A 135,284-nucleotide genomic window follows, 5' to 3' on the forward strand; every position below is an offset into this window, starting at 1 on the left:
CTTATTTATGCAATATATCGTTATCAAAAAAAAAAGCAGTCTATACACTTCCTATTTTTTGGCAATAATAGAACGAAAACGCAAAAAAAAAAAAAAAAAAAAAAACTGCTAAATCTGCTCAAATGTTTCGGATATTGTGCTGACCCAAATTTGCCTCACGAAAATTGCAGCCATGTAATAATAAAACTACCTGCAACTTGTTAACAATCGATATACCACAGAGAAACGTTAACGAGATCTGAAATCGCAATCGGCTCCAACAAAGTAAGTCATGCGCACACGTTGTATTCCACACACAAACTGTGGAAAAGTTCAAATTGCAAATCTGCCATGTAGACCTTTTACAGAGAATGAAATCGAACTAGATAGGGAAGCCTGAATAACACGAAATATTTGACTTGATCAAGTCTCCCAAGGGTGGAATTATTTCCCAAAATGACGGGAAAATTGAGGTGGAAGGCTTTTTGCTACTCACACAAAAACGCATACTGGTCATGAATATACTAAAAAGTTGCAAAACAACTTTCATGATAATTGCATAGGATCTGTGGCCTACATTTCATCATAACTGAAAACTCAACAGAAGGCCTTGTTTTGGACCCTCACATGTCGACAAGAATATGTTTCCTGAACAATTTTTAGTTCACCACCATTCAAACGTTATTTCCACAACAATTCAACAGATTTACAGGAACGATCTAAGAGTAGAGCATTTTTTTTTGGGGGGGGGGGGGTTTCAGAAAATGACCTCTCGTGACCTAAAATTTATAACATAATATGATTGAATGTATACGGAAACTTAACTCACGCAGACCACTGATATCATTTCAAATTGAATAAAAAATAACGAAATGTCAGTCATTCAAACACGGTGACAAAAAAAGTGACAGAATTTCGACAGAATCGGACGATAGCTATACTCTCAGCTGAAAGCTGTCAGGTGAGCTACAAAACGGCAAGGGGCCTTGTGTTGCTAAGAAACAACGAATCATGTCGTCTGCTTCTCGTGTCTATGTACATGTGTGTACAGTTCTGGATAAGCTGCAGAAAGTTCTATAAAAGTACTCAAAATGGCAATTTTGGAACTGAACATTGGAAAAATGTACCACTTAGCATGAATTCCATTTTCGCGTAGCTTCACAAGGAATGTGATAGCTATGAGATCATGTCATAAGTATAGTTGTAGAATAAACGTTGATGAAGTAGTTTAAGAGTTAAGTGCTACAAAGAAGTATAGGCCTACTTCACATGACCCTCCATGGTTGGTGCGTTGTTGTTATTATTATTATTATTATGTTTCTTTTTATACTAAGTCGGTCCAGATGAATGCATACCCCGATGGTTAGTAAGACATAACTGCATAACGGGTTTCTTGAGCGCGTTATATACTTTAATACTGGCATGCCGTAGAATAACATAAAGATATTCGCATGCAGTGGATAAGAATATCACTGTTTTGAACAGTTTTGATGGGCTAGAGCGGCTAGACACAGCTGGCTTCATCCTTAATATATCAAGTTCGGACATGTTTATATCGCTCGCTTTTCGGACATGTTGATACGATTTTGTTTGGTCACATTTGTGAAACAAACGGCGTCTAAGCGTGCATATACTTTCAAAGACCAGCGCGCCTTCATGTTAATGTTCGAAAACCATCTGAGTTTAATTCGCGACGATTATGAATGCTTGGATACCGGTACTTAAATATATATATATATCCGAACTTGATATATCAGTATATATATATATATATATATTCTAATTATATAGCAACACCAGAGGAATTTTTTTTAACCAATAGCAATTTGCAATTGGAGCCTTTGGCGGTATACGTTGTTGAGGAATGTTTTTAGGCAAGAAAACATGAATGCATTGAGATTGCAATGATTAAATCAGTGAAAAATCTGACCTGAAATGTATTGTTTACAAACATTTTTTCACATTTCGACATCTTACACTGGATGTGACCTTTAACTCCCACCAAAACAATGGTTTACATTCCCTTGAAACAACCATGAATGAATTGCCGGTATATATCCACCCGTTATTCTCTTCTTGAAAAGTCGTCATAGAAATGCATATGCACACACGAATGCAACCATGATGTTAGAAGAAACACATCGGAAACGAGACTATTACCTATTTACTTTGAGGTCTATAAGAAATTGAATTAAAACAAGAGAATCAAGGGCGTAGGAAGCGCGGGGGGGGGGGCTAGGGGCGACAGCCCACCCACCTGAAAACATGGGGGCAAAAGTATGCTTCCGTCCCCCCACTCGTCGAGGGTAAAAACCCCTTTCATTTTTGAACTATTTTCTGAAATTCAGAACGTAGTCTTTCACCATTGTTCAGACTGTTTAGTACTGCGATTATTGGGAATCACTATCTCCGCCGGAAATTCCCTAGCATTTGAGCATATACCGTCAAAATAAGTCAGGGTCGAACCTCGCTCGTCCAGACAAATGTGCTGCATGTTTAGGTTGTGCTAGCTTATATACGCTACAGTGTGTACAGTAACTTCCTGCATGGGACTAATGGTTACTATATGTGGCTGCTGTGCCGTTGCCTTCCCTCATTTTCTACCCTTGAGTAAGATATTAGGATTGCTAATCAAAACCAGTAGGCCTATGGTACGAGTGCATGCTCATGCTATCCCGTGTGAAGGGACGCAGAAATTTATTTTTCAAAGTACCCATGTACCCTGAATCGTCTGGAATCGGAAGGGGGGGGGAGGGGGCGGTCCTAGATCGCTACATGTGTGTTGTGTTACCAGCAAATATGGGCTTCTTGAACGATTAGTTATCTTGGTAGTTTTCAAGAGGTAAGTTTCTGTAACAAAATAATAAACATCTGACAGATAAGTAAATCAGGGAATATGAGAAAATTGTATTACAAATTCAGACATTTGTGGCACTAAACAGCATCTGATGGCCTCTAATTGTTCCAAAATTTTCCAAAGGGGAGGGGTTTCCCCCTCCCTTTGGAAATTTTTAAGACCCCTACCCCAGGACGGCGATCACAGTCAATCATGCATCAGCCCTTCCCCCCCCCCCGACGAAAAACCTTCCTACGCAAGTGAAGAGAATAGTACAAAATTGGTGGGAGAGGAGGTGGTGGGAGGGGGGGTTGGGTGGGGGAAGGGAGATGAAAGGGAGTATATACAGATGACTATTTTTCTATTTTAGCACGAGAACAAGAAAGGTTAACCCTTTCGAAATGTGGTTAGTGAATTTTGCCAGACAGTAGTTTTTTTTCTCACTTTTAACCAACTTTCACCATGATCTTACTTCCTTCGGAGATTTGACAGGATCTGACTTTTGCAATATTTTACAACCCTCCCCCCCCCCCCCAAAAAAAATATGGCTTCTATGTAGGTACCAAACTATAAAATAGCTGAGAGTATTTTACCCATCAGGAAGTACGGTAATGCATCGGCTGCATTGAATAAATTAACGTTTAATTGCGCCTGAAATATATCCAAATTTTGGGATGTGATCTGCATCTCCATAGATTGCGTATTGTTTATGCTTTAAACTTCGTTCAGTCCCCTTTAGCCACTCTGGCGACAGTCCCCAGATTTTAATGAATCTTTTTGGAACATATCCTCGTCGAATTGGGAAGAGGGGAAACGGGGAAAGGGAAGAGAAGACGGTGATCTTGCAAGCTTTTCATATATAGCCCCCCCCCCCCCCAACACGTCGGTTTACGCCACTTCCCGCAATGACAACTTGTTCTCTCACATCTCATCAGAACAATATGCCTATAGAACAATAGAAAAAGAACAATAGAAATAGAACAATAGAATGGTGGCCACATTGTCATAGTTAAGTCAACACATCAACAAACTTCTTTCATTCAAAGGGACACAAAACCCAACTATCATCTTTAGCTTGGAGTTTTTTTATTTCGTGTGTGAAGAACAACTCTCCCAAACAGCTAAGGCAAATTATCTGGCTTCTTTTGGGAGATAAAGTAATTTAAATGTAGTGTCTGGGAGCTGTCATTTTGTAAACCTGTGATGTCATAGTGCCATCATCGATCTGAAACATTTACCTCTCTCTCTTTGTTTTACTTTTCATAATCACAAGTTGGAAATGTTAATTGTTGTAACCCTATAAAACCAAATGCATTCATTAGGTCGTGTAACCAACATCGATACTTTATATACAACATTTGCGAAATCAATTCCATCACGGGAAGTAAAGAATTAAATATTGTAATAAATAAAAAAAAAAAAAAAGAAACTGTTCAAGCAAATGTGGCTCGATGATGTCATAATTAGACTTGATCAAGTCCTTTACCCTTGCATGTGAAGAAGCATTACAACCTGTGATATCTTCTAAATGGATAAAGAAGGTATTTCTTAGCTGTTCAGGAAACTTGCTCATGCCAGTTATTCCTACCACATATATAGACCATTAATGATGTTTTAGTTTGTTTCTCCATTAATCATGCAAAAATGCCAAATTTGATCTTCTTTACTTATGGAAATATATTTGAAAGACGAATTTAATTTCCTTTTGAAACGCCAAGACGGACAAACATGTGTGTACAATTTTACTGAATATATATATATATGAAATTGAATATGGATGTTTCAAATTACGTTTTCCGAGGGATGCAATATCCATTTTCAACATCTAGGAAGTTACAAGACCGAAATGTTATCTCCATATGAAAATAAATCTTGCCAGCATTTACGGGTTGGTTGTCTTTATCTTCCGTCGCAGTTCACTAAACTGGGTTTGTCTGTTACAATATCTTGACCATGTCTACAGATTACCTTTCACGAACTGATTGAAATTCAGCAGATGTATAGATAGTTTACGACATTACTTTTCCACCCTAACGAACAATTATTGTTAAAAGAAGAAGACCTAACAAGGTGATATTTGGTTCAATTTTTTTTTTTAAGACGGACTTAACTTGAATATAAATCTTATTTAAGAGCTAAAACGAGCCTTTGATTGATTACTTTTTCCGTTAGTTACTTTAAAGTCTCTGTTTTCAAGGAGAATTTGAATCAACTCTTGAGTCGAATAACTCGTTGTACACAACGCTATATGATGACGATGACAAAAAGATGGCGATGACCATATGGGTGACGATGACGATAGCGACGATGACGATGATGATGATCACAATGACGATGACGTTGGAAATGTCTTTTACGATAGCGATGACGATAGTAAAGATTATGCCGTTGACGTTTGCGACGACGTTGACGCTTGCGATGACGAAGACGTTGAATATGGCGATCACAATATAGCGATGACGATGAGAATGACGAGAGTGGTAGCGTTGACGATGACGATCGCGATGACGATGACGCTGTCGATGACGGGGACGATATCGATCATGGTGATTGTTAAGATGAAGAAACTATAAACAGACCCCGCAAACAGATTCAAACAATAACAAAAAGTACGGTAACTTGTAAATACCGATGTGCATGTAGTACAGGAAAATCACAATTTTCTAATAAAGAATGAAATGGCTTTCAAACAGCACGGTATAGTACATGTAAGGAGAAACATGAGAGAGAGGGGGGGGGGGGAGAGGTGGGGGAGGGGAGTTGGGGTTACACTTCATATCTATAAAAGCTCAAAATGGAAACCTATACTTGAAATAAGATGAGTCACGTCACTCCCTTTAAAATAACTTTGTGCGGCAGTTTACCATTTTCCCCGCAAGTTTAATATATAAGTTTTAAACATAAAATTGAATCAAAATAATAAAGTTAAAGAAAAGAGGAAAAGTGAAAGCAAAACACTGAGATTAATGAAATCTATAGAAACATTTTATTCAACAAAATGAACGTGGAAATGAAACGATTGGGTTTTGCTTTCGTAATTTATCGATCACACTACTTACTCAAAAAAAAAAAAAAATAATAATTGGGATATGTTTTTGTGGTTATAATTTTGCGTCATTCATATGACATGTACCTTGGTAGACAGCTTAAAGCGCCAGCCCACTGCCCCGACTAATCACGACCCGACGCAACATGATCATGTTTATTCATGGTAAATCGTGGGTAGTCGGGCAGTGTTCGTGGGTTTTAAGACTGTGACTGCTCATGCATTTGTCAGTTGTCAGTTACGTCGGCTTCAGTCGGGAAAGTTGAACACGTAGCGTTTTCCCGACTGACAGCTGTGCAGTGTGCGGTGGTTCACGACTAATCCTGCATAAATTTTACCCCAATGCAACAAATAACGGGGTACTGGATTTTCTTGTGATTTTTAAAATGAGATCCGGCCGATAACAGCAAACATGCAGGTAGTTGGGTGCTCTCGGATCCAGTCGGTAACATGGTGTGCAGAGAGAGAGAGGGAAGGGGGGGGGGGGGATCAATGGGGGCTTCAAGACAATATAGAGAACTAGGTCACGGCGGTACACTTGAGTTCGGGTCGCATCAATCGGACAGTGTTTGGCGGGCCGAACGCACAGTAAAGTTGTTGAATATTCATAATGTCCAAGTCTACGGGCGGCTGGTCCAAAGAGGTCAAACATTGGCCAATTGTTTTATAGGTAATGCTGAGGTTTAATCTACAATAACATACACTAAAGCAATTAACTAAAAGACGGGTATATATGATATCTCGGTAAATGTATCGAAGCATATTTTCACAATATCTATATTGCCTATGTATATACTAATCATTAATATATGAAATATTGCCTTTATATATTTAATTGCTTTAAAGACGGACCATGAAGGTATCCGTATATAGCTATCATGTGTGCAATTGCCCAGGGACCTGCTAATTTAATATGGGTGCAATTTCACGTGGACAACTATAACAAGGCTTGCTGGAACCTTTTTCCAAGCATTCGGAAGATCCATCAACTGAAAAAGTTTCACAAAATTCATCGGCACGTTAAGGGTAAGTTCCGTGGCAATTTGTTACATTAAACATTTCGCACTTCTTCGTAGAAATTAATTTAAATGAAGCAAACCACAATAAGAAAAGTCTAATGATGAGAAGAAGAAAGAATAGTCTAAAGGAATCCATAATTCGGGACTAAAAATGTGTTGTCACCGTTGTTAGTTTTTAATTACTTATTCTTGATTCTAATTCTAAGGGCGAAAAACTCTTATTTTCTCTTTAGTTCCTTCATCAATAGAGGGAGTTTATTTTAAATTTAAAACGTAATTCTACACTAGTTTATTTGAATTTGTGTGACTTGAAGTATAACAGATTAAGATTTGTTTTCTATCTGTTTCCAATTTCTTATTCATTCTTTTATTTTGAATAAAAAATATCTTCTGTGATTAAGGCAAATAGTTCGAAATTAAATCAATGATTCTTCTTTTATGTAATAAAGATTGAAAGCAAAAAAAAACAAAACAAATGTGACGAAAACAAATTTCATTGCAGATTATATTCCTCGGAATTGACACAATGATTCGTATCGCATTTTGTTTCTTACTCTTGGGCGTCTTGGCAAATGCGCACCATGGAGGATCACATGATGAGGACGATCACCATCATGAGAACTCTGTGGATGCCACTCTTAGTCCTCAGGGGGTACTAACGGTGCTCTTTCACGGTAAGCATCTCGATCAAGAACATATTAACGGAAGTATAATTCTTGCATCGTTCTTAGTTTACACGAAAATATTTAACAGCGTTGCCACTTCTTTTATAGTTTAACTGCATATATATATATATATATATATATATATATATATATATATATATATATATATACATATATATATATATATAAATATATGTATATATATATATATATATAACTATGGATCCTACCTTATATATATATATATATATATATATATATATATATATATATATATATATATATATATATATATATATATATATATATATATATATATATATATATATATATATATATATATATATATATATATAATATTAGACACCCTAATAAACTAAAGCTATGGACATTTATTGTCTGTCCAGAGGTTCGAAACCAGTAAGGAAGAAGGTCATAATTCCACTGTAGGCTTTTGCCACCTGTATTGAACAATGCTAGTCAATGCTAGATCAATGCTAGCAATATATTTAGGCCTACACAATACTCTTAACCTTTTTCTCACGACTGAAAGTCTTTTCGATATCCCATGCATGCAGTAGGAACTGACAGTTTAAAACGCTCAAAAACAGAGACGATAGAAGGACGATCTATAGTAACAAACAGAGAGAAAAAAAACAAACAATGAAGCATGCTTTAATGCGTCATAGAAGATATTGACTACCAGCGATAGGCAGGATATCCTATATCAGTTCCCTCCCCCTTCCTCCTCCATTCCCTCTCTCACTCACCCGCAAAAGAAATTACTTATCAATTTGTCCCTTTTACTTTATAGCGCCTTCAGACGAAACCTTTACTTCCGTTCAATTTGAGGTGGACGGTGTCGGGACTGCCAGTGATGACACTGGAGGTAGGAATGCATTTCATACTGAATATTTCAATATACATATAGATAGATAGATAGATAGATAGATAGATAGATAGATAGATAGATAGATAGATAGATAGATAGATAGATAGATAGATAGATAGATAGATAGATAGATAGATAGATAGATAGATAGATAGATAGATAGATAGATAGATAGATAGATAGATAGATAGATAGATAGATAGATAGATAGATAGATAGATAGATAGATAGATAGATAGATAGATAGATAGATAGATAGATAGATAGATAGATAGATAGATAGATAGATAGATAGATAGATAGATAGATAGATAGATAGATAGATAGATAGATAGATAGATAGATAGATAGATAGATAGATAGATAGATAGATAGATAGATAGATAGATAGATAGATAGATAGATAGATAGATAGATAGATAGATAGATAGATAGATAGATAGATAGATAGATAGATAGATAGATAGATAGATAGATAGATAGATAGATAGATAGATAGATAGATAGATAGATAGATAGATAGATAGATAGATAGATAGATAGATAGATAGATAGATAGATAGATAGATAGATAGATAGATAGATAGATAGATAGATAGATAGATAGATAGATAGATAGATAGATAGATAGATAGATAGATAGATAGATAGATAGATAGATAGATAGATAGATAGATAGATAGATAGATAGATAGATAGATAGATAGATAGATAGATAGATAGATAGATAGATAGATAGATAGATAGATAGATAGATAGATAGATAGATAGATAGATAGATAGATAGATAGATAGATAGATAGATAGATAGATAGATAGATAGATAGATAGATAGATAGATAGATAGATAGATAGATAGATAGATAGATAGATAGATAGATAGATAGATAGATAGATAGATAGATAGATAGATAGATAGATAGATAGATAGATAGATAGATAGATAGATAGATAGATAGATAGATAGATAGATAGATAGATAGATAGATAGATAGATAGATAGATAGATAGATAGATAGATAGATAGATAGATAGATAGATATTCGCAGGCTACTTTCACCACCCCTCTCCTACCCTCCCCTCTCTCTCGGTCTCTTTTTTGTTTGTTTCTTTATTTTTATTGAATTTGTCTCCTTTCACTATTTCTCGTACTAATGTAATCGCAGTGTTTGGAGTGGCACGGGTATGGGGTTTATGCTTATAAGCTCGCAAATACAAGCAAATAAGCTATCTGGCAATCTCGATCATGAATCAGATTACACGATCTTCGGTATAGCTTTAATGCACACTACGGATATCGTTTATGAATATGTATATATGTATGGTATTTACTTTACACCGGTGAGTAAATTATGTACGGCGGTTTCTATAGGCGTCATTGTTGATTCCCAACTATCCTGGAGGGATTATACCAATCATGTATAGCCTGTCACGATTACACTTCTTGTTCTTCATAAGCTGTGTTTTGTTTGATATATGCTGTGAAAAACAAACAAACGAATAACCAAACAACAAACAATCAAATAAAATGAACTAAACTATATCATCACTGTTTCCTCTCTGTTCAATGCAGAAGCCCATGGAGATCATTTTGATTGGTCAGTTGACTTCACGGCCGGTACCAGTGGTCTCAGCCAGTGTGATGAAATTGACGTTGAAGTAACTGGATACTTCCCTGGAGGTAGCCGAGAGGAATTCGACGGCCATGTCGACATCTCTGGTAAGGAAAGTTTGAGTACCCGTGCACAATTAACTGTCGAGTGTCCACATAAGTACCATTGAGTGGTACGATTAAGAACCTATGCACTGCTATACTATTGAGTGTCCAGAGTAATACTATTGAGTACCCACTGTCATACCACTGGGCTCTTCTACTTAGTACCCACAAAGTACCCAATGCCATATACTATTATGTGTCCAGGGTAATACTATTGAGTACCCACTGTCATACCAATGGTGTTTCTACTTAGTACCCACAAAGTACCCAATGACATATACTATTATGTGTCCAGGGTAATACTATTGAGTACCAACTGTCATACCACTGGGCGTTTCTACTAAGTACCCACTAAGTACCCAATGCCATATACTATTATGTGTCCAGGGTAATACTATTGAGTACCCACTGTCATACCAATGGTGTTTCTACTATAGGTACTCACAGAGTACCCACTGCCTTACTATTGAGTGTCCAGAGTAATACTATTGAGTACCAACTGTCATACCACTGCGCGTTTCTACTAAGTACCCACAAAGTACCCAATGCCATATACTATTATGTGTCCAGAGTAATACTATTGAGTACCCACTGTCATACCAATGGTGTTTCTACTATAGGTACCCACAGAGTACCCACTGCCTTACTATTGAGTGTCCATGTAATACTAATGAGTACCCACTGTCATACCACTGGGCTTTTCTACTTAGTACCCACAAAGTACCCAATGCCATATACTATTATGTGTCCAGGGTAATACTATTGAGTACCTACTGCCATACCAGTCAGTGCTAGTACTAAGTACCTACGACCGTACACCTAAGTACCCACGTACGAAAAGAAAAGTAAACAAATTGATTGAATTGATCCCCCTCCCCTCAAGCCACTTGTGCTAAGAGTTTGTTACCACCAAGTAGCCTTGTCTTATTACATTTAATCCTCATATAGATGTAATTCTTGTATCATATAGTTATTATTTCTATCATTTCTTTCATCAGGTCCCAACTGTTAGTTTTCCGGCTGTTGGTGAACTGTACAACATGTCATGCAACAGCATGCGCACGAGTACACATATAAGTATTAACATGGATATAGTAGTACTCCGGTATTAGCAGTTTGGGTTATTGTAATATGATAGTCGGTTACTTATAACGGTGTTGGGGTACATATTGCATTTTTTTAAATGAACGTTTAATTACACACCTGACTCAATCTTTATATTACATATATTATAGTGTCTTTCATCCGTTTTCGTACATATATACCTACCTCGATATTCTTTGGATCCATGCCTGTTGTTGATAAGTAATAATTCACACATTGCTTCTCAGTTCGGTCTTGGTCAGACTGCATGCCCTGCACGGTGATTCGACGGTCATGAATTCAACGGTATCCAGCACCAAAGGGGCCAGATGCATATATAGTAATTGGAGGTGGGAAGGATCACCAAACAGGGAATTTATTGTCACTTTTTATTCACATGGGATAACGCGCTCGTCATCATTAAACAGCAATGTAGTCCCTCGACATTTGATCCATGGCGCATTCACATGCAGCGTGCCTCTCGTGTCTAAAGACGAGCGGGTTATCGGCAATTTGTGCATCCCTTTGCCTCGGCAGAAGCAGGGGAAGCATAGGTGACGTCACATCCCTTTTTTCGAGTGTACTACAAAACATAAAAAATGCACTATACATAAGGGTTGAAATCATGGCACCATTTGCATCTAAACGTTCTTACCGTAGCTCTAAGCTGGTCCTATATATCTATATTTTGCCTATATAAACGCATATATATATGCCTATATATGCCTATATATGACTATATATATGACTATATATATATATATATATATATACCCCCAGGTTCATCGCTCCCAACCAGGGGACAATAGTCTTTAGGGGAGCGGGGGTGCTTCGGCTGTAATGAGGTCAACTACCTGCACCGCGATACTCGAGTCGTTATACGCACATATCAACAATGCGCCTCGTGACGTAGAAGGACCCTACTTTACTACTGCTGCATCTACTGGCTCGTCTGAGTCAACGCACAAACAAACAGAATAACACATAAAGCATATATATAGTTATGCAATATATATTCATAACTAAGAAGTAAGAAAGAAAGAGAAAAGAGGATAGCAATGGAGATAAACAAACTGTCACTAGTTGTCATAAACAATTGACTATAAAAACACAGTCAATCCCATCTCAGGATGGATCACTAGTTGGGGGATGGGGCTCACTCCCTCTCTTGACCCTCTCGACCGTCTGTCAGATCCGGGGAACATCATGGCCTGGTGGTGAGGGGCATCTTAAAACCAGGGCGTTAGTCACGCCTACCCAAACCCAAAGGACCTGTATATAGAAATTATAGAGTAATTTCTAGTGATGATGTCTCTGACATCTTTTTGACCACTGGGGGCTGTCAAGTGAGTGGCACAGATCGCTTACTTGCTTACTTACTTATGTCTAGTATTACGCTGTTTCCACCGTAAGGTGCTTCAGCAAGCCAGGGGCGAAAGCCGGTAAAAACTGGCCGGTAAAAACTAGACTCCAAGGTTTGAGAGAACTGGAAATTTTGAGATTATGGAAAATATTAACTTTGTGGGCCGGGTCGCGAATATTTTTTTTCCCAAACTGAACTGACACTAAAATTATTTCCTCGATTCTGATTGGCTCTCAGCGAGCACGTCAAACGTCAAACAGCGAACAAGTCAAAAGACACAGACATATCGTCAAAATGCCTATTTTGTGTACACTCACTGGCTGGCACACACTCGCTCGCCGTCTTCATGGCCACTGCATATTCGACTAGGCCTATCATGATTCATTGACTGAATACATGTTGAATTTATGATTATAAAACCAGTAAACGTATCGCAACTCCGAATGTACACAAACACCTCGTACATATGTACATCGGCTACATGTATACAATTACAAATGCTCCGTGTTTTATTGTGTTGTATACTATGTACAGTACAATAGGCTACAGTACATGTGTTGTGTAGAGCGGAGTCAAGCGAGTAAACAAACGATCGGGGACCGCCTATAATGGTTGCCGTAGTTGGGAATAGTTGCTTCACTATATACTTTCGTTCATATATACCTACCAAAAGTTCTGGCATTTGCTAGTGTGAATATCTTGAATTTGATCGTCTTGATCATACTGATATCGACAGAGTATTGAGGGATCCATGTTGAATACTAAAGTATATCACGTGCTCGCTGAGAGCCAGTGAATCGAGGAAATCATTTCAGTGTCAGTTCAGTTTGTGAAAAAAATATTCGCGGCCGGGTCGGAGAGAAACATGACAGGAAGTTGACAAGGAGGAAAAGTACATGATCGGAATGGTTGGTTCTTCGGATGGTTCGGACGGACGTCACAGAGGATACGAGTTGAAGGTGATGTAGCTGAAAACTTTTGGCTGGTTTCTGAGATGGAATTAAATGTCTTCTGAGAGTTGGGGGTCCCAAATTTCCAGATCCAGGCCGGCGAGTGGACTTGCATAAAGGACGAACGGTGTTTGTTTTAGCTGATTCTTGGTGAGTTGGTGTAGGTGGTGTGTAGGAACTGCGACTCTGTCTAGGAATTTATCCCTTAGTGGCACGGTTTAATCTTTCGATGACTGATGGAATGTCGGCGATGGCTGTTATTGTTTCACTGTCTGTGTCCTGTGACATGTGGTAGGCTATTCTGCATGCTCTGCGCTGTGTGGCTTCGAGTTGTTCTGTGTTGTTTGTGGTGATGTGAGCCATGGCTGGTGCTGCATATTCGATGGTAAACTGGCCATCTTATAGAGCCAGGGGACAGTATCCTAAAACAATACAAATTCCTGCCCAGCCCAAATAAGGAGATAAATGAAGCAGCTGTTCGACCTATTCATTATGGGAAAACACCAACATTTGTCAATAAACACTAAGACAACAGGTGTAAACAACTTAGTGACGTAGTCCCAGAGAAAGAGTTCATACACAAAGAGGTGAACACTGGGTCACCTGTTTGCAGAAGATATCTCTCACTCTGGGGACAGCTTGGCTCGCTAATGGGTCAAGTGGTGGTTTTACTCTCCGCTACACGTGGAGGACAAAGCAATATCCAAGAATACAGGCTTAGTCATTAAAACTCCCTGCAATGAAGTGACAGGCCATAGAGCACCCGAGAACTTGTAGGGGGAACCTATCATAGGGAGGGGGATTCTAAATTTTAGTACTTCCTAATTTACCACAAAATAAGGGGTGCTACATATACATATATATATATATATATATCTGGATCCACCGTCGGTCACCCTCCCCTCTCAGTGGCGACGAGAGCTTTGTAGAGAGAAGGAGGGGGGGGGGGGAATAAACCATGGAGCCTCCTTCCTGAAGTCTTCACTTTCCCTGAAGTATATTATAAATTGATAAAATGCCTTTTTTTAATCCAATAATTCCCCGGTCAGCTTACAAATACTGACCGTAACCCCTGACCCACCTGCCGTCTGAAAGGCTACTTTATAGTTGGAATTAGGTGAAACACACATGTAGTAAAATAAAAGGAAAGGAACTTTTAGAGTTTTATCTTTTAGGTTTTAATGACAGATAAACGCACCACCAAGAAATCCCGATTTAATCCCCCACCCAAACCCACCCGCACCCTCACCATTTGGTATTCATTATCACTAACTCTTTTCCAGATCCGTACCTGTCCCGAAAAGCAATAACAAATATATGACACGTGTGATATGATATCCATTTCGTTATAAGTAGGAAAATGAATCCCCCCCCCCCAAAAAAAAAAAAAAAAAAATGGGACTTGCATTATCTTGACAATCGAACAGATAAGGAGGTGTTCCATGAAGACCTTTTATTAATGATAACACTTTTTCTGGATTTGGTGACAGATGTTTCACTCTCGAAGAAAAACAAATAATCAAATACGGACTTGCGTAAGAAACCATCCTTCGTTTTTTCTCTACACAGTATTAATTTTATTCTTAAGGAAAGACATGACTCTCGCCCCCTTGTTCTCATGACATGAATTCCGTTTATGGCATTTGTTAATACATAGATATTAAGAGAAAGAACAGACAAAGCAAAACAGAAATAGAAAACGGTTTGGATGTTGATGAGTCTACTTGGTACAAAGTGCGCAAGTCAGTTCATACCCGCTTACGTAAGGACCGCAGGGCGATCCACCGGAAGAGGTACACTTGACCTCAACAGGAATAAACGGTGCAAAATCGTCGGCGTGATAGATATACCCTCTCTGGCAGTGGGATCCTTGTCGAGGCACCCGTACTGAACCCTATGGTGTTCATATTGCCACGAGGAACTATAGTGCCACAAGGAACTGTGCCACAATGAACTATGTTGCTATGGTGCCACAAGGAAGCCATAGTACTCACGCGTCCAGTTACATTGACAAGACACACGGCCGGGAATCACCAGGGCTGTAGACCGGCTAGTGGACTCACACACTACACACGGAACGTCGTGATCAACAATTGACTTGACGAGATCAAACTCTGACCTATACTCCACAGTCGAGATAAAGCTTCTTCTGCTTTGAATGCCACTCTGTGGCTGGTAGTTCTTGGTCGAATGGCATGCATAGGTAGTTGCTGCCCCCCTACATCTTCGTACCCTGGCACACCTACGAAACCTGCATATACTACTTCAGCTGTGGCTGGGCATTCGGTACGGCCCCACCGGATGTAAACGGCACCACCAGATCTTTCCATATTCACTGTCAAACCAAAACCAGTGTGTTGTGTTGTGTTGTTTTTATAATGATAGGAACTCATATAATGTTAATTACTTTGGCGGGCCATATGTATCGGATCAATGGGAATCGACAAGTATCGACTTAAATCGACATATGCCAATTTAAATCGATATCCGTCACAATTTGATGGCTGGTGACCCAAATGATCTTTAACCTCCCCAGAAATTATAGGCTCTTCTACTTAATGTGGTACTCCCTACACACCAAACATGGGATTGGTCCAAGCTTCCCTTCTCGATATATCGTGTGTACAAGCAAGGCGTCACACACATACCCATACACACACCCATACACTCATACATATACTCATCCGCATGCATGACTGCAAAGGTTACGATTATCATCGAAACCAAAACTAGAAGAATGAGACTAGATGAGTCTCAAGTAATAATACCTTTAAATTATACAAAAGTTCAGTTTCTTTATCAATGGCCGTACGACTAAAAATACTTTACAACTAGAGCGCAGGCGGCTAGTTCTGGTATACCTGTGGACACGAATTAAGTAGGTAAGTATTATAAGTATGGCAAGGCTATTTGCAAGTTGGGAGTAGAGCTTTGAACTTGATGCACGCTTTAACAGGCAGTAAGTGTAAATCATGATGATGGATTGGAGTAACATGAGGCTTAGATCTGGCCTTTGAAACTGATGTTCATTAGGTGAAGATTCCTGAGGCCATCAAAAATTGTCCAAGATTAGGGGGACACAAAATGGGTGTACAAGCATGTTTATTTATCCAAATAGTTCCAGAATTTACCAGTGTCTCGAAGAACTAAAGAGGGTGATATACATATATTATTAAAATGTTGAATCATGATTAGATTGATAAAATATAAACAAAAATTAATATAAATAAATATTACTCTCAGAATGTCTATTTTTTTTTTTTTTTTGCAATCGCACCCCCCCCCCCCCCCACCAAAAAAAAAGTCCACCAAATAAGGCACCGTCATGTCTGTTTTATATTTATCAACGTGTACACTTACTTTAGTTTATACTTATTGTAAACGTTTATTATTTTACCATATAGTCTTCTGTTTCTATTGTGTACTATAACATCTTCATTGTTTCCCTTCACATGATTTTCGGGTAACTTCATCGCTTCTTTATGTTATCACTCACTGTGTTGTGTGTGTGCTATAGTGTCGTTGAGTGGTGTATTTCTGTACTATCTTCATTTTGTGACTTTTGGCGGTCCATATGAGCTCATGTCATACGAGTCTACTAATAGCTAGAAACTTGGCATGATCGATCCGCTGCCCGCCTACTGGTCACGTATGAACATAAAAACTGGGGTGCGACTGAACAGACTAGAAGTCTCTCCAAATAAAATAAAAATACTGAAATGGAGAGTGTTTGGAATTTCATAAGTCCTGAACCATGGAGCTTTGGAGAACTTTTTGAGGCCCTCCGACAAGTTTGTGTTTTAATTACTAAAGAAAAACACATTAGGTTCTAGCCTATCTCTTCATTGACTATGATATATCGTTAGCCTAATGTTAATTGTTATGCAACATGCATAAGCGAGTGTAGAATTAGAAATGGATACAGCGTTTTCGGAGCCTAGTCTAGTACTGGGAGATAGTGCTATTCCGCCATAGGTACATACCGCCATACCTTTCTGCCATAGGTTTCGATCTACAGGCTCGAAACCTATGGCGGAAAGGTACATTTTATTAATGGATTTTACCGTGGTGTACAGGAATGTATCGGTGAAACTTTCTTTGAATCGTGTGGAAGGATAGGTACACCTTCAAATGTGATGGTCCCCCGACTGAATTGTAGTTGATTGGGGAGTAGATACACAGTCTTTAAAGGTTGATTGAATAGTTTTAATTGTGTTCATAAGAGTCGATACATTGTCTTCAAATATATAATAGTTGGTTGATTAAATCGAATTAAATTAGCATGCTGATTGTTTATTGAAAAGTCTGTCGATTTAAGTGACCAATCTTGTGGATTTTGCAAGCCTATGCAGGTAGAGTGAAGCGAAGCAATAAACAGTGCATATACAATGCACCCACAATAATGTGCTATTTCAGCCATACAAAAGTGTTTTACTGCTATGGTGGCATGGCGGAGAGAGCACATTTTCTATGGCGGAAAGTACCAATGGCGGAATGACACGGCACCTATATAGTAGTAGTGTAGCCATAGGAGAAGTGCTTGTACTATGTAGGCTTAGTAATAGTAGGACTGTTACTGCTTTTCAAAGAATCCTCATTATACGTCAGAAATCGTTGCAAAACGAAATGAGCATATCCTTGTGAAGTAATGACAAAGTGTAGTGCTGCTGATATACTCCTTGGCCTAAGCCTAACTAACTACCCTATATGCCTAGCCTAGGGATACAGTAAGTTGGTTGCTTCAATTTGGATTGCAATCTGGTGAGATTGAGAGGAAAACAAATAGGCCTGCAACTCATTACAAGTTACAGTTAAGCTAATTTGAGAATTAATGTAAAGGCCTACTTTTGAACTAGTATTAAAGCTGCACAATGATGACCATGAGTCTAAAAACAAAAAATCACAAGTTGTCACATTTAAAAACCAAGAAACACTCCTTTAATTAAACTTCATTTTTGTTTCCTTTGGCCTGATTTTCTTGAAAATCAAATACAGGCAATGTTGTATGCAAACTATTTATGTACTGTCATCAAGGAAAAAGTCCATTTGTATCTAATTTGCTTAGATTTCCCTAAAAAGGATCAACATTTCACTTAAGTCTTACATCATAACCTCTTTCTTCAATTCATCATATTTTCATATTCCAATTTGTAAATTAAAATGTAAAGCTTTGCATAAATTTGTTAAATGATCAGTATGAACTATGAACAACTGTAACAGAGTAATTATGGATTATCTTGTAGTGAAAGGAGTGGGCTTGAGTTGCTTATTAGAATTCCAAGCAGTCGTCTGGACAGTCATGTAGATTGTAGTTTCACTGTTTTAATGTGCAATAAAACCAACTTCAGTTGTAATATTTAAGTCGTTAATATTAACTTTTGAATTTACTTTTGTGTTTCCTCAAGGCTCCAATGTACCACATCGTGGTGGAGATTGTTTTGATAGTATTCATCATCCGGCTGTTACTGACCAAGAGTTATCCTATTGAGAGCAATGAACTCACCGAGGCTGTAAGTCACTCGCTTATTTTATTGCTTTTCGACCAGTTCCTTTTGTAAACTTAAATTCTTCCATACTTGGTTCTAATTTAAGCTACTAAGTATATACTTTAATCATGTGATCTATGCTCACACTGGTTTAAAGAAAGTGAGCAGGGTTTCAAACTTCTTCCAATCCAATTGGATTTACTGACTGAACATTGCCAGAGACCTGCCACTTTATCTAAGCATACGGCACACTTGTAACCATACACAGCCATTGGTACTCATCCTTAGCAGGTCACACTTTGTGTTCAGTGTCAGTGGTTTTACGCTACTAGAGAATATTTCTTCTGAAGGAACGTTATATACTTTTGGTTATTAAAACTTTTACTTGTGATATCTGTGCATGTTCATATTTGCAATACAAAACTTATGCATGGAGATTATGAAGGAAAGGGAAAATGCAAACATTGTTTTGCTTCCACAGCCTGTCTTCCACTCTGTTTTATGTTGTTACTTGCACCAGTAGCATTTAGTCACTGCTTAAGTGTAAAGAACTTTTTGGTCTTTTTGGAGAGGTGGAAAGGAGAGTTCTCGACTTGTACTCTTTTGTCATAATGAATGTTAAGTGTAGCTTTAATACAATCTACGAGGTTTTTACAAATTTTATCAATCAGGAGAAAGAAGAGCTGATTCAAGACTGGGAACCAGAACCTCTCGTGCCATATACACCCGAAGATCATCCAGATCTGAAACCGAGAGTCGTAACAAAGTAAGTCCGAGTATTCACCTCTCTGCCACATATAATAATAATAATCATATCACTGTTATGACATGATTTAATCAATGTCCATTTCTGTTTGGCTTTTGATCTCACTTTTCCTCTCCCTTTTTTTGTTTTCTAGGCAAAGTCCTACATCATTAGTTGTGAATGGTAAAGAAGGCATCAACATGGCTACTTTAAACTTTCTGGGTATGATTGGCAGGAAAGAAACAGAGGTACTGTACTATCATCGTTCAAAGTTTTACCTCAGAGAAGTGGTTTAGATTTCAAGAAACCATTGAGACTGATTATATATTACATAGCAGCAGGACTGACCGGTTATAATAACTTTTAACATCAGTGGTAAATTTTTGCAGGGTTTTCACATTGGTTTTTGTGCCCACCATTTCCACTCTCTCACCTTCCAGGTCTTCCAAGGTAACTTTAACTCTAATGAGCAGATGACAAGCTTTGCCATACTTCAATACAATTCAAATTTGTTGTCTTCCAACATCAACCATATCACAGATACACCAAATACAAACACAAAATGACATTTAGAAATAAAATGAAATGTGAAATCAGTTTGCTGCCATTGATATGAGTTTTGTTTTGTATGTACTGCATTAAAATGTCCCTCAATAGGCCATATATTTGTGTACAACCTCACCACTGGTTATGTGTATATGTATGTTATGTGTACGCGAATGAAACAGCTTATGAAATTTATTTTATTTATATGTATGTAGGAACAACAAACTTAAATGAAAAGAGAGAATCATAAAAAAAAGAAGAAAAAGTGGTGACCTATGGGTAGTAGCATCAATAAAAGAAAGGATTTATCGGTTTCGATGCTTTGCATCCATTGAACCTATGCAGTCAATTGTGTCTATGTGTGTGTTTAAGTGTAGTGTGTATGTGATGCACTAGCTAATAAACATGGTTTGTTGGTCAGGGTCAGTAGATGATCCCGGTTTGGTGGGGCTATCATGTATATTAATGAGTGGGTGGAGCTTAATTTAAATTCTTAAAATGTCAATATCTCTTTGACGGTATGTCAGATTTAGTCCATACTGGTATGGTGATGTAACTACATAGCAAGGGCATGTTCTTTGCAACAATAAGTTTTACTTCATTAACATCTATGAATGGATAGGGCTTAAATGGAAATCTTCAAAAACAACTTGTAAAAATGGCATCTCAACAAACTCAAGTTGAGTCAAGGTCAAACTTTGTATGTAGATGCTCTATGATGTGTAGATGTGCCCTACTGTTTTTGGCTCCCATCTCATGAATATTAATGAGTGGGCAGGGCTTTACAAAAATTTCTTAAGATGTCAATATCGCTCTAACCGTATGTCCGATTCAGTTCTTAAAAAGCAGCTTGTAAACAATTTAAGTATATTCATAAAGTACATGCTTATGAGATCATAAAATTTGACCTCATTAATATTCATGCATGCATCTGTTTTTAATACTATGTCACTACATAGACTTTATCAACATGATAACTGATTCCTGGTACCTTCCTTGATATGTATAATGTTGTTGCATTAGTCAATAGATAATCGCTCATTGGTGTGCACAAGTTCATGAATATTAACATTATGACTTACCACCAGGGTTGGCATTTTCCCACTAAGCGGTAAAAACCAGGTAAAAACCGGGAAAAACTGGTAAATACTGGTAAAAACCACCTCCGTCTCGAAAACTATTATTACTTGTCTGTAATATGCAGGGTCATCAGTAGGCACGATATTGTTTCATGACAGGCATATGTTATTGAATATGGGAGTTTCTTAGCTTCATTTTGAGCTATTTTATCACAACCTAATTCTACTTTTTGTGGAAAAAAGAGTATTTTTCATATTGCACATGTATAGTTATTCTGTCACGATCTCTTTAGCAGTATGCATTGCCTATTGACCAAACCATTATAGGTTTACACTGGGACACTCACCCCTCCTAAATTCTTCAGGCCTATTATGTGCTCAGACAGTTCATTCAATTAATACAGTAGGCAACAGTCTATTGAGGTGAACTTCAATCCAGGGGGCTCAATAGAAACTGCTTTAAACGCACAATGGCCCTACCGAGCCATTCACACAACCTAACTGTTTTCCTTGATGCAAACATGGTCCATTTATTGTACAACTTCATGCATGAGTGATTAAACACCTTGAGGTGGACAGGTGAGGTGATACTGGGCACTTCCTGTGTATAGGCTAACTGAAGTTATAGATCATGGCTGTTCTTTGGATGTAACCCAACCCCCTACCATAAGATGCCATTTTCTTGTAGTTTCTATGCTCCTCCACAAGTTCCACATGAATTTTTAGGAATTCTATATAATTTGAGGTTTTTCCCAGTTTTCCCACTTATAGGTGGGAAAAACCTCCTGGTAAAAACCGGCCAACCCTGCTTACCACACTATTAATATGTTTGGGCATCGTAACCACTAATGGTTTTCATTTGCTGGGTTAGTTACCTTTCCACCAGTTATGGAAGTGGGGATTTTTAAGAGAATATACTGTAAAAAGTTCAGTAAACCTCTTTGGGATAGATCATTGCTCACAAATTGTATATAATGGAAAACCTGAAAATTTGGTACTTTAAATTTAAAATACATCACATCATATTATGACATTTTCTCTAACAATCCATATATTGCAAATGGACAAACGAACTTCCTTGTGCAATCTTGTGACGAATATGCTTTTAAGTTAACATGAAAGTTTGTATTGAAAATACAAAAGTTTTCAAATGTTCTATAAATTCCTTATATTTTTCTGTCTCAAAAGTCCAAAGTTGTTTTCATGTTTCTGTTTGACAGGAAGCTGGTCTCAAGGCAGCTGCTACCTATGGGGTTGGAAGCTGCGGACCAAGGGGCTTCTATGGAACGATAGGTGAGTCTACTATCACATATATTGAGATGTATGTAGAGGTAAGTCTACTATCACCTATATTTTAAATGTATGTATAGGTAAGTCTACTATCACACATATTTAGATGTATTATAGGTAAGGCTACTATCACCTATATTTTAAAATGTATGTATAGGTAAGTCTACTATCACATATATTTAGATGTATATATAGGTAAGTCTACTATCAAATATATTTAGATGTATGTTTATGTAGCTCTACTATCACATATATTTAGATGTATTTATAGGTAAGTCTACTATCACATATACTTAGATGTATTTAAAGGTATGTCTACTATCACAAATATTTAGCTGTATTTATAGGTAAGTCTACTATCACATTTTTTAGATGTATTTATAGGTAAGTCTACTATCACATATATTTAGATGTATGTATAGCTAGCTCTACTATCACATATATTTAAATGTATGTATAGGTAGCTCTACTATCACATATATTTAGATGTATGTATAGGTAGCTCTACTATCGCATATATTTAGATGTATGTATAGGTAAGTCTACTATCACCTATATTTTAAATGTATGTATAGGTAAGTCTACTATCACACATATTTAGATGTATTTATAGGTAAGTCTACTATCACATATATTTAAATGTATGTATAGGTAGCTCTACTATCACATATATTTAGATGTATGTATAGGTAAGTCTACTATCACCTATATTTTAAATGTATGTATAGGTAAGTCTACTATCACACATATTTAGATGTATTTATAGGTAAGTCTACTATCACTTATATTTTAAATGTATGTATAGGTAAGTCTACTATCACATATATTTAGATTTATTTATAGGTAAGTCTTCTATCACATATATTTTGATGTATTTATAGGTAAGTCTGCTATCACATATATTTAGATGTGTTTATAGGTAAGTCTACTATCACATTTTTTTAGATGTATTTATAGGTAAGTCTACTATCACATATATTTAGATGTATGTATAGCTAGCTCTACTATCACATATATTTAAATGTATGTATAGGTAAGTCTACTATCACCTATATTTTAAATGTATGTATAGGTAAGTCTACTATCACACATATTTAGATGTATTTATAGGTAAGTCTACTATCACCTATATTTTAAATGTATGTATAGGTAAGTCTACTATCACATATATTTAGATTTATTTATAGGTAAGTCTTCTATCACATATATTTTGATGTATTTATAGGTAAGTCTACTATCACATATATTTAGATGTATTTATAGGTAAGTCTACTATCACCTATATTTTAAATGTATGTATAGGTAAGTCTACTATCACATATATTTAGATTTATTTTTAGGTAAGTCTTCTATCACATATATTTTGATGTATTTATAGGTAAGTCTGCTATCACATATAGTTAGATGCATGTATAGGTAAGTCTACTATCACATATATTTAGATTTATTTTTAGGTAAGTCTTCTATCACATATATTTTGATGTATTTATAGGTAAGTCTGCTATCACATATAGTTAGATGCATGTATAGGTAAGTCTACTATCACATATATTTAGATGTGTTTATAGGTAAGTCTACTATCACATATATTTAGATGTATTTATAGGTAAGTCTACTATCACATATTTAGATGTATTTATAGGTAGCTCTACTATCACATTTATTTAGATATATGTATATAGGTCAGTCTATCACATATATTTAGATGATGGTGTAGGTAAGTCTACTATCACATATACTTAGATGTAGTATAGGTAAGTCTACTATCACATGTATTTAGATGTGTTTATAGGTAAGTCTACTGGGATAATATATTAGTAAGTCTAACATCACATCCTTTCATAAAAATAGATCAGTGAGCCATCCCAGACATCTGTATCTAAGTAAGTCTACCATTTCATACATTAACAAATACTTTAAATGTCTACCATCAAATACATAATTCGATAGGTAAGTTTCTCAACACAAAGTCTAGTCCAGTAAGTTAATCTACCCATCACATAATGTAAGGAGGGCAGGAGATATTAAGTTAACTCTACCATAACATATGCAATTCACTAGGTAAGCCTACCATCATATGCATGCTTCAGTATTAAAGTAAGTCTGTTATAACACTTGTGTATTTACAGTTACTTCTACTGCCTCCCCCCCTCCCACAAAAATTAGAAGAAGCAAAAGTAAATATGTCATTAAAAATGTCTGCAACCACATTCAATATCCAGATAATGCAGTTGTAAGTGTATCTATTACAGTATGCATCCATACTGTTTTCATATACCTTGCATGCCGCATTCAATATCTAAATTTGTTTCCTCTTTGCAGATGTTCATTTATTCTTAGAGGAGAAATTGGCTCAGTTCTTTGGTGTCGAGCAGGCCATTCTATACTCGTATGGGTTTTCAACAGTTGCCAGTGCCATACCGGCCTATGCCAAGAGGGGTGACATCATTTATTGGTATGTCTGTAACAAACATTTTTCTACTGACAAGATATTCTTTTCTTTGCCTTGCCTTTGTTTACTAAGCCAAGTCAGTTAATTATGATCATTATTTTTGGGTTCATAAGCCATCAGTCAAATGAATTTGATTCGATCTGCAACATTTCATTGCCAGGACACATTCCGTAACAATTGTGAACGGCATCCAAAGATTGAATGGGAAATTTTCATCAATTTTGATTTTAAATTCATTTTTTGAAAATGGAACATCTTTAATTCAGCATAACGCATTGCTTCTCAGAATTGTTACAAACATTTTCAAATATTAGTAATCTGTACATCATCTCTAGGTGCCAAGCAAACCATTTAACAGAGATAAAGGTTTCTGATAAAACATGGAAGATAAGTCGGTAACATATTATTGATCGTGTTTGATGATAGAAATATTGTGGCCCAGATATTAGAATTAATCACAAGCAAAGTGGATATCTCCAAATAGTCAACTTTTTCGAGATGCTGCTTTAATTCAAATGCAGGTTGTAGATTCAGGATTTGATAGGGGGAAGATCGAAGGGAGGGTTGGGAGTGGCCAAGGCTTTGTTGAAGCAGATTTCCAAGCCTCCCATGGATGGATTTTGGATATCAAACAGGTGCACACTATTCTAAGAGATCTTTAAACTTAGCTTAAAGTGCTATGTGCTGCTAGTAATGATAAATCTTCTATGTGAGGTAAAACAAAAGGGGCGGGGGGGGGGGGTGTCCCCCTTGTATATGTGCCTGAAAAAGTGACTGTACAAGTTAATATACTTTATTATTGACTGAAAAGTATATATATATATATCTATAAAATGAAAATCGTAATGAGTTGGAAAATCAAGAACAGTGAAAAAACTTCCAGCCTCCACAGGGATTCAAACCCAGGCCTATATATATATATATATATATATATGCACACACACACACACACTAATAAACTATCAAATAGATACCTCCCTCTAGTTACAGACCTCAAGATGACCTATGGTGTGTGAAAGGTAATGTTGTTTCGTTCACTCTGATCTTGTTGCAAGTCACCACCTCAAGTCTCATCTCATATTACTGTACGTACCATGCCGCCTGTACACGGTTACGTATATTATAGGTATCGTTGGTATCCAGGTTTTATCATTGATATCAAGTGACACTTCACATTAAAATTTAGATGAACTTTTTTCGAGAGATCAGATACAGACCTGAAATGATATATAAACCCTGGGGTTTTGTAGTGACCTCATAACTGTAGAGACTAAATATTCTTACACCCTCTGCAATAATTAGTGAAAACTACAAATTTCCATGAATATTCTCATGATTTTTCAAACCTACTGTGTTGGCGGCTGTTATGTAACGAGGGAGCTTCAAAAGTGACGTCAGCCAGCCACGTCGTAAGCTAAACAATTCCCCTCTCTGCATATGAATTGTACACTCGCTCTGGGAGATTGTTCGGAAGTCGTTGCAAAATGCCGGACTGCCAAGCAGTTGGTTGTGCAAACAGGAGAGGGAAGAGGAAGAAGGATTATGGAAGGGAAAATTGATATTTTGTTATTCCCGACAGGAAAGGGTTTCCAGAGAAAAGAGAACATACAAAAGTCACAAAGAGCGTACTGCAAATTAGATTTAAATGTAACATAAACCCAATCAGTGTTATATGCAAAAGTTTTCAACTTTGATGAAAAAATTAGTGTACAGTACAAATTGTAAATAATGGACTCAAGTTTGCCTGCAAAGAAGCCCAAAACTGGCTTGTTTCCTCAGGAGACAGGTTGCTTATTGTCGCTTCAAATAAAAATTTAAATTTAACTGCTCATATTTTCATACATGATTAACAATGCCATGCTACATGGTATTGCATAAACACAATATGAACGGATTATTTTTAACAAATTTGCTCTGCGGGTGGTTCTGAAGCTGTTCAAATGATAGACCGGTCAACGGGTGCCACCATAGTCCTTCCATACCACATTTGAGCGATACTCTCAGTAATGAGTTTCTGAGTGATGGATGCAAGCCTTGAGGCTCGTATTGGGCTTTTAGTTTTATTTTACATGAGAGAGTCTGTCTTTGGTTGTAGTTCTGTTTGAGGTTAAAAGAAACCTGTATGATTGTATGATCGAGAGGGTTGTGGTCAAGTGGTTAAGGCAGTGGACTTGTGATCTAAGGATTGCAAGTTCGAGTCCTGGCCAGATCATTACGTTGTGTCCTTGGGCAAGGCACTTTATCTCTATTGCCTCTCTTCACCCAGGTGTATAACTTGGGACCTGTGATTCTGTGAGATAAATTGTCAGCTGGGCGCTGTTTAGCTGCTGCCATGTGGAGGGAATGTCTCTTTGTTTGACCGAGGTAATATTGTGAGGTACCTTGAGCACCGATATTGGTGGATATGTCTGCGCTTCATAAATCCACAGTATTATTATTATTATTATTAATAATATGTTTCTTTGTCACCTCCTCCCCCCTCCTCTTCAGTGATGAAGGGGTGAGCTTTCCTATCCAGATGGGTCTTCTAGCATCTCGCAGCAAGCTCAAATTCTTCAAGCAAAACGACATGGACGATCTCCAACGACTCTTGGAGGATCAAGAAAGTCTAGACAAGAAGGTGAGATGTAACAGAGGAAAGGAAATGAAAAGAAAAGACAAAGCCCACAAAAAACAGAAAAGAAGGAGAAAATTGATTAAAATAGTAATGTTGTTTTTAAGTTGAAGAGGATTAAGCAAAAAGTGTTAATAGTGAAGAGGATGATCTCCAAACAAATTTGTTTTTTATATTATGCCAAATGACCACTAGTATGTGGGATCAAGGGGTAGGATTTTGAGCCATAGGCTAACATTTCTACAATATGAGATATTTTACAGTGCCAGGAAAGTAAAGACCTAGATTGCTGATTGGACAGTTTGGGGACATGTGTGTCTGGGGTATTAAGGATTTCAAGGTAGGGTCAAAGTTGGGGGAATGGATGCAGGCTTTTGTGTCAAAACTGAAAAAAAAAAATCAATATTATCATTGGCCACTATTTTCTTTAAGTTTTAAAAAATTATCGTCGCTATGTTTACAGAATATCATTATTGTCTGACGGCCAGTTGTGACAAGTTTGGAAGGTAAAGAAAACGACTTGCCCCCTCTATCAGTTCATGTCACATCGTTTTGTAACAATTTTGCCGTCCATTTCTTTCAATCTATCATCGACAGAACCCGAAAAAGGCTAAAGTGACAAGGAAGTTTCTGGTGGTCGAAGGCCTGTACGGTAACTATGGCACCATCGTTCCGATTGCGAAACTAGTAAGTCAAATTTCTGTTTTCAGTACTATCGGTTGTGGTTATCAGTACTTGTTACTGCAGTATGGAGTATTTTACAAGGAGTCTTTGTTGTTAATGGAGACCCAAAGTAGTACCATAAATCTGCGAACTCACTTCGCTAATGACAGACTTATTTCCGAAACAAAACCTCTGGTTTGCAAACCATAACATCATAAATTACCTATATGTGATAGAGGTGGTAAGTTAGTAACTGTCATGTACAACTTACCCCAAACAGCTAAGGAAAATCTTACTCCACTTGGGAGATTTAATGTTCTTTCACATGCAAGGAATTGATCAAGTCTAAATATGACATCATCCAGCCACATGTGCTTCAATGCTTCTTTCTTTTTCTTGATTCTTTTTACATTGTCTATTTTCTATCATGGCGATTGGGTTTTGCTAATACTATGTCTACAAATATTGAAATTGATGACATTATGATAATGATGACATTGGTTTTAGGGTCGAAGCTGTCAACATTCCATCCTGAAAAATATGAAAAGAGAAACAAAAACAAAGAACAATGTTTCAGATCCCAGCGGATCACAGGTTTACAAAGTGACAGCTTTCAGACAGGACCTTAAAACTAGAATATCTCCCATCCGGCACATATTTTGTTTTGTTTTAGCTGTTGAAGGTTAAGTAGTTCTTCACAAAGATTTTTGTCATATAAGTTATATATAAAATTTTAGATCTCATGGCTTAGAAATTTAGTTTGGGGAAATACATGGGCGTCTGCAGAAATAAAATCAGGGGACAAATAATCCAAGTAGACTTTTGTATACCATGGGTCTGGGGTCCTCTCCCAGAAAACAATTATAGACTGCCGCAAATGGGATTTCCGTCCAATATTTAACAACTGTGGATAAATATAATAAAATGAGAACTGCTGTATTTCATTTGCACAACACTGGATCAAACTGCAGGGGAATTTGAAATGCAGCGTTTGGTCAAGACAAATTGGTGGGGACACGGTATATCATATCCCCACCACTGAAAAAATTGGTGGGGACGCGTCCCGCTGTCCCCACCAGGATCTGCGCCCATGCCAGTGTTAGTAGCTTTGATACAGTTGATTGGTGTAATTATTGCACCAGTTGAGAAGCAGTTAGGATTAAGTTCACAGTAGTTGTCATATTTGTTAGTATTCAAAATAAAGTTTGTATTCAAACTTTGTTAGTAGTCGAAGGACAAAAAAGAGAAAATATAAACATTTTAATGTTCTGGAACAAATGCTTATGGAAACTTTAAATCTTAATTTAAATATCTTAAATAATCATTAATTTAATCTTAAATATCTTATATTATATAAATATAATTTAAACCTTAATATACTTATACAAGAAACAAGTTACATCATACATGATTGATAGAATGAGAAGATAATTTTCAAGGCCTCAAGCTATTTATTGGTTCTGCTGTTATCGGAATCTAACTTTATGTTAAGATAAAATTTAGTTTATTCTCTGTGTTTTTCAGATTATCAAGGTCTGCTGGGATCTACCTTTATGTAAAGATAAAATTGGAGAGTACTTTTCTGCATTCTCTGATTCCAGAATTGAAGTTTAAAACTTAAAATTGTCTCTAAAATTACATTGTTCCACTTGATTCATCCTTCATGATTGATCATGATGAATATTCATTGCCAGTGTATCTACCTCAAACGTCACTTTCATGTATGTACTCATGTTTCTTTTCAGATCGAATTCAAGTACAAATACAAAGTTCGCATTTTTATGGACGAAAGCTACTCCTTTGGAGTCCTGGGAGCGACAGGTCGTGGTGTCACAGAATATGCTAACGTGAAGGTTCGTATAGGGAGTATCAGTGTAGGGAGTATCGTTTAGGGAGTATCAGTGTAGGGAGTATCGTTTAGGGAGTATCAGTGTAGGGAGTATCAATGAGGGAGTATCAGTGTAGGGAGTATCAATGAGGGAGTATCAGTGTAGGGAGTATCGTTTAGGGAGTATCAGTTTAGGGAGTATCAATGAGGGAGTATCAGTGTAGGGAGTATCAATGAGGGAGTATCAGTGTAGGGAGTATCAGTGTAGGGAGTATCAATGAGGGAGTATCAGTGTAAGGAGTATCAGTGTAGGGAGTATCAGTGTAGGGAGAATCAATGAGGGAGTATCAGTGTAGGGAGTATCAATGAGGGAGTATCAGTGTAGGGAGTATCAATGAGGGAGTATCCGTGTAGGGAGTACCAATGAGGGAGTATCAGTGTAGGGAGTATCGTTTGGGAGTATCAGTGATTTTCAATGCGAGTGTTGATCCATTTGTGAGTGGATCAGGAAATCGGTAGTGTGAACCCAACAATGCAGGCCAGTGTCAAAACATTCCATTTTAATGGAGCAAGTTGATCGCATATTCAAACAATTGCCTGTATATTAGAATATTTAAATGAGGGTAAACAACCAACGTACTCTGAGTAATAAATGTGATGCTGGTGAATTTCACAAAACAGAATCTTCACCATATTTGTATGGTCTTGTTTGTTGTTATATGGATTTAGCTTAAAAAAGTGGAAGTTGTGGTACAAACAAAACCCATGTTTCATTTAACTTTGTAGAGCGTTGTGGTCAAGTGGTCCAGGCAGTCTAAGAATTGCAAGTTCCAATCCTGGTCATATCATTATATTGTGTACTTGGGCCAGGCACTTTATATCCATTGCCTCTCTGCACCCTGGTGTATAAATGGGGACTCGGAAGGTGACTTGTAAACATAGTGGAGTGCGCCCTGTGGGAAGTCCCCCAGAGGACATGTGGATTTTGTGTGCTGTAGTACCCCAGGAGGGTTTGTTTGAATTGTACACACTATGGTGTGTGTGTGTGTGTGACAAGTTACCAATGACCAGGAGTTAAGTGTTGTAAAGTAGTGTGTTGGGGGGGGGGTGGGGGTGCCTGGCCTCAAACAAGACTGTAAACCTTCAACTTAAACTTTTACTTAAAAAGAGGTAACCATGCTGCATATCAGGGAAGGTATCAATTTGATTAATGGAGAATTGAAAAACTTGTTAACATTGAATCAAATTCAGCAAATCCAAAGTTTGGGATCAGTAAAAAAAAAAAAAACCCAAAACCCAGACTTATCTGCAATGAGACTGTGGTAAGCCTCTGTTAAGTGCTGATATCTGCTTTTCGTTAAGTTGCAAACTTTCCTCACATTATTAAACATATGTTGTTATGCTAATGCAGCCAGCTGAAAATATATATTCTTCATTTGCAAGTACTGTATGCAGGGAACAATTGATTCAGTCTTGCACTGCAACAATGCTACACGAAAAGATCAATTTGCTATGCGAGTGCAAAGATTCATAGCAGTTTCTTGTTAAAAACAGGAACCATAGTATCTTATGAGCCTGGACAACATTCAGAACCTTCTGAACTGCTACACAAAATTTGAAAAACTAAATCATTCCCTTTACATCTATACTTTGTGAGTGTTGCCATAATATGACCAACATCATCTGCTGTAAAGTACTACTGGAATGAATATGAAATGCACTGAATTGTTTTGTGAAATTCCAAGTCTCTTCAGATTATTTTGTTTGTTTGTATGTATTTGGGTGTGTGTGCGTAAATTTATATCTGCATATATGTAACAATTAGGTAGCTTTGTCATTAATTGGCGTTTTTAATCTTACAGATTGAAGATGTTGATCTAATTACCATTTCCATGGAGATGGCGCTAGGCACCATGGGAGGATTCTGTCTGGGTACACAGTATGTCATTGATCATCAGGTGAGCTCAGTTTATTTAGCTATTGGTTATCTAAAAGTTGAAGTATAATGTTTCTATAGCCAATGCTGTTTACTTTGAAGTTGTTCCTGTTTGATGTGTATCCTACAGCACGTTGTCGGCTATTCTACAGATATTGTTGGCTATTTTACAGGATGTTGATGACTTTTCTACAGATATTGTTGGCTATTCTATAGCACATGGTTGGCTATTCTACAGATGTTTTTGGCTATTCTACAGATGGTTTTGGCTATTCTACAGATGTTTTTGGCTATTCTACAGATGTTGTTGGCTATTCTACAGATGTTGTTGGCTATTCTACAGATGTTGTTGGCTATTCTACAGCACATTGTTGGCTATTTGCTATTTTACATCATGTTGTTGGCTGTTTGCTAATTTACATCATGTTGTTGGCTATTCTACAGGATGTTCTTGACAATATACAGCATGGTGTTGGCTACTCTATGGCATGTTGTTGGCTATTCTACAACATGTTGTTGGCTATTCTACATCATATTTCTTAGCATATAAGAAATACAATAGTATCTTGTTACCTACACTACATGATGTTATATAATCTACAGTTTCTTGTTACCTATTCTACAGCACATTGATACCTATATATTAGCACATCGTAGACTACTTCTCATCATAGTGTTACCAGTATACTACACTATCTTGTTACCTATTCTACATGATCTTGTTACCTATTCTACGTTATCTTGTTGCCTATCCTACATTATCTTGTTACCTATCCTACATTATTTTTTTACCTATCTTGTTACCTATTCTTCACTATCTTGTTACCTATCCTACATTATATATTTACCTATCCTTACATTATGGTTTACCATAACCTACATTATCTTTTTACCTATTCTTCACTATCTTGTTACTTATCCTACACTAACTATTTACCTATCCTTACATTATGGTTTAGCATATCCTACATTATCTTCTTACATATTCTACAGTATCTTGTTACCTATCCTACATTATTTTTTACCTATCTTTTGACCTATTCTTCACTATCTTGTCCCTATCCTACATTATCTATTTACCTATCCATACATTAGGCTTTTGACTATCATACATCATATTGTAAACCTATGTCACAGCACATTGGTACCTGTTTGTCAGCATGTTAGCTATTATACAGTACACTGTTTCTTACCCTGCAGTATGTTGTTACTTATTCTACAGTTTGTTGCTACCTATTTTTACAGCAAACTGTAACTTTTCCAAATCTGTTATGAACCTTGTATTATAACCTCTTCTGAATCACATTGCTTAGAATATTGAAAGTGAGAGTAGATTTACACTACCTAAATAAATGTAACATTTGCCAGATTTAAAGGGTGTGCAGACTCGCGCAAAAAGAAACGTCTAATGCCGGTAATCTGACCTAGTTTTGAATGAGGTGTAACAGAAGTGTTAGACACCACCATCGATCCCAGAAAATTCACACACAGCTTGCTACCATCGGTAATTAGACACTAGTGTACAGTCAATACATACAGCTACGGTCAATACCCACAACACAGTGTATATAGCAGCGATGGACATCTCAGGTCTAGATAAAAGATAACAAGGTATCATGTTTCATTACTGTCTGCATTTTGTAGCAACAAGAAGAAAATGTCATTTGCAAGCAACGGAAAGTTAACTTTTTCAGTGCGCGGCACGCGGTTTGGGGCGAGTCTTCAATGCCTTTTAATGTATGTTTTGTGCATTTCTTTCAGAGTCTCTGTGGACTGGGCTACTGTTTCTCAGCCTCACTGCCTCCTCTGTTAGCCTCAGCTGCCCACGCTGCTATAGACTGTCTGGAAGAGGACCCCGGCATGTGTGAACGTCTTCGCAATAAAGCCAGCTATGTTCATGAAAAACTGAATCAGTAAGAAGCAAGATGGCAGATTTATTATTTAGTCTGTTTGTGTCAGGGATCTATATTAAAGGCTGGTTTGGTCATTTTTTCGTTTCCTTCTTAGACAAAGATGCATCAAATGTTATTCTTGATTTCAAGTGATTTAAGTCTGATAGCTGATAGCTAATGTCACTGGTATCTTGAGGGCATGTGTAAATTTTGTTTCATTTGAAATGATTCTGTGTAGGATTTTGCATAATATTTCCACATAACCATTCTTCACATAACAATTTTTCAACATTGTGAAGTTAATTCATCATTGCATATATGATAATTATGTCATTGACCTAAAATAGAGAAACATATATTTGGATGTTGGAGTAACTTAAGCAGAATTCTCTTTTCTTTTTTTTTTTTTGGGGGGGGGAGAGGGGAAATTGGTTGCATACTTGGTAGAAAGAGAAAGTTGGATAATAGAGAAGTTGTTGTATCCTTTTCCCATCTTTGGAGTGAGGGGGGGGGGGGGGAGGACAGGGGAGGTGGAGTACTCCAGAAAGAGGTACATCTCATCACTTCATTCCAGGTGGTTTACACTGTGTCATTATCTGTCTGTGTGCCTGTAAACCCAACCCCTGTGCAACCTATACATGGCCATTTGCATGGCTGGTTTTTGCACTGTCCTGAACGTGTTTTGCGGTGCAAATATCCATGATCATTACTATGCGACATAGTTGGACATTGTTTACGCCAAACGTGACAAGGATTTTGACTCTACTGACAGATATGACACCCATTCCATTGAGTAAGGAGTAACGAGTTTTGTGAACTCATGCAAAATTTAGATATTCATTTAATAGACATGTGACAGAGTAGCAACATTGACAGAAATTACAATATTCTCAAAAGAAGAGGCTGATTGAACTGGGGATAATATCAAGCAGAATTAGAAGAGAGACCAGGTTAACTCTCTTTTCCCCCATTTAATAGTACAGCTTGCCTTAGTTGCTCTGTGTCTGACCTTGTCTGACCTTGTCTGTCTTTTCTGTGGGTTTAAATCTAAAGCTCTCCCACTGGTTTTTCATCAGGATTGATGGTATTACAGTCTCTGGCGCCCTCATATCGCCTGTGAAGCACGTTAGATTAGCGGAGTCTATCGGTGACATTGAGTCGGATAAGAATCTATTGCAGAGCGTGGTAGATAAGGTAAGTAAGGGAGGTTATCATCTCATTAATATTGTGTCAAATTGTACAACCATCTTTGACTCCTGACAAAAACTATGGGCATGTCTTGGTCAAAAGACCACTTACAATTGATGGTAAGTCTTAACAATTCATGGCAATAAGAATCCTGTTCTTCATTTGCAAAACCAGGCCAGACTTATTTAATTTACTCTGAAAGCGCTAGAGGCATAATAAACCAATTATTAGTGAAGGTTGTTTTTTAAAAATAACAGAATTTACTAAATTGTCTTTAACAGCATCTTGTTATATTAATGCAAGAAACCTAGTATAAGTAAAAGAAAGCAAGCTTGTGTGAAGAGGACTGCTACAGTACCTTGATCATGTATACAAAGGAAAGTCTTGCCTATGTATACCGGTTTAATATCAGAGCGGTATAACTTAAACTGCATTGCCACCTTGATCATGTATACAAAGGAAAGTCTTGCCTATGTACACCTGTTAAATATGAGAGCGGTATAACTTAGACTGCATTGCCACCTTGATCATGTATACAAAGGGAAGTCTTGCCTATGTATACCGGTTTAATATCAGAGCGGTATAACTTAGACTTCATTGCCACCTTGATCATGTATACAAAGGAAAGTCTTGCCTATGTACACCTGTTTAATATAATAGCGGTATAACTTAGCCTGCATTGCCATCTTTATTATATAAACAAAGGGAAGTCTTGTCAATGTACACCTGTTTAATATGAGAGCGGTATAACTTAGCCTGCATTGTCACCTTGATCATATGTACAAAGGGAAGTCTTGCCTATGTACACTTGTTTAATATAATAGCGGTATAACTTAGCCTGCATTGCCATCTTTATTATATAAACAAAGGGAAGTCTTGCCTATGCACACCTGTTTAATATGAGAGCGGTATAACTTAGCCTGCATTGTCACCTTGATCATATGTACAAAGGGAAGTCTTGCCTATGTACACTTGTTTAATATAATAGCGGTATAACTTAGCCTGCATTGCCATCTTTATTATATAAACAAAGGGAAGTCTTGCCAATGTACACCTGTTTAATATGAGAGCGGTATAACTTGGCCTTATCTTTTCTCACAACGTTACAGGCTCTCGACCGAGGGTTGGTTTTATCCGTTGCTAAGTACTTAGAGGATGAGGAATCTTTTCTTCCACCGCCGAGGTAGGTCTAATATCTCTGCTCTCTTTTAATCATAATTTAAGCCAAATTTGATACAATCAATCAGTGTTTTAGGTGATGAAGATTCATTATGGATTGAGATTAAATGGTTGAAATCAAACTTGTTTGGAGGGTTTCCTTTCATATCCATTTTTTATGTACGTTGTCTCAAATCACCGACAATGTGGTTCCCTTAAGCAGAGGTGAGGGTCAATTAGTGTGAAATTACTTTTTTTTGGAAGGCCAAGGGAGGGGGAAAAGACCTCAAGAATTTAGGGTCCTCAATAAATGTAAAACAGACAGTACAGTGAATGATTAAATGTATCAATGTGGTCTTTATTTTTTTAATGGAATGTTATGAATGACCGAGTGGACTGGTTTGGTAGACATCCACATGCTGGACAAGTGGAGAGATAATGGGTTGGTTAGGGGAAGGAAGGGGAAGGTAGGGGGTGGAAATTGAAGGTCGGAGGACGGAGAGGGGAAGGTATGGGGAGGGGGGGGGGAGAGAGAAGGAGAAGGAAGGTAGGGGAGGAAGAAGGAAGGTTGGGGAGTAAGAGGGAAGGTGGGGGAGTGAGAAGGGTCAGTAGGGGGAGGGAGAGGTAGGAGAAGGGAGAGGGGAAGGTATTGGGAAGGGAGGTAGGGGAGGGAAAGGGAAGGTGGGTGGAGTGAGAAGGGGAGGGAGAGGGAGAGGGAGAGGGAAGAAGAGGGGAGGGAGAGGGAAAGGTATGAGAAAGGGGAGGAGAAGGTAGGGGGTGGGAGATGGAAGGTCGGGGGATGGGAAGGTAGGGGGATGGAGAAAGGTAGGAGAGGGAAAGAGAAGGTCAAGGGAGGAGTGGAAAAAGGGAAGGGAGGGGCTTGGAGGGGAGAGGGAGGAAAAGACGGAGTGGTAGAGGAGGAAGTATGTCTTCTTTCACTGTCTTAATGGTATTTTCTGTTTCATCAGTAAAAGAAAATTTACAACCTTCGCCTTTACGTAATGCTATAGAGGTGCTTGCTATAAGTGAATACTTCAAGCATATCAAAATCCCCAAATCACCCACACGGAATACGATTTATGTGATCTGTTTGGGGTAGTTGTTCATGTTGGTTGTTTCTCTCTTTAACTTTCAGCATCAGGGTGACAGTGAATACTGAATTAACTGAAGAAATGCTGGACAAAGGAGTGTCCATCTTGAAAGATTTACTAGAGGAAGCTACACAAGCAAGTAGTTAAATCCAGCGTCAGCCGTGCAGGCTCAGAGAGGCTAATTCAGATAACAGTGTGCTCAAGTTGTTTCATATCTTCCCAAATTCCAAGTTTTCTGCGAAGAAACTGTGGGCTTGTGGAGTCTTGCTGTCTCATATGAATTAGTGGTACGGTTTCTTGAAATATTTCAGAGACTATATCACTTAATTTAGGGAGTGAATGAAAATAAACAGAAAAACTGCCAAAGATTTTGGTATTTTACTCTACATGATAAGAATGAAGCTTTTTGGCCAGTAGCTGCTTCATTTTACTATGTAGGTTCGCTGAGGTTATAAGGTTGACTTATCTTGTTTTGTAAAAAAATATCTCTGAGATGGTAGTTGCTAATGAAGAAGCTGATATCTTATTTTAATTAACTGCTCTATTAATTACAATGTTTGATGTTATGATATTGTAATGCAAGAAATATCCTACATTTTATGCATAAGTATCAGGCATGTTAAATATTAGAATGGCATGCTAATCATAATAACCTTTACAGGGGGGGGGGGGGGGGTTTGGGGGATTTGAGATTCAACATCTATGAAATTTTCTTATGTCATTTCCTTGAGCCTGCATGGAGCTTTCAGATTACCGTCTTGCAGTGAAAGGGACGATGGTTTTGTACTAGCAATTATAAATATCTTTAATTACTAATTTGTTAATATTTTTCATTCTCAATCAAGCACTTCAATTTTCCCATTTGTGTGCAATGTTGTTTTTATGTTACCATGGTTGTTTGAATTGTTTTGTCTTTATTGGTTTGTACCGACCACCTTGTTATTACCAATTATAAGCTACTTCAAACTCTTCTCCTCAGTAGGATAACTTATGATGAGGTGGAATGGAGAAAAGTTTGGGAAAATGGTGCTCAAGGGCGGCGGGGCACAGGGGGCATGTGCCCCCCCTCACTTTTTTTCAGGTTAAAAATGTGCCCTTTTTCTACATAAAAATTGTACTCTTGATCACGGGCACAGAAGCAAAAACGAATAAGAGAGAAACTGTTAAAAGAAACAGCAACAAAAATTCCAAAGCCCACATACTTTTTCAATAAAGTAACTAAAGAACAGGAACCAGAGTGTGAAACACCTCAGTGTAGTAACATTGTGTATACGCAAATAAGATAATACAAAAAGAGTTATAAAGTGTACTAAATATCAGGCTGCATTAGTCCAATCGAATTTCTGCAAAAGGCCCTTCGACTTCGGTGCCCCCCCCCCCAGATTAAACGTGCTTCCGTGCCCTTGGTGGTGCTCCCAATGGAGGTTCAAAGAGCAAATTACTTCGGTTCCATCACAGAAATCGTAGATAAAATTGATTGACTGACATGTTTTCTCAGTGAGCGATGTTACAATGCCAAGGAAAACTCTCTTTTTACATTCTTTGTTCAAATCCCTCATCTTTTGATATTCTCCATCTTGCAATAGTAGACCAAGGTGTTTAATCACTTTCTGATATATGTAGCTACTTCAATGATTGGAGAGAGAAGGGATAGTGTGAAAGACAAGGGAAGAGATTGCAAAAACAGGAAATTATTTGTAAGCAGTAAATTTTTCTAATGTAATTTTAACCTACAAGCCTGGAGAAGCTAGCCACCACCTGGCTCTCTTCATAGTACCAGACTTCAAAGTTGCTGTAATTTATGCATGTAATAATAATGTAACCAATTAATAAGCCTGATTCTGTTTATTTTTCTTTTATAAACTGTTTTGTGATTTAAGATGAGGTAGACGGTTAAATTTCATCAGTTAAATGACTATGAATCTATCACGAACAATCCTTAGAAAAATGGTCACCGAAAGTATCATATTGCTTGGAATTTATTTTAACCCTTTTTATGATTCATGAGGATCTTCAAAGTAACCTGCTGTCTGAGAAACATGAAAGAATGATTTAAGACGAAGACTAATGAACACTCTTTTATGTGACAAAATGTAAATTTCAACGTTTTTTTTACGTCAAACCCAAGTTACTGATGTCATTGATGTGGTAGGGTTATGTGAGATGTATTCAATTGTCAATATACAGTTTTGTTTGTTCTTCAGACAGGTATCATCTTTCTTTTGTAAACTTGCAAAAATAAAACATGGATTAAGGTGAAATTTAAGTGTTGTTTTGTCATTATGTCAAATTTCAAGTGGTTCGGTTCGAAATGTCTGTATACTTTGTCAACAAGGCTTGGCCAACTATGAACTCCCAGTTATGTTAAGCTGGAATTGTGTAATGATGTGCATAATTGTATTGTTTGTAGGTGTAAACAGGCTAAAAGAGAATTGGGTTTATCAAATTAAATCAGTTTAAACAATAGGGTTTCAAGTTAAATCGATCATATACCTGCATTTATTTCCCATTGCTAGGCATCCTATGGGAATTATCGAGGAAAAGAAATAAATTGTTTCCATCAAGATATGAAATATAACAGGATAGTTTAATGAAATACAAATAACATGTTCTGTAAATAACTTGTTAAATACAACCTGGAATTAGTATCATTAAAAGACAGTCAACTGCAGATGGCAGTGACGAGTAGAGATTCTGGAAAAGAAACAATTCTAGCTAGAATATGATTGGAACCAGTCAGGTGCGTATTGCGGAATTTGACAAGGGAGGGGCCAAACTGTTGGCAAACTATCAGAGACGTAGATACGGCTTTGCAAACTATTTAAACGTAGCGCCACCATGGGTTGGCACGAAACATACAAGAAAATTTTGGCTGAAAATGCCTCCCATATTGGTGGAAATGGCACTTCCCAGGCCTTGTAACTTGCATCTTAGCATTTTCTCTTTTGAAATTACTAGCGATATAAAAAAAAAACATACAAAAAAATATGCCCAATGGGGGGCAGCTCTCCCTTTCGCCCCCCCCAACCTTGTCTATGCACCTGAAACCAGTGACCTCTGGGTTACAAGTCCATCCATTGTTCCCTTTACCGCATGTGCGGGGGGGGGGGGGTGGGTGGGCACACAATAAGGATTTTGGGCACTTATCTTGTTAGGGCTGGTTTATAAAGGTTAGGGACAACTTCTCTATTAGGAAGTTGATTTAGATCAATAGTGAACAAAATTTGGAATTGAAAAAAAATATGCAAATTTATAGTATGCAAATTAGGCCGCCATTTTGTTTTTCATGGAAAACAACAAAATACCCAATAAAATCTCTAATGACTTCAAAATATATGATAAAGGTTCTTTTGGTGTTGCTCTTTCAGATGATACCTGTTGAAGATTGACAGAGTTATGACTGATTTCATATTTAGTACACGTTTATGACCCAATGTGGACATCAAATCATGTATACATTTGAACATGATACATTTGTTGGAAGTGATTTGGAGGAGTTGGGTACTGTCTCTATTAGGAATATAATTAGGATATCATAAATTTACAAGTATCAAATATTGAGTATGCAAATCTATGCATATTTATGCAAATGAGGCTGCCATTTTGTTTATCAAAAATCCCCCCAATTGTTATATATTCAAATCTTATCTGTATGTTACCTATCAATGTGCGATATATCTATCTATCTATCTATCTATCTATCTATATATATATATATATATATATATATATAAATATATATATATATATATATATATATATATATATATATATATGAAACATTTATGACATATACTATATTATATATCATAAAATAAAGGAAGAAAAGATCAATTTTGATTGTTCACTAATTTTTATTCCTCATTTTTGTGAATAATTTTATGTAAGACTGTAATGTAAATAATGATAGTTCAAAAATTCCCCCAAGTTCTAAATCCCCCTCCCCTCAAGTTCTAAACCCCCTCCCCCAAGTTCTAACCACCTCCCTCAAGTTCTAAACCCCCTCCCACAGTTCTACCCCCCAAGTTCAAAATCCCCCCAAGTTCTTTTTTTTTTTGGGGGGGGGGTTTCCTTTTTTTATTATCATTCCAACAAGAGTCCAAACAATGTACAATTCATAATAACATATACTTTATGACCAATAGTCAATATTAATGACAACAAAAAATAAATCATTTAACTTCAAATAAAGATTTCCACTTAATGCCATCTGATATCAAAAGCATTTTGCTTACAACTAGTTTGATATATAAACTTTTCCTTTAGATAAAAATTCTTTAAATCAATTTTACCATAGTTAAAGGAAGGTTTCTCATTTTTAACCTTACTTTTGTAGACACAAAATTTCAGAACCAGAAGGATGTTATTAAACACATAGTCTTTGTACAAATAATTTCCAAACAAAACAAGCTCTTTACTAACTACAATATTAATGTTCAATTTAATTTGAACCCAGATTTGAAAATCCCTCCATACTTTCTGAGTGAAGCTGCATTCCCAGAATAAATGAATTAAACTCTCATCTGCTACCCCACAAAAAGTGCACAATGGATCAATGGTTTTGCCAATTTTAACCATAAGAGTATTTGTCCCTAAAATTCTGTTAAGCAGACGAAATGGGAACCAACGGAGCTTCACCTCAGAAGTACATTTCCAATTGTATGTGCACACCTTATACCAATCTACTTCAGACAAAATTGGGGACAAGAGCATGTTCCATTTGTGAATACATTTATATTGGACCTTATTATTTGTTAATAGAATATTATAAAACCTTTTACACCCTTTTGGATCCATAAAAACAGTTTTAATATGAAAGCCTTGAAATGGGAGTGCAAGAGAAATATTTATATGGCCTAATAGACCAGAAAAGGATTTCTCTATTGCTTTTTTAATACCATGCACGTGAAGAAAATTTGTTCTCACATCATATTTTGTATAAATCTCATCGGCAGATAAGAACTCACCGTTACAGTTTACCAGATCATTAACATATAATATACCATGTCTTTGCCAATCTTTATACACTAGAGCACCAATGGTGCAGAAGCTCATACCTTTTCGAGCTTAAAAATGTAGGGCCCACAAAACCAATTTTTTGGGCCTATGAGGGATACCCCCCCCCCCTCAGTTAGCAGAATCCTGGCCACACCACTGGCTATAATTCCTATTTTCCCCTTTAAATCCTATTTTACCCACTCTCTCAAACAATACCACTGACCTACTGTTCCCTATTAAACCTTCTCCCCTCTACCTTAGCAGACATAACTTCACAAGCACTCCCTATATAACTTCACAAGCTGCCTACATACCTCAGGCTCAAAGACTTCTAAGAATCGGCAAGTGCTGATTGGCTATAGGGCTCTCATGCTTACAGTTCAACAGTTAATAACAACTCCCAGTCCTGCTTTAATTCCACTAACAGCTTCTGCAGAGCTTAACCACAAATGTAAACAAACAATGCAGAGATTGGGAGACAAATTAAAGGAGCTTTGGCAAAAAGTGAAGGCTCAGATTTTTTTTAAACAATGGGGATTAATTGTAATTAATTAACTTTTGACCAAAAATTATTATGCATCACCTTATTCATACACAATCCAACAATCATCAGTTCAACTTTGAATATGATCCATCAAAATCTTGAGGAGATTGAGATATTTGAAAATATTACAAAGAATGACCCCCGATGACCCCCTAAATGACATTTGACCTCAATTCTCTGAACACCCCTCGTAACTCTCATCCCGAGGAACATTGTGACCAAGTTTCATTATAATTGGCCATACACTGTACGAACAGGAGCAATTTGAAAATATAGGGCCGCAGCCCGGGCCACAAAAGACCCATAGTTGATCTTTGATCTCAAATTCATGAACACCCTGAAGGTAAAACTACCGTAGTACTATCGTGACAAACCCTCAACATTGTACCATGGAATCTGTAGGAGAAGAAGCATTTTGCGTATTTCCACAAAATGGCCCATTACGGCCCACAGGTGACCTTTGACCCCAAATTTTGGACCATCTCTGATGACCCTATACCCAATGGTCCTTGTGTCCAAGTTTCATGAAATTCCATCAAACACTGTGCGAGTGGCAGCGGTTTTACCAATTGTTGACGGATAGAGTGATAGACGCCGCACTGTAACAATAGCTCACACCAGCATGCTGGTATGAGCTAAAAATGCATACATGTATTACCCACCTTAATATTTTCGTTGTGCCAAATACTGGAACTTAAAACATCATGAATATTTTGGGGCTTGAGCGAAACGGTGAAATCTTTCCAGGCTGAAAAAACACCTTTCCAAAAGGTATTTTTACTTTCTTTAATAACTCTATCCCAATAAGTACCAGAAGAGTAATCAAAATTACAATTAGGAGTATTCACTTTATATAAATTATACACCTTACTGTCGATGTTATATTTAAGTAATCTACGAATCCAAGTAATCTTAAGTGCCTTCTAGAAAGGTTCAAATTGGATCATACCAGCACCTCCCTTTATAACAGGAAGTGCCTTTTGATTTCTACTGATCCTATCTACTTTACCTCCCCATACAGAGTTATAAAACTTGGAATTAATCTCCTTGATAATTTCTTTACTTGGGGTTGGAAGTGAAAGAACGAGATGGTTCAACTTTGGCAACAAAAGGGATTTTACCACAACTATTCTACCTAAAACTGTCAAAAACCTCTTTGACCAGTGGTGAATTTGTTTTGTAATAGCCTGCATCATAGTTACATCATTTACATTCACGATAACATCCAGTTGTGTACAAAATGTTACCCCAAGATAACTGAATATATTATCGCCAACCCAAGATAAGTTATAATTCTTACATAAAACATCATCACTACCTTTTTTGGATCCTATCCAAACAGCACTAGTTTTATCCATGTTAATTTTCAAACCAGATATATTATGGAAGTTTTCCAGAAGCTTGAAAGTTTGTGAAAAGAGAATTTTCAGTGCCATCTAAAATAATAGTTGTGTCATCGGCATATTGTAAAACTTTATATTCCATATCACGTATGATAATACCCTTAATATCCACACAATTATTAATGGCAATATTTCAAATCTGAGAACACAGAAGAAAAATATAAGGCGAAAGACCATCCCCTTGACGGCATCCTGAATTAATATAAAAAAATCGGGTCATGTGGCCGTTTACCAAGACTGAAGATTGTGCATTGTTGTAAAAAACTGAGATCCATCTTTTAAAGCCTTCCCCAAAATTAAACAAATCTAGCGTTTTGAAAATAAATTCATGTGAAACTGAGTCGAATGCTTTTTCAAAATCAATTAAGAGTAAGAGACCTGGAATCCCCCCCCCCCAAGTTCTAGATCTCCTCCCCCCCTCCTTTCTAAATAATAATAATCGTTTCCAGTTGGTGATGAGGCGGATTCTTCAGTTGGTTGAGGAATTTCAAGAGCAGCAAGAAACAAAGCAGACTTATCTGTATGCTCAACAAAGAAAGGGGAGAAGCATCAAAGTATTGGTATGGACTTTAATAACAAGGACAAAGTCCATCACAATACTTCTGGGTTGTTATTGCCATTTTAGAAAACTAAAACTCTCTGAGAAACAAATGGTTTCAATTGTAATCTATCATCATCAATCAATGATACTACCTCCCATCAGTAGTATCAAGTACAAAAAAAAAGGGGTTCAAACTTCCAAGCTTTCACACAAGTGTAAAGTTCAAGAGAATGTATAGTGTTTATCATAGCCAAAATGGGAACACAGTGAATTTTATTGTTGAAATAGAAGAAGGTGTACAAACAGCATTTATTCGATTGCTAGATATGAAACTTATGATTTTGGAAGTTGAAGCAGTCAGGAGAGAGATCGGAGGGACAGCTTTCAGCCTGTGTAATCATGTTTGGTATGATATTTGGCAAAGCATGACATTTGGCCATCATCGTTGCAGAAATGCAGGCGGATGGTATCACCGCAGTTCCTACAACCACTAGTTGTTTTGCGGTTGTCATCTTGGCAGACTGCACATTTTTTTCGAGGGGTGTACGAGGTTGGATCAGAGACGTGTTTCATTCGGTTTGGTATCTGTCGACTCTGAAGTGGGCGGGCATATCTCTCTCTGTAGGGGGCAACCAATTGCTCAGCAAGTGCAATTCTAAACTTTTTGTGACTGTTCTTTGGGGGGGGATTGACCTGCTTCAACTTCCAAAGAGCATAGGAATTCACAACTGTCATATCTATCAATCGAAAAAATATTTTTATCCACCAGCGCTTGTACCGGCGTTGTAAAGGATTGTAGGACAGAAGCTGATCATACACATCTACACCACCCATGTGGGTGTTGTAGTCTAAAACCATCTTTGGTTTCTGAACATCTTCCATTTCACGAGTACCCCTCTTTCTACGAGTAATCGTATCCAACGTGTTGCCATGAACTGTAGACAGACAAAACACATCTCTCTTGTCCATCCACCGACAAACTGTCATTTTGTGGCTACTGTAGAAAACAGATTGACCCGGCTCGAAGACTTCCACAGATGTCCTCAATCGCATTGGCATACTGAGACGATCCTGGCGAACCGTTCCAACAGCCAATGTGTCGTGAGTGAGCAGGTGAGCTAGTAACTCTGGAGACGTGTAAAAATTATCAGTGTACAGGTGATGAAATTTACCCAGGTACGGACTCATCAGCTCATTCACGACACGGAAGCTCAATCCTTTTTCTCCTGTACCACCTGTGTAAATTTGGAAATTCAAACAATAGTGAACTTGTGAGTCACAGAGGACCCACAATTTCACCCCTCTCTTTGTGGGCTTGTCCTTCATGTACTGGATGAAGCTGCAACGGGCCTTGGTCCCGAGCATCTGTTCATCCAGACTGAGGTTCTTACCCGGATGATAGTGCTGAGGGAAAGATATGAGTAAGGAATCAAGTAAGGGGCGTACTTTGTACAACTTATCACAGAGCTTCCCATCAGCAGTCAAGTCAGCCCTAGTGTTATCCGCAAGATGCAAATACCTTTGAATCATGGCGAAACGATGACCTGACATTACAGAAGGAAACCATGGTGTTTCTAAGAGTGGTGTAGTTGACCAGTATTCTCTCAAGTCACCTTTGTGGACAATACCCATGGCAATAGCTACCCCAATGAAGGCCATTATCTCCTCTCTAGTAACGGGCGACCAGCGCTCATTACTACCTCCTTCCTTGGCCCTTTCTTGCATTGCATACAGATTCGTCTGCTTCACCAAATTTGTCAAGACTGCTTCGGTGAGAAACAGTCTCAACAAATCTAGCTCAGTCACTGCCCTCCGGGCCGCTCCTGAAATACCTCGGGGATCCTCTCCCTCCCTGGCAAACTGCCCCTCTTCGTTGATGTAAGGCTGTTGAATAAAAGGAAAATTGAATGTATAAATACAAAAAAAATATCAATATTTTATTTTGTAGATAACTAAAACTCAGGTTTACACAGTTGGCAGGTTTTCCGGTCCATAGTAGGCTTCAAAAAAAATATTGGTTAGTAAAGTAACAGAAATATGATTACTCACTTTGTTTTCAGTGAAACTCTCCCACTTCCAGTCCCCGCAGCAGTTGTGACGATCCTCTTCGTCTTCCACCAGAAGATCCATCTTCTGCTGCAGATCAGCTTTCTTCCCAAGAGCGGAGAGGGTGGCTTTTCGTTGTCTCACCCTTTCTCTGAAAGCCTTCCGCTCCTGGGCCGAGATGGTTGGTGGTGGTGTTGATGGCCTCTTTGGTGGAGGTACTACCACTGGTGCACCAGTGGCTTCAGGCACAACTGCTGCGGGTGCCTCATCTGGCAGTTCCTCAAAGGCTGGTGCCAGTTGAACAGTATTTCCCTGAAAACAAAAGGCATGACAGTTTTGTAAAATCACTAGGCCCAAAAAAAGAAATGCCAATTGTTCCCCCTATTTTGTAAATTCATTTGCTAATATCATATTTATTCCAAGAATTGACTTTGTTTACATTCTAAAATTACATACATTTCTTTACAATGGGATTAGCTTAGCATTATAACATTAGGCCTATTCTTTGTTCATTTGGCCATCCCCCAAAATGATACAAATATACAATGGATTTCCCTTTTTCGCAATTTTATTTGGCCTTCTTGTTTTATTTTTCGTACAGTATGTAACAATAATTATTGGTTTTCATCATTATTCTAAGTTGTTTCTTTCTTAACATTCTACAATTACAGCCAAATGTTGGCATAACCTGAGGCCTGGCCTAGGGACAAACTAAAACGTATGACAGCGAATGACAATTGACTTTGTACAGGGTTAAATATCATTCGCGAATGACAGCGAATGACAACGAAGGAGAGTGGTGAGAAGAGATAGAATGAGTGGGTGGAGTAAATGCGGTTATTAGTTTTCGGCCAAAAATGATTTGAGGAAAATCGCATGTTACGTGGTTGCAGGGTTTTGGACATAATTTACAGATAGAAACCACAGGGAAAGATTTTGTGTGAGAATGTGCTTGAGTGCTGTGCTTTTTACCTCTGTAGATTTATATAAAAAGATAACTGAAGCCGTTTCAAGATTAAATAGTATTGTTAGTTTCTAACAATTAAAATCGGAAAAATAACGTTAAATTTACTTTTTAACATCAGACTTACAATTTCGCTTACTATAAGGTGCGTTAGTATCTTGTCCGTACTTTACTAGATCTGTAAGCCACGCACTTTGCGTCCACTCGGTTTGCGTGGCTTTAATATAACCACGAAGTCTGAACTGTGATATCCGGTTGAAGTAAATGTCTGTGCTGTCACAACTGTCATTTGTTTTAGTCAAACGCAATGTTTTAGTGTGTATAGTAAAGGCTTCATAATTGACGCACCCCTGAAATTGACGCACCTTCAATTATTAGCAACGATACAGCATGTCACCTTAACTTTTTGCAGTCAAGCAGAATGACATAGTTCATGAGTTTGAATCAATTTCAGCTATTTGCTGACCAAATTGTGGTATTTTTTAAGCTTTTAACACCCTCCCACCAGTTTTGCACTTTTCTTGGGCATTTGGAAGTCTTACTCCCTAAAAATAACCACACTATCTCAATATGATAACACTGCTCTTTGGAACCTGACCAGTCTGAGCTTTGAGGCTCAGAGCATAGCAAACAGCATCTTAAGTCAATTGATGTATACTAAGGCCTACACTACAGTTAGCTTTACAACGAATGTGTCAATTTAGGGGTATGAAAGAACTTGACACGGCAGACATTTTGTGGTAAAATTCTGCTCAATTGTACGGTGCATAAGCACAGAACTTTAAATATTTTGAGATCATAACATTTCTGAGGAATTACACGTATGAAAAACACATACAGTCGAGTGATTAGGACTTTTCCTTGATAGATATCGTTGATCAAATCCTTAAGTGCGTCAATTATGAGCCCACCATGCTACAACATAAATCATTCGTTATGTGTAATGCAATTGTCATTCGTTTTAGTAAAACCCCTAGCCTAGCCTTTGTTGTAAACAACGCTATCGACTTACAATTTCTGAATCCTCAAAAAGGACCGAATCTTGATAAACTGGTTCGACCAGAGCGTCCTGGTCCTCTACATTAATGGTATCGGTATCGAACAAATCGTCCCACATCTCTTGGGAGTGACAGCGTGGTACATTTGTAGCCATATTTGAATTTTTGCAAAAGTAAAGTGCGCGATCATCGAGCTAGGTAAATTAATCTGAAGGGTTCACGTCAAATTGGCGCGCATAACCATGCATGGAGGGTCATGTGATGTGTTCCAGGGTGGTACCAAACTGATATTTCTCTGTAGCAGTTCGAGAAAAGTGTTAGTGACTTCGTGAAAGATTTGCACCAAGACGGATCGGACATGGGAACTAACGGCGTAAGAAGGTACTGGTACTTCAGGCCTACGAAATAGTGCTAATATGCTAACGTTCAACCTTATTCTCTTGAATGAAGGCAAGCCTTCTACACTAGAGCACCAATGGTGCAGAAGCTCATACCTTTTCGAGCTTAAAAATGTAGGGCCCACAAAACTTTATGGCCCACCAAATTTCAGGTCATTTTTCAGATTCCACCAATTTTGGGCCCATGAGGGATACCCCCCCCCCCTCCCTCCGTAAGCAGAATCCTGGCTACACCACTGGCTATAATTCCTATTTTCCCCCTTTAAATCCTATTTTCCCCACTCTCTCAAACAATACCACTGACCTACCCTATTTAACTTTCTCCCCTCTACCTGAGCAGACCTGAAGCACTCCTTGTCAAAATTTTGGCTGGCTGCCTACATACCTCAGGCTCAAAGACTTCTAAGAATCGGCAAGTGCTGATTGGCTATTGGGCTCTCATGCTTACAGTTCAACAGTTAATAACAACTCCCAGTCCTGCTTTAATTCCACTAACAGCCTCTGCAGAGCTTAACCACAAATGTAAACAAACACTGCAGAGACTGGGAGACAAATTAAAGGAGCTTTGGCAAAAGGTGAAGGCTCAGATTTTTTTAAACAATGGGGATTAATTGTAATTAATTAACTTTTGACCAAAAATTATTAGGCATAACCTTATTCATACACAATCCAACAATCATCAGTTCAACTTTGAATATGATCCATCAAAATCTTGAGGAGATTGAGATATTTGAAAATATTACAAAGAATGACCCCCGATGACCCCCTAAATGACATTTGACCTCAATTTTCTGAACACCCCTCGTAACTCTCATCCCGAGGAACGTTGTGACCAAGTTTCATTATAACTGGCCATACACTGTACGAACAGGAGCAATTTGAAAATATAGGGCCACGGCCGGGGCCACAAAAGACCCATAGTTGATCTTTGATCTCAAATTCATGAACACCCTGAAGGTAAAACTTCCATAGTACTATCGTGACAAACCCTCAACATTGTACCATGGAATCTGTTGGAGAAGAAGCATTTTGCGTATTTCCACAAAATGGTCCATTACGGCCCACAGGTGACCTTTGACCCCAAATTTCGGACCATCTCTGATGGACCTATACCTAATGGTCCTTGTGTCCAAGTTTCATGAAATTCCATCAAACACTGTGCGAGTGGGAGCGGTTTTACCAATTGTTGACGGATAGAGTGATAGACGCCGCACTGTAACAATAGCTCACACCAGCATGCTGGTATGAGCTAATAATAGATCTTACTTATTAATACAGCTCTAGGGGCAAGCTTTGTCTCATATGGACTAACGTAATTATTACTCGCTATAAAGTGAATGTAGAAATGTGGGGAAATGTTTAGTTCAGTGCAACCACGGGGTTTTCCTTTTTTTATTATCATTCCAACAAGAGTCCAAACAATGTACATTTCATAATAACATATACTTTATGACCAATAGTCAATATTAATGACAACAAAAAATAAATCATTAAACTTCAAATAAAGATTTCCACTTATGCCATCTGATATCAAAAGCATTTTGCTTACAACTAGTTTGATACATAAACTTTTCTTTTAGATAAAAATTCTTTAAATCAATTTTACCATAGTTAAAGGAAGGTTTCTCATTTTTAACCTTACTTTTGTAGACACAAAATTTCAGAACCAGAAGGATGTTATTAAACACATAGTCTTTGTACAAATAATTTCCAAACAAAACAAGCTCTTTACTAACTACAATATTAATGTTCAATTTAATTTGAACCCAGATTTGAAAATCCCTCCATACTTTCTGAGTGAAGCTGCATTCCCAGAATAAATGAATTAAACTCTCATCTGCTACCCCACAAAAAGTGCACAATGGATCAATGGTTTTGCCAATTTTAACCATAAGAGTATTTGTCCCTAAAATTCTGTTAAGCAGACGAAATGGGAACCAACGGAGCTTCACCTCAGAAGTACATTTCCAATTGTATGTGCACACCTTATACCAATCTACTTCAGACAAAATTGGGGACAAGAGCATGTTCCATTTGTGAATACATTTATATTGGACCTTATTATTTGTTAATAGAATATTATAAAAACCTTTTACACCCTTTTGGATCCATAAAAACAGTTTTAATATGAAAGCCTTGAAATGGGAGTGCAAGAGAAATATTTATATGGCCTAATAGACCAGAAAAGGATTTCTCTATTGCTTTTTTAATACCATGCACGTGAAGAAAATTTGTTCTCACATCATATTTTGTATAAATCTCATCGGCAGATAAGAACTCACCGTTACAGTTTACCAGATCATTAACATATAATATACCATGTCTTTGCCAATCTTTATACACTAGAGCACCAATGGTGCAGAAGCTCATACCTTTTCGAGCTTAAAAATGTAGGGCCCACAAAACCAATTTTTTGGGCCTATGAGGGATACCCCCCCCCCCCTCAGTTAGCAGAATCCTGGCCACACCACTGGCTATAATTCCTATTTTCCCCTTTAAATCCTATTTTACCCACTCTCTCAAACAATACCACTGACCTACTGTTCCCTATTAAACCTTCTCCCCTCTACCTTAGCAGACATAACTTCACAAGCACTCCCTATATAACTTCACAAGCTGCCTACATACCTCAGGCTCAAAGACTTCTAAGAATCGGCAAGTGCTGATTGGCTATAGGGCTCTCATGCTTACAGTTCAACAGTTAATAACAACTCCCAGTCCTGCTTTAATTCCACTAACAGCTTCTGCAGAGCTTAACCACAAATGTAAACAAACAATGCAGAGATTGGGAGACAAATTAAAGGAGCTTTGGCAAAAAGTGAAGGCTCAGATTTTTTTTAAACAATGGGGATTAATTGTAATTAATTAACTTTTGACCAAAAATTATTATGCATCACCTTATTCATACACAATCCAACAATCATCAGTTCAACTTTGAATATGATCCATCAAAATCTTGAGGAGATTGAGATATTTGAAAATATTACAAAGAATGACCCCCGATGACCCCCTAAATGACATTTGACCTCAATTCTCTGAACACCCCTCGTAACTCTCATCCCGAGGAACATTGTGACCAAGTTTCATTATAATTGGCCATACACTGTACGAACAGGAGCAATTTGAAAATATAGGGCCACGGCCCGGGCCACAAAAGACCCCTAGTTGATCTTTGATCTCAAATTCATGAACACCCTGAAGGTAAAACTACCGTAGTACTATCGTGACAAACCCTCAACATTGTACCATGGAATCTGTAGGAGAAGAAGCATTTTGCGTATTTCCACAAAATGTCCCATTACGGCCCACAGGTGACCTTTGACCCCAAATTTTGGACCATCTCTGATGACCCTATACCCAATAGTCCTTGTGTCCAAGTTTCATGAAATTCCATCAAACACTGTGCGAGTGGCAGCGGTTTTACCAATTGTTGACGGATAGAGTGATAGACGCCGCACTGTAACAATAGCTCACACCAGCATGCTGGTATGAGCTAAAAATGCATACATGTATTACCCACCTTAATATTTTCGTTGTGCCAAATACTGGAACTTAAAACATCATGAATATTTTGGGGCTTGAGCAAAACGGTGAAATCTTTCCAGGCTGAAAAAACACCTTTCCAAGAGGTATTTTTACTTTCTTTAATAACTCTATCCCAATAAGTACCAGAAGAGTAATCAAAATTACAATGAGGAGTATTCACTTTATATAAATTATACACCTTACTGTCGATGTTATATTTAAGTAATCTACGAATCCAAGTAATCTTAAGTGCCTTCTCGAAAGGTTCAAATTGGATCATACCAGCACCTCCCTTTATAACAGGAAGCGCCTTTTGATTTCTACTGATCCTATCTACTTTACCTCCCCATACAGAGTTATAAAACTTGGAATTAATCTCCTTGATAATTTCTTTACTTGGGGTTGGAAGTGAAAGAACGAGATGGTTCAACTTTGGCAACAAAAGGGATTTTACCACAACTATTCTACCTAAAACTGTCAAAAACCTCTTTGACCAGTGGTGAATTTGTTTTGTAATAGCCTGCATCGTAGTTACATCATTTACATTCACGATAACATCCAGTTGTGTACACAATGTTACCCCAAGATAACTGAATATATTATCGCCAACCCAAGATAAGTTATAATTCTTACATAAAACATCATCACTACCTTTTTTGGATCCTATCCAAACAGCACTAGTTTTATCCATGTTAATTTTCAAACCAGATATATTATGGAAGTTTTCCAGAAGCTTGAAAGTTTGTGAAAGAGAATTTTCAGTGCCATCTAAAATAATAGTTGTGTCATCGGCATATTATAAAACTTTATATTCCATATCACGTATGATAATAACCTTAATATCCACACAATTATTAATGGCAATATTTCAAATCTGAGAACACAGAAGAAAAATATAAGGCGAAAGACCATCCCCTTGACGGCATCCTGAATTAATATCAAAAAATCGGGTCATGTGGCCGTTAACCAAGACTGAAGATTGTGCATTGTTGTAAAAATTGAGATCCATCTTTTAAAGCCTTCCCCAAAATTAAACAAATCTAGCGTTTTGAAAATAAATTCATGTGAAACTGAGTCGAATGCTTTTTCAAAATCAATTAAGAGTAAGAGACCTGGAATCCCCCCCCCCAAGTTCTAGATCTCCTCCCCCCCCTTTCTAAATAATAATAATCCTTTCCAGTTGGTGATGAGGCGGATTCTTCAGTTGGTTGAGGAATTTCAAGAGCAGCAAGAAACAAAGCAGACTTATCTGTATGCTCAACAAAGAAAGGGGAGAAGCATCAAAGTATTGGTATGGACTTCAATAACAAGGAAAAAGTCCATCACAATACTTCTGGGTTGTTAATTGCCATTTTAGAAAACTACAACTCTCTGAAAAACAAATGGTTTCAATTGTAATCTATCATCATCAATCAATGATACTACCTCCCATCAGTAGTATCAAGTACAAAAAAAAGGGTTCAAACTTCCAACTTTTCACACAAGTGTAAAGTTCAAGAGAATGTTTAGTGTTTATCATAGCCAAAATGGGAACACAGTGAATATTATTGTTGAAATAGAAGGTGTACAAACAGCATTTATTCGATTGCTAGATATGAAACTTATGATTTTGGAAGTTGAAGCAGTCAGGAGAGAGATCGGAGGGACAGCTTTCAGCCTGTGTAATCATGTTTGGTATGATATTTGACAAAGCATGACATTTGGCCATCATCGTTGCAGAAGTGCAGGCGGATGGTATCACCGCAGTTCCTACAACCACTAGTTGTTTTGCGGTTGTCATCTTGGCAAACTGCACATTTTTTTCGAGGGGTGTACGAGGTTGGATCAGAGACGTGTTTCATTCGGTTTGGTATCTGTCGACTCTGAAGTGGGCGGGCATATCTCTCTCTGTAGGGGGCAACCAATTGTTCAGCAAGTGCAATTCTAAACTTTTTGTGACTGTTACGTGGGAGATTGACCTGCTTCAGCTTCCAAAGAGCAAAGGAATTCACAATTGTCATATCTATCAATCGAAAAAATATTTTTATCCACCAGCGCTTGTACCGGCGTTGTACAGGATTGTACGACAGAAGCTGATCGTACACATCTACACCACCCATGTGGGTGTTGTAGTCTAAAACCATCTTTGGTTTCTGAACATCTTCCATTTCACCACGAGTACCCCTCTTTCTACGAGCAATCGTATCCAACGTGTTGCCATGAACTGTAGATAGACAAAACACATCTCTCTTGTCCTTCCACCGACAAACTGTCATTTTGTGGCTACTGTAGAAAACAGATTGACCCGGCTCGAAGACTTCGACAGATGTCCTCAATCGCATTGGCATACTGAGACGATCCTGGCGAACCGTTCCAACAGCCAATGTGTCGTGAGTGAGCAGGTGAGCTAGTAACTCTGGAGACGTGTAAAAATTATCAGTGTACAGGTGATGAAATTTACCCAGGTACGGACTCATCAGCTCATTCACGACACGGAAGCTCAATCCTTTTTCTCCTGTACCACCTGTGTAAATTTGGAAATTCAAACAATAGTGAACTTGTGAGTCACAGAGGACCCACAATTTCACCCCTCTCTTTGTGGGCTTGTCCTTCATGTACTGGATGAAGCTGCAACGGGCCTTGGTCCCGAGCATCTGTTCATCCAGACTGAGATTCTTACCCGGATGATAGTGCTGAGGGAAAGATGTGAGTAAGGAATCAAGTAAGGGGCGTACTTTGTACAACTTATCACAGAGCTTTCCATCAGCAGTTGAGGCAGTCCTGTTATTCGCAAGATGCAAATACCTTTGAATCATGCAGAAACGATGACCTGACATTACAGAAGGAAACCATGGTGTTTCTAAGAGTGGTGTAGTTGACCAGTATTCTCTCAATTCACCTTTGTGGACAATACCCATGGCAATAGCTACCCCAATGAAGGCCATTATCTCCTCTGTAGTAACAGGCGACCAGGGCTCTTTACTACCTCCTTCCTTGGCCCTTTCTTGCGTCGCATACAGATTCGTCTGGTTGACCAAATTTGTCAAGACTGCTTCGGTGAGAAACAGTCTCAACAAATCTAGCTCAGTCACTGCCCCCCGGGCCGCTCCTGAAATACCTCGGGGATCCTCTCCCTCCCTGGCAAACTGCCCCTCTTCGTTGATGTAAGGCTGTTGAATAAAAGGAAACTTGAATGTATAAATACAAAAAAAATATCAATATTTTATTTTGTAGGTAACTAAAACTCAGGTTTACACAGTTGGCAGGTTTTCGGGTCCATAGTAGGCTTCAAAAAAAATATTGGTTAGTAAAGTAACAGAAATATGATTACTCACTTTGTCTTCAGTGAAACTCTCCCACTTCCAGTCCCCGCAGCAGTTGTGACGATCCTCTTCGTCCTCCACCAGAAGATCCATCTTCTGCTGCACATCAGCTTCCTTCCCAAGAGCGGAGAGGGTGGCTTTTCGTTGTCTCACCCTTTCTCTGAAAGCCTTCCGCTCCTGGGCCGAGATGGTTGGTGGTGGTGTTGATGGCCTCTTTGGTGGAGGTACTACCACTGGTGCACCAGTGGCTTCAGGCACAACTGCTGCGGGTGCCTCATCTGGCAGATCCTCAAAGGCTGGTGCCAGTTGAACAGTATTTCCCTGAAAACAAAAGGCATGACAGTTTTGTAAAATCACTTGGCCCAAAAAAAGAAATGCCAATTGTTCCCCATACTTTGTAAATTCATTTGCTAATATCATAATTATTCCAAGAATTTTCTTTGTTTACATTCTAGAATTACATACATTTCTATACAATGGCATAAGCTTAGCATTATAACATTAGGCCTATTCTTTGTTCATTTGGCCACCCCCCCAAAATGATAAAAATATACAATGGATTCCCCTTTTTCGCAATTTTATTTGGCCTTCCTGTTTTATTTTTCTTACAGTATGTAACAATAATTATTGGTTATCATTATTATTCTAAGTTGTTTCTTTCTTAACATTCTACAATTACAGCCAAACGTTGGCATAACGTGAGGCCTAGCCTCTAGGGACAAACTAAAACGAATGACAGCGAATGACAATTGACTTTGTACAGGGTTAAATATCATTCGCGAATGACAGCAAATGACAACGAATGACAGTGGTGAGTGGAGATAGAATGAGTGAGTGGAGTAAATGCCGTTATTGGTTTTCTGCACAAAAATGATTTGAGGAAAATCGCATGTTACGTGGTTGCAGGGTTTTGGTGTAATTTACAGATAGAAACCACAGGGAAAGATTTTGTGTGAGAATGTGCTTGAGTGCTGTGCTTTTTACCTCTGTAGATTTATATAAAAAGATAACTGAAGCCGTTTCAAGATTAAATAGTATTGATAGTTTCAAACAATTAATATCGGAAAAATCATGTTAAATTTAATTTTTAAAATCAGACTTACAATTTCCCTTACTATAAGGTGCGTTAGTATCTTGTCCGTACTTTACTAGATCTGTAAGCCACGCACTTTGCGTCCACTCGGTTTGCGTGGCTTTAATATAACCACGAAGTCTGAACTGTGATATCCGGTTGGATGTAAATGTCTGTGCTGTCACAACTGTCATTTGTTTTAGTCAACGCAATGTTTTAGTGTGTATAGTAAAGGCTTCATAATTGACGCACCCCTGAAATTGACGCACCTTCAATTACAACGATACAGCATGTCACCTTAACTTTTTGCAGTCAAGCAGAATGGCATATTTCATGAGTTTGAATCAATTTCAGCTATTTGCTGACCAAATTGTGGTATTTTTTAAGCTTTGAACACCCTCCCACCAGTTTTGCACTTTTCTTGGGCGTTTGGAAGTCTTACTCCCTAAAAATAACCACACTATCTCAATATGATAACACTGCTCTTTGGAACCTGACCAGTCTGAGCTTTGAGGCTCAGAGCATAGCAAACAGCATCTTAAGTCAATGGATGTATACTAAGGCCTACACTACAGTTAGCTTTACAACGAATGTGTCAATTTAGGGGTATGAAAGAACTTGACACGGCAGACATTTTGTGGTAAAATTCTGCTCAATTGTACGGTGCATAAGCACAGAACTTTAAATATTTTGAGATCATAACATTTCTGAGGAATTACACGTATGAAAAACACATACAGTCGAGTGATTAGGATTTTTCCTTGATAGATATCGTTGATCAAATCCTTAAGTGCGTCAATTATGAGCCCACCATGCTACAACATAAATCATTCGTTATGTGTAATGCAATTGTCATTCGTTTTAGTAAAACCCCTAGCCTAGCCTTTGTTGTAAACAACGATATCGACTTACAATTTCTGAATCCTCAAAAAGGACCGAATCTTGATAAACTGGTTCGACCAGAGCGTCCTGGTCCTCTACATTAATGGTATCGGTATCGAACAAATCGTCCCACATCTCTTGGGAGTGACTGCGTGGTACATTTGTAGCCATATTTGAATTTTTGCAAAAGTAAAGTGAGCGATCTTCGAGCTAGGTAAATGAATCTGAAGGGTTCACGTCAATTTGCGCGCGCAACCGTGCATGGAGGGTCCACTGATCTGTACACTAACTGGATTGGCGGCTCGCCGCTTCTGAGCGCTAGCTGGTCTATTCCCTGTGAAGCTACCGGAAGTGGGTTTGCGGCCATCTTGAATCACCCAAAAAGACGCCAAACATTTCTTGTTCTGTTGTAGCTAGGTACGGAATCGGCAGTCAGCACTTCGCATTATCCTAAAAGAAATAACTTTACCTCACTCGTTTAGTAACTTTACCTCACTCGTTTAATATCTGATGTTTTGAAAAGAATGCCTGTTCAGCCTATGGATGCACAAACCGGGATGTTCGTGGAAAACGAGAAAAGGGGTTAACCTTTCACAGGTAGGCTATGCCGATTACTTGGGATGAATTCTAGTTAGTCTTTTGTACTACGTTGTATGCACTGGCGAGAATATGGACGTGTTTCGCGAAAGAAATAAGTTACATGATAAGTAACATTAGCTTTTCGACATATTTGGGTCTACTTGCATCAAAGTACAGTTTTCAGTACACTGCGTGACGTACTGAATACATAAGGAGTTATGTGTAGCTTAATAATTGAAAGGGTATACATAGGCTTACCACCTAACTCAGTTTTGAAAACAGAGAGTTGTTGCCTAACTCAAGGCACAAGCCTAAGCTTGACTTATTTGGAAATTTGAAGCCTCTCCTTTTATGAATGAGTATTACTAAGGACAGGTTACAATTCAATTGATCTGCTGCCTACAGGTGAAATTATTTCGTTTCTACAGATGAATTTTATATTTATATTAAAAATTTCGATGTTTTGTTTATGTAATTTGCAGATTACTCCAACTCGTAAACCACCATCTGCAAGACGATCCAGCCCAATCCCATGTACAAAACATGAATTACCAAATGCGGAGTGCAGTGAACATGGAGTACCCCTGGAGATCCTACATATGCTATAATGGAGTCTCCTAGAAAGCTAAAGTGCAAAATACCCGACATCACATACATTTTCATGCATACTGGGTTGAAACTATTTATCTTTTCATTCTTTTTATGTCAAGAGACATGTTCAAGGGCATAAGAGACCATAGAGAAAGTTTCATGAGAGCAATATAAGCAGAAAGACATGGCAGTAATCACACATGGGGGAACATGGGGGATGTGGCTGAACATTCCAAGTGTAAAAATGATAGAACTTATAGTAAAGATTTGTCAGTACTTTTTAGGCTCTGTTGCCATCATAATTATCACAGTTCTGCCATCCAATCATACAGTTAATGAAGAAGAAGTTTAAGTTTCATTATGTTTTTAAACAATATGGAAACATTTCTCTGACCTCTAGTGGCAAAACATCTCGTGATTTCATATTGTTTGGTGTTAAGTTCTTGCCGGAATTTGTTTTTGTATAGGTTAAATGATAATTTGCAAGCACTAGAAGCATTTCATGGATTTGCAGGTTCCACCCTATGTATCGTTTTACTTTTTATACATAAGGACCTTACCTTTATAGTCTTTTTGGAAAGTTTCATGACATTTTTAACCACCAGAAGCATTGCACTGACTTCCTCTGCCCATACTGTAATGTTTTAAGATTATGAAATGTGAAGTTCTTACCATTATACATTTCTTAACAATATTTTTATAATATTCTTTTATATGTGAAGTTCTTGCTGATTTACTTATATTTCTTTTTATAAATTTTAACCACCAGAAACATTGCATTGACTTCCAGGGTCCCGAGTGTAATGATTTTAAATTTTCTGGAAATGAAGTTCTTGTTGGACTTTGTAAGTGCTAACAAGTCACTACAATCAATATTCTTACAACTGTGTCACTTTAACTGAATATATTTAAAGAAAAGGATATTTGTTTCCATTATGTGCTTTCATAGTTTACCTTGTCGGTTCTCTATTTGTAATCATTTAAGGGTGAAGCTGAAACTGCAAGCACCCAACCAGTAAAGACAATAGCATTACAGCATAAACATGAAATACCACAGTTTATGACTCACGAGATTGCTCTTAGACTACAACTGTTTGAAAACTTCGAATTTTTGAGTCCCCCCACCTCCCCCCTCCCGCCACACCAACCCCTCAATGTTGCTTTCGACCAAGAATATATTCGGAAAGGCTTTTGAGTTGTCCATATTGATCTGCTTTTGCAACCCTCATTTTACTTAGTCAATTAACCGCAATAAAAAAATCAATCTAATATTGAGTACGGGGGCACGTCTCCCGACCACCTCCCCCCCCCACCACCTCAGTGACACACACCTAATATCAGCGCCCCTTCTCTTGTCTTGGATACTTTCTGTCTACAAGAAAACACTCATTAAATCAACGTTCAAATATCGCTAGCATACAAAATCAGTGAACCGTATCGCTCTTCTTGGGTGAACAAACATGGCGGACAGTAACTTCCGGTGACTTCACAGAGTAGGCCTGTTGCTCCAATCCAGTTAGTGTACAGATCAGTGGGAGGGTCATGTGATGTGTTCCAGGGTGGTACCAAACTGATATTTCTCTGTAGCAGTTCGAGAACAGTGTTAGTGACTTCGTGAAAGATTTGCACCAAGACGGATCGGACATGGGAACTAACGGCGTAAGAAGGTACTGGTACTTCAGGCCTACGAAATAGTGCTAATATGCTAACGTTCAACCTTATTCTCTTGAATGAAGGCAAGCCTTCTACACTAGAGCACCAATGGTGCAGAAGCTCATACCTTTTCGAGCTTAAAAATGTAGGGCCCACAAAACTTTATGGCCCACCAAATTTCAGGTCATTTTTCAGATTCCACCAATTTTGGGCCCATGAGGGATACCCCCCCCCCCTACCTCCGTAAGCAGAATCCTGGCTACACCACTGGCTATAATTCCTATTTTCCCCCTTTAAATCCTATTTTCCCCACTCTCTCAAACAATACCACTGACCTACCCTATTAAACTTTCTCCCCTCTACCTGAGCAGACCTGAAGCACTCCTTGCCAAAATTTTGGCTGGCTGCCTACATACCTCAGGCTCAAAGACTTCTAAGAATCGGCAAGTGCTGATTTGCTATTGGGCTCTCATGCTTACAGTTCAACAGTTAATAACAACTCCCAGTCCTGCTTTATTTCCACTAACAGCCTCTGCAGAGCTTAACCACAAATGTAAACAAACACTGCAGAGACTGGGAGACAAATTAAAGGAGCTTTGGCAAAAGGTGAAGGCTCAGATTTTTTTAAACAATGGGGATTAATTGTAATTAATTAACTTTTGACCAAAAATTATTAGGCATCACCTTATTCATACACAATCCAACAATCATCAGTTCAACTTTGAATATGATCCATCAAAATCTTGAGGAGATTGAGATATTTGAAAATATTACAAAGAATGACCCCCGATGACCCCCTAAATGACATTTGACCTCAATTTTCTGAACACCCCTCGTAACTCTCATCCCGAGGAACGTTGTGACCAAGTTTCATTATAAAACTGGCCATACACTGTACGAACAGGAGCAATTTGAAAATATAGGGCCACGGCCCGGGCCACAAAAGACCCATAGTTGATCTTTGATCTCAAACTCATGAACACCCTGAAGGTAAAACTTCCATAGTACTATCGTGACAAACCCTCAACATTGTACCATGGAATCTATTGGAGAAGAAGCATTTTGCGTATTTCCACTAAATGGTCCATTACGGCCCACAGGTGACCTTTGACCCCAAATTTTGGACCATCTCTGATGGACCTATACCTAATGGTCCTTGTGTCCAAGTTTCATGAAATTCCATCAAACACTGTGCGAGTGGGAGCGGTTTTACCAATTGTTGACGGATAGAGTGATAGACGCCGCACTGTAACAATAGCTCACACCAGCATGCTGGTATGAGCTAATAATAGATCTTACTTATTAATACAGCTCCAGGGGCAAGCTTTGTCTCATATGGACTAACGTAATTATTACTCGCTATAAGTGAATGTAGAAATGTGGGGAAATGTTTAGTTCAGTGCAACCACGGAATTCTCCGTGGAACAAAGCCTAATGCTGCTCGACGGGAATATAGCTATCACGTTAGGCTACAGGCACGGTTATTGCTAGGTAACGGGTGTCGTCTGCTGCTCCAAGACGTTTTTACGTTAATTTTACGTTCTATACTGAAGATAGTAAGAAGTGGCGGTACACAGTACCTACATAGTGTAACATATTTGTCTACATGCAAGATACGTACACCACAGAAGTCAAGCTTATACTTAACTAAAAAATGCTGGAGACAGACAATTGGTACGTTCGTTCGACTAACACCACAGGAAGGTCTGTGCCTAGGCTTGCCACAATATAAAAATCTCCACATCCACAATGTCTGAATGTTCCATGCGATACAAGAAGAGGCTCCTCAGAATGCGTCTGAGATGTCTTTCGCCTAACTATTATCAGATGCTTTGCTGTCAAAGTAATAAAGGATCTCCTTCTGGCTAAAACCTAAATTAATGAACATACAAACAAGTTCATCCCTCTCCATCTTTGATATGAGGATGTATCACCCGCAGTATATGGCAAATTTGTAAGTCTTGTGTTAGGAATATGTGTCATTAATGATTTTGACTTTTAGTCTCCATACAGTATTTTGTGATCCCATTATAAAAAATAAAGAGAAAAAATTAAGCGGTCGAAATGTCTCAATTGCTATTCTCAGTGCACGCTTTAATGTTAATCCATCGTTTTATAAATCCTAATTTACTCTACTAAAGCATGTTCTGTTCAATTCATATCAACAGAGTACAATTGAATGCCATTCAACACCTTTTGTCCTTGAAAAAATTTGAGGCCATTAAAATTATCTTGTCTTGCCATTGAGTTTTGTGTTGCATCTGAGCAAGTGTCCTAATGGTCTGTGTATTTCAGGGGCGCCGTTTCCCGCAGGGTCACGGGGACGCGTCCCCACCAAAATTTTCAGAGGTGGGGACATGATATACCATGTCCCCACCATCTTTTGAGTGAATTTTGGGAGTCCGACAATCCATGATATCCTGCTATACCGCGTTAGTCGTAAAGATCTCAAGTACCCATTAGGCGTTATCAAAATAAGCAACAAAACTAATGAATGAGCGAATGCAAAAGATGGAAACAAGTCTGATACGTTAATTGGCGTCCTTACAAGTTGCTTGTTTCATTTGATGTATGCTACCCGGTGGTGCTAACTTCAACCATGTCTTCAGCAGCCAAAAACAGCACCAGCCGTTGTTGAAATTGCGTTGCTGACATCAGCCCATTGACACAGTGTAGGAGAGATCGAACTCAAACGTCGCTGTCCTTACGTCGCTACAGATTACTGATAGTCTTGGGTTGAATGGGTTCCCCGTATGTAGTCCATGAGCTAGCAAACATTTATTGCACGTCTCAAATACAAAAAGTTTGACTATATAAATGGATAGGGGTGGTTTGAGAACGCTGAAATTAACAGTTAAAACAAATTTGGAAAAAAAAGTTTCCAAAATGCTGCGTGTAGCCGCGTGGTCCCTCAGACGAGGACGTTAAATGGAAGTCCTGATGGTAGGCAGTGGCGGCGGAACCGGGGGGGGGGGGGGGCTTGGGGGGGGGGGGGGGGGGGCTCAGACCCCAATGAAAAAGTTCAAGGGGAAAATGCATGATAAGCCCCCCCCAATATTAACCAAGGCTCCGAAACATGCATCTGCCCATTTTTCAATGCATACTTGTCGATCTGTACGATGCACACGTATATACTATATAGGTGTAATAATTTTATTAAAAGCAGGGGGACACCATCGAATATACAAATGACAATGTTTTTACAGATTTTTACGTGCAGTCTGAGAATTTGGAGGCTTAAGACCCATATTTTAGGGCTAGGTATTCGTAGCATAAAACACTCGGGAAGTGCCATTTCCGGCCATCTGGGGGTTTGAAAAACCCAAAATGTTCTTGTAACGCTCCGCGCCAACCGATGGTGGCGCTCCGCTTAGATAGTCTCCACACATTAGCCCCTCCCCCCAAAAAAAATTTTACCGTTCCGCCTCGCCTGATGGTAGGATAGCCACCCCTACCTGGTCTCTAAACTTTTAGATAAGAGTAGCGTGTAAACACGATATTTATTCACTTTCGTACCGGTTTTCCTAAGTTCACACTTGCCACTTTCTCACCTTCCACTGGCTGATTTTGCACTACAACGACTGTTGCTGCTCATCATACCTCTTGTTGACCCTGTTCGCCTTTCTCCAGCACAATATTCTATTCATCTGCTTTATTTGTTGTTATCTGTTTGTCTGGGAGCTAATGCAGAACCCAGCGGTCAAACCAGGAGGGCATGCAGGACTCCCTTTTCAGTCTTGTTTGTGTATTCCGTTGTTGTTGTTGTTGTTGCGTCAACTTGCGTGTAGCTCCCAGCACATATTAATGGGACCCCACGCCCTACTGCCCAAAGGGCGGTGAAGGAAGGTGAAGATGGACTAATTTCTTGTTTTATATCGGCTTATTATGATGTTTGTATTTGATAAATTTATCATCAGTAACTCTTATTCTTGTATTTTTTAATTACTATTTTTCATGAAACATTTAAAACAGTGAAATATTAAAATGAATGACCCATTTTTGATCATAATTGTGTCTGGGAAATGCAATTTCCGGCAACCTGGGGGGTACATCTGTCAAACCCATCCTTGCGAACCCATGGTCGCGCTCCGCTTAGATAGTCACGTCCCCACCAATTTTCAAAACAAAACGGCGCCCTTGGTGTATTTAGACTATATAATCCAAACACTTTAACTGATAAACCAAATCTCTAAAGGATCATTTCTTAAAACTTAAAAGTTTGTAATGAAAACACAAGCTAGACTGGTAGCTATGTTTTTTTTCAACACTCATCAATGTATATAACATCACTTAGGCGTGCACCTAAAGTCGTCCTGTATGCAAAAGTATGCCTAATCAACAGATGTCATGACACAAAAAAAAGTAAAATGGAAACAACAGAGACTTGATTTTCTTATTCCTCTATTCTTGATCATTACATTGTCATGGTAACAAGCATTGAAAAACAATCTCCGATCTATGGCTTCGCTGTGCCTGCTGCTGCGGGACCCCTCTGCTTGGGTTTGGCCTTTGTGCCTTCACGGAAACCATTCCTACAAAAGAAAAGAATGAAAAGGAAGATATAATTAATTGTTCATCAATTTAGCAATCTTCAAAGTGAAAACTAAAAAAAATCCCTACATTCTAATGGGTCTAGGTGACTGTGCCTACAGAGGACATCAGAAATGTCAAAGTTTACATTCTCCAATTTGCATATCATAAGACTACAACAGTATGAAAGCAGAGAGAATTTATACAATAGACAGGTAGTGTGCTTTTGTGGTAAATGCAACTTTGATAATTAATTCATAATTCCTGTCTGAGTCAAATTTGACTCAGACAGGAATTATGCATCTCAAGAACGTCAATTTCTTTATTTACACAGCAGTTGATTGGGGGGGGGGGTTGCAAACAGGATCCTTGAGGATTAAGATGGCAATCCAAATTAGGAACAACATCAATAATATTTTCCCTTCTGGTTGACCTCTGAGGTCACAAGTGTTGTATGAATGAATTTATAGCCAGTACATCTATACCATCACAAAAATGATCCTACCTATTACTTGTGATTAAGTTACAGTTTGACCCAACATAATGTTCCTGTAGCAGACAATATTACACTTGCGTGAATGGCAAAAGACTCTACAATGTTACTCCAAAAGTCCATTTCAGTATTTTGATCCCAACTCTTGATAAAGAGTTGTTGGAATATTCACTACAGTAACCAGATAGACTCTTCCTTACTCCATGTGGGTTAGGGATGCACTGGATCCAAATTTTTGGATCTGGCCGGAACCGGATTTTGCCGGATAGTACATGAAATCCGGCCGGAACCGGATTTTTTCATTACACAAAAGAAAATCATTAATAAAAAGTAGAAGTATGAAACAAGGAGTATTATTTGGTTGACCTTTAGAAACAGTGGGTCAGACCATTGAGAAAATTAAATTAAACATGTTAAACCTAATTTTTCCTTACTTTGAATGTTTTGGAAATAGTTTACATTGATTTAAGTTAATACCAACAACTTTTTAAGGAATAATTCAGGCCAGATTTTGAAAAAGATCCTTCCAGATTTTGAAAAATATCCGGCCGGAACCGGATAATTGCTCACTATCCGGCCGGATAGTCCAGCCGGACCGGATATCCGTTGCATCCCTAATGTGGGTGGTCAGGGTGGATCACTGTAGGTGGTCTGTGATGTCATCATGGTAAATGGAACTTGATTTGTGCTTGGTATGTGATGCATTTGGAAGTAAAATTTTTGATGATCATTTACAGTTTCCTCACATTTGTAACCTGTTTGGAATAATCATTACTCTTCCACAGGGGGTTCCCTCAACTGTACATTTTTGGAGAAGGACAAAGACCTATTTCAGCTCAACTGCCATGATGACATCTCACATCACCCATTGTGAGATAAATATAAAATTGCACCAGTTATTAACAATTTGATATCTCCATCACAAAGAAACCATATATGATATAGTTATCATAATTTTTTTTTTTTAGACTTTGACATATGCTGACCTCATGTGACCTCTACCAATTTCAATAGGATTCTTGCACTCACCAAGCTGGATCTACATACTAAGTATGGAGATCAAGAAAGATGTACTACTTCCGTTATTATGTTTTCAAGATTTTCAGTCCTCCGTTGACCCCAAATGACCATTGAACTTCCAAGAAAAGAACATGAGGGTTCTTGTACTCAATAAGACAGATCCACCTACCAAGTATGAAGTTAACCTACCATGTACATTTTGAGTTATAGTGTTCACAAGCAAGTGTCACATACACACCCAAACACACATGCCATCACCATCGCCAAGACTCCTTTTACCTCTGGCAAGGAATCAAAGAGAGAGAGAGAAAACCCCTCTACTTACTTAAATCGCCTCTGCACCAACTTGAGATGCCTCATCCTACCAGTGCCAGTAGTCCTTCTTCTGATAGCCTTAAAGCTCCAGTTGTCTGTGGGGATATAATAACATCTTTGTCATGCACAAGATACACACTCCTCTATTCAGTCAATGTGATATATATCCATTGTCTGCTAAAGCTAAACAAGAGGACACAGAAAGTAAAGAATATGTATTTACAGAGTGAAAATATTGTCTGTATTCACACCAATAATGGAATCTCACCCTATTATTCGTACATCCCCCCTCCTTTTTCAGCAGTAACTACTTATATACCACTATAATCATACTGGCTTCTGGCCAGAACTTTCAATTAAAATGTTAGGGACATTTGTAATTTCAAGAACTCATAAGTACAATCATGAGCAATTTATCTCTTGAACAGCCTTCTGTGTGTAGTAATTTATATAACAAGCAGTAAGTTCCAAGTTAGCTGTGAAATTTTCTTCAATTCAGTAAATATCAAACTACTTTTTTAACCAAAACTTTCTTTAAACCTATAAATGCTCATGTAGAAATGTTGTAACAACATTTGCCACTGTTGTATATGCAGCTTTGATATTTCCTGGAGTAGAAAGTTTGCATGATTATGCCTAATAGAAATCCAGCTTGATTGGTTGAGACCAGTTTACAATAAAATAACAAATTGATAGTTACACAAGACTAGCTATGAATACTGGGGTTGTTCCCATTCACAGCTTTCTATATATCGATATATCATAATTTTGATTCTGTCCACAAATTGTATCTTAATATATCATGCAGCAAGGAACTGGTATTTCACATCAAATCCAAATCAAGGAATGATTCCCCTCTGTAAAATGTAACTTGGGTTAATTTTTCAGTCTTTAATAAGACCTAAACTTGATCTCAGATTCCAATTTTCTGACAATCCATGTAAGTTCCCAATCAAAATAAAAGGAATCAGATGAAACAATTCAGCATCCCCTCCCCCCCCCCAAAAAAAACATCTGAACCAGTACAAGCAAACGTATGACAGTCTTACGAAAGACATGAAAATAAATTTACTCATTTTCATTTGATGGCAAGAAATCTGGGATTCACTATGGAAATTACTTGTATTTTATTGCAAAATACTGAAACAAGACTAACGAATACACTAGTGTATTTGGAAGATCATGCATGTATTATAGCCTATATCTTTAATGTTACCGGAAAAAAAAAGGTTGAATAACACATGTCTTTTAGTGATGTGAACAACTTATCTACAGCATGAAATGGAAAAAAGACTCACATCTCCTCTTCTTTTTAGCGGGATATCCACAACTTGAACATCTACTTTTTTGTATGTGGTAGCTCCTTCTGCCACATCGTCGGCAGAAGGTATGAGACTTGTTGTGCCTCTTACCAAAACTGGATGTACCTTTCGTCTGTCAAAAGAAAAGTTTCAAATCATCATTTAATGGAATATGAAATCTGTCAGTGACTTCCAACACAGTTAAAAAAGGAATGCACAAATCAGAGGGGCAATGTGTACTGTAAAGACCATTTACTTGGGATGAGAGCAATTTTCTTGTTGAATACTTCAGCAAGGAGCCAGAGGTTGAAGACTGCAAAGCTCTTGTGGGGAAATCATAACTTGGCAATTGATGTTCAGACAACTTACAAATACAAATCTTGAATGAAACAGGGAAATTGATCAACACAAAGTTCATGTTATGCCTATGTATAACGTACATTCAACCCTGGGCTGGTCAATGTCATACTTGATAATAAGTACTCATCGTTCAGTCACACAAGGCGTACTTAGGCTAGGCCTAAATACAGTTAGGCCTACATCAGTTCCCATGATGTAGCTTACTGTAGCCAACAATCATACATGTATCACATTTGCTGTGCATGAATGAAACAATCAGATTACGCACGTCCTTAAAAAAAAAAACTATACGCTATTAAGAAGAAAATGTGCGCAATTATGTAAAGCTAGTACTCAACGTTATGAGGGAATGATAAACTTGGAGACTACTACGAGTACGAGCCTAGTAAAACGGCCCCATGAAGACAACGTAGGTTAGGCTATGCTATTTGTACTGCAGTCATACGTTCATGGTGGTGGAGTAAATGTTTTAGATCTACCATTATATAAAGGTAAAGCGAAAAAAATTGTTCTCACAATTCAATTTTCATTCTGATTTACTGCAGTTTTCCTAATCTCACAGTAGTCTAAACTGAGCTTATCGAGATATTTCAAGATGCAAAATAGCATCAAATGACTACCTACCATCTTGGCTAAAAGGTACCATAAAGAGGGCGATATATAAAAACGCCACAAATGATCTCTGATGGGTTATGGTAATCACAAAGTAACGTCATGAGGGTTATATGTAAATGACGTAAACAAACCTCCACGTGGAAGTTTCAACGTTAGACGAATACAACTTTCTGTACGTGTTAAACAGACACTTTGATCACTTGAGGACCAGCCTTTCAACACAGAACATTATCTATTACACCTGTTGCTTCATTCGGTGACGGTCATCGAGCAAAACGAAAAGTTGGCATAATTCAAGACTAGTAACGAGTCAAATAGTCTGAAAATGTTTGGCGACGAAAAGACCATTAGTGAAGTCAGTGCACTCATCGAGAAGCAAAACAACTCATCTACGTTTCAAGATTTGTACGCTGCGTTGCCCTTGGACTGGCAACTCTTCAGGTTGTCGGAGAAAGTAACACAACCGCACGAAGCCGAGTATCACTGTAGTACAGAAATGGGGCATCGAACAATGAATCAACAATCGCCTGTTTTTAATACACCAGTGAGTAACTTTGTGTACGCCTATATTTTTCTTTATATCACACAGTAAATTAACACACGTACGTGTGTGTACAATGTACCTTGTCAGAACGCCGTAGCTAGGCCTTTATGCAAATTCTATGCTAAGTAGTTGAACTAGCAAAGAATATAAAGTATAGGCTACTGCAGATGTCAACATTTGTGGGTTATGTCAATGTGTGAATAAATGTCAGTCATTTTATTCACAGCCGTCTACTCCTTTCCAATAGCAAGGTATTGGGGAATTATGTCAAATTATCTTAACTTGTATAATGGAACTTTCATTAAAAATAAATGGACTGTAGGTCAACTTCTTTAAGTTCTTTATATGTGACTAGCCTAATATGCCTTGGACACTAAGTTACTTGATTCTTTCTTTTTTTCTATACAAATCTTTAAATACTCTCATATTTTCATCTACAAGGTCCATGTGCTGTTAACCATCCTGTCTCACTTGGATGCAAAATCTCTCTGTAACCTCAGCCAGACTTGTTGGTTATTCCATTCTCTTTGTGAGGACCACCTTCTGTGGAAACAGCTTCTTAGTAATGATAAATTAAAGTGGAAGGAGGTGGGACATGCAACTAATCCAACATCAGCCTTCCATGCAGATATGACCTTCAAGAGCATGTAAGTGTATCAAGCTTTCTATATTACTTAAAAAAAATGAGCATTTGAAGGTGGATGAGATATGGGCATCTAATCCAAACTGTTCTTTTGCATATAGTCTAGACCCAGGGTTGTTGATTTTTTTGATTTTTTTAAAAAAATCAAAAAAATCGGATTTTTTTTATTTAAATCAGATTTTTTTGATTTAAATCGGATTTTTTTGATTTTTTTAAAACCACATTTCAGTTGGACCCCATTGTTGCCTACATTATCACATATATGCACCCATATCCACCCAGATCATTATATCCCCACATTGGGGATATTATGGTGTTGATCACTTTCAATTTGACCACATGTGACCCACTGCAGTGGCCATTTAATTCATCCAATTTGAACAAAACAAATGAGAGCAACGTATGGTGGTACCAAAAGTTGGTGGTGATCTCATATAGTTCCTGATATTCTCCCATTTGGCTTTTAAACACACTGTGATTGCTATGATGTGGGGATATACGTTGGCGGTTTAACGCCAGCTGATGTCTAGTTTTAATATATAAGCCTTATAGGCCTATAATATATTCAGAATACTTTGCAGGCTAATTAAACCTGGGCCCTGGGCCTCAATCAATTTCCCATTGAACACACATGACCTAAGGCTACTGCAAGTCTAAGAATACCAATTCCAGTCATTCACTTGGGGAGCTTGTTTGTGCAAGCACTGTGGGCCTAACACTTCATAGTTTATCCATCAATATACACAGGAAATACATTCTGGTCCACTCCACTAGTGATAATTGGAGATTACACTAACACCTATTGTATTCTGGGGTGTTGTTTGAGCACTTGACTTATGAATTGAAGTGTCATGACTCATATATCATATGCATGCATACAACTTTCATGGCATCAAAATATAGCAAACTACATTCCTGATTTTGTAGGGTTTAGCTACAAATTCCAGCGTAATGAGTATGGAAATTTAGTGTGTGAACGAACTACAGTGTACAGTATGTCTGGTTCAAGTAATCTAGGCCTAGTAATTCTGGTACCACAGAGACTGGAAATAATGAGGGGGGTAGCCTGAATGTCTTACAATAAATTATTGTGTGTACTCTAATATAGAATTGGTGATTTGCAATGATTTCAAGCAACTATTCACATAAAAAATGGAAAAGTAGTAAAAGTGATTTAAATCAGTGATTTTTTTGAAAAAAATCATCTGATTTAAATCGCGATTTAAATCAGTGATTTTAATCAAGGTGATTTAAATCAAACAACCCTGTCTAGACCTAACCGATCATGTACCTGATCAGTAAAGAGAGATTAAAACAAATCATCAGACTCCTTGAAATGATTGTGTCTGTGAGATATTGCCTCAGGGTAATTGTATTTTATATCAGTGTTCATTGTAAGGAATTGTTAAGCCTAGATGTTTGTTGAAGGATAATTAGTCACCAACTTACACTAAAGATCTAATAAAACACTACAACACTGTAAGAAGGAAAAGAACGATAAAGAATAAGAAGCTGTTTAAATTAGTTTTTAAAATTTTAATCCCCCCCAGCCCCCCCCCCATATTATTGACAGATCATGAAATTCTCCAGAATCTTCCCCATCACCAACTTTATTCATATATTTAAATGAACTATAAACATGACCATAATTAGCTAATATTATGCATTATGAGCTTTACCAGCATACAGCTACTGTACTGGTGTATTAGTTGCTGTCCAATACTTATACACTCACTTAATACTTCCATTCATTAGATATTTACGGTGCAGCCCAGACATCAGAAGGAAAGAGAAGTTCAACTTTCTGCAAATACCACGTCTCATCAAATCGTACTTCCCGGTGCAATCCCCAAAGGTTGCCGTGTTTGGCCCTGGTTTGGACTCGGATACTTCCGTCATTGTCAGGAAAATGTTAAACACACATGAGAATGAAGTATTTTGCAATAAAGGACCATTTCCAGCTATGTTTCCGGGAAGTAAGTGTAACATCTAGATCAACAGCTTAGTTAACCAATGTGGTAACAGAGATCCACGCTGTTGTTCTTCCTTGCACATGTACATTGTAACCAGCACAACAGAGATAATTTCAAAGTTAAGAATAATGATGGAAAATAGTCATTATAAGGAAGTGGTTACGTATGCAGCTTACACCGTAAATGTTAGTTATATGTTAAAACCGTTCATAGCATATCCAATTCTCGTCTTTGGGAAAGCTTATTCACATTCAAAGAACAGGTTGTTCTCACAGCTCCTGTATATGAGCAAAAACTGTACAGTATTGCATGTAGCCTTTGCATGTTTTTTTGCCTACATTGACATAGCTTAACTTCTGCTTTGAAAGTTACTGGTTTGAATATGTACATAACCCCCCCCCCACCCGTCCTGTGTAGAGATGGTGTATATATGTTTGTTTTTATGCAATACCATCTTAAATCTTTTCAAAATCATCTCATCATTGACCTGATTTTGATGTGCCAACTATGAGGAATTTACATATTTGGGATTTGTTGGGTATGGCGGACATAGGTGCCATATTCTCTAAAATCACCTTTCTCTCTACCCTGAACTTTAACAAAGTTTTTATCTTCCAGGTGTAGGAACTGGTTTTACTATCTCTGTGTCTGATGGAGCAGCCTCCCATGACATGAGGATGATAACATTGTACAGTGGTACAAAGTAAGTAGCTAAACATTCCTTGAATAAGTACTATTTGTAGTCGAGCAAGGAAAATATAATACACAGAAAGATGACACTTTGATGATGCCAATTTGACGGAACTTGCATTAAAAATGGCAAAAACTTTGAGGATCCGCTGGTTTGATCTTTTTTAAAACAAAGCATTACATGTCAATAATTCTACCCCATCCCCGTACTCAATGATACCTTAATCTTTAGATTTGGCTATTAATTAAAAAATTGAATTGTCTTCTTTTAGAAAATCCCGAGAAATTTCTCCTTTGGAGAATCGGTCACAGAGAAGCAGGTTGCTAAGGAGAGTCGCAGAGGATGGGGAGTACGAACCGACTCCAACTATTAAACAGCTCTGTGGAAACGTAAATGCTTTTATTTGTGTCGTGGAATCATCACAGGAACTGCAGTCAGGTTTGTGAAGTTTGAATTGAATTACTTAAACAATTCAGTTAGTAATCTGTAATGGAGAAACATTCAATAATTGATAATAATGAATTATTGCCTAATTACAATAAAATACTTTGAATAGTAAGATAATTGCGATAGGGAAAATACTTTCCAGAAGGCAGTAAACTACAATTTGAAATTTTAATATGAATGAACAATATTTGATTTGCTATCATAGTTTATATATATTTAGGACGAGGGTTGGGGGGGGGAGGTGTGCGTGTGGGAGGGGTTGTATCGACGCCCTTCTATTTCTGACAAAAAACTTTGTATTCAGGAGTAATTCAGAGGCCAAGCCTCTTGTCCTGCTATACCATAGTAAATTCCCAGCACGAAGTAACTCATTAGTTTGCTTGGTCAAGTTTCATTTCAAGTAGTGAAGCAAACGTCAAAAGTTTTGAAATTTGCCTTTCACATGTGTTTTGAACTAGTATGAAATGTGTCCGGCAGACCAAACTCATTAATTACTCACAAAATTGCATTTCAGTTGGTAAAAAAATTAGAAAAAAATCTTCAAGGTTTAGTTAATTGCAATCTTTGTTCAAGCAATGTTCATATATTTGGAAAGATTTCTGGCCAAACTCAAAAAACTGTTTAAACTGCTAGCTTCTGTGAACCAGTTCATCACAATAAATTTTGCAAAGTTCTTTTTCATTCCTTTCTCCCTTCCTTCATATAGTATCTGGGTGCATGGAAGAACTACATTGTCTAATGGATCTGAAATGGACACCCCATACATCCCCACTGCTGGTCCTGTCCTGCATACCTAACCATGACACCACACGGATACCGTGCGTAACTATAGCAGAACAACTGAAACTTAACCAGCTTGTTAGGCAGTGGAAGGTGAGTGCAGTAATTATCATATTTATACATTCAAAACAGAAGTGAATTATAAACTAATTGCATCCTATGGGTCATGTACCTGAAAGTGACAAAATCTGGAGTTTGGACCCTTCAAATCTTCCCTGCAAGCCAAAAATTCTCTACTGTGCAACAAACAATCCAGAGTGCATAGGCTACGCTGTTCTCACAGCTTAAAGGGTGTGAAGACTTACGCAAAAAGAAACGTCTCATGCCAGTAATCTGACCTAGTTTGGAATGAGGTGTAACAAAAGTGTAAGACACCACCATCGATCCCAGAAAATACACGCACAGTTTGCTACCGTCGGTAATAAGACACTAGTGTACAGTCAGTACATACAGCTGCGGTCAATATCCACATCATAGTGTACAAACGATACAGCGATGGACATCTCAGGTCCAGCTAAAGATAACAAGGTATCACGATTCATTACTCTCTGCATTTTGTAGCTACAAGAGAAAAACTTCACTTGCAAGCAACGGAAAGTTTACTTTTTAAAGATGGCGGCACGCTGTTTGGGGCGAGTCTTCAATGTCTTTAAATAGCAGGACAGCCAACATGGTTATTAAAACTATGGCATGTGGACAATTGTGTGATCTTGTTCGCTCATGTTCAAAAGGTTGGAATATTCTCATGTTTTTTTTTTTCTGTTATCTCTCAATTCAGGTAGTAGATGGTGTAGTGTCCGATCTCCAAGGAATCAGTTCCGGTGTAAGATGGTTGATTGACACAGCTCATGGGCGGGCTTGATTAACTTCTCCTGGAGATAATGGAATGGTATTAGATGACTCACCAAGACAAGTTATAGGTGGAAGCCATACCATTGCTACCAGATGACTTAATCCAATGGACTCGTCTGAATCATTCCCAGGGGGGAGGACAAACTGGTATCAGAGAAAGATGGAAACAATTCTACGATATAAAGATCAATCACTGTTGTCAGGAGACTCAATTTAAGGGATAGCTTGAAAGCTGACCAATAGAGGGAACAGAATGTTGTCAGGTGACTCAATTTAAGGAATAGTTTGAAATCTGACCGATGAAGGGAACAGACTGAAGACGGATTACTCAGTCTAAGGGATAGTTTGAAATCTGACCAATGGAGGGAACAGACTGTTGTCAGGTGACTCAATCTAAGGGATAGTTTGAAATTTGAACAATGGAGGGAACAGACTTGTCGCGATTGATCAAGTGACTCAATTTAAGGGATAGTTTGAAATCTGACCAATGGATGGAACAGACTGTTGTCAGGTGACTCAATTGAAGGTATAGTTTGAAATCTGACCAATGGGGGGAACAGACTGTTGTCAGGTGACTCGATTGAAGGTATAGTTTGAAATCCGACCGATGAAGGGAACAGACTATCGTCATGTGGCCCATTCAGACAATTGGAGCAATTCATTTCCTTTATAATGTGTGCCTTGCCTTTTATATCACACAAAGTGAACTTTGTGAAAATAATATTATAACAATGCTTTTCCTTTTATCTGTCAATTTTACCAAAGATTTCCTTTTCTATCACAAATTTATTTAAAATGTTACATTTTTTATTAAATTCAGAATGAGCGATATGACAGTGTAAGTGTATGATTAGTTGAAGTTATCATTTAACAATGTCTTAAAATTAAAAGAAAAACAAACAGGTATGCAAGCATCCTTATAGATTAAACAGATGAGTTCATCTTCACTTTATTATTGTACATGTTGGTCAGCACATGAATGCAATTGTTTTAACTTAAGAATCATTACCTCACAGATCTATGCAGAATATAGCTAATTCTGAAACTACAAACATTAATAATTAATAATGCTTGTGTATGACAGACTTTTACAGTGGTCCTTTGCAGCTGTAACTGTACTTGCCTACTGTTTTCACCTACAGATAACACATGGGTTTGTATTTGTACTTATATTCATAGGAACTAATAGAAGTCATGTACTCATGGGTTTAGACCTTGTACTCACATTTTTATCGGGACATTGTACTCGCACTGAAAATCTATTGTACGTACTCTACACACAGGATTGTTATGTTGTAGGAGCATATCGCTGTCTATTTTAGAATCACTGCACATACCTGTTTGGGTTTTGCCTTTTCATGAGAATGCAAACAGATTATTTAATAAAAATAAATGTATTAATGAAAACCTAACTGGTGTGTAGAAATTCATGATATGTTAAGATTTAGGAATGTGTAACTACAGAAAATTTATTACACAACACTGAAGTTGCTTACATGTCCAATTGTAGAATGGATATAAAACTAAGAAGTTGATTACACCATTAAAAAAAAAAAAAAAAAAAAAAATCAATCTCTTGTCTGAGGTACTGCCTATAGAGTATCATGTTAATCACCATTCCATAGTTTTAAGTTTGTTAAAAGTGTACCATAAGATTGTACAGATTATATATTTTGTTGTATAAAATGTAATTAAAGTTTTCTTGAAAGAAGGAACATTCCATTCTTTACTGTACTGCTATGCTTCTTTAGTCCTCATTTTATCCAACAGGGTCTTATGCAGGCTTAAATTGTGTTAATGGTGGCAGCTGATTTTCTAGGGCTTTTGAGCATAAACCAAAAAATTGAACCCTGCATCACCCTTACAAAAATAACTAATACACTTGTCTCTAACATTTGTTGTTAGGCAAACGTTACTGGGGACCCTAGCTGTATCTAAATTTAACACACCAGTGGATGGTTCTCCTAGTTATCAAAATGATCATAATAGACAATGTCAAGTAACTGGGGATCCTAGCTGTATCTAAACTTGCTTTATTTGTCTACAAGTAACACAACAGTGGATCACTCTCCCAGTTTATCACAATGATATGTCACTCCGCAAGATCTGGTATAGGGTTCCTAGATCGCCTCGAGCGGGTTCGTTAGTCCTGTCTGGATAGAAGGGGTAGGAAAGCTATCAGTTGGGTCATTCAGGTCCTGACCTCTTCCAGCATACTTGTCCCTACAGGCTTACTCTGTCACCTTCTACGACTATTGGCGGATTTCTCTATTCTTGTCCGTAGAAGAAGAGTAATATGATATGGAGTGAACTTTGAATTAAGTGAGTTACATTTTCTCCAGCTGTAGTAAATTCTCTGCCAGGTAATCTTGCAAAAAAAATGCCTAAAAGCGGATCGACTGACTAGTTGACAGATCGTCAGTCTGTCTGTTACAATTGCCCATCAATATCTGCACGTCTCAAGTGAAATGGATAGATCACTTCTCCAGCACAATCATTCACCCATGTCTTTCTATTCAATGCTATTGTAACGATACTTCACTTATCAACCATTCCCTGGCTCAACAAAGACAACTGATCCTCAAAAAAAACAACGTTGTCTTTTCTTTGATAACAAATCTATTATCACACGCAGGAACTCTTGCGAGGTCGATCAGGGGTAAAACTTCTTCACTACCGACCAGCACAATCAGACGCTAAGCTTGCCATAATGCCATTAGCGATACTTCTGATACACACTTCCATGGATTGCTAAGTTCAGTCACTTCAGACTTGAACCTTCCAGGTGGACATGTCAGAAGTTATTCTCTGTCTTCAGCATTTTCAGGTTCTGTCAGGATGGTACGATTCCTTGATTTGTTTCGTCGTCGGGAGTTTCCTTCAGATACCTGCGTCTCTGTTCGGCTGTACAGCAATCCTAGAGGAGTAATAGATAGATTTATGAGCTACATATTTATTCTGTCCTATGTAAAAATTCTGCAGAAGCCCTCACATTTGCCTCATTTCAGTATGTGAAGTGACACAGGGAGTGACTCACACAATAAGAAGCTCATGCAAACCCTTAGCAGGTTTTTTAACACACACATATATTCCACTTGTCCCTGTCTTTAAACATTAACCTTTTTTAAGGGATCGTTGTCTGGGTCCAGCTGGTTTTGTCAACTCTACAGAACGGACAAGGAGTAGGAGAGAGAGGCCTTATATAGCCTTGGGCAGAATAAACATGACCTCGGTAGTAAAGTGTTTTTATTTTCTAAAAAAACTAATCACATGTGATGTGTCTGAGATATGTGAATATTAGTAAGCTTAGTAAGCTTAAAAATTCTGCTGTCGTTCAGTATTCAGAATGTTGCATTTTATTCTTTCTCAGTTCCTATGGCTCACCCTAACTTCTGGAGTTCTAGCTACAGTGCTAGTGTGTTTTGCACCCATTTGTAGTTTGCTGGTGGGACGATACATTTTCATTGCAAAAGCGGGCCAATCTTGATTAATCAGGACGTATGGTAACCCTAATATCATCAGAATAGTCCATTCATTCTGGATCCACAAGGAAGGGAAGAACAATTTAGAATGTGGGGTGGAGGGTGGGGGGGGGTTGGGTGGGTGGAGGGTGTCAGATGTTTCTGCACAAATATCTTAATAATCTGGCACCAGTAGGTGTAGTTTGAGAGAAGCCAAAAGCTCAACATTCTGCAGCATTTAGTGACCGTACTTCATGCTCTTCTAGCTAAACTTCATTCTATTCTAGCTAAACTTCTGCATATTCGGAAGAAGGAAAACTGCAGTGTCGGCATCATAAACAGCCAAGGTTATTAACTACCCCAGAATATGCTAGCTTGTATCTTGTGAATACTGCTAAGAGGCCTCAGAGACCATGCACATAAACTTGACCTTTGGGGTGTGTAATTCAGAATGGAACTTTAATGGAGTATGGAACTTTCATGGTTGTTTTTTTCTGTTCATGAAAGTAGAAATAAATCTCGTAATCTTCAAGGTCGATCACTATAGCTTCTAAATCTGCTAGAAAATTAAATAATGGTCACTGATGCTGATAACTTCCTCCCTTTAAGCATTTTTACTGCTTCATCAAAGCAAACTTAGAGGCTCAGTACCTTAAGGTACATGAATACGTGTGAAAAGTTAAATATTTTGATTGCAAGCTCTGAAGGCAAAACTGATGACGTTTGAATAACTGGCATTGGAATAATACTAAACTAGAAGATCAATATATTGACTTACTTGAAAGAAAACATGCGCCAGATTTCTTAACCGTCTATCTTCTGATTCAGAGAAAGCTGCTATTTTGGAGAGCGTCTCAGAAGAACATATTTCTGTAAGAAAGCAAAACGTAAGTCTTTCTTTCAAACGTTCAAAACTCCCTGCAAGTATAGGAAACAGCGAAAAAATCCTGAATTTCACACACAAACACATGCATGCACCCTGGTGATACAGAGAAATTTCACCGAACAGAATAACTAGAGAGTAATCCCTTGCCACATTTAAGGTATATGAAAACATTGACTGTGCACAGAGAGTTGCTACACTTAATAAGCTGGCTCCACATGACAAAGTGTGAGGTTCATCCAAGTTTTTACTTTGGAGCTAAACTTGTGATTACAAGGTGTGACTACAGTGATTACAAACTTTCACATTTCTTGACCTGACATTACAGTTTGAGTACCCGAGATGGATCCACATATCACAGTACTTCCATGCTATGTTTGAGTTTTTCACGTTTACAAGATTGTCAGACTTTGACCTCTGTTGACCTCAAATGACCTTTGTCCTCCACAGAAACCCACAGGATCCATGTACTCCATAATATCCATCCAGTTATCACGTACGAAGTTCATTCCAGCTTCACTACGTGAGTTATCATGTTTAAAAGGTTTTTCAGACTCTTTTGACCTCAAATGACCTTGACCTCTGCAGTAAACAACAGGATTCTGGCAGACAGTAATTGTGTATCCATAAAATACTGGTGTTCATCAGCATAGTGTAAAGCTCGTTTGGTTATAGGTTGGCATTGTACCCATCCCAAGTAGAAAACATTAGTGATAAACAAAGGGATACAAAACATTTCTTGCCAATGTGCATGAAATTACATCACACCTGATCATTTCAGCTCCACTTCTGGTACAAAAAGGTATAAACCTCGAATGAACATATCACGAAAAGCAGCACGTAGGAATTGAGTGGAAACTTCACCGGCAAAGTCAAAGCTGCAAGGAAAATTTTCTACTGGACTATAAAGGTCGGTGTGAGTTCCTTACAAATTTCAGTTTGCTTAAAGGCATTGAAGTTTCGCCCCCAAACCGCATGCCGCGCTCTGAAAAAGTTAACTTTCCCTTGCTTGCAAGTGAAGTTTTCTGCTTGTCGCTACAAAATGCAGACAGTAATGAAACGTGATACCTTGTTATCTTTAGCTGGACCTGAGATGTACATCGCTGTACCGTTTGTACACTGTGCTGTGGGTATTGACTTCAGCTGTATGTACTGACTGTACACTAGTGTCTAATTACCAAAGGTAGCAAGCTGTGTGCGTATTTTTCTGGGATCGATAGTGGTGTCTAACACTTCTGTTACACTTCATTCGAAACTATAGGTCAGATTACCGGCATTGGACGTTTCTTTTTGCGCGAGTCTTCACACCCCTTAATAGTGATTATCATATCACACCCACCTCCTCCCCTGGGGATACAATAGCAGAAATTTCTGACTCACCTTTCTTCGATGATGGCGTCATCAGAAACATAAGACATGTAATTGCTGACAACACCGTTTCTGGAGTTTTGCTGTTTAAAGAAAAACACGGAAGAAAGTCAAACCAGTTGACATAGCAACAGCTAACATCATAGGCCATCCATGTACAATCTTTCCAATGGTTTAGAAATTTGTTAGAAAAAAATTTGATTTGACGTAATTTTGAGTTAATAATCAAGAAACGAATCCTACTAATCTGGTAAAAAGAAAGAAGTAAACACCACCCCAAATATGCTGTGACATTGTAATTAGCAGTCACATCCAAATTGATACTTAAAGGCATTGAAGACTCGCCCCACACCGTGTGCTGCCATCTGAAAAAGTTAACTTTTCTGTTGCTTGCAAGTGACGTTTTGTTTGTGTCGCTACAAAATGCAGACAGTTATGAAACATACCTTGATATCTTTAGGTGGACCTGAGATGTCCATCGCTGTATCGTTTTTACACTGTGCTGTGGGTATTGACCGCAGCTGTATGTACTGACTGTACACTAGCGTCTAATTACCGACGGTAGCAAGCTGTGTGTGTATTTTCTGGGATCGATGGTGGTGTCTAACACTTCTGTTTAACCTCATTCGAAACTAGGTCAGATTACCGGCATTAGACGTTTCTTTTTGCGTCTTCACACCCTTTAACCTAATACAGTCCCTACTCAATTATTTGGTGAGTAATACTTTTGTCAAGTGCTTGTCTTTATATTACTTCCAGGATCATATAAAAGACCCCCAGCCATTCCAACCCTCCCTTTACTATCTACATTCATTACCCCCATTACTAATTACCTGCCAATGTTACACCCCTCAGAGTTTTTTCTCCACAGCCCTTTTTTTGATGTTGCTCTATTCATTGGTTCAGTTGTTCAATTTATCTATCTGTCCATCTGTGTCTATTAACATATTCTTAGTTTTTTATCGTTTCCAGTAAGCCTATGAAGAAGATCCTGCTAGGATGAAAACATCACACCCTCTAGCTTTACATAAACAGAGACAGCAAACATTAACAGCATTATGTTTTAAGTATAGTCGATGTACCCACTATGACACGGTACCCTTTCGTGACACACTTTCTGAAATTTCATGATTTGACCATAGCGATGGAAAGTAATTTAAACAATGATGTAAATTTGCCAAAGCTGTGTCCAAATCATCATCATCAATTAACTTCTTTTGTGCAATAGCTAACTTACATTTGTAAGACCGTTTGATGCTTGTGTCTAATATAAAGAATGAAGAAATCTCCATAAATTATTCTATCCAGAACTTTCTTATTGTTCTTGTAGTATTTGCATTTAAAACAAAGTAGAGTAGCTGTAAATTCACTTAAGGTCATCTAAAAGAATTCAATGTGCATTCCATTTTTGTTTATGTAGACTGTGCCACAGTAAGTACAGCTACAGTAACGTCATTACTGAAACTACTGCTACAGAGATTTCACAAGAAATTTGTCAAATTTTGTTCAAATTCCATAAAATGTACATCTGCAAGTTTGTTAAAACATTACCAAAAGCAAGATACGTAGAAATTAAGAGAAATTTGTTCGACAGTAAGTAAAATTTGTCTTAAGTGTGTCACAACTGAATCCACCATCCTGAAACTTTTTTTCCCCATTGTATTTCTTACATACATGTTGTATTTCTTACATACATGTTGTATTTCTTACATACATGTTGTATATCTTACACACATGTTGTATTTCTTACATACATGTTGTATTTCTTACAAACATGTTGTATTTCTTACAAACATGTTGTATTTCTTACATACATGTTGTATTTTTTACATACAGTACATGTTGTATTTCTTACATACAGTACATGTTGTATTTCTTACATACAGTACATGTTGTATTTCTTACATACAGTACATGTTGTATTTCTTACATACATGTTGTATATCTTACATACATGTTATATTTCTTACATACATGTTGTATTTCCTATATACATGTTGTGTTTTTTACATACATGTTGTATTGCTTATATACATGTTGTATTTCTTACATACATGTTGTATTTCTTACATACATGTTGTATTTCCTATATACATGTTGTATTTCTTACACACATGTTGTATTTCTTACCTCAATAAGCACTGCTGAACTTGGCCAACGCCATCATTCTCATTGATGTATGACTTTAACTCTTTATCTATATCAAAAGAGGACAAAACAGAACTGGCAGTTTTACTACATTTTCTAAATTCATATTATTAAATCATTCCTACAAGGCAACATTGGTTTGATGAAATTTGGTATCAAAACTGATAAGGCTAAGGCTACATAGAGATGACAATTCTTTGCTACTGAAGACAGAAAGAGAGAGAGAGGTGGAGAGAGAGAGATGGATAGAGATATTGAAAGGAGGATGGGGAGGAAGGCTGGGGGCCTGCAGGGTATGTCAACAGACTCAAAGAGCACCACAGAAACGTTGATTTAATACTCACCCAAGGCCAGGTTACAAAGCCCAGATACTCCAAACTCTACAAGTTTGTCATCATCCTCTGTTAACATGTCTAGTCAAAAAAGAAAACAAAAACGTGGAATCTGATTGTTTTAATAGCCTAAATGAAAAAATAATATTTAGTTGTACATTGATTCAAAGCTAATCAGTCCAATTTCTGTACTACAAGGCATGTACTGAAATGTCAGACAGGGTTTCAAACTTCTCTTTTGAACTGGTTCTTATTCCTTCTATGCCTGGATCATGCCAATTAAAAACCCAGAGTATCAAACGCTCTCTCTTATATCCCAGAAAAATTATTACACTGTGCATTCAGAGCAGTTATTCATTTCACAAACATTTATTGTACTTGTCTAAAATCTGACCAACTTTACCAAAATCTGAGACTACTATTCGCGAGTTCCTGCTTGCGGGAAGATCACATATACATACATACATACTATTAAGGGTAGGTATCCTCAATAAATTAATAATAATAATAAATTACACTTATATAGCTCTTAATACAGCGTTTCAAAGTATTAATGTATTTTCACAAAACTTACCAAGAAATAAGTCTGCCACATTTAACCGCCGAAGATTATCAAAGTTCATTGGGTCGTAGGCAAAGTTTCCCAAGTTAGCCAATACCTCCTGTTTGCAAACTACAAAGCAGAAAATAAATAAATAAATAAATAAATAAAAATAAATAAATAAAGGAGAAAAAGAAGGAGACTTTAATGTGATGTCGTAATTTTCACTTGTTAGTGAGAGATGAAGGGCCATACCGTTGTTGCTACTGTAGGCCATTTACTGCATGATACAAAGCTTTGCCTAGAGCTGGAAGCTTACAGGATAACAACAGCCAAGTAGATATGTAGAGACACTTCTGACTGCGATATATATGCAAAAAATGTCAATCTACAGGCATGACTAAATAAGATAAATTGTTTACCTTTACTGTCAGTTGTTTGAAATTCGGTAACAAGTTGTTGAAGGTAGGCAAGTCTATCTAAAGATCCTCTAGGGGTACGCCTCTTCATTTCTTCCTCCGTTTGAAACATGCTGCTAACTTCTCTCTGGCATGTACCCTGGAAACCTTCGATGATAAGAAGTATCATGAAAAGAAGTTGAACATTAGATTGTAAAACATCTACATCTTGCTCAGCTAAATACCGATAATTTAAGTAAGCTTTCAACATGTAACTCGTTCAGCAATTTTTTATCTCATGAAAAACAAATGTTGCATAGGCCATGCATCTACAATAGACGACAGACTTTTTAAACTCTGAGAGAAACATCTATGTATTGAATAATGATCATAATACTAGCTGATATGTGGCTATACATTGCAAGGTGGCTACTGGGGATGTGTATCCTAGCACCTGGATGTGCAGCTGCCCATTCGACTGTTCCCCCCCCCCCCAATTGAGAGACATAGTTGGTCAGACAGTTGCCCAATTTAACTGTATGTTCATCTGTATCTCTTTCTCAATGTGTTCTTAGGTGTTTTCATTTCAGTTAGCCACTGAAGATGTTGCTAGGATCTATCGCGAAACCTGCCCTACCCATCCCACAAGGTACTGTGCAGTATGTATTGACAAATTAGAATCTAACGTTAGAATAGACCTAGCCTAAGGCCAGGGTACAGTATGTTATGCTATAGTGTTTCTTTGTATGTATGTATGTATGTATATGTGATCTTCCCGCAAGCAGGAACTCGCGAAAGAAGCCATGAAGGCTTATAGAGGCTTTGTAAATTAATGTTTCACTTTTCGAAATAAATGCAATCACACCCACAGTACATGTTTCGTTCAAAATATTGGAATACCTACTCTTGTCAGTTGAGAATGGACAAAGCTTTCCTTCGTTTATTCTTATGCTGCATTGGACTGTCAATGTCACTTATAAATACTCCAGAGTATAATGGCTGAGTATCTGCTGTGCCAATACTGCTAGTGCTATAGTACGAGCATGCAGAATTAGTGATCGAGGTCCTTGACAAACAACTTTTATTCGTAAACAAACACACGTGCTAATTTTCTCAGTGAAGTCCAAGCATAGGAAAGCAGAGTTGAATAATTTTGTTATGACAATTTTCTGTCAAAATATTTTACCAAAAATCATTAAAACTTTAAAAATAGGTTAAATATACTACTGATATTGATTTCTTCTTATGAAAGCAGTCATTGTAAGTATTTCAACTGTCACCTAAAAGGAAAGAATTCTTACCTGGTCACATTACAGTTAGAGGTCACGGGGTCACTGTAAGTTCATGTTCACCATAGCCTAGCCGTCGACATGGAACCATTCCCAATTTCACTGTACATGTTCAACACGTACAGTCACTAGTGTTCTTCACTTTTCGGTCATATGCACGTAGACAAATGGTACACACTGTGTACTGAAGGTAAGACAACCTAACCCAAACTCCACAGCTTGAACTTGGAAGGAGCTGCTTTGCATCAACTTCATAGCTTATTAAGTTGGTAAACTATAAACTTTTAGAGAAATCGCCAGTTCTTTACAGAAGAACTAATAGAAATCTTCCCAGTTCCTGCCATTGCCGTTGTTTACGTCACTCTTGTGCTCAAAATGGCCAGCCAACAGATGAAAATTGGGCACTATCTGCTGGGAGAAACCATCGGAATGGGTACTTTTGGCAAAGTAAAAAGTGAGTATTCATTTCTAATGAGTACTACAGCTCAAGTTACGTGTAGGACTTAAGTGAAAGCTAAATTTGGCCCAGACCTAGGCCTAAGTTCCTAACCTAGACCTTTTGCAAGTTTATGCAAGTATCAATATTTTGCAAGTTTATGCAAGTATCAATATTTTGCAAGCACACAATATTGCAATGTAAGTGCTTTAGCCTGTGAAAGCATAGTTAGGCCTAGTATTTGTAGAGCCGAGATGGAATAGGACTCCACACTTTGGATGGCTGTGTGAATCTGATATATATATTTTGAATCAACAACAGTAATTCCAAAGCACTATACACACTAGCCTTACTACATTCAAACTTAAGCCTATGCCTACCCGCCATTGTGACGACATTACCAGTAAATTATACCAGTATTAGGATGGTGACTTCGAAGTTCGGCCACTTAAGACTTAAAACACCCCAAAACTAAATCTTCTGGTATAAATCATTTGAAAATATACTTCATATGGTTGGAGAATTTTGTTATAGTACGATACACGGCCAAACTTTCTTTCCTGCAAACTGTTTTCACGTTGTTTTCCAAGAAGATTCTTCGTGATTGTGGAACTGGTATTTCTTGCTAGAGTATTGCGAAGTTCGGACACGCAACCCACAGTGTGGCGCTGGTGATAAAATTGGTGGCGCAGTTGCTTTTTCAGTAATTATAACAGACTTCATAGATCTTCGTCATTTTATTGACAAATATGTAAGTAATTCCTTGCACACGGGTCATTTTGGAGAGAAAATAACTGTAGCTTCGTACTTTTTGGTGAAATTTGACTCTTCCTGTAGATTTTCATGGTGAAATCGTGTATTTCTTAGGGTGTCCGAACTTTCGCAGTATGCCGAACTTCGCAATACTGACTATACTATTACCAGTGTTGTAACAATGGGAAACGATACCTTATAATTTGTCACTGGGCCATTTTATACAAATTTCACTGTGGCTTGCAAAATCAATTTTTGTGACAACCCCTTTTTGACAGTACTGTAACTTAGCTATTCTTAGGCCTACATCAATATTTACGCAATATTCCAAGTGGATTGCGACAATCATTGCAGTTTTAATCAATAATGTGGGATCTCTGAAAGAAAATACAGTGTGTGTGCATGTTTTGACCAGTGAGTACAGGGCCTAACCAAGAAGGCTGATGGAGGGATTGGGGGCAACTATAGCTACCTCAGTTGCTTTCCTTTCGTGAGGCTTGCTAAAGATTCCCTCCCTCCCCAATGTAAGAACTTTGGAGAAATTTTTTAAGTGATCAAAAGATGACTTTGTAACCTAATGCTAAGTAAACTCAAGTTATGCTGCTTTCCGCACCATTGGACCAGTATATAGTATTTGTTCCTGAGGGGAATACAGTATGCTAAACTAATTATTTTTTAATGAAATATGAACTGAACCACTACTGAGAGAAAAAACGGATTAAATTGTGGTGTCATACCATTGCCATAAAATTGACAAAAATCTCTCTAGACAGCAAATTTTTAATGGTCATCCGAGACCACAAAACTTTTGTTCGGACAACCAAAATCAGCCTTGGAGGTGGTCCAAACACTAGTTGTTTATATCAAAATTAGATCTATTGCAAATAAGTAAACAGATTAATTGCCATCATTTACCATCACTTAATAAAATAAAACAATAATAGTGGTAGGGCTATAGTCCAGCCAAAGGGAGGTTTTACCAGTCCAAAGTTAATGTTCTATTACTAAACATATTGCTGTTCTATTCACCAAACCTACACATCCCTCCTACAGCATAGATATTGGTCATTCTTTGTTATTTTTTTATGTTAATATGGACATAAAAAGTTGTTGTTTGGACAACCAAAAGTAAAACCTGGTTGTTGAACTTGTGGGCGGGACAACCAGAAAAGAAATCCCTAAAAAGTTGCCCCGATCTCCAATGTAAATTGTAAAGCATTGTGTGAAATTTTCAGCCACTGTCATGCTTTTTTTTCATCCACAGTTGCCTCTCACATGGTCACGAACAATCGGGTTGCTGTGAAAATCATGAACCGTCAGAAGATTAAGAACCTGGATGTTGTCAGCAAGATAAAACGAGAAATTCAAAATTTGAAGCTTTTTCGTCATCCTCATATCATCAAGCTGTGAGCACATTTACCATTGTTTACATACAGTAGCTTGTGCTGTTTTAGAGCTGCATTATGAGTTGGTTTGAGCTAAACTAAGCCATGTAATGTTTACCCCTCAAACTAACCTACGAGATCTACACTACTGCACATGAATAGGGGACTTTGATCGCACTTATGCAGGGAACTATTCATCCACTATCCCATTGCACATTGCTATGCAAAATGGTCAGATCACTATAGAAGTGTAAAGATGTGTTTGTGGTTTCATTACAAAGAGGGACCATAGTATCTTTGTAGATGCTAAAGTAATATTTGGGTTTGTTTGCAGTACCTGTACAGTAGTCCCTCTAAATAGACAAGTGGTCAACAGGATAAAGATAATAGAAGATTTACCCACCATTTTCAGTCTTGATAAACTTGCAGATCTTTGTTTAAAATCTATCCATGTTACATGAAAGCTTACACTTCAGTACTGTACATAATTCTGCAAATCTGATAAAGAGTTAGGCAGCATAATGTGTACTGTACAAACTTAAATGCAAAGTACTAATGAGTACTAATCGCTATCTGGATAGATGATAATATCCTCAAATTGAATTTCAAAATGCCCACGTTTCTGGTTGCAAGTTTGTTAAAAATTTAATTTCTTCCCCTTTAAGGCTGTAAATGCAAACATTTCTTTCCCAGATTGTTTACAATTTTCTTTCCCAGATTGTTTACAATTTTCCAGTCGGTTTCCTGTCAAATGTTTACCTCTAAAGTCTTAAATATATATACATATTTATTTTTACTTTTCCGCAGCTACCAAGTGATCAGTACACCTACGGACATCTTTATGGTCATGGAGTTTGTCGCAGGGGGAGAACTCTTTGATTACATCGTCAAACATGGCAAAGTAAGGAACTTTTACATGTCAATGAATATTTATGATCGTCAAATTAGCCATACTCATGCACATAAATTAAGATGAGGGTACACCCCTTTGGAAATTGATTATCTTATGCAGAAGTTACACGGTGTCATTGTTGAGACAGTCGACGCTAAACAAGGCCATCATTTTATATGTTTACAGTACCTGTCCGCACTTCCATCGTGAATATCCAGCCCCCCCCCACCCGACCCGACCGAAATCTTACCGATGTGCTTGGTGTCAGGATGTGTCTCCACGGAGAAGTTGCACTCACAGCTTACATGTTACAGAATACTCGTAGTTAACTTCAAACTACTGACCTTTTGTATACTGTAACATTCGATTGAAAAGATAATTGGGGCATTGAAGTTGCAAAGAATGTTTAAATTAAACAAAAAAAAATGAAATAAATATACAGGACAGGAGCAAAGGATTGATGAAGGATGACAAGAACCTTATGTTGAGAATCTGATGTCATCATTGCCTTAAATTAGCCTAGATACAGATATCTTTTGACCATAAATTAAGTCTCCAATTCTAACCTGTGATATGCCGTTTCCACTCGGCTCGACAGTCAACTTACCCATCAATGTTTTTACTTTGTTTGTTTTGGGTCATAGTTGTTGAATTAACTTACTCCTTAACAGAGTCCTACAAGATTACATAGTGTTCACATGGTCAGAGAATAATTTATCCGGTGTGCAAAATGGAAAAGATGTTACACAAGTTCATATATGAAAGCAGTATTTTTTGTTTACACTAATGCAAATATACTGTTTGCTGTATTTTATGAAAAAGATAAAAGGAAATTCATAAAACCTGAAAGTGCTATGTCACTAAATGTGAACACTATATTGATCCCCGATGGTTGTTATGGTCGGCCAGTGCATGAGGTCATGGGCGGCGATCCGTATTTCCGAGTGGGGGATATGACCTTGTTGACTATCTAAGCGTAGCGCCACCATGGGTTGGCGCGAAGCGTACAAGAAAATTTTGGGATTTACAAACCCTCTAGATGGCCGGAAACGGCACTTACCGAGGTTTCCAAGCGGCATATACCCAACTTTAAAATAGGGATATCATATCCGAAATATCTCATAATCAGGATCCAAAATACTTTTTTTTTAATTTTGGGTGTTATTTTGGGAAACTTGCCCCTGTCAGTCTTGTTTCAGGCGCTACGTTAGAATGTTTGAGATCTCTTTTATATTATTCGATGAAGAAAATGGCCTCATGCAGGCTATTATAGGCCTATACACATGCAATACACAATTACACATAGTTACATTCCTAGGTACCGATTGCTAGGGCATCCAGGTGAAACGTGTATTAATCATTACCCTGGTAACATGAAATTCTCAGCTGTTCGAGGGAACATGTACGTGTGTAGGCCTACTATAGGGCCTATATGAATCATCGAGGTACCTGTAAATGAATCTGGGGAAACTATCACACAGTAAATACGCGCGAACGCGCGTACCATCTATGGAGGGTCATGTGATGTGTTCCAGGGCGGTACTAATATTTTACTCTCCCCTTTACGCATGATGATTTCACCCAACTAGTACGTAAATGTGTATGCGTGCTTAGAGCAGCAGACGACACCCGTTACCTAGCAATAACCGTGCCTGTAGCCTAACGTGATAGCTATATTCCGGCTGAGCAGCATTAGGCTCTGTTCCATGGAGAATTACGTGGTTGCACTGAACTAAACTTTTCCCCACAGCACCAAACGCTCACCCTTGAAATACAATTCAGACATCGACATTTCCTGCTGCAAGCCCAATGTATCTGTACTTGTTCTGTGCCAGCATGTCTAACGTTAGCATATTAGCACTATTTCGTAGGCCTGAAGTACCAGTACCTTCTTACGCCATTACTTCCCATGTTCGATCCGTCTTGGTGCAAATCTTTCACGAAGTCACTAACACTGTTCTCGAACTGCTACAGAGAAATATCAGTTTGGTACCACCCTGGAACACATCACATGACCCTCCATGCATGGTACGCGCGCCCAATTGACATGAATCCTCCAGATTCATTTAACTCGTTGATATGAATACTATGAGGGTCCATATATGTACTATATCAATACCGTGGGCACAATAATACATTTTGTTGTTATAGACCCAATGAAGCCTACAGTCAACTATTCTTGCTTTATAAAGACGCTTTATTTGAAAAGATCGCACTGCGTTTATGGTAGGCGAGAAATGAAGCTAAAAAAGAGCCGTACATTCACGATGATGCATAAATGTAGGCATGAAAATAATATTATCCTGGCATTTGGTGGGGGGGGATATGGTGTATTACATCCCCTCCACCCATTTTCATGGGGGGATATATCCCCCCCATCCCCCCCAGGATCGCCGCCCATGCATGAGGTGTGATATTTATTATTTCACTTGGTTCATCCGAGCTACGCTTTGATTTCCTACTTTTAGATTAAAGAATTTGAAGCCAGGAGGTTTTTCCAACAAATTATCTCAGGAGTAGACTATTGCCATCGTCACATGATAGTACATCGGGACTTAAAACCAGAAAATCTCCTGCTGGACGAAAACCTGAATGTGAAGATTGCTGATTTTGGTAAAAGAGCTATCCATTTATAGCTGATTTATCTGCCAGATTTATGCTGTGTAATATTTGTATAATCTTCTACCTCATTTAAATTAATTTTTTACTTTCCCCTTTTCTCTCCCCTCCCCTCCCCCCTCTCATATTTAAATAATGTTTACAAACAAGATAATACCCACTATTGTCCTTGTTTTATTCTTGGCACATAGTTTTGACCCAGTCGGCCTTCCTTATTTAAGTTGTGAAGTATTTTCAATGTTTGTTGCTTTACATGCTATTTATGGTCAGATTTGCTTATTTCTGTGGCTTGGTTTAAGATGTTTGTATCACCCATTTAGGTATAATACTGATTTTGTGTATTTAGTAAATACATCAATTGTTTTGATTCTTGGTTTAAAACTTCTGTGGCATTGCTTTGTATATATATAAAATACCCACCTGTCATTTTTATTCAGGTCTGTCTAACATAATGACCGACGGTGAATTTTTACGGACAAGTTGCGGCTCTCCCAACTACGCTGCCCCGGAGGTCATATCGGGAAAGTAAGCATTCAGCTAGTCATTTTTCCTTTGGTTTTTCAGAAAGAATGGCCTGGTGGGTGGAACAGTCATAAAAATTCCATGAAAACCTATTATGTATACTTTGCTTCTCTCTTATCTGTCTCCATATAACAGTGGTCACTCTCGCTCAACCGTGCCTAGAACTAAATCTGGTGATCTTTTTAGCTCTTTCTCTGTTGACTCTCTTCTCTGTTGACTGTGTGTTGCCATTTTATGGCCCCATTTGTTGTATGACAGCCCCCCCAACTTGCCTCTGCCCCCAGTTGAGTTGACTTGACAAGGAATCATCTGGAATATCATTGATAATGTTTCCTGTTTTATGAAATTGTTACAGAAGACCTCTTGGGTAGCTTCAGATAAAAGCAAACCCCCCAAAAATAAGAAGAATACAAGTAACTTTTCCCCCCTCCCCCTCCCCAAGATAAATGACCGTCCACAAGGACTGACCTAACCGTCACTCTTTCCTTTCTCTGGATAGGTTATATGCGGGTCCTGAGGTTGACATTTGGAGTTGCGGTATCATTCTGTACGCTCTACTCTGTGGAACTGTGAGTATGATCATTTTTAGCTCATACCAGCATGCTGGTGTGAGCTATTGTTACAGTGCAGCGTCTATCATTATATCACTCTATCCGTCAACAATTGGTAAAACCGCTCCCACTCGCACAATGTTTGATGGAATTTCATGAAACTTGGACACAAGGACCATTGGGTATAGGGCCATCAGAGATGGTCCGAAATTTGGGGTCAAAGGTCACCTGTGGGCCGTAATGGGCCATTTTGTGGAAATACGCAAAATGCTTCTTCTCCTACAGATTCCATGGCACAATGTTGAGGGTTTGTCACGATAGTACAATGGAAGTTTTACCTTCAGGGTGTTCATGAATTTGAGATCAAAGATCAACTAGGGGTCTTTTGTGGCCTGGGCCGCGGCCCTATATTTTCAAATTGCTCCTGTTCGTACAGTGTATGGCCAGTTATAATGAAACTTGGTCACAACGTTCCTCGGGATGAGAGTTACGAGGGGTGTTCGGAAAATTGAGGTCAAATGGCATTTAGGGGGTCATCGGGGGTCATTCTTTGTAATATTTTCAAATATCTCAATCTCCTCAAGATTTTGATGGATCATATTCAAAGTTGAACTGATGATTGTTGGATTGTGTATGAATAAGGTGATGCGTAATAATTTTTGGTCAAAAGTTAATTAATTACAATTAATCCCCATTTTTAAAAAAAATCTGAACCTTCACCTTTTGCCAAAGCTCCTTTAATTTGTCTCCCAGTCTCTGCAGTGTTTGTTTAAATTTGTGGTTAAGCTCTGCAGAGGCTGTTAGTGGAATTAAAGCAGGACTGGGAGTTGTTATTAACTGTTGAACTGTAAGCGTGATAGCCCTACAGCCAGTCAGCACTTGCCAATTCTTAGAAGTCTTTGAGCCTGAGGTATGTAGGCAGCCAGCCAAAATTTTGGCAAGGAGTGCTTCAGGTCTGCTCAGGTAGAGGGGAGAAAGTTTAATAGGGTAGGTCAGTGGTATTGTTTGAGAGAGTGGGTAAAATAGGATTTAAAGGGGGAAAATAGGAATTATAGCCAGTGGTGTGGCCAGGATTCTGCTAACGGAGGGGGTGGGGGGGGGGGATATCTCTCATGGGCCCAAAATTGGTGGAATCCGAAAAATGGCCTGACATTTGGTGGGCCATAAAGTTTTGTGGGCCCTACATTTTTAAGCTCGAAAAGGTATGAGCTTCTGCACCATTGGTGCTCTAGTTTAACTTTTGTTTATCTTAACTTTTGTTATATTTCTTGGAAAACAGACAGAAACTTCATGGCCACACTGCTGGGATAGCGGTATCAAAATGGCCAACACTCCCCTCTTGCCCCCCCCCCACTTCCCTTGTCCCTTATCTAGTTTAACAGTTTACTAAGATGAAATATAATGTGCCTTTATAGCAACCTTACTATTGCTATTGGTATCCAGTTTAAGGTATTGCCCTACTCAATTGTTCTTTTAAAGCTATAATAATTGGGAGAATTTTCATACTTTGAATATAATTTCATCATTTTACAGAGTATTCTGTTAGTTGATGAAGATAACTATATTTCCCAATTAAAATGGCAAGCCTTGGAATGCATTTAGTATCTCAGTTCATATCTCTCCTAAGCCTTCCCTTTCAAATGATATTATTGTTTAACCATCTTGTCTTCCACCCAGTGATCCTGCTACCACTTACATGAGATTTCTGACCTTATTAGCCCAGATATAGAAAAAAATAGAGAAAACTCAGAATAGGGCTTTATTACTCTCCATCTACCAGATGTGTACCATGCATGCAACAGTGCATGTACCGAGTGTAGACCATTCATACAACAGTGTGTACCATGCATGCAACAGTGCGTGTATCATGTGTTTACCATGCATGTGAAATCCCTTTACAATTCTCTGATTTCTGACAATTTGATACTCTGCACTTCGTATTTTTCCAGCTTCCCTTTGACGATGAACATGTGCCAACTCTCTTTAGGAAGATAAAAGGTAAGCCATCTCCTTTCTCCTTTTCTAATGTCTCCCTTTTCCAAATTTCTAATTTGGATCTTTGCCATTCTCTGAACTTATTATGAGGAACTTTTTTCCTTCCAAAGCAAAGCAGGAGATCACCTGTTGGTCAATGTTTTTTGTGGATTCCCGCCTTTATTTATTGCTTCTGCTTTTTATGGGTCGGTGTAGTGTGACCTGCAGCCAAGGTCCGCCCAATAGGCAAACAATTATGACAGTTTGCCAAAGTCACAAAACCCAGATAAGCAAACAAAGAAGGATAGAAGAAGAATATAAAATGTAGGTCGCCAAATCCCGAGAATGCTTTTTTGTGGAAACAGTCAATGAAACCTTTGACCTCGGGTGATGTCACTGCTACTTTTTAAAAATGTCTTCCCACCAGGCGATGGTAGCCGGATGTTGCTGGTTAATTACCTACTGTGAGACATGTTTATTATGAAAGTCACCCACTGGTAGGGAAAGAGTATCGACATGTCTCTTAAACTACTAGCTGATAGATCAAACCAAATTGATCTGTTACAAATCTCTACCACCCGTTTGCCTTTTTGGAAGTTGCATAATATATTTGTTTTTGTATCAACTGTCAGTGATGGTTTAATACTCTGTTCTCAGTGCTGGTTTGTTCTGTGTTTGCCTTGTTATTTCTTCTTGAGGTGACACGGAATAACAAAAAATACTACTACTACTACTAAATGATAATAATTGCTTACAGCGGGAGTCTTTACAATTCCGCCGCATGTGCAGAAGTCGCCGGTTAAAAGCTTGATTCAACACATGTTACAAGTAGATCCGATGAAGAGATCGACTATCAGAGAACTCAGGTGAGTCCAGAAAGTCGGAACAATATTGAGTAAATACTTTCCATAAAAGTCAGATCGTTTTTTTTTTTGGTTTTTTATTTTTCAAATAGTGTTTGAAATATAATCTGTGTCTTAAAATTTCTCAATTTTCTTTTAACACTATTGGAGGTGTTGTAGTACATCTGTAAGTTTGGTGATTTCAATAAACAAATGTCCATTCTGGTAATAAGGTTGTCTTTACTGGGATTTTGGAAACAAATAAATCAATGTCTTCAAGAAAGTTGCTTTATTCATTCAAGTTTATGATGTCTGAAAAGTGGTTCTTAATTGCTGATTTGAAATTTGAAGAATTGGTCATCTTCAGAAGTGAATATCTGGGATATTATGTTGAATGAAAACTGAAGCTAGACATAGAGATAGTTGTCTAGACACATAGTCTTACAACTCACCCCGCACATAGCTCACCTAGCAAACAGAGCGTGTGATGTTCTCTGTTAAGGAACGACAAACTTCTAGGTAACATGGGAACAATTTTCCCAGTGAAGCAGGCACAACGTAAAACTGGCAAAGCTTGGTCGAGTCACGGTTTTAAGTTCGCACATACTGCCAGGATTTTCAATCCACAATTTTCCACATTTACGACAGTCGAGTTGAGTCGTGTCGTCTTTTGTCGGCAGTGTACCGAATTACCATTACGTCTCCTAGATTATGCGTACTTCTGTGGCGTGAGGCATCGCCAAAACGTGATCAACAAACCATCTTCTTTTAAGCCGTACCATTCTGCGTTTTATCTTTCCTCGACAGGGATCACGAGTGGTTCAAAGTGGACCTGCCTGATTACTTATTTCCTCAAAATGATTTTGACAATTCCATTGTGGACGTAGATGCTATCCGGGAAGTGTGTGAAGTGAGTTTCGTTTTTTCGTTTGTATGGCCCAAGACCTGCTTTTATGTGACTCTCTGTGCAAGTTGTAGACATTTCCATGTGACAAACTATAAGCTTTAGAATGTCCATCTGTCTACTACTGTTCACATTCATATTTCCATGTGTTGTCTTGTGTTACGATTAACAATATCATATCTTTAAATGTTTGATGTTAAATGCTATGATTGCTTTGTTATTTGTCCATTGACATTATAGCATATTAATTTCATGCAAACAGTTTACAGAGATATCCTTCAGGGTAAATTTTTCAGGACTTTTTTTTGCTGGTTCCCCTTCGAACTGCCAGGTCTTACCTTTTGGTCGTCGGTCCAGCAAATTTAGTTGTTCGAAGAAATGTAGCAAAATAACAAAGAGTGACCATAGTACACCGTAGGAGAGATGTGTTGGTTTGGTGAAAGGAACAGCAATATGTACACTGTATGACAGATGTGCATGTATTGTGTTTAGAACAGCAATATGTACACTGTAGGAGAGATGTGTATGTATAGTGAATAGAACAGCGATATGTACACTGTAGGAGAGTTGTGTAGGTATAGTGAATAGAACAGCAATACAAACACTGTAGGAGAGTTGTGTAGTTATGTGTAGGTACGTTGAATAGAACATCGATATGTACAGCGTAGAAGAGATGTGTAAGTATAGTGAATAGAACAGCAGTATGTACACCGTAGGAGAGTTGTGTAGGTTTAGTGAATAGAACAGCAATATGTACACTGTAGGAGAGTTGTGTAGGTTTAGTGAATAGAACAGCAATATGTACACTGTAGGAGAGTTGTGTAGGTTTAGTGAATAGGCTAAGTTAAAAACTCCCATTTAGGTGGATCATAGGAATCTGACTACTTTTGTTTTATGTCAGTATCTTAGGAAAGGGTGACACAAATTGATTATTCTACCAAGTTGGGGGGGGGGGGGGGTACTTAGTTCCAGTGCTATCTGAGCTTGATGTAAACAACCAATCCTCTGGGACGACAACCAAAGCTGATTTTGGTTGTCTGAAGGGAAAGTTGGCCGTCTTTGACGATTGGACTGCCGCTTAAAATTTGCCCTGACCTTTGATACTTAGCTCAGAGTTAACATGCTGCATAGTAATGTGGACAGTCATAAAATGTTTTGACTATCGTATGGTTATGAAAAATTAAAAAGTTTTGTGTGCAAGAAAAGCAGGCTGGATCTTGTATGTACAATTTACTACCCAAAAACTAGATTCGAAATGTCCATCTCTGTGTTGGTTTGTAACTTTGCAATATATCAATCAAATTGCTTGATATTTGAACGTAATGGGATATCCCTCTGTCAATCTACGAGACGTATAAGCTTAGTTCCACTTATGTGCTCGTTATTAGTAAGTCTTTATGGGTTTATCCAGTGGGCAAAATAATTTTGTGTCCCACAAACTTTATGCCATGAGTTATTTCAAATTTGGCAAAAGCTTTGAAACTTTATGCAAAATTTCATGGTTCGCTACTGCAATTTTGGTGGTTTCACTAAAATAAAATAAAATGTTTGCAACTACCTTATAGTTCCTTTCAGTGGCACAGTGTTGTTCCACGAAACGGGGCAAATTCACAGCATGATGTAACTGTGATATACTTGCTCCTGTTTTTACTATTGATATAATGATACCCAGTGGATGTTCTTTTTAATCCTTTGTACGTAGCTGTGAGGCATCATATGTGATTGTATTGAAACTTACAAGCTGTGTACTAAGGTGGTGCTGAGATTCTTGGTAAATTAATTTATGATTTATCAAGCAGTTTTTTGATATCTTTTGCAGAAATTTGGAGTAACTGATGTGGAAGTCCGGGAATCATTGGTAGCTGGAGATCCTCACCATCAACTCAAGATTGCATACTATTTAATCATAGATAACAAGAGAATGATGAGTGAAGGTTAGTCAAATGGGGGAAGGGTTGTAAGGATCAGGCAGGGGTGGACATAAGTGTAACTGATGCACTATGAGAAGGAACAGTAGTTTATTAATAGAGAAACCCTTTGATGTGTAAATGATAAAGGTAAGTCAAATGGAGACCAATTGAAAGAACCAGGGGTGTGGGGGCAAGTGTAACTGATGCACTTTCAAAGAATGAAAAGGGAAATGGTTTTACCGAAATCAAGGGAGACAAAATGAAAGGGTCAAGCATTGAAAGTAAGTGTTATTTATGCACTTTGAAGAAATGAAAAGTGTCTGTGTCCTATAGGGAAAAACTTTGAAATTTGTCAGCAGTAAAGGTAAGTCAAGCTGGTGCACTTTCATATTAGTATTTCCACGGTAACACATTAAAATTTTTATCTGCGAAAAACAGTCTTTGGCGGAGTCATTCGTAATGGTAAACATTTTGCATTCATTTTCAAAGAAGTTACTATTGAAATTGCTTCAAAATGTATCACTCAAAGAGCGTTTAGTGTGAAGGCGATATTCTTGGCAAATATTTGCATATAAGTCAAACACTTTGAAAGACAGAATTGTATCGAAAATGAGTAGAGGCCAGTTTGAGTGATACTTTGATAGAATGAAGAATCTAAATGAGCCATAGATAAAAAACACTTTGCAGAATGGGAGGGTAGAAATAATCTACTTGTATACCAGCGGCGTAGCTAAGGTCTTTAGGGCGCTGGTTCAAGATTGAGAGCTGGGACCCTTCACCCTTACTTCATCTAAACTGCACTTGACACAGAAATTCATGAATGTCAAAAATTCGAAATGACAAATATGACGAAGAACTGGGGGAAACAAGTATGTTCCGTGCAATTTCTGCTGACTCTGCGATTTCCCACTGTTTTTTTTGTTTTTTCTTTCTCGCACATGGATGTGGTTTATTTATTTTGCGCAGATTTCACTCACAGAAAGTTTTGAAACACATTTGAATTACTGGTCAAAAAATTGCCACGGTATTCAAAGTCACATTTCGGAAGGTAACTTATACAGGCTCAGTTTACACTGTAGTTTTCGGTTCCTGCCCCCGAAAAATGGAAGCACAAAATATATACGTTGGAAGAATGAGCAGGGAAGATATGGTTCATTGACACATAATTGCTAATTTAAATATTAATAAATTATGATTTTTTTTAAACAAAATAAGACTTGTTTTGGTTTTCTATTACAGCCGAAAAGTCACAGATGAAAGAATTCTATCTTGCCTCCAGTCCACCACCAAGAGATTCATTTCTAGAAATGCCACCGGTGAGTCGTAGAATCATTCAGGATTTCTTTTGTTTCATTACATATTTATGTAAAGAAAAGCAAGGAGTACAATTATGAAATGGTATGCAGTTGAAATGTCTTTGTATACATCAAATATATTGTAATATTAATACATGTATTAAATATAATGTATATATAGCTAATGTATATGTATAGCTAATGTATACAATAGCTAATGTATATAATAGCTAATGCAATGTATATAATTGCTAAAATAGCTAATTGCTAAAATAATAATTGCTAATAATAATTGCTAATGAATATAATTGCTAAACTAGCTAATTGCTAAAATAATAATATTGCTAATAATAGTTGCTAAAATTGCTAAAATAGCTCATGTATATAATTGCTAAAAAATAAAAGCTAATATATGTAAAGCTAATGTATATAATATAGCTAATGTATATAATAGCTAATGTATATAATAGCTAATGTATATAATAGCTAATGTATATATAATGTATAAAATATAATGTATAGCTATGTATGTACAATTTACTAACTGTTAGTATTATGAGAATTAATTACATGGGTAGTAGTGTCCATTTTGTAATGATCTGAAGGTTTCTCACAAAGTGTGCGTCCATTTTTTCAAGTTAAACAAAAATCTAAATCAATACAAATGAACTTGCACTTAAAAGAATTGATGCAAACATTTATCCTGCTTGCCAAACAAGTTATTGCCTGTCGTTGTGAATGACACAGGGTTAGTGATTATTCTGAACTTGAGCAGTGGCTTCAACCTTTCTCTTGAAGCATTTACCATTTTACACTGTAGATAATATCAATTAAGCTTCTTTTCGTAGCCATCTAGCTAATTTGTCAAGTTTTTACGCTCATTATCAAAGTGATCTCAAAGATTTAATAATTAAAAACGCACACCACCACAAAAAAATAAAAGATAAAAACAATGTTGATAATGAAAGTTAATCTTGTTAATATGTGGTCCAAAACAATATTTAGAAGCTATGAGAAATCTTTTATGGTCCCACAACTCATTTCTACTTGCTATTTTCTTTTCCAGGAAAATTTCCCAACTGTTGTGAAGTTGCATCCAGAAAGAGTCAATGGTAAGTTTATCTTTGTACTTGTTAACAAATCTAGTCAGGAAGATTCTGTACTTCATTTATAGTCACAGTAGTTTAAAGGCATTAAAGACTCGTCCCAAACCGCGTGCCTCGCTCTGGAAAAGTTAACTTTCCGTTGCTTGCAAATGACGTTTTCTTCTTGTCGCTACAAAATGCAGACAGTAATGAAACGTGATACCTTGTTATCTTTTATCTAGATCTGAGATGTCCACGCTGCTATGTACACTGTGTTGTGGGTATTGACCGTAGCTGTATGTATCGACTGTACACTAGTGTCTAATTACGGACTGTAGCAAGCTGTGTGTGTATTTTCTGGGATCGATGGTGGTGTCTAACGCTTCTGTTACACCTCATTTGAAACTAGGTCAGGTTACCCGGCATGGGACGTTTCATTGTGCACGAGTCTTCACACCCTTTAACAAGTTTGTTTGCTTTTCAATAAAATGTCTGATATTTGCAGTATCTCATGATATGACTTGTAAAGTTTTAATTTATGATAATAGTAATAATCAGGCAGTTATTTAGACTTACGGAGACCTAGCCAGTTTGCCCCATATTCAGAAAATTTGTTCTGTGTGATAATCTCATTCAAAATCTGTTGCAATTTTTCGAAAAGCTCTTTTCTTTTTCCAAGATCTACACATTGGAAGTTTTGATAAATCTGGGAAACACATTTATTATGACGTGGAGTGTTGCACTCATCAAAATTTCTTATTTTAGGTCTAAATAAGTTACCCCCCTAATTGCAAGCTCACATATATCATTTGTAATAATGTGATGTTCCTCTTTTTTTCAAGAAGACAATGAAACAACTTCAGAATATCGCCTTAGGCCCACAAACCTGTGTTCAGTGTCCTTGAAGCAAGGGTTGTAAAAAACAAAGGAATAACGTAACAGAAACTCAGGCAGTCACCCTATTTACTTCATCAATGTGCATAATTAGCTAATGTTTATTCATAAATAAAGCTAGAATTAAGGAAAGACTTGTAGAATTGTCAGTCTTTGATGGGAGTTGCAGCTATTGTCATGATTTGTAATGCCTATTAGAGTGATTAGGACAATGTTGTTCATAGGTGTCCGCAGACCTTTAACCTACCATGAAAGAGGGAGAAGCCTGCAAGGACTTGTGAAATAGTTCTTGTCTAGCTTTAAAATCATTTAAAGTGGTCTGAACGTTGTGAACAAGAAAAGGAAGATATGTGATCATTGTGTTCCTCTGAATCTCTTTTTTTTGTAGCCTTGACCTTGAATTCTTTGGACAATATCAATCCAACGGCGCACGATGTCCAGCGAAGGATGGCTACCCCGGTCAAGAGGTCCAAGTGGCATTTAGGGATCCGGTCCCAGAGTAGGCCTCATGACATCATGTCTGAAGTATTCCGAGCCATGAAAACTCTCAACTATGTAAGTCTTCAATTAAAGCAGCATTTTGCGTCCTTTTTTATGGTTTTTCTGAACCTCACTGATTCCAAGATGCCATAACGACATACATAACTAGCTTATCTATTCAAATCTTACTTGAAATGGTGGCATAAAAGTAAAAAAATTTACAACTTTCAACTTTGTTTATCTTGAAGATATTTTCCATTGAGATCCAAATAAACCTCGCCCATAATATGAATATTTAAAAGCTGCGAACGTCATTGACCAATACGTAATACAGCACCATGCTTGATTTGTGTAGATTGTCTATGGCAGTTGTACCAGTGAGCTGTTAGAGTACCAGCTCGCTGGTTGTAGCAAGTTACCAACTTGATGTTTTGAATATATTTTTAGAAACGGCTCATAACTAAACCTGCATCTCTGATTGGTTGAATTCAAACTAGTGGGTTGGGGGAACCGTATGCGATTAATATTAAATGTGTAATTTGTCGGAGGACACTTTTCTCATTATCTGCAAATGTCCTTAATTACTCGCCAATTAACGCTTTTGGCAGGGAAAAAACTGGCTCATATCTTAGTTTGCTGTTTTGTGATTGATATGTATGTAAAAAACTTGATGGACTTGTCAGAAAAGTGGAAAACGGCGACAAAACGCAAAATGCTGCTTCGAGTGACTTTTTACGTGGAAGTCTGCCATTTCAATTAGATAGCCTAGCTTTGTAGACTCTTGTTGGTAGCCACCGTGATCTTTATTTTCAAGGAAAATGTTTTTACTTTTTTTAGAGATGTTTTTTTTCAAAGTTTTGAAAGACTGTAGAGCAATCTCTTGCCAAGAAACATTTAACAGTTCTCAACTTCAATCTGTGGTTTAATAGCTCATTTTGTTAAAGGGATAGTCTGACTTTGATTGCTTAAACAAAAATGCTGGAAAATATCTGCATATTTAGGTCAAAACCACATCCTCATAGTGTTTGGCATGAATTTTTCTCAAATTCGGTAAAATGTTGTATCTGGCAATAACACATTTCAAAGATGAAACCAACAAGAAGATTATAATAAGGAAAAATAGAGCATTTGATGAACATTTGCGGTGATGAAATCACAGCCCACCCACTGTGATACTCTCCTTGGAAGAATCCGGGCTTCAGCTGGTCAAAATATGTTACATTCAATCAACCGTATCTCAAGTTTGGAACAAAATCATGAGACCGGGTTTTCAACTAACATTGTGGAATCATTTTCCCTTTTTCTGATAAGTGTTACAATGTCTCCCATCGAAATATCCCTTTAAGAGCACAGGACCTGTGTTTCTGAGGTCACTAGCTCAAAGTTTGTTAAAGTAAAAACATTATGTATTCTTTTCAGGTTTCTGTATATAAATCTCATTCTCTTTTTTCAAATTTTAAAAGAGCAACCTTAGTTTTATCACAAATTCTGTTGTTTATCTTCTAGCTTTTAACAAGGTTACTTTTGTAGGATACTTGGTACTTTTATGACACCCTGGCTTCGTGAATTAATGTTTGACAGGCGTGATCTCTAAACAAATTGAAAGTGGGATGAGACCAAAGTATTTTCATGTTTATATTTGATTTGATTTTACAAACTATTATGTGAGCAGTGTATTGATGCTGATTGACAAATTAAGCTGTCAACTATGTACTCTGTTCCGTTTGAGAATTTGGAATTTCATTCTTTTTGATAATTTGCTGGTAACTCTGTTACACCATCATCAGTAGCTACAAATGGACCTAATGTGTCTGATCAAACATGATTTCATGTAGTTGGGTTTGGAGTTGATTTCAATAGTTTAGCAAACATTCACTATGTTGTACATTGAACAGTATTCAACCTAAGATTGTTCAGGTATATTCATTAGTAATAGTGTGCACTATTGCTACTATATTTCTGCAATCTCCTGGGTCGGAAATTAATGGAAGCCACAAACCTGATAGTCCTTCAGTCGCCTCATTTCTGGATTTTATCTGGTGCCAAAAATGACATTTGCCAATTAGCGATCTTATAATAATAATAGTAATAATAATATAAGAATTTGTAAAGCGCTTGCATCCAGTTAAAAAAAAACTGCTCAGAAGCGCTGCAGGAGCAAAATACCCAAAATGGACACAACAGTTATCAAACAAATGGATACGCATTCATGAATAAGAACGTCTTGAGTTCTTTCTGGAAAGTTGACACATGCTGGATTGTTTTCAGATGTAAGGGGAGACTGTTCCAGAGCTGTGGAGCTGATCTAGCAAAGCAACGTTCCCCATAGGTGGAAGTGTGAACAGTAGGAACAGATAGCATATGTTGTACGCTTGAACGATGTCTTATACATGTCTTATGTCTTATACAAAGAATCTTAATGCTAATTAACATTATAAATTCCATCAAATTTTTTCACTTGGATATATCCCTTCTGTGCCTTGATTAGTCTTCTCCAATCTTTGCAGCTGAATATCATTTCTGTGCCTTGATTTGTAGTATCCGCATTTATTACCTGGATACTCCTTCTGTGCCTTGATTTATAGTATCAATTTTTTTCTCATCTGGATATCATTTCTGTGCCTTGATTTGTAGTATCCGCATTTATTACCTGGATACTCCTTCTGTGCCTTGATTTGTAGTATCAATTTTTTTCTCATCTGGATATCATTTCTGTACCTTGATTTGTAGTATCAATTTTTTTCTCATCTGGATATCATCTCTGTACCTTGATTTGTGGTATCAAATATTTGCACCATGGATTTCCCTTTATGCCTTGATTTGCAGTATCTAATTTTTCTTTCTTCTCCTTTTCAGGAATGGAAAGTCATAAATGCTTTCCACGTTCATGTACGGAAAGCTAATGCGATCAGTGGCCGCTTCAGTAAGATGAGTCTTCAGCTCTATCAAGTTGACAACAAAAGTTACTTACTCGACTTCAAAAGCCTAACGAATACCAAGGAGGGTTCAGTAGGAGGTAAGATAGGTCTCCCTTCAACTTTGATGCTTTCTAGTTTTAATATACACTTTATATCCTTTTATTTCACAACATCCTTCATTTTTATGTCGGTAGACAATGCTTTGGGATTGAATGATAGGTGAAATGCTTTGACGAAATGTCTTTTGAAATACTTTTCTTACATAAAATGGTATTTCAATTTGATTTTGTGTCATAACTTTCTCTGCTTTCAAGAAGTTACCTAAATGGGGTCAGCACTAAGCAGTGCTGTACTTCTATTACTACTACCACTACCACTAGTACTATTACTACTGCTACCACTACCACTACCACTACCACTAGTACTACTACCACTACCACTAGTACTACTACTACTACCACTACCACTACCATTACCACTACCACTATTGCTAGTATTAGTACTAGTACTACTACTACCACTAGTACTAGTGCTACTACTACTACCAATACCACTAGTACTACTACTACTACTACTACCACTACCACTACCACTACCATTACCACTACCACTAGTACTAGTATTAGTACTAGTACTACTACTACCACTAGTACTAGTGCTACTACTTCTACCACTACCACTCTCACTACCACTACTCTGAGATTATTGAAGGGATAGATGTACCGTGTGTTTTAATTCTAGCTTCCACTGTGTTGCTTCTCACTCTAGTGCTAACACTCAAGTGAATATGACCTTAATCTGATTCCAAACTCCTGATTCAAAGACAAGTATCTGTTGGCAGGAAAGACCCAAGAAAATTGTTACTTTTTTTTCATGTTTCCAATAAATATTGAATTTTAATTTATTTGTCAATTTATCGATTGAAAGAAGAAAAGACACAGAAACAGATTATCAATAAGTCATCAATAAGATAGCTTTAAAGGAGCATTCCAGGCATGGATTTGGAGCACATTTTAAAGCTGAGTATCTCAAAAACCGGAATAGCTATAGAAGTATTGCCTGCACCCCAATTTTTGTCCATTTTTTGTTCTTGAACTATGACAAAACAAAAGTAACAAAAAAAATTCTGTAAAGTGATCCTGTAAAGTATCTTTAAAATTGATTTCATGAGCATCTCTGTGTGGTTTTGGTCGCTTATTGCTGTAAGCACTGCCAAACATTCCTAAACGAAGATAGAAACAAACCAAAAGTCATGGCTTTTCTATCGTTGACAGATGACAAAATGGAAACGGAGGAATGCGTGTCGCCCCGATCGCCCTCTACACCTTCGACTCCGTTGTCGCCAACCCAGCCGCAGTTTAGCCAAGGATGTCAGACGATGGAGTTTTTCGAGATGTGTGCCAGTCTCATCGGGACCCTGGCCCGTTGAACGACTAAACAGACCCAGGAACTTCATCGCTATGGTCTGTTTCTTGTGATTTAACTAACACACCCACCCTTCCCATCCCAACGTTTCAGAGGTATTTATAAGGTCAGCAGTGGGAAACCAAACGATGGTCATCGAAAGTTTTGGTCACTTTCTTTGCGGTGTAGACATCTCTAAGCTTTGGCAGGTATTACTAGCGTCTGATTGTAGACACTATATGAATTCACAGAGGTGTTTTCCAGTAAACTCGTCTATTTGAAACAAACCAAAAGGTTAAACAACAATTAAGACAACTCACTTCTTTTTTAAAAAAATTTTCAAATATTTTTTTCAAAGTTTGAAGAAAGAAGGATTTATCGCATTCTTTGCTGGATGAAATAAGATGAACGTTTAGTGAAGTAATATGTTTGAGAGCATCATTGGCAGATGTAAAATGCCAAAGAGTTTGCAGATATGAGGCCTACACAATTTAACATTATGAAAGTTTATCAACCAGATGGTCCTATATAGATTTTATAACCAAAGCTTCACTTAACTTTGTCACGTAACGTATCCCATTTTGAGGTCAGGGTACATTTGACTAAAATTGAGAATCAAGATAAAATAAAACTGTTAGCAAACTGCTTATCCACTAGAGAGCCTGTGTAAGAGAATGTGTAAAAGTAAGTTGGCCTGACGTTTCGATCCTAGCAGGATATTCTTCAAAGGCTAAATGACAAGTAACAGTAACAGAAGGGACAAAAACACACACAGAATACAGACAGGTTAATGAGCATGGTGAACACAGAGAGATAGATGTAAGGGGATTAGTAGACAAGGGATGGAGAGAAGAAAGAAAGAAACCAACAGGGCAAGAGGAAAGGTAGGAGATAAACAGTGGAGGGACAAAGAGAGGATTAAGGGAAGGGGATAGGGAATAAACTAGAGAAGGACAGAAAGGTGTGGAGAAAAAAGGGTGGAAGAGAGCTATGAGAAGAGGAGTGATTGGGGGGGGGGGGGGGGCGGGGGAATGAAAGGACATTACTTTGTAGCAATGTAGCAATGCTCTTGTACATAATCTGGTACATATATCATGTTAATCACATGGAAACATTGTTGGTTACAAACTGTTGGGTTTGGTCAGTTTCATTCGGTCAGTTCTTTTTACCATGTCCGTATTAGGTCAACTATGGGTAGAAAGCTAAGCGGGAAATCCCTAAGTCCCAAAATTTGACTTTCTTTTTCAAGAAATTTTAAATGTGCAACAAAATAAAAGGTTGTTACATGCTGTTCTGGCAATGGTCACAATTTGTGTGGTCATTGCTCTGTACACAAAGTTGCCAACTGGTGACGTTTTGCTCTCTTTAAAACAGTTTCAAGTGGAACAGTACACTAAATGCCAAGAAAAAATTGAACTGTATTGTCCAGTAAACTATAACTTTCTGGACAATTGGCTAACGTCTGGTTTCCTCAGTAGCATTGAAAAATTCTCCAAAGCCAAGAATTCCAATATTTTCTTTCAGTTTTAGTGTTGCACTAGTCTTCCTACATGTTTTAGTCATTGTCATTTTAGTGTGCAACACACGGCAGTTCATTAGGATGCTTGTTGAAATATGTTAGAAATCACTTTTGATGATTATTATATTTACATCAAAAAATGTGTTAGTTTGAATTATTTTGGTCGTAAAACTCTATGAGTTAAATGTGGTAAATTCCAGTGTTGGTTGCAGCAGTGGTAACCCCATGTGATAGATAGACTGGTGTCATAAGTGGGATTTCAAATAAGAAAACAAATATGAGAAACAAAAGTTGCGTAACACTGAGGGGTGTGTCTGAGGGAACTAGCTATCGAAACCAAACCATTTATCATAGTGGTACCTTTTATTTGTGGCATTGTTGGTTTACTTGAAGGCTTTCTCTTTCAACATTTCACTTAGTTTTCATTAACAGTGAGATTGAAAATATTTTGATGACTTTACATTCTACTACTGTATGCAAGTTTATAAGTTAATATTAATTCATAACCAAAGGCTAAAATGTCTTCCCAACCGGAGAAAGTTGTGCAGTGATATTAAGGAAAGCATAGCTCCGTTTTATCTACTAAAGCAGAGTTTGCAATCTGTGACTGTTGACTTGTACAATGATGATGATCAGAAATTTGAAAGGTTTCCTGCAGAGGGTGTTTCTCCTTAGACTGTGATTTCTTTCAGTTGTGTTAAATACAGTTTGCAATGATCTACCATTGTTCATAGCATGGGAGGACTTATCCAGTTTATTCATATCTGCTTGCCAAAGTCTGAACTAAAAGATGACTAACTAAACTGAACATTTGTCACTGTATCTTGTTCAAAATAAAATAAAACTGTTAGCAAACTGCTTATCCACTACAGAGCCTGTGTAGGAGAAAGTGTAAAAGTTAAAGTTGGCCTGACGTTTCGATCCTAGCAGGATCTTCTTCAAAGGCTAAATGACAAGTAACAGTAACAGAAGGGACAAAAACACGCACAGAATATCTCATTCATCAGAGCTCTATGAGTTCAGGGTCACTCAGAGGGAATGGGCGTTGATTTGCCTATTAAAGTTGGGGTGGGGGGGGGTGTGTGGGGGCATGCTGGAGACGTAACTTAGTGCCATCCTCAGGGATGGGTCTAACCACAGCTTGTCAAAATGTGGCCTCCAGGCAAGTTTTCTGGGCTTGTTATTGTGTCTGGAAAAATTGTCTACATCGGAATGTTAACACTTTGAATCCAGTTGTAATATTTTGTATTGATTGTGAGGTGGGATACAGGTTATTGATAAAACATTTGAGTAAGGAGGGTGTGGGGGGGGTGATAGATTAGTGTCCTCATCCTAAAAATTGTGGGGTGAGGGGTGACCTGTTCATGTCTGGACTCCTCAAATAGATGGCATGCGTAGAGTAAGCCATACACACTCCGGATGCCAACCTCAGCTAATGCAATAAGGGGGATCTGTCTTTTCCATGATTGCTAGTTTTAAAGCAAGATATGATTGTCTTAAAGAAACAACAATGGAAATGGGCGGATTTGCCTCGATATTAAATCTTGCGGCTCGAGTTGAAGTAAGTTCGTCAAATGGTATCTTGACCTCGTCAAAAAAAGGCCCTTTGCAGTAAAGTTGAAAGTTTATCATTAAGCAAAGGAATCAATTGGAGCATCAAGTTGATTGTCTTGTTGTTTTAAAAAAAAGGAACTGTATATTTATCCCATGTGATGATATGACTGGTTATTTTTATCCCAAAATCTTACTTTTTTTTTCGACTCTTTACAACTTTATCAAAAGATATATTAAAAGGTTTGTTGAAAAAATGTGCAATATTCTTAAAACTCTATTAGAAAAACAGACTGATGAAAGAAGGAGAGATAAGGAGAAAGAGAGATAGGGGGGGGGAGGGAAATAAAATATAAAAAGAGGGGAGGGGGGCATGGCTTGAGAGAGATTATGTTGCCAAAGGTCAACTTAAAAATTTGTAGTATTTTCTTCTGAAATTTCTTGTACATAACAGTTTTTTTATTTTTCATTAGTTAGACATGGTAGGAAAGACTCAGCGTATCAATTAATGTAATAATTATGTTAAAGCATGATTTTTTTTATAGAGAAAGGAAAAAGGAAAAATTGTGTGGAAACTGTTGTTTATATACTTTAAACAATCTTGTATTAATTTTTCTTGTCCCTGTTGGAATTGACAGTTTCTGATGAAACCTGTTCACATGACAAACTGGTCCAATAACGCAAATGACAGTTTTGATTCCGTGAAAATGAGACAGGTTCTGATCACTCGATGGACTTCAATGGATACTTTTATCAGATAAATCTACCATGAAGTCTAAATATAATTTTTACGAAAAAAAGAAAAGAAAAAAATGTTTGATTATATTTCTGCATCTGTAACAGAGACAAATTATTTTATGAATTCTGTTTGTACATGGACAATTAAGTTGTTATCTTAAGACTAAAGGAGCCTAGTTAAAAAGAGTTAAGTTTACAATGAAATGTTTGCCCACTTCAAAGACACATTGTCACAGAATGTTTTATTTAGTATGTCACCTATAAGGTACCATGTGTCGAAAAGAAAAACTGCTGCAAGGCTGAATCAAAATCAAACAATAGATCTCTGCAAATCAGCAGTGCCTATTGTGCGAAAAGGTCTAGTGCCTATTGCGTTGTGTGAAGGGTCTAGTGCCTACTGTGCGAGAGGCCTAGTGCCTATTGTGCGAGAGGCCTAGTGCCTATTGTGCGAAAGGTCTAGTGCTTATTGTGCAAAAGGTCTAGTGCCTACTGTGCGAAAGGCCTAGTGCCTACTGTGCGAAAGGCCTAGTGCCTATTGTGCGAAAGGCCCAGTGCTTATTGTGCGAAAGGTCTAGTGCCTACTGTGCGAAAGATCTTGTGCCTATGGTTCCAAAGGTCAAGTGCCTATGCTGATTGAAATGTGAAAATGAGTAACCATTTTTGTTGTTGAGATTCTGGCAAAGTTGGGGGCAAAACTGATGACCTGCTACTTGAGAAATATATAACCACTTGGCCTGGGACTATATAAAAACTTGCATAGCAAACATTGCTATTATCTACTTAGCATATATAGTTATCAACGTTTATTTAATTTTTTTTTATATTAAACTAATCCCACCTTTCGGGGATTGAAAGAGTTGTAACAGGAACATGTCAATGGCACCTTGCAGGAATGCAGCGGGAATTGTTGCCATTGTTGCTGGGTATAACTTTTGGAATGAAACAGGGACAACTACTTCAAGAAATGTCTAATTTGAAGGTGCATATTGTGAGTACATATTGTGAGTACATAATGTGAGTACAGAAGTGCATTATCATTTCATTGTAAACCTTCACAGCAACCTTTGATGCAGCATGTTGTAATGTACAACACACTAAAATCCTGTTCAAGACACCCCCACCCACTCTGCCCCTCCCCCCTCCCCATATATCAAAATGGGCAGAAATGCTTTAGTGCCAAGTTTCATAACTTTTCACTATTTTCAGTGCAGAGCAGATTGCATCTGCATACTCGGTCTCTGACATTAGTTAAGATGTCACAGCTCTCGGAAGAAAGGAAAAAATTCCAGGATTTTTTTCAGTTTCTGATAGAATTGTGTAAGAGGCAAAGATTTCATTGTGAGTTGACATAATTCTTGCTGTATATGGTTTCTGGGTAGATGAATTATTCCCATTCATTCCATAACACTTTAATAAGTCTGGTAAATTAGCTATATATGTATACTGCCATAGAGGTTCCTTTGGAAGAAGTATCAGCACCTTTTTTCTTTCCAATCCAAGGTTTAAAAGACTGAGGTCTATTAAGAAATCTCTTACGTGGAGGCTGTTAGTACACAGTATTTTATTTCAACACAATTTGAGTGTTTTATCCAAGTGGGAAGTTGGGGGTGGGGTGGGTTTGGTGGGGGGGGTCTTCCTGGAAGTGATCAAGCCCAGACCTTCGTGAAGAACTTTTACTATGCTTCGAAACTGCCTCTTAGAATTATTCCTCCTTTAAGCCCTTGATCTGAATGTACTAAAGATAGGATATTCATGTTTCTTACTTTTAAAATTGTCTTTGACTTTTAACATTTATCGGAACTTCCTCTCCATGGGCCTATGCAGTTGTAAGATGGAATTTAGTCGTTACGGCTGTCCACTTTCCCTGTAGTGACCTTAGATGGAACATTGCTCTTTGGCTTTAACCTAAATACAGACCCACGGTTATAAATGGTCATTTGACGTTTGAAGTTTAGTCGTAAAAATTCCTTTTTCTTTTCATCTTTCTTTTGGCGTTCATGGTTTTCACATTATGTCAACAAGCGGCTAAATTTATGATATCATATGAATTGGACAGTATTCTTCTTTTTATTCATTGGGCATTTCTCAAAACGCAAGTAATCATTCAGGGCATATTTCTTTTGGTGTCATCATATTTTTAAAACATGGAAGTTAGGCTATAAATGAACTACATGCCAGGGTCAAAGTACTTATCTCTTTGTTGTTGTTGTAACCTGAGAAGGAGAAGGGGGAGTAACACGTGGGACAAGAGGAGGGTGTTGATAGGGGTAAAAGCTTTTGGGCAAAAGTAATAATGGTGAATTGATTAAAAGTCCTTTTGAAATTTGAAGAGGAAGAGTGGAGTCTGGTTGTTTGTTTGGAGGGGGGGGGGGGGGTGATGGGGGGGTGATTAAAAAGTGATTCTAGGAGAGGAAGATTTGATTTATCAATGCTGACTAGTTGAAAGCTAAAAACAGTACTTTTAAAGTAAGAGTTGTTACATGTCACTCATTTTGAACGCCACTCTAAGTCATTTTTCTGACTTGTATATTTTTCAATGGCAACATTTTTCAGATCTTTTCCAAGTGGTTTCTTTTGGAGAATGGGCGCTTCGAGTTGCGACTCCTATAGCACACCACTCAAAGTTTCTGAGCCACCCTTGTTTGAAAATCAGTGACAGGAGTTGGAGGTTTAAAGTTGAGGGGAGGGGGGTGGGGAGATGCATACTAGGATCGGATCTGTCAGCTGAATGGAATCAAATCTTTTGTAAAAGTTATCACTAAAAAATATATATATATATATATATATATATATATATATACATATATATATATATAGATATATATATATATATATATATATATATATATATATATATATATATATATATATATATACATATATGTATATATATATATATATACATATATGTATATATAAATGCAATGGAGGTAAACGACAAAGGCAAATGAATATATATAAATGAAAATCGTAATGAGTTGGAAAATCAAGAACAGTGAAAAAACTTTCAGCCTCCACCGGGATTCGAACCACGGGCCTCCCTATATATATATATATATATATATATATATATATTTATATAGATATATATATAGATATATAGATATACATATATATATATAGTTATATATATATATATATATATATTGTTATATATATATATATATATAGATATAAATATATATATATAGATATAAATATATATATATAGATATATGTATATATGTATGGTATGTAAGGTTTGTCTTTGAAGGATCTCTACTTGTCATTCATTAGCACTAGATTTTTATATGGTTTTCTTCTGGTTTAATATCATCTTTACACTTTCAGTTTTATGGTAGAGAAGGTACATATTTTTTTCTTTTTCTTAAGAATCCAAGCACACTCTTAAAAAATGGGTTGTCGGTTATGAGAAATGATGAGGAAAAAAATATAAAGTTGAAAGATAAAATATCTGTCAATGTGTGCAAAGTTATATAGATTATATAGACACATGTCAAAAGAAGATATACAATAGAGGGAAATGAATTTGGTTGAAGCTACGGTTCTTAAGTTTAGAGGTCCTCAGTATTGCCCTAGTAATATCTTAGTAATATCTTATAATATCTTGTAATATCTTATATTGTAATATCTTAGTGAGATTATTACTATGTTTGCAGATGGTCAAAGTGAAGTGGGGGTCAAAGGATATGCTGAAATGAAACTTGTAGCAGAAACAGTTTTTATAGTGTTTCACTGTAGATGACCTAAAAGCACAATTAGAAGGTTCCTAAGGTTATGAAGAAAGATGGTATGGCAATGATGTTACATATGTCAAACTGTTAATTAGTTCCTTTTGAATGATTTTGGAATTTAAAGATTAAGATTATTAAGGTTAATTTAAAGTTTAAGAGGGTTATGACCATAACACACAACGGATTGCAGTCGTAAAGGAGAATTTCAGATTATTTCCTTTTTCACCTCAAGCTTAAAAAAAAGTAATATTTTTGCAATTGATTACTGTTACAATATATTAATACCAAAAACAACAAAAGATGTCTTTGTTTTTTCTTGTTTCTGTTTCGTCTTTTATATATGAGGTGTCTGTATTGTCCAATGGAGCGAGTAGGAGGCAAGACTATGAAAAGAGGCGTTGGTTACACACAATATAACTCCTACCAATGTTACACATTTTGTTATAATGTCATCTGATTGGCTTTCACAGCCATTTTACTCCACTCATAACCAGTTTTCAAGTATTTACTCTGGATCAATTGCTGTGTACAAAGTTACATTATTATATTGTTACTCCCATAATTAAAGCAATAATTTTCTGGATTCAGCAAGGACTTTTCTGGTGACAAAGAGTATGAAACTTATACTTAATTTTAAATATTCTACACTGCTAGTTGAAATCCAATCTCAATATCTTAACATCGAGATATAGTTGATTGAACGGCTATTTTGACTGGCTAAGCCTTCAACTATACTACATGAAGTTGGATCCCAATAGGGGGTCTGTGATGTTACCTGGACAAATGCATGTGAAAAAACTTTACCTAGGCTGTTATGATATCTTCTTGTTCATTTATCCTTTAAATCTGATGCATTTGAAATGTTCTGCTAAGCTGTCAAAAATCTCTGTGCTAAGAATTTCATCAGAATGTATTTATTTTTTTGTAGAAATATTCTTTTCTTTTGTGGATAAATGATTGACAAATTATTAAAATGTAAACAATGACATTTGAAGTGCTATGATGACATCATCCATTCTACTGTTGCCAGATACATTTACAAAATATTATTTTATTTTAGAAAATTCATATCCTTTGTACAAAATGCTACGAGGGTGTGGTATTTTTGCCTAAAGATGCAGAACATTTTCAGCAATTTTACAATCAACCTTAAGGAGACCAGAAAATCTATTAAAGTAGTAGGTGGGACAAGGTTGAAAATTATTTAAAGTTCAGCACACTTCTCTGCATTTAACAACTTTATTCCAGAGTAAGGATATTTTCACTTAGGCCATCTTGCCGGTAGAAAAGAGAAAAAAGCCAAAGAAAGGAAGACCATCATTTTCACATTGTTACTGAAATTTATTAATATTATAATTCCACAAAGTTTGTATAGGAATGAAAGTGATGAAAACATTATGAAATATAATTAATTGCATGAAAATGTGTAAAATTATTAATTGATAGATTATATTGTTACTTCCACAAAATAAGCACACACGTCAAAGTAAGTGAAATATGTAAAAATCAAAGAGGTAGTTTAATACATTCAGAACATTATATATATATATATATATATATATATATATATGTTTATATATATATATATATATATATATATATATATATATATATATTAAGCTGATCAGTGTCAAAAGTTTGGCTTTCTGATTTGCTTTCGTGGCAAAGTTGAAAAAGTTAATATCAAAACTCATGTGTTTTTAAGTTGATGTCAAGGTTGCAAAACAACAGAAAACAGAAGAACATCAAGTGATTTATCCTCCAGAAAATAGTTAATTATCAGAAACAGGAAAGCACACTGAATAGCCGAGGGCATCTGATAATGAAAGCACATACAGAATCAAGGTTTTCGAAATAGCTTCATGGTTTCCAACTCTAAATGCTTCTAATGGTCAAAACTGACTTGAACATGTTTTCTAATTATGCATTCTTCTACAAAATTTCAGGCAGGGGAAAATCTGGTGGCTAAGAGAGGAATCAGCAAACAAAGATGCAAGGCCAGTTTGGCTTGAGGAACAAAGGAGTCCAAAATTGAAAGTCATTTATTTGCTCATCAGCAAATCCCCTGTCATAGAAACAATAGCATCATTGTCATTCTGCCAGTGATCCCCTTAATAGTCACCTTTCCAATGTGCAGACTAAAGTTACAAAAAAGAACCAAAAAAAGACAATTGAAAGTAACTGCTTCAGACTGCACGATATAATTTGATGTATAAAAAGTAGTCAATCTTGCACACAAGCGATAAGTTAACAGAGGTTGAAAAGATGGACATAATATGATTTGGTCTCCATGGTAATGAACTGACTCTACCTCAAGAAGGAGGGACTAACATGCAAGTAAAAAAGCTGCAACATTTCAAGGTGATTGCTAAGTATTTTGTGCGAGGTTGAAAGTTGGGTGGATAAGTTGGGTGGATAAGTTGGTTATAAGATAAGTTGGGTGTTGCCCAGTCCGATAGTATTATATTGAGCTAAGACTTGTAAATTTATACTGTTCACGTAAAAAAAAGTGAAAATATGTTCTTTAAGCTCTTCTCCGACACAAAAGCCTAACCCTTTAAGTAAGTTCAAACCTGTCAAATGAAGTTCCCTAATATAACTGAATACAAAACTAAAGTGGCCTATATTCATTTGAGTTTTCAAGACACATTTTGCGATTTCCACCGAAGCGAAAATGTGGAGGAGATACGGACGAACATAACAAGGATTCGTCTTGAAACGACAGGAAAACGGTTTTAAATTTTTTCATATCTTTCCGTTCTCTCGATGTCGTTGTATGACGGCCTTTGTGTCTTCCAGAGTTGTATAAGCATAATCAGACTGGACTGACTCCAACAGTGACTGGTGAACTGAGAGCATCCGTTGAATAGACTGCTGTGTCTGTTGGTATTGCAACTTTAAGGTTTGGTGAAGTAACAGAGAAGTATAGTTAATGGATGATACAGCTGTGAAGAAAGAATGAGACAGAGAAAGAAAATATCAAATATGTATCAAATTTGTATGTATGTATGTGCAACGAAGAAGCCTCATTGGCTTATCAAAGCCGCAAGCTGACCGAAGTCACATCTCTTAGATTCATATTTAACGTCCATGATTAAGAATTGTCAACAACTCTGTAACTGGACGACATATATACATTAATCTTGGGAGTGACTCGAACCGGGGACCTTATGACTGAATAAATAATAAACATGAAATAAATAAGGAACAGTCACAATCTACACATACATACACAGAAATTTTAGTAGATAGACAATCTTGACTAAGTTTTAGATATGGACACACTCCCAGTTATGATGGTTAGTTTTTATTATATATAGTGTTATACTGCATAAATACATGCCGAGTTTGCAGTGCATCCATTCATTAGTACACTAGAACTGGCTAACAAATACACTGTACATATAGGTCCAACACTAAAAGAACAAAATTCATTTTGAATTAGTTTGAGACAGGAATATTACTTGTATGTTTATGATCATTTATACTGCCACTATCACACCCACACATATACACACATGCACACACACTCACAGACAGACAGACAGACAGACAAGAAAGAACCTTCATTATGTCCAAATTTATGTCGCAAATTCCATCAAATATGAAACAGAACACTAAAGGCTCATACATTCATCATGTTATCTGAACATTCATATGTAAGGGGTATGAAAGGGGTATTCATTTCACAAGTTCCTAGCAAAAACAGAAACTTTCCTGAAAACATCTAGACGCCATTCATCAATATAACTCTTCTTTCAACAATGTACATTTCAATAAATTATGATGTAAATCGACAAACTACCGAGGGCACTGCTATGACACTATCGATACTAAATATGATCCTCGGGCCCCGAAATCTTGGGCTATTTACTGGCTAAAATGCCGTTTGCCAGTGAAAAACAAAAAGGCATTGGCTATTTACAGCCAGTGGAGTTTAAGAAATTAGACACACTGTAAGTTGGTCAACGTTCATTGGTCAAAGGATCGGACGAATTTCCGTAACTAGCATGAGCCCTGCATTTACTGCTTATTATCAGCAAATGCTATTGGGCTACTCATTCAGGGGCCTGTACAATGATAACCACTTTAGAATTGGTCCAGACTCCTTGATAGTATCTACGTAAGACACAAGAAAGTCTCTCCCATTAAGTAAGTAACGTAGCCCACTTTATGAGCAAGCAGAAGGACTTCCTTATTGTCATTATAACAGCTATTAAAAGGTAACTTCGCACCCAACTGTTGCATCCATTTCTAAACCTCAACTTAATATGAATGGTGGTAGCATATTTCTTGCCCACACCCACTGGTACTCACAACTCACTGGAGGCCTCAAAATTAGAGCTATTTACTGGCTAAAATGCCAGTGGGTTTTTTTTTCTTTCTCTATCTGCCAGAAGAACTAACCAGAGAGCCAAGAGGCTTAGTGATTCCTCGCCACAGTTTTACATGTGAAAATTGAACTTATACTGTGCACATAAGAACCTAGTACTAAATTAGGTGCATCAACATTCCGAGTACGAAAATTCGCTTTACCTTTGGAGTGATCGCTACTACAAGGTTTTCAGAATTTGACCAATGGTGACCTCCAACGGACTATTGAACTCAAGAAATCAACAGGGCACTTTTACTTAGCACGTTGATTTCCACATATCATGTATCAAATTCATCCAACATTTTCCAATCAAAGTTATGAAGCTATTCCTCCTTTCATTCTGAAGTAGATGAGTATTATTTCTCAACAGCTGCCAAGTAGTTATTGCTCTGTAACTAGAAGAATAACATCAACTCCATTTGTAGAGTTCAACCCCCTCCCCCCCCCAATTCTGAAGTTAAATATTAGAAACAAACGTCATTTCTCAACAGTTGCAGTGGCCAAGTTGGTAGTGCTATGTGACTGAGAGAGTTAGACATGCTCCATGTCCTGAGTTCAAACCCACATGAGAGCATTTTTATTTTCTGCTCTTTTCCTCCTTCCATTCTGAATTCTATAAGTTGAAATATTAGAAATGAGCAATATTTCTCATCAGTTGCAGTGGCCAAGTTGGTAGTTCTCTGTGACTGAGAGAGTCAGACAAGCACCATGTCCTGAGTTCAAACCCACATGAGAGCATTTTTATTTTCTGTGTTTTTCCTCCTTCCATTCTGAATTCTATAAGTTGAAATATTAGAAATGAGCAATATTTCTCATCAGTTGCAGTGGCCAAGTTGGTAGTTCTCTGTGACTGAGAGAGTCAAACAAGCTCCATGTCCTGAGTTCAAATCCATATGAGAGCATTTTGATTTTCTGCGCTTTTTCTCCTTCCATTCTGAATTCTGAAGTTGATATATTAGAAACAAGCATTATTCTCAACAGTTGCAGTGGCCAAGTTGGTAGTTCTCTGTGACTGAGAGAGTTAGACATACTCCATGTCCTGAGTTCAAATCCACATGAGAGCATTTTAATTTTCTGTGTTTTTCCTCCTTCCATTCTGAATTCTATAAGTTGAAATATTAGTAATGAGAATCATTTTTCATCAGTTGCAGTGGCCAAGTTGGTAGTGCTATGTGACTGAGAGAGTCAGACAAGCTCCATGTCCTGAGTTCAAATCCACATGAGAGCATTTTGATTTTCTGCGCTTTTTCTCCTTCCATTCTGAATTCTGAAGTTGATATATTAGAAACAAGCATTATTCTCAACAGTTGCAGTGGCCAAGTTGGTAGTTCTCTGTGACTGAGAGAGTTAGACATACTCCATGTCCTGAGTTCAAATCCACATGAGAGCATTTTAATTTTCTGTGTTTTTCCTCCTTCCATTCTGAATTCTATAAGTTGAAATATTAGTAATGAGAATCATTTTTCATCAGTTGCAGTGGCCAAGTTGGTAGTTCTCTGTGACTGAGAGAGTCAGACAAGCTCCATGTCCTGAGTTCAAATCCACATGAGAGCATTTTGATTTTCTGCACTTTTTCTCCTTCCATTCTGAATTCTGAAGTTGATATATTAGAAACAAGCATTATTCTCAACAGTTGCAGTGGCCAAGTTGGTAGTTCTCTGTGACTGAGAGAGTTAGACATACTCCATGTCCTGAGTTCAAATCCACATGAGAGCATTTTTATTTTCTGCTCTTTTCCTCCTTCCATTCTGAATTCTATAAGTTGAAATATTAGTAATGAGAATCATTTCTCATCAGTTGCAGTGACCAATTTGGTAGTTCTCTGTGACTGAGAGAGTCAGACAAGCTCCATGTCCTGAGTTCAAATCCACATGAGAGCATTTTTATTTTCTGCTCTTTTCCTCCTTCTATTCTGAATTCTATAAGTTGAAATATTAGTAATGAGAATCATTTCTCATCAGTTGCAGTGGCCAAGTTGGTAGTTCTCTGTGACTGAGAGAGTCAAACAAGCTCCATGTCCTGAGTTCGACTCCATGTGAGAGCAGTTTTTTGATTTTCTGCTCTTTTCCTCCTTCCATTCTGAATTCTATAAGTTGAAATATTAGTAATGAGAATCATTTCTCATCAGTTGCAGTGGCCAAGTTGGTAGTTCTCTGTGACTGAGAGAGTCAGACAAGCTCCATGTCCTGAGTTCAAATCCACATGAGAGCATTTTGATTTTCTGTGCTTTTTCTCCTTCCATTCTGAATTCTGAAGTTGAAATATTAGAAACAAGCTTTTAGTTTTCATCAATTGCAGTGGCCAAGTTGGTAGTTCTCTGTAACTGAGAGAGTCAGACAAGCTCCATGTCCTGAGTTCAAATCCACATGGGAGCATTTTTTATTTTCTGCTCTTTTCCTCCTTCCATACTGAATTCTGAAGTTGAAATATTAGAAACGAGCATTATTTCTCAACAGTTGCAGTGGCCAAGTTGGTAGTTCTCTGTAACTGATAGAGTCAGACAAGCTCCATGTCCTGAGTTCAATTCCACATGGGAGCATTTTTTATTTTCTGCTCTTTTCCTCCTTCCATTCTGAATTCTAAAGTTGAAATATTATAAATGCAAATGATTTCTTTACAGTTGCAGTGGCCAAGTTGGTAGTTCTCTGTAACTGATAGAGTCAGACAAGCTCCATTTCCTGAGTTCAATTCCACATGAGAGCATTTTTTATTTTCTGCTCTTTTCCTCCTTCCATACTGAATTCTGAAGTTGAAATATTAGAAACGAGCATTATTTCTCAACAGTTGCAGTGGCCAAGTTGGTAGTTCTCTGTGACTGAGAGAGTCAGACAATCTCCATGCCCTGAGTTCGACTCCAGCCAGAGCCTTTTACTTTTCTGTTCTTTGGCAAAGGCGGAAGTATAAAGGTAAGAAACAAAGTTTTTCCATTGGGAACCAAAATGGTGTAGTTGGTAGTTCTGCTAACAAGCTATTTGACTTGTTCCTGGGTTCCTGGGTTCAAGCCCAGTTCAGGTGAGAAGGGAGAGTAAAAGGAGAAAGGAGAAAGGCGAGAGAGGGTGTGGCGAGGAGTGGGAGGGAGTGGCTAGAAGAGAAGGGGAGGAGGGGGAGGCGAGAAGGGTAAGTGATCGCGGAACAAGGAGTTCGCCTGTACCCCCTCCCCCTGACAAGGTTCAAGCGGCCAGGTGTGTTCGCCGGTACCCCCCTCCCCCCTGACAAGGTTCCCAAGCGACCTCCCTATCCCAGACAAGGATTGGTGGAGAAAATGTTTTATAAAATGTTTAAGTCCATACAAGTGGATCTTTAAATATTTGAAAAGCTGTATATTTCAATGTCTCCTCTAATGGTCTAGTGGTAGAGCAGAAGGTTTTGCATCACAGGGTCCCTGGTTCAAAACCAATTTCTGCTTTTGCTTTTACTTCTTTTAGCAAAAGAAATTTTCCAAGAAAAAATCAACACAAAAAAACAAAACAAACAGCTGATTTTGCTCACAGTGTTTAGCAGCTTATGCAAAACACAACCATAAAAGTTTATATATTTTAAAAATAATATATTCATAATATGATATATCTTATAGACATATAGAAAAATATATATATATATATATATATATATATATATATATATATATATATATATGTATATATATATATATATATATATATATATATATATATATATATATATATATATATATATATGTATATATATATATATATATATATATATATATATATATATATAAAGATATATATATATATATACAGTATATATATAGATATATAGATATATAGATATATATAGATATATAAATAAATAAAAACAGAAAGCCAATGGGTTTGTGATTCCTTGCTAATTGAGATTATAATCCCAAGCTTTAATATCACATTCAACATACATATTCATGTACCCACTATCTATCAATACCTTCACACATAGTATGATTTAATTCTGAAAATGTTTACATTTGACCCTGTGACTTCATTATTATTCATGAGAAGAGCACCAAAATCAATAGGGTTCATCTACTCACTATGGCGCATCTATGTACCAAGTATGACTTCAATCCAACTTCTCGTTGTTCAGTTACCGTGTTTACAAGCTATTTTAGTGAAAATCAACTTAAGCCTCGCCCCCTAATAAATATGCATAATATCAACTTGAACATATTTCACCATGTAACTGCTATCTACCAACATATTAATACCAAGTATAAATAAATTCTGACCTTTGGTTGAGGAGTTATTAGCATTTGCATAATTTTACGTTTGACCCTGTGACCTCATTATTATTCATGAAATGAGCACCAAAATCAATAGGGTACTTCTACTCAGTATGGCACATCTATGTACCAAGTAGGACTTCAATCCAACTTGCCATTGTTGAGTTATCGTGTTTACAAGCCAAGGGCGTCACATAAACACACACACAGGCACAATCACCATTGCATAGATTCCTTGAACCTTCTGCAAGGAATCAAACAGCAATGGCAATTTAGTGGCATAAAGAGCTCAAAACACATGGCAAGTCAGTCAACGATCTTCAGTCAAAGAATGGGAACGATTTCCGTAACTACCACAAGCCCTGCAATACTGATTATTATCAGCAAATACTACTGTATTGGGCTACTCTGAAAAGCCTGTACAGTAACCTGAGATGTGTGTTGTAACTTGTCATGCAGGATAAGGCATATGAGAAATTCATTTTATCAAGTATATTTCTTAAGAACGATTCCGTACCTACCACAAGCCCTGCAATACTGCTTATTATCAGCAAATACTACTGTATTGGGCTACTCTCAAAAGCCTGTACAGCAACCTGAGATGTGTGTTGTAACTTGTCATGCAGGATAAGGCATATGAGAAATTCATTTTATCAAGTATATTTCTTAAGAACGATTTCCGTACCTACCACAAGTCCTGCAATACTGCTTATTATCAGCAAATACTACTGTATTGGGCTACTCTCAAAAGCCTGAACAGTAAACTGAGATGTGTGTTGTATTGCAGGATAATGCACATGAGAAATTCATTTCATCAAGTATATTTCTTAAGAACTGGCAATTCTTAAGTTGCTAAAATTATGAAGTTCTAGGGCCTGGTTTATACTGACCATGGAGGGTCTCAGGAGCCACAGAGGCAGTTTGAAAGTCCTTCAGGAGTTCACTAACGTCGACACTTTGCCGAGGAGGGACGTGATCTGATGGAGGAACGGAATGAGAGCTTGAAGATATTTGACAGAACTCCATTTCAATGCAACTATTGAGCTTAAACTGTTCACCTTTCAACCAAACTTATTAAGCAGACTTTTCTTTGTGTTTCAAACATTTTCACTCTAGCATATCAAAATTTGTCAAAAGGGGTCATAGTCAGAGATTGGTAAGATTTTAATGAAATTAGTAACTTCTTGCTCATATCTGAGTGAAAAGCCAAAAAAGGAAAAAAAAAAAAACCCACAAAAACAGTTTATTTTGAGTTTCATCAATTGTAAATTTCATATGAAGAAATAAAGAGTTTGGTAATATTACTGACAATGACATAGACATGTGTTTTCAAATGTCTACTGTTTGAATTCACCTCGTTAACATGAAAAACAAAACAGGCACTAATTGAGGGGTGCACACTTTTCACCCGCCCCCCCTCCCCTTTTTCATCCTCACAATAGACCCAAAAATTATGAGTGGTTTATGAACAAAATGGCTCGTAGAAAATGTAGACCTAACTATATGTGACCTAATTTATATTCTAAATATAGAATACAGCAATTCCATGTTCCAAATTTATCTTCTCCCTGACAAAAACTGAAGGGGAAAGAAAAAAGGTCTCACCTGCTCGAAACACTTTAACTTACACCACTTATTGTAAAATATTGGCAGCAAACGGACAGGACTTTTCAAAATGGAATATTTCACAAATGGTGCAAGATGTGTCTTTAAGATGTTTGGATAAATTCATTACAAAGACCTCTATCATATATTCATAAGCTAACAATGATAGTTGAAGTTGATCTCCTCTGATGGCAGTTTTCATACCTTTAATCATTATTCCTCCCTTTAATGTAAAGTTGCTCCAACCCTTTTGAAGTCATTCCAATTGTAAAACATTCATGCATTCTCTACATTTTCTCAGATGCAACCACACCTTTTTTTTTTCTAACCTGCATATTCATGAATAAATACTTTACCTGGCAGGGCAAGGTAACTTTGGATGCTGAGACAAGATGTTTTCTTCTTTTTTTCATTTCTTTTAATATTAAAACCAAAAACAAAACAAGGCTCACGCAATTCTTACCAAATATCCAGTGACTCTGGTAGTACTGCATGTTTGAGGTTTGAACACCTGTATCCTTTACTTTACAAGTTCTCCTTTCCTTCGGTGCCGGTGATGGTGTAGCTGGTGATGGTGCAGCTGGTGATGGTGTTGGGGAACGGTTTGAAGTATCTTCTGCCTTGGCTGTTAATGTTCTACTACTACTCGATACCGAACTCCTGGACTTTTGAGAATCACTATCAAAGTCTTCTGAATATGAAGCCTGCCCCGAGGTCGAATCATTTCTCGATCTTCTCCATCTTCGGTTAATCCGTGGTGACTTCTTCGCAGTGGAAATTTCAGAATCTGACGAATGTCTCGAATCCTGTGAAGAAGTTTTAGACGAATGTGAGGGGGTAGTCCGAGATTTATGCGAGGCAATCGAAGAGTACGAACTGGCGAGTTTATCTGTGTCTTCGTCGGAGCGTGTTTTATCTGCCTCTCTGACAGAGTCGTTCTCTGTTATTGTGTTTATCTCACTTTCGGTATCTGTGTGAACCTCTTCACTCATTGCGGAACGACTGGCCGATTCCTTCCTCTTAACACTTTGGTCGTCTTCTAACCAGGCCTGCTTTCCTCCACTGAATCTTTTCTGTTTTTCTCCTCTGTACGATTCATCTGTTTCATCCCCTTTACTGTTATCGTTACCGTTCGCGATGGCTGGCCGTAAATCTGCTGCTTGCAAAATGTTTAATTTAATCTCACCTGCCAAAGAAATGAGAGAGAACTTACAGTCACATATATATATTATCAATATAATATATATATATATTATCAAGTCTAATTTACTCTCAATTAAAGAACTGCATGTATGCCCTTGATGGACCCGAGATAGTAAGTACAACATAGAGATATAGAAGAAAGATACATGTACATTTTGACAATTCTTACATCAAACTAAATTAAAATAAAATAAAACTGTTAGCAAACTGCTTATCCACTAGAGAGCCTGTGTAGGAGAATGTGTAAAAATAAGTTGGCCTGACGTTTCGATCCTAGCAGGATCTTCTTCAAAGGCCCAGGATCTTCTTCAAAGGCTAAATGACAAGAAATAGTAACAGAAGGGACAAAAACACGCACAGAATACAGACTTGAGCATGGTGAACACAAAGAGATAGATGTAAGGGGATTAGTAGACAAGGGATGGAGAGAAGAAAGAAAGAAACCAAATTAATGAAACTAAATTAGCAACTAAGACATGGACTGTATTTAATGTAACAGAGTTGACTGTACATTACTTTATCAACAGGACAGGGGAATGAGCCTGAAGACATTTAAGCATTTAAGTGACATTCTATCTGATTTGTTGATTTAGAGTTGACTTGGCTACAAAGAGAACCAATGGTGAAGTTATTTCTTCTACAATGGCATTTACTGCATTTACTGCCAACGATGGACCAAAGTGTTTCTACAGAAGTTTTGACCTCAAAGTCTTACTCATAGCAAAAACAAATTTCTACTCCAGAATCAGGGTAAGCAAGTTGGATTAATTTACTCAAAGGTTGTGGTGTCATCAAAACCTGTATTGAAGTTGTAGATGGACACAGTTACAGACAAGAACAAGAGTTGATTATATATACAAAGCTTCTCCAGTTTCTTTTTTTTTAAATTTTTTATGAGAGGTTAAAACTCTTACCCTGAGAACTGTCAGAAACATCAGTAGATATACTCTCAGAGGGGTAGTCAACATCCTCCTTAATATCTTCAACAATTGGTAAATCATTTGATTGACGGATAGAGTCTGGTGTAGCTGGTGAGTCTATCTTGAAAGACTGCAGGAAGAAGACAAGGCAGATATCTCAAGAATCATTCCTAACTCCGGAAGGATAGCACCGAGTTCGAGCAAATTACTTTGCCTTAAAGGCATTGAAGACTCGCCCCAAACCGCGTGCGGCCATCTGAAAAAGTTAACTTTCTGTTGCTTGCAAGTGACGTTTTGTTCGTGTCGCTACAAAATGCAGACAGTAATGAAACGTGATACCTTAATTGTTATCTTTAGCTGGACCTGAGATGTCAATCGCTGTATTGTTTGTATACAGTGCTGTGGGTATTGACCGCAGCTGTATGTACTGACTGTACACTAGTGTCTAATTACCGAAGGTTGCAAGCTGTGTGTGTATTTTCTGGGATTGATGGTGGTGTTTAACACTTCTATTACACCTCATTCGAAACTAGGTCAAATTACCAGCATTATACGTTTCTTTTTGTCTTCACACCCTTTAAATTTGAATTTTCTCACAGCAATCCGAAGAGAACATGGTAGGTTAGACCCATCGAAGAATCACTGACAAAACTGCAACAGAGATTACAGTACTAAGAAAGGGAGATTTCATATGTTAGCAATCAGAATATAATTGATGAAGTTAATTGTCCATTGAATGAGAGAATCTTTGTTACCTTTGATGTTTGAATGAGAGAGTCTGTTTTACATTTGATGTTTGAATGAGAGACTGTATTACCTTAGATGTCTGTATGAGAGTCTGATTTACTTTTGATTATGTTTAACCATTGATATCTGAATTAGAGTCTGTTTTACCTTTGATGTCTGAATGAGAGCATCTGCTCTACAAAGAAACTGCAGTAATTTGGAGTATATATATTTACTATAACCATCAAGCTTCTAATGGGAATTCTTACAAACAAAAATGAAACAAAAGGCAATATACTTTCCATTAATGGTTGATTACTTCATACGGGTCCTCATTAACACATTTCACAGGCTTCCATTTTCATATGATATGGTTTAAGTCAGTAATTACCAAATGTAAAAACATATTAACATATTTTACCTTCTTGACGTGTAACTCTGCTTTTTTCAGCACAACATGGTCTTCTCTTTGTGCTGTGTCTGACTCCAAGCTATTTATCAAATCTTCCACATCATCGTTATCACTTCCAAGGTTGGACATAATTCTGTCAAAGGCAGCCGACTTAGCCCTCATTGGTGTTTTTCTCTCTGACAAATCTTTCTCGGGGATTTCCTGATACTTGTCCTCTGCCTTTTTTAGATTCTCCGTCCGTTTCCTCCATCTACTGGTATTCGTTTGATAGCCTCCCAACTCTTCTTCTGAAAGCGATGCACGGACCGTGGAACTGACATCATCGGAAACGTCAGAAACATCATCGCTGTCATGCAGACTTGGTTTCTTTCTCCCGGCTAATGCTGCTCCCTTAGATTTTTCATCCTGCGTTGAGGGAGGTGGACCTTCAGCAGCGGGGGATGGTTTACTAGTTGCTCGGCGGTTGGATTTTAGGAATTGGCTCTTAATAGGTGTAGAAGTCTTTGGCTGGTAGATCTCGTCTGCATCATCTACAGTGTCACTACCTGATACTGGGTGAGTCGTCCTCTTCTGCAACTGGGAGAGGTATGCCTGACGAGGAAATTAAGCAGTGGCATTGAGACCTTTCCTTCATGTCCTTTACATTAGAACAAGGGGGGGTGCAACAGGAGAATTGACTGTAACTTTCACATACTCAATTTGCCCCTGCTATGCACCTTCCTGTTATTTGTCTTTTTTTTTTTTTTGAATACACATCACAACGTGTCATACCATGGAGGATGCAACATCAACAATGTCTTTGTTCGTCTGAATAGGTATTCGTATGTCTTTTTTTGTTGAAAGGCTCTCTGTCAAACCTAGCTACTTCATTACCTGCATATAATTTTCCAACCCTGACATATTTAACTTGCATTCCAATTTCCACAGTTCTAAAGCAAATGCACTTTCATGTTGCAATAGTATCCACAGCAAGATTTTTAGGGGTTAAATTGCTCACTCTCAATTTTGCAACCACATCATAACAAGGTCAATTTCCCTTATCTCAGCAATTTACCAAAATGCAAAGACGGATGTCAAATTTGCATTAAAAAAATACCACCAAATTTTGAAAACGTCCTCTCTCTCTCTAGAATTACACACTGCTATGAGTTATGGTTTTGACCTAGAGATGCTGACAATTTCCTGCAATGTTGCTATAAAGCAATCAACCTTGAGCCATCAGAATGTTTCTGCAAGGTGAATTAAAATATATGCAGATGTGGCCTTGCCAATCTATGACAATTGCTCGGAAACGTAAGCATGGAAATGCACAGTTTGTAACTTTTCCAATAATTTTCGTACATGTAAACAAGCATTTCATAGACACTCTCATCAAATATGATAACATTCATCAATATGTTAGACTTGATATGGGAATTAAATGGAGGGTCAATTAAGCTAATACAATCGAGGGAGCAACTAAATGACCTTAATAAATTAATTACCTTCAGCTCATCCTCCTCTTGATCTTGCTCATCTTTCTGATGTGACAAGGTCGAGGTAGATTTTTGGCCAAATCTTTTTCCAGACAATTGGCCCTGAGCCCTCTCAAGGATGGACAGAGTACTGGATTTTGGTCGATACATCATTCACTTATAATGAGTAAAAGTAAAGCGGATTAACACAAACAGAGAAACATGAAGTAAAATGTTTGATACACGTACTGTAGCATGGTGGGCTCAAAATTGACGGATTTTAAGGATATGAGTGACGATGTCTATCAAACGAAAAAATCAAAATCACTCAACTGTATTGGTTTCTCATATATGTGTAGTTCCTCAGAAATGTAATGCTCTCAAAAATATTTCTTGTTCTGTGCCTGCGCAACATACAGTTGAGCAGAATTTGACCACAAAATGTCTCCCGCGTCAAGTTCTTCATACCCCTACATTAACACACTCGTGGATAAGCTAACTGTAAGGAGTATGATTCCAAATGCCAAACAAATGTGCCAAACTAGGGGGAGGATGTTGAAAGCTTTAAAAAAAAAACTCACAATTAGATCAGCATATACCTGAAATCGATTAAAAATCATCAAATATGTCACTCTGCTTGAATGCAAAAATTTAGGTTGCCTGCTGTATTGTTGCAAGTAAAATTTGAAGTTGCGTCAACTACAAAGGTGCATCAATTATGAAGTCTTTACTAGTAAGTACTGTATACTGAAGATAATATCTGTCCAAAGAATTGGTACAAATAAAACTGAGATTAGTTGGGGAAACTGAGAGTCAAAACTAATGTGTCAGTTATAAATGCAGTACTTAGCATCTAGCTATTTTGACAAAAATATAGATTGTGTCTATGATATATGTGCTTAGTAGTGACCTTGAAAAATTGAGAAACCTCAGTTAATTGAGTCATTGAGAAACGTCAGTCAATCTTTTTTAACATATTGATTAAATCAAGTTGATAATGTTGCAGTGTTGGCTGAAGAGCCATCTATAATTGTTGAATGTAATATTATCATACAAAATTTATGACATGGTAGAGAATGTCTGTAATGAAAGCCTCACTTCTCCACACTTGAGTAATGGGCAAAAACCCGGCCTGACCTTAGATGATTGCATCATCCATTCATGGTAACAGTACCACCACAGAACATTAAGCAGTGTAGGCCTAGGCCTAGTGCAACTTAGCAGTGTACAGTAGGCTAGAAAAGGCAATATGTAATACTTTGGTCTTGACTTTCGAAGAAAGGTTGTTTATTTTACGGTAAAGCCTCAATTAAAGCCGGAGTCTAATTTTATAGACCTGGCCTTACAAAAAACCTGGCTTACGTTAGTAACATTATGCGTCAAATGTTCCATTACAGTAGCATCACTAAGGACGCCCGATCACAAATAAGTTCGTGCGAAGCAGTTGTCAATTGCTGCATCACTGCATTTCATTTCTTTTGTACATTACAAATATAGAGCACATTTTTTACCATATATCGTTGCTACAGACAATACAGGTTTTTAGCTTCCCGTAGGCGCTAATGTAGGAAGAGAAACGCCTAAGGGCAATTCATGGTACTGTCCACGTCCTACAGTTTGGAATTTGCAGAACTGGTACCCAACGATACAGATTACAGACTGCACAAAACTTTGGTATTTCAATATGAATATGGAAAGCGGAGAGGGCAAAAACTATGTACATTCATTTTTGGCTGAGGTAGCCAACGCTCCAGAAGATCATCTCATAAATGTTATTCTTAATACTCCAAGTCTTTCAAAAGCAGTTTACTATTTACTATCTTAATCCGGTCTATTTATCTTCCTCTACGTGGTTGCGAAAAATGGAGCTTGCTCTTTCACCTCATGATGATAACTGGAACATTATTTTTAGAAAAACTTTTCGTTCAACTACGAGACCAAAGTTCATTATTTTCGATTTAAATTTCTACACCGACTTCTTGCTACTAAAAGGCTTTTATATTTAATGAAAAAAATAATAGCTTTACCAGCTGACTATCTGAATGCAAAAAACCATTGAGCATATATTTGGGACTGTCATGTAATATCAAAGAATATACAGTATATGTAATATGTAGATGACACACAGTTGTTATTGACCTTTGCCAGCTGGCCATTGAAAAAATGCAATCATGCCATAGAGATGTTAAATCCTGGTGTCGCTCAAATAATCTTGCTCTTAACGACTCCAAAACAGAATTTATACACTTTCGTTCCAAATTTGCAATGCAAAGGATTATCTTCCTGCTCCTACCATCGATCATTATTGATCATTCTATTATCAATCCATCTGGGCAAGTAAGAAATCTTGGTGTCCAGATGGAACACTTTCCATGTCAAAGCAGATCGATATGATCTGCTAGAGTTCTGTGATGGCAATCCGTAGTAAAATTGGAAAAATCTGTCGCTACTAAACCAGCGATACTACGCAAACACTTGTTCATGCTTACGTGACACCCCGGGTTGGATTCTAATAATTCTATTCTCTGTGGTATTCATGACTCTGATTTGTCTAAAGTACAGCGTGTTCAAAACAAAGCAGCCCGTTTTATTAGTTGAACTCCACGTTCCCAACATATCACCGTCCCCGATCCAACAGTCCTTGAATTGGCTGCTGATTAGCTCTCGCGTCATTTTCAAAATACCCTACTCCTAAATTACAAAGCAAAATGTGGCTTATTTCGCTCTTAGTCTACTTACAGGAACTTATTAGGCGTTATGAACCAACTCTTTCACTGAGCTCTTCTAACAATTTGTTACTTTCTGTATACAGTGAATCCACGCATTAAACTTTATGGTGAACGTAGTTTTCAGTGCGCTGCCCCATATTCGTGAAATCAACTACCCATGAAAATCGCCAAACTCCATCTGTTAGCATTTTTAAAACGATGCTCAAGACTGGCACCTGTTTGGTTATGTTTTTGATCACTGTTGTTTAATCGTTGATCTGTTTGTGTTTTGTTGGCGCATAGAGGCATCGATCTGCATTATGCGCATTATAAATGTATATATGTTGATACTAGATGAGACTAGTGGAACACTAGTCTCATCTAGTATCAACATATATTCCGCTCTGTCCAATGGACATAGAGCACTCTGCGCCAAGATAGACGCCAACCTACTCTATATATATATATATATATATATGTGTGTGTATAATACTCGTGAAAAATTAGACGGGACGAAGAAAGAGAATTGTATTATAAATATTAACTCAAGTTGGTATCATTAATATTTACAGTAAATGTGTCTTTAATATTAACTTCGGAATGGATACCATAATTGTTTACCACAGGCTGTTTCATTAATGTTAACTCCAGTCTGTATATCATTAATAATTTCCTTATCCTGTGTATCATCACTATATTTACCTTAGTCTGTATATCATTAATAATTACCTGTGTATCATCAATATTTGTACATGTATCTCTAATATTTACCCCTGTCTGTATATAATAAATATTAACCTAAGTCTCTGTGCATCATTAATACCTACCCGATTCTGTGTATCATTTATACATTTATTCACAGCGTTGTATTAATCAAGATGAGCTGCTCTTCGGTTTCGCGGTGCTTGGAGCCCACATTTCAAAGGAACATGACGCCACTCATGCTATACGCACATTTCACATTGTTTGGTGCAAACTTTTGCGCAGCCAGAAGCCCCACTCCCTTCACACAACCAGCCTCAACCCCACCCACCCCCAATTTTATGGCTTTCATATTGTAACTGACTCAGCCCGTTCCAGACGTTTAGTATACTAAATTCGTGAAATTACTTGTACCCAAAAGAACGACCATAAGAAGAAAAGAAAACATTATTCGTGGTTTGTGATGCTTAGTCAAAATAATGAAGTAACACAATTAACTACGGTAAAACAGACAATGTATCAATAAAGTTTCGATAAAGAAGACGTACAATAATCTTAATCTTAATTTCGATAAAGAAGACGTACAATAATCTTAATCTTAATTTCGATAAAGAAGACGTACAATAATCTCAGTCTCAATCTTAATCTTGATTTTAATCTTAATCTCAATCTTATCTCAATCTTAATCTTGATTTTAATCTTAATCTTAATCTCAATCTTATCTCAATCATAATCTTGATTTTAATATAAATCTTAGTCTCAATCTCAATCTCGGTCTCTTGTTGTACGGATAATAACTGACTAATTTGGAGCAGGAATAATGTTGTAGCCCAAATATCTATATTAATACATAATGGCATTTACAGGCAGAACCAGTTAGTGTGGTAGGATATGTAAATGAGATTATGCAAGCAAAACTGCAGCCGTTTTGTCAAGGTGATAACAGATAATATTAATTTGTTCCCGTTCATGTCAATTTCAGATAGTGAGGGTTGCCTTACGATAAGTCTAATTTGCCAGTAGACGCATGGTGAGAGGTGGTCTAGAAAGGGGGGGGGGGCTAGGGAGAATGGTGAGAGCAGAGGAGACAGCGGTTGATTATTGTGTGCTACAAATGCTTTAATGTCCAAGCCATCTTTTTGCTTCTTTTATGTCTGATTTGGTCCACACGAGACATTTTTTGCTTTCCTAGTTCTTGGTGTTTATCACAGGCATTCTTACCGCCGTTGCCCCACCCCCCCCCCCCCCCCCGCATTTACCCCCAGCTATTGATTGGGTGTTTGCATTCTTCCGGTTTTTATGGGGTTGTTCCAATGTGCTGAAAGATTTGACATTTGTAATAGGTACACTGATTACTTATACCATCATACTCATCTTCCGTGTAGATATATATATAGGAAGATATTGTGTTGACGAAGGTTTTCAGACTTTGACCACTGTTGAACTAAAATGACCTTTCACCGTCACAGCTCGACCTTAAGAGCTATTGCACTCACCAAGTGAATCTATACCACAGAAATTTCTGTGATCTATATATTGTACAAAGTGTGGTACAAAGTATGCAACTCAAACTTTTTGAGCCTAAGTGTTTACAAAGGTTTTCAGGTTTGACCAATGTTGACCTCCAACAATTCCAATTGGGGTTCTTGCACTCAACAATAGGGGGTTTCCATACCCAATGTGAGGTATTGTGTTTACAAGCCAAGACATCACATATACACACAGATGAGCTTTACATCCAGACTTGGCACCCCATTGGTTTTAAGACAAACTAATACGAATGACAGCGAATGACTGAATGACAATTGACTTTGTACAGGGTAAATTATCATTTGCGAATGACAGCGAATGACAGCGAATGACAACGAATGACAGCGAATGACAACGAATGACAAAAACTTGGACAACGAATGACAACGAAGGACAGTGTTGAGAAGTGCTAGAATGATTAACGGAGTGGAGTAAATGCGGTTATTGGTTTTCTGCGCAAAACAATGATTTGAGGAAAATCGCATGTTACGTGGTTGTAGGGTTTTGGTGTAATTTACGGATAGAAACCACAGGGAAAGATTTTGTGTGAGAATGCGCTTGAGTGCTGTGCTTTTTACCTCCGTAGATTTATATAGAAAGATAACTGAAGCCGTTTCAAGATTATAGTATTGTTAGTTTCTAACAATTAATATCGGAAAAATGACGTTAAATTTACTTTTTAAAATCAGACTAACAATTTCGCTTACTGTAAGGTGCGTTTTTATCTTGTCCGTACTTTACTAGATCTGGATACCCACGAAGTCTGAACTGTGGTATCCGATTGAAGCAAATGTCTGTGCTGTCATTATTGTCATTCGTTTTAGTCAACGCATTTTTTTAGTGTGTACAACATATTGTCATTCGTTATGTGTAACGCAATTGTCATTCGTTTTAGTAACACCCTTGGTTTTTCCCATTATTCGGATCCACGTAACCCAACCTTAACATATATCCATTATAACATATATCCATTATAACATATATCCATTATAACATATATCCATTAACAAATGGAATTCTTCGGAG

At 37.4% G+C, this 135,284-nt stretch overlaps 9 protein-coding genes and 1 long non-coding RNA gene across 12 annotated transcripts; 5 read left to right on the forward strand and 5 right to left on the reverse strand.

Moving 5' to 3' along the window:
- Positions 1 to 6,739: 6,739 nt before the first annotated feature.
- LOC139977546 (uncharacterized) lies at positions 6,740 to 11,372 on the forward strand. Its single transcript, XM_071986925.1, has 5 exons — positions 6,740 to 6,887; positions 7,383 to 7,554; positions 8,360 to 8,434; positions 10,011 to 10,157; positions 11,153 to 11,372. Exons 2-5 carry the CDS (start codon positions 7,407 to 7,409, stop codon positions 11,164 to 11,166), a joined length of 384 nt encoding a protein of 127 aa, XP_071843026.1. The 5' UTR covers positions 6,740 to 6,887; positions 7,383 to 7,406; the 3' UTR covers positions 11,167 to 11,372.
- A 5,810-nt stretch (positions 11,373 to 17,182) lies between these two features.
- LOC139977524 (serine palmitoyltransferase 1-like) lies at positions 17,183 to 43,702 on the forward strand. The gene is made up of 14 exons (XM_071986890.1): positions 17,183 to 17,341; positions 18,956 to 19,060; positions 19,708 to 19,802; positions 19,936 to 20,029; positions 22,627 to 22,699; positions 25,019 to 25,151; positions 27,639 to 27,768; positions 28,360 to 28,449; positions 30,171 to 30,278; positions 32,116 to 32,211; positions 33,951 to 34,102; positions 35,158 to 35,275; positions 36,379 to 36,452; positions 37,563 to 43,702. The coding sequence occupies exons 1-14, from the start codon at positions 17,270 to 17,272 to the stop codon at positions 37,663 to 37,665; spliced, it is 1,443 nt and encodes a 480-aa protein (XP_071842991.1). The 5' UTR covers positions 17,183 to 17,269; the 3' UTR covers positions 37,666 to 43,702.
- On the reverse strand, positions 41,580 to 49,550 carry LOC139977503 (piggyBac transposable element-derived protein 4-like). Its single transcript, XM_071986858.1, has 3 exons — positions 49,027 to 49,550; positions 47,054 to 47,362; positions 41,580 to 46,888 (listed from the first exon to the last, which is right to left on the reverse strand). Exons 1-3 carry the CDS (start codon positions 49,165 to 49,167, stop codon positions 45,389 to 45,391), a joined length of 1,950 nt encoding a protein of 649 aa, XP_071842959.1. The 5' UTR covers positions 49,168 to 49,550; the 3' UTR covers positions 41,580 to 45,388.
- Positions 49,551 to 50,791: 1,241 nt separating this feature from the next.
- Positions 50,792 to 58,492, reverse strand: LOC139977509 (piggyBac transposable element-derived protein 4-like). Its single transcript, XM_071986865.1, has 3 exons — positions 58,222 to 58,492; positions 56,250 to 56,558; positions 50,792 to 56,084 (listed from the first exon to the last, which is right to left on the reverse strand). Exons 1-3 carry the CDS (start codon positions 58,360 to 58,362, stop codon positions 54,588 to 54,590), a joined length of 1,947 nt encoding a protein of 648 aa, XP_071842966.1. The 5' UTR covers positions 58,363 to 58,492; the 3' UTR covers positions 50,792 to 54,587.
- Positions 58,493 to 58,540: 48 nt separating this feature from the next.
- LOC139977553 (uncharacterized) lies at positions 58,541 to 60,282 on the forward strand. The gene is made up of 2 exons (XR_011796591.1): positions 58,541 to 58,788; positions 59,253 to 60,282. It is a non-coding gene; the product is annotated as an uncharacterized lncRNA (long non-coding RNA).
- A 5,116-nt stretch (positions 60,283 to 65,398) lies between these two features.
- On the reverse strand, positions 65,399 to 69,796 carry LOC139977597 (large ribosomal subunit protein eL37A-like). The gene is made up of 4 exons (XM_071987006.1): positions 69,658 to 69,796; positions 68,671 to 68,806; positions 67,383 to 67,467; positions 65,399 to 65,546 (listed from the first exon to the last, which is right to left on the reverse strand). The coding sequence occupies exons 1-4, from the start codon at positions 69,658 to 69,660 to the stop codon at positions 65,471 to 65,473; spliced, it is 300 nt and encodes a 99-aa protein (XP_071843107.1). The 5' UTR covers positions 69,661 to 69,796; the 3' UTR covers positions 65,399 to 65,470.
- A 30-nt stretch (positions 69,797 to 69,826) lies between these two features.
- Positions 69,827 to 77,293, forward strand: LOC139977573 (F-box only protein 4-like). 2 transcript variants are annotated; one of them, XR_011796606.1, is made up of 8 exons: positions 69,827 to 70,192; positions 70,634 to 70,839; positions 72,591 to 72,811; positions 73,427 to 73,511; positions 73,771 to 73,937; positions 74,653 to 74,819; positions 75,505 to 76,104; positions 76,165 to 77,293. XR_011796606.1 is itself a non-coding variant. In XM_071986974.1 (7 exons), the coding sequence occupies exons 1-7, from the start codon at positions 69,974 to 69,976 to the stop codon at positions 75,586 to 75,588; spliced, it is 1,149 nt and encodes a 382-aa protein (XP_071843075.1). In that variant the 5' UTR covers positions 69,827 to 69,973; the 3' UTR covers positions 75,589 to 77,293. The 2 variants fall into 2 exon arrangements, 1 of the variants encoding a protein (XP_071843075.1); XM_071986974.1 differs by having other exon boundaries at positions 75,505 to 77,293.
- Positions 77,089 to 85,820, reverse strand: LOC139977585 (armadillo repeat-containing protein 7-like). Of its 2 annotated transcripts, none has more exons than XM_071986993.1 (8): positions 85,614 to 85,820; positions 84,734 to 84,869; positions 84,345 to 84,443; positions 83,783 to 83,851; positions 83,421 to 83,487; positions 81,303 to 81,373; positions 79,818 to 79,909; positions 77,089 to 78,495 (listed from the first exon to the last, which is right to left on the reverse strand). In XM_071986993.1, the coding sequence occupies exons 2-8, from the start codon at positions 84,840 to 84,842 to the stop codon at positions 78,412 to 78,414; spliced, it is 591 nt and encodes a 196-aa protein (XP_071843094.1). In that variant the 5' UTR covers positions 84,843 to 84,869; positions 85,614 to 85,820; the 3' UTR covers positions 77,089 to 78,411. The 2 variants fall into 2 exon arrangements, with proteins under 2 accessions (XP_071843094.1, XP_071843088.1); XM_071986987.1 differs by having other exon boundaries at positions 84,734 to 84,877; positions 85,614 to 85,817.
- Positions 85,821 to 86,042: 222 nt separating this feature from the next.
- On the forward strand, positions 86,043 to 110,813 carry LOC139977562 (5'-AMP-activated protein kinase catalytic subunit alpha-2-like). The gene is made up of 15 exons (XM_071986965.1): positions 86,043 to 86,452; positions 88,452 to 88,593; positions 89,380 to 89,473; positions 91,933 to 92,077; positions 92,521 to 92,608; positions 93,105 to 93,174; positions 95,106 to 95,154; positions 95,888 to 95,996; positions 96,780 to 96,882; positions 98,696 to 98,810; positions 100,026 to 100,102; positions 101,148 to 101,193; positions 102,449 to 102,615; positions 105,397 to 105,556; positions 106,733 to 110,813. The coding sequence occupies exons 1-15, from the start codon at positions 86,374 to 86,376 to the stop codon at positions 106,885 to 106,887; spliced, it is 1,599 nt and encodes a 532-aa protein (XP_071843066.1). The 5' UTR covers positions 86,043 to 86,373; the 3' UTR covers positions 106,888 to 110,813.
- Positions 110,814 to 115,986: 5,173 nt separating this feature from the next.
- LOC139977605 (uncharacterized) lies at positions 115,987 to 130,984 on the reverse strand. The gene is made up of 7 exons (XM_071987020.1): positions 130,829 to 130,984; positions 129,349 to 129,493; positions 127,874 to 128,455; positions 126,721 to 126,856; positions 125,067 to 125,789; positions 123,889 to 123,975; positions 115,987 to 117,349 (listed from the first exon to the last, which is right to left on the reverse strand). Exons 2-7 carry the CDS (start codon positions 129,490 to 129,492, stop codon positions 117,150 to 117,152), a joined length of 1,872 nt encoding a protein of 623 aa, XP_071843121.1. The 5' UTR covers position 129,493; positions 130,829 to 130,984; the 3' UTR covers positions 115,987 to 117,149.
- Between the last annotated feature and the right edge of the window lie 4,300 nt (positions 130,985 to 135,284).

Source organism: Apostichopus japonicus, chromosome 2 (assembly GCF_037975245.1).
Source record: "Apostichopus japonicus isolate 1M-3 chromosome 2, ASM3797524v1, whole genome shotgun sequence".
Lineage (NCBI taxonomy): Eukaryota > Metazoa > Echinodermata > Holothuroidea > Aspidochirotida > Stichopodidae > Apostichopus > Apostichopus japonicus.

Coding starts and splice junctions, on each gene's coding strand:
- LOC139977546 (XM_071986925.1), top strand. CDS start 7,407: ATGATTCGTATCGCATTTTGTTTCTTACTCTTGGGCGTCTTGGCAAAT. Junction 7,555..8,359: donor ACTAACGGTGCTCTTTCACG/GTAAGCATCTCG, acceptor TTTACTTTATAG/CGCCTTCAGACGAAACCTTT. Junction 8,435..10,010: donor TGCCAGTGATGACACTGGAG/GTAGGAATGCAT, acceptor TGTTCAATGCAG/AAGCCCATGGAGATCATTTT.
- LOC139977524 (XM_071986890.1), top strand. CDS start 17,270: ATGGAGAGTGTTTGGAATTTCATAAGTCCTGAACCATGGAGCTTTGGA. Junction 30,279..32,115: donor CAGAATATGCTAACGTGAAG/GTTCGTATAGGG, acceptor TTAATCTTACAG/ATTGAAGATGTTGATCTAAT. Junction 35,276..36,378: donor TGCAGAGCGTGGTAGATAAG/GTAAGTAAGGGA, acceptor ACAACGTTACAG/GCTCTCGACCGAGGGTTGGT.
- LOC139977503 (XM_071986858.1), bottom strand. CDS start 49,167: ATGGCTACAAATGTACCACGCTGTCACTCCCAAGAGATGTGGGACGAT. Junction 47,363..49,026: donor TTTTTGAGGATTCAGAAATT/GTAAGTCGATAG, acceptor TTTTGTTTTCAG/GGAAATACTGTTCAACTGGC. Junction 46,889..47,053: donor AGAGTTTCACTGAAAACAAA/GTGAGTAATCAT, acceptor TTTATTCAACAG/CCTTACATCAACGAAGAGGG.
- LOC139977509 (XM_071986865.1), bottom strand. CDS start 58,362: ATGGCTACAAATGTACCACGCAGTCACTCCCAAGAGATGTGGGACGAT. Junction 56,559..58,221: donor TTTTTGAGGATTCAGAAATT/GTAAGTCGATAT, acceptor TTTTGTTTTCAG/GGAAATACTGTTCAACTGGC. Junction 56,085..56,249: donor AGAGTTTCACTGAAGACAAA/GTGAGTAATCAT, acceptor TTTATTCAACAG/CCTTACATCAACGAAGAGGG.
- LOC139977597 (XM_071987006.1), bottom strand. Junction 67,468..68,670: donor CGCTAAAAAGAAGAGGAGAT/GTGAGTCTTTTT, acceptor ATATCCCCACAG/ACAACTGGAGCTTTAAGGCT. Junction 65,547..67,382: donor TTGGTGCAGAGGCGATTTAA/GTAAGTAGAGGG, acceptor TTTCTTTTGTAG/GAATGGTTTCCGTGAAGGCA.
- LOC139977573 (XM_071986974.1), top strand. CDS start 69,974: ATGTTTGGCGACGAAAAGACCATTAGTGAAGTCAGTGCACTCATCGAG. Junction 73,938..74,652: donor ATCACAGGAACTGCAGTCAG/GTTTGTGAAGTT, acceptor TCCTTCATATAG/TATCTGGGTGCATGGAAGAA. Junction 74,820..75,504: donor AGCTTGTTAGGCAGTGGAAG/GTGAGTGCAGTA, acceptor CTCTCAATTCAG/GTAGTAGATGGTGTAGTGTC.
- LOC139977585 (XM_071986993.1), bottom strand. CDS start 84,842: ATGTTTCAAACGGAGGAAGAAATGAAGAGGCGTACCCCTAGAGGATCT. Junction 84,444..84,733: donor TCAAACAACTGACAGTAAAG/GTAAACAATTTA, acceptor TCTGCTTTGTAG/TTTGCAAACAGGAGGTATTG. Junction 83,852..84,344: donor TGTGGCAGACTTATTTCTTG/GTAAGTTTTGTG, acceptor TTTTTTGACTAG/ACATGTTAACAGAGGATGAT.
- LOC139977562 (XM_071986965.1), top strand. CDS start 86,374: ATGGCCAGCCAACAGATGAAAATTGGGCACTATCTGCTGGGAGAAACC. Junction 95,997..96,779: donor TCGACTATCAGAGAACTCAG/GTGAGTCCAGAA, acceptor TTTCCTCGACAG/GGATCACGAGTGGTTCAAAG. Junction 105,557..106,732: donor CAAGGAGGGTTCAGTAGGAG/GTAAGATAGGTC, acceptor TATCGTTGACAG/ATGACAAAATGGAAACGGAG.
- LOC139977605 (XM_071987020.1), bottom strand. CDS start 129,492: ATGATGTATCGACCAAAATCCAGTACTCTGTCCATCCTTGAGAGGGCT. Junction 125,790..126,720: donor TGTTTCTGACAGTTCTCAGG/GTAAGAGTTTTA, acceptor TTTCTTTGGCAG/GTGAGATTAAATTAAACATT. Junction 117,350..123,888: donor GGCTCCTGAGACCCTCCATG/GTCAGTATAAAC, acceptor CTTTCTTCACAG/CTGTATCATCCATTAACTAT.